This window comes from Girardinichthys multiradiatus, chromosome 8 (assembly GCF_021462225.1).
Source record: "Girardinichthys multiradiatus isolate DD_20200921_A chromosome 8, DD_fGirMul_XY1, whole genome shotgun sequence".
Classification (NCBI taxonomy): domain Eukaryota; kingdom Metazoa; phylum Chordata; class Actinopteri; order Cyprinodontiformes; family Goodeidae; genus Girardinichthys; species Girardinichthys multiradiatus.
Window position 1 is genome coordinate 30,872,952 of NC_061801.1, and position 111,419 is coordinate 30,984,370.

The window sequence follows — 111,419 nt, forward strand, 5'->3', positions numbered from 1 at the left end:
TCCACAACACTTTTGTTCCAGGTCTGAAATAGCAAAGCAACACTTTTAGCAACCAAGCTTTAATACAACGGCAAGTGTTTTGGATGTAAATTGCTGCAACAAGTCTCATAATTGAATTCAGACCCATATTTTCTGTTCTACTTTAGTTTCCAAGTCTTCTCTTCAGATCCTGATGTCATTCCCAGCATTTCTTATTTGCTTATCCTACAGCTTCTTAACTGACCAATTGCATCTCCCCTACCCTTTACTTTATGAATGAGGATTTTCCTGATGTGGGGGGAGGAGCAATATGAATGAATAGGGAGGAAAGCATTGAGGGAACCGAGGAAATCATGCTGAGGGCGGGGGGTAGGGAAGAAGGAGCACAGGGGGAAGGATGAAGGAAGGAGAGCGATGAGTCACATCTCTGACCTAGATCCCCACAGAATCCTCATTACTCTGATTATATCCTCCTCAGTTTGTGAGCAGAAAATGGTCATCCTGTTAAAAACCAGTCAAATGCAATAGATTACCAGTTGGATCCACATTCATAATTAATATTAAAAAATAAATAGTTCATTGTTTTCTCTTGACTTAAAGAAATGCAAGCTTCTGGGGGTAGAACATGGTGAAGCACAAGATGCACCTTCACTTCTGCACTCATTTCCATGGTTCCCCAGTCTCCAAAACAGCCTTAAAATGAGTCATTATTTTACTGCAGAAGCATAATCTCACAATAAAAAAATAGTTAAGCTGGTAATTTCAGCACATTTCAGTGGAAAAAATAAAATCCAAATAATTACAGTCATATTTAATAAATTAGAATATGTATTCTAATGAAGATTGTTTGTCAAAAGAGCTTTTAAGAAGCTATAAAACATACCTTTCAAAAAGCCCACATTTCTGTATTAAAAAAAGTTTTTGCTTATTGGTCTGATGCAATATTCTAGGGGTTCCAAAACATTTCAGCCTGTGACCCCCAAAATACCATTATCAGAGACCCCTATTGGTGACATGGTGACCCCCTAAAAATACAGAGAACTATTGCACTCTATATTAATGTATATACTTTATTTCTAATTATTATTTATTTATTTAAGAAATATACAGTTTCATAATTTAATGGTAAATTTCATTATTTAATAATGTATTAAATAAATAAATTATACAATTACATTTTAATAGGACATTTAATGGTACATTTGTTTATTTCACTGTACATTTATGTATTTCATGATAAATTTGTTTATTTAATTTTGTGCCTTTTGACCCTCCATTCACCTCAGGGGTCACATCACAATGATTCTGAAAATCATCTCGCGACCCCCAACATGGTGTCTCAACCCCCCCCACCCCCCACCCCACTAATGAGTTAATGAACTAAGTTAATAATATTATATGTTCCCATAACAATTCTAAAAAAATAACTGCAATATCAAAACTTGAGTGTCTAGGATTTGTTATCACTCATCCAAAGACCTAAGTTTAAAGTGGTGCTGCTGATTTTCTATGTTTTCATACTAGCAAACCAAAGCACCATCTCTAAACGACGTTGGTGTAGTTTTATTTTAACATGGAAGACAGAATATTAAAGATATCATAAAAAATGCATTGCATAAACAAAACTTGGTTTGCATGTCACTGAGTGGAATAAGTATTTGATTCCCTTTAAAAGAATTACTTAGACTTTGGTGGAGAAGACTCATCCATGACCTCCCAAACACCGTGGGTTTAATCTAAGCTCAGTGCTTTCTCCCAACCATACTCTGAACCAGTTAAATGTTCACTTGGAAACCTATGACGGACTTGTACATGTGTCTTCTATAGCATGGAGAAGCAATATTCAAGGTCATTATGTTGTACTATATTACCAGTGGTGTTCTTGGTGTGTGTGGTTCAACTGCCAGCAGATCATCAACTACTTCCGCCAGCGTAGTTATGAGTTGATCTCTAATGATAATTCTCACTTTATTCAATTGTATCTCTTCCATTACCCAATAATTGCTTGTCCTTGGTGTTCCTTGACTGCTCTTTGGTCTGTTCATGGTGCTGGAGATGTTGGAATAAAGGAAATTGATTATTTGGATTGGTGTGCTTTGTACACATAAGTTAAGCCCAGGAGTATCTATAAATTTGTCAGTAGATTTATAGATTTGTGTGTAAAATTGGCACTTAACTAATCTGTAGGAGCCTGAGTTCTGGTTGTGTTGAAGGACACACTTTTTTTAACTTTTGTGATTGCATTTTTTTTTAATGTAAACTTGGGTCCTTGTCCAGCCTTGTTTGTTACAGTTCTTAAACAGAACCCGTGGGTGGGTTTCAGTTTGGCATAAAACAAAGAATGCATATGTGAGAAAGCCCTTCATGTCCACTGGTAGGTATGGTGGAGGATCTGTGATGCTGTGGGGTGGTTCTTCTTGTAAAGACCCTAGGAACCCTGTTAAGAGTGAATGGCACCATGAATACAAATTTCAGTGAAAACCAGATGAACTCTACCAGCAAACTGAAAATAGATCTTTCAGCAGAATAATAATCCAACACATGCAGACAAATCAACACAGAAAGCAACTAGATCTAAGTCCCATAGAAAGGCTTTGAGGTGAGCAGAAAGCAAGAGAACATTAGAGAAGACCCAAGATCCCCCTCTCTCTGTGTTCTCTAACCTCTGCTAAAAGAGGATTTTACATAATATTTCCAGCATGGGTGCCTTTAAGTGGGGCATTGGTGATAAAAAAATATTTTAATGCCCATTGTGATAAAAAGTTGACAAAGGAGTTAAAACTATTTGCTTAATGCAAAACAAGGGCTAAAGAGTTGTACATAAATCAGAATATCTCGTTCCAGCTATTAACGTACTCATTAATATAAATGTGCTAAAATTTTCAAGATTGGTAGATTTTATGTTGCTTAAATTACATTTTTGGTTAAAAACAATATGCCTCCAATCTTGTTGCAAGTTGTTCAAGATCAGACAATACAAGTTAGATGTTAGGGAAAACTGAATGTTTGTGAAAGCAAAAAATAGAAATAATAATAAAAAAAAGATTGTTTCAGTTGCAGGGTTTAATTATTAGAATTAATCTAATGATGAATTAAAAAACATTCCATTTAAAGACAAACAAAAAGAATCCTAATACGGCGAGGTATACATTTCAATGACGATGTTTTATTGTTTATTGTTTTTGCTTATTTCATTGATTTCGTATTTCATTCTCCAGCCAGTTATGGAGAATGTGCAAATTAAAAACTGACATTGTTTAAAAAAAAAAGCATTGTTCACTTTTTTTTCTGTCAACAAATACTATACAGGCTCTGTTTAAATAGATAAATGGATTATGGGTAGGTTACGTAAGCTTCTTCAAACTCCAACTTTTCGGTTTCTCTGGTTTATGTTTCACGATGAGTTGGGATATTTTTTCTGTGTGGAAAAATGAAATAAACAGCTAACTATATTTTAATTTCTCTTTAGTGGGAAGAGAGCGCTAGTAGTGGCACACTACAACATCTTAGGGCTGATCATAAATGGGGAGGATGCTATTCCTGTTGTGCTTTAATGCACTGATGGGTTGCAATAGAGAAAACTCAATTATGTTTCTCTTTTACCATAGATTCCACCTAGACTCAATAACTGAAGTTGGTTTTGGTGAAAAAATCTCTATCTGGACATTCCTATATCTGGCATGAGTCATATGTGATAGTGCATATATATGTGTGTAGGGTGTAGGTGTGTTGAGTCACTTCTTGGAGCTGCACTTCAGACAGCTTGAGATAACACCCACAAGAGTGCATTTTTTAATTTAGGAGATGTCAGTGATGTCAAGGTAAATCTAATCTACCTACGCAAGTCAAATAAAATGCTTTAATTGTATTAGTTAACAGTCATACTCTTTAGATGTAAATGGCTGAGACTAGCCCCTTGTTTATTCATTCTTCCAAATGTGCTTTTTTCTTAAACGTTAACCCTCCCCCCATACATTGTCATCTTGTCTGTCTTGTCTCTTTTTTGTAAAACTGTAATGATAAGAAAGCAAGGCAAACCACACATAGAACGTCATGGAATAAAAATAACAAATAGCTGAATTAACTTCCAGAATGAGTTGTTTCCTTATTAAAATATTCTTAAGGTTGTTGAGGGTTGTATTATTTGCATACTTTTAGAGCATTTAAAGTTGTAATCATTATGGTTACCGTCCTTATCTGACTAGACACTGCAAACTTTGCATGAATTTAATTTGTAGACTGATTGCCATAAATGTCTGACGAGTTAATAATATTGTCTTCATGTGTTGGCTCTAGCTACCCTAAAAGAAAAGTGTGAGTTCATTATTGCTGTGCATCAAAATGACCTCAGATGCAGAAAAATATTAAAGCCGAAATATTTTTATTTATTTAATCAATAACTTTAAGGTGAATGGTTCAGTTGCAGAGAAGAAGGCGTGAGTGAGTCAAAAAATATTTAGCAAGTTCCAGAATGATTTTCTACTAAGAGGTGCGTTACAGAATTATGTTGCCACCAGTGCAGAGCTTTGTCAACATTTGCAGCACGGTGAGTGGGAGTGCATCTGCATGCACAGAGAGGCAAAGATTTTCTAACAATGATTTTTTTGGAAGAGGGGTAGATAAAAAACCACTTTTGTCCTCTAAAAAACCTCAAAGAAAGAACTAAATTCTGCTCGAGGTCCAAGATTGGTGACAGGTTTTTTTCTTTTATTAATTGTCTTTTCGACTGTTTAAGAGATTATCTGTGAGATCAGTTGTGTCTTATTGAAACTTTCTAACTTTACTATGCTGCTAATACATTTAAGTTGGCACCGATGATGGCGGCGATACTTTGCTCTTTTGTACTTTTGTGTTTTTGTATGTTTATTCTGCTCTCTACTATCATTCCGTGGTCACTTTCACTAGAGAGAAGATCTGACAATCCTCTCTAAAAATCTTTCTCCATTTTTGATCAACCTCAACTAGGGTTATATAAAAATAATTTTTATGAGGGTCCTAACATAAAGAAATAAGAAATACTTTGTGAAACATTTAGTTCTGTAACATTTACTACGTACATGCAACATTCCTGATGCATCCCCAACAAGTATGTTGGTGATTTTAAATGTATAAAAAAAATTTTTTTATTATTATTATTTTAAATTTTTAATTAATACATTTTATTCTTTTTTCTATTCATAAAAAATTTTTTGTCATTAGTTTTTTTTTTTTTTCAACATATGTTAATCACAAAAGACAACCTCTATAAAACGTTTAATGAAAAGCATTCATATTAAAAGTAAGGATATGGCTGAACGTGTTCAGAGCTCACTTTGAGGAAGATATTGGTGTGTGTGGAACCAGTGCAGCTTCCGGGACCATTGCCAAAGGAACATAGCAAATGCTCCTGGCCTGCATTCCTGAAGGAAACATACAAGAAAATGTCAAAGAAAATATGGAATATTCTGGACATTTCCATTTCAGTTTTCACAGCAGTTCAGGGGAACTTATTTAAACCAGCTTAAATCTCTAACTAATGAAAGCCGTTAAAAAAAAATGCTATTAGGGTCAGGTATAGTAGCTGCCAAAAAATAAGCTCAAAATAGACATCAATTGTCCAAACTAGCTTGTCTATCACTCTCTGTCATACCTTACAATGTCCTAAAGAGAAATACATGCTGGTAATTTCAATCTGTCTGTCAACAACCTGCCCATTCAGGCCATCTCCTGTGTCTAATACATCCTGTCTTCCTGAAACCTGAGCTCTGATTAAAGGCAAACAGGAAGCATTAGGGATGTGCAGAGTCTGGAAGCAGTTTGCCAGATGGTCGTGTGTGTGAGCGGAAAGATTATTAGTGTTCCCGCTGCTATCTTTCTAACAATTTAATGTACTATCAGGGAGCACCCTGGAACATTAAAATGTGTGGTGCACTGTGGAGTCCTGTAATACTGAGAGTTGAAGAGAGAAGCGGCCCAACAACAAAAAAAAAAACATGTCAAAAATGAAGAATGGATGGAAAATGGGAACAATCTGAGAATAATATGGTGGACATTTTAACAATTTCACTCTGTTAAAGTATAACCAGGGAGCAGGCGAAGACCCCATGACCCAGACACTAAGATGAAAAAACATGGTCAGAATGTAAATTCTTTAGATATATTTAAAGGGTTAACTGTTAGAAATGTAACCAGTTAATAAAAAAATGCATTCAGATTAGTGAGGTTCTGATCAGGTCACACTAATTGGGTCCCGATCACAGCATTTTTAAATGAATGGTTTAGCCTATGGGTAAACTCAACTCAATATTTGTCGGTCCACTATCTTTGATTTTATGTCAACTGCACCCCTTAGTTTGTTGATGTAACAAATCTGGGTTTTCTTTAACAATCTAAAGGATTTCTAATCTTTACAAGGATGTTCACTGGAAAAGAAAAACTGTGTTGGCTGCTGCAGCTCACAGTCTGTCTGTATCATGTCACCTGATCTTTGCACCGAGTTGAGTGAGCAGCTGATACTCTAGCCATTAAATTTTATGATATTCCAAGCAAAGCACTACATTTTACAAAAGAACAATTTAAAACAAATCCTTTCTGTAAACTATTAACTTAAAATGCACAGTCCTATGAAAATGTATTTGCGTCTTTACAGATCTCAAATGAATTTTACATCAGACAAAGATAACATTAGTAAGTGCAAAAAGCAGCTTTCAAGTTATGGTTTAATTATAAGGGACCGATTGCACATGTTCTGATCAATGCAAAAGAGTAACTTTTCCCTTACACCTTGTGTTTTTTTGAAAAGCTATAACTACAATAAAAAGCTTTAGATTTACATTACAACCTTTATGAAATGCACAAGCTTATATTTTGCAGATTGAGTTGTTACATTGTCTTGACTAATTCACATGCAGGGTTTATGCAAAAACACTTAAGCTATAAATACTAACAAATGTTTTCTTAGACAAGAAGGAATGTTCCTGATCTCAAATTCCTCTGAAACCCACACTAATATCTGCTGCAGTCGCTGAGATTCCTATCTGCACTTGACAGCATTTCCGAGTCATTTATATGGGGCCGGAGCATGTGTGGGCGTTTGGCTAATGGGATGTTAACTTGCCTGTTCGCTTCCTTCCGAAACAGCAAAGGCACACAAATACATAAAATGTATACCGTGATAACATACACGGGGACTATATGACCAAAGGAAATACCAAAAACAAGAACAGATGAAACTGTGGAGATTGTAGGTGGGGTTATTATATAACAGGACTGCAGTCATTAAATTAAACAGCCAGGTGGCATGAAAACAAGGCTGGAAACTATCACATCAGATAGTAAAGCAGTTTCTGGAAAAGCTGACAGATGGAGAAGCAGAGTGAGAGGCAGATAGAAGAAAGGAGAAACAGGCTGGATGATAAAGGGAACTGTGGAGAACATACTACAAAGACACATATGGATTCAGCAATCTTTTTTGAATCCCGATGCAAACCTATTGCTTGAGTAGCAGTAAGGAAACTAATGTTAAGCTGTTAACATCCGTTTCCTATACCTATAACTGGTTGCTGCAAAAGATGAACATCTTAAGGTTTGAATAACCTAACTCAAGCAGGAAACAAAATAACAAAATATCAATTAAGGCAAGATGCAAACACTTTTTGATAAAACCACATTGCTGAGGGTTTTTTTCCCAGTATCTGGATGGACTTTTCACTATCTGGGGACAATGCCAACACTGAAATTAACACTGTTTTTTTAAGTATCTATTTATATAATGTGTGTCATATCTTCATTTTGATATTTATCAACATTTTTACATATCACATGTGTTCTTGATAAGGAGTAGTACCAACAAGAAAGATTTTTAGGCGCTGTCATTCGTGCAGACTAAATAGCATTTTGGTGATGAAAATGCTAAGAAAAACATGGTAGATTGTATCATAATTATAGACGAGAAAAGAAGTACAAAATAAACTCAACTGTTGTTCCCGTTTATGTGCAAACTAGTATTTGCACTGCAGCACAGCTAGCTGTTGTAGGAAGTAAGAAAAGTTGCAGTTAAAAAACTTCCATGAACTACGGCTTCAAAATCCGAGTTAATTATGAAACATGATTTTCTTAAGGCAACCATGTTGACTGGTTATAATTGTAGTGAGTATGTTATGCAGTTTAAAATATCGGGCATAGCTTTAATTAGGCATATAGCAAGCCAACATATGGACCTTGTGTAGGTTTTGCTTAGGTTGGATAGATGCTAAGTAGGACTAGGGAAAATGTGGGGTTTTTGTATGAAGCCCACTTGGGTCAACTAAATAGAACCCATATAAGCAATTCCACAGGCATTATGCTTGTATGGTAGGTCTAATGGCAGCATATGAGCACATGGTTCATATGCTGCCTGTGTTATGTGACAGAAAAGCTGTAAAAAAACTAAAACAAGTAAAGAATAGTTGCTGTTTAGCCAGTTGCAAGTTATGTTAATTCAAAATAAACTTCAACAGTTTCCAAAATTCTTAATTTGTATCATCATAAACAGTTTCAAGAATATGTACAGCTGAATGTTAAAATAACAGTTTGCTGTTTGCACAGCAGGTTGCAAATCAGTGCATAAAGACACAGACACTCGTTCGTCTTGTTGCTCCCCCATACGACATTATTTAATTCTGTCCTCCATAGTATAAAGGTTCAAGATGCTGCTTCTGTTTACTGGTCTGCTTGTACAGTGTGATTATGGTGCTTCTGTCAGAAGGCACTGCAGTTTTTAAGCAACAATGCATTAGTCTATGGTTTACAAAATTGTATATTTAAGTTTTTTTATTTTTTTAATGACATAACGTCTGATTCAAATTAGGTTTCAATGCATTTTGTGAATGCACTAAACATACTGGCAGTCTCTTTGCCTTGTACAGCCTTAAGGTGCAGGTCCTCAAAGATGGGAATCATTGAAGTGCCGTACACATTTTTAGACAGAAAAAGAAATCACTCCAGGTTTAGTTTTAATGACATTTATAGACAGCAAAGACAGTACAATACTCCATATGTCGTCGAACCTCTGGTATTTAGGAAATCTGAAAGATTAACCAGCTTTTATTATACAGCTTTATGTCTCTTCTGTTTAAATAATTAAACAAGTTTTAATTGTCTTACATTTTTTACGTCAGTGCTGCAAGGAAAATCTCTTCTGACTCATTCCTTAACCCTGCTCCAATCTGCGTGATGCACAGAGGGAATCCCCGTTGATAAAAATAGGTATGGGGTGGGGGTTCAGTTACCAAGGCAGCAGCTACCTGTCTGCTCCTTCAGAGATTTTTTTTCTCAGTCTCAGTTCAGTTGCCTTCATACATACTACAAATGGATATACATTTATAATGAAAACTGCATTTATAAATGTTGCATATTTATTACACCTATTATCAAGAGCTACATTGATCAAGCAGCAGTTTAACATCTTCTTTGATATATATATATATATATTTTGGACCTGCATGTGATTTCTTCCTGTCTCTTAAGGCCAGAGCTTTCTGCTCATACAGACGAAACACACTCCCTGGCCACTTTATTAGGAACACCTGTTCCCATGCTTGTCAACACAAATAGCAAATCACCCAGTTACATGGTAACAACTTAAAGCCTTTAGGCATCTCATTGTGCTTGGTACCGGATGGCCTTCTCTGAGTATTTCAGAACCTGCTGATGTTTTTTTTTCACACACAAAAATCTCTTGGGTTTACAGGGAATGGTCTGAAATATAGATAATATTCAGTGAGCAGCGGTTGTATGGATGAAAATGACTTGTTAATTATAGAGGTCAGAGGAGAATGGGCAGACTGGTTTGAGGTGATAGAAAGACAACAGTAGCTCAAGTACCTATTTGTAGCAACAAATGTATGCCTAAGAACCTCTCTGAATGCACAACACCTCAAACTTTGAAGCAGATGGGCTACAGCTGCACCGGGTGCTACTCCTGTCAGCTAGGAACAGCAAACTGAGGCTACAATTTGCAAAATTGAAAAATAACAGATTGGAAAAACGCTGCCAGGGCTGATGACTTTAAATTTTAGCAACGATTTTCAGATGATAAAGTCAGAACATGGCATAAACAACTTAAAAAACATGGACCCAACTTGCCGTATGTCATCGGTTCTAGATGGTGGAGGTAGTGTAATGGTGTGGGGTGTACTATCTCGGTACACGATTGGGCCCTTAGTACCAACTGAGCGTCATTTAAACACCACAGCCTATCTGAGTATTGTTGCTGATCATGCCCATCCCTTATGACCACAGTGTACCTATTTTCTGATCACTATTCCCAGCAGGATGAAGCACCATGTAACAACGCTCAAATCATCTCAAAATGGTTTCTTCAACAGGACAGTGAGTGCACTCAAAAGAGCACCTTGGGGATGTCACGGATCAGTAGATTTACATCATGGGTGTGCAGCTGACAAATCTGTGGCAAATGTAGGATGTTTTCACATAAATGGCAACATTTCTGAGGAACATTTTATATACCTCGTTCAATCTAATGCACACAGTATTCAACCCTGTAGGTATACCTAACAAAGCGTATTGAGTTAAAGACATAACAATTTCAAAAACTTCCTAAGGTTTCTTGAAATTTATTACTCAATACCATTTTCAGTACTGTAAAGGAAACATATACAAATTAGGATGCATTCGTTTTAATTAACAGGTTCCCAGATGAACTTTTTACTAGACACTAACTAATGAGCTTCTCACTAAAACGTTGTAGTACAGATTAGAATCTGAATATAGATTTTTTTACTTCTCCAGTGAATACCTGCCAATGTATACATGCAAAGAATGCTTCTAGACAAAGATAGGTAACTGGTTTCCATGGCAACAGATGCATACATTTCCAGGGCATTAACAAGCATTAATGAGAATAAACAGGTGAATGGAGGAAGTGGGTGAATGGAGAAAAATAGTTGAATGACCCAAATGAGGTTTTATTTATCCAGAGAAGGTCACTTTTCTAGGCTCACATTTCTAGAGTTCTCAGTCCTTTTTCAACCAGTTGTTTAAGACTAAGGGATGGACAGAGTAATGGATGGATGGATGGATGTTTTTCTGAGGCTCAGCAATTCTGCTATACTTAATACTTAACATGTCGTACACATGGACAATGAAGATGTGTTTTCCTATTAAATGGAAATCTTTCTGTGTCCACATAAGACCTCTATGTTAAAGAAACAATCAATTTGAAGTGTACTTCCTTGTTTAATCTGTATTTATTTTAGAGTTTTTACTTCATTCTTGAACTGAGCACATGTCAAAATTCTATCCTTTTCCAGACTCAAATTTCTAGACTTCCCAGTATTTTTGGCTTGTTTTAAAAGCGTAAATAAAAAATGTCACCAGGAATGGATGACAGATATTTCTACAGAAGCTTTATGGAACCTGAAAGAAAGAAAGAAAGAAAGAAAGAAAGAAAGAAAGAAAGAAAGAAAGAAAGAAAGAAAGAAAGAAAAATATATTAATTATGTTGGTGGTGTTATGAAGAAACAGTTCACTTAGTATTTATTATTCACTTTTTCCCACCATTATCTCCTCCTGTATTGCTTTGACCTTCTGTTTGTCTTTCCAGTACAGAAAAGTCATTTTCAACTTTATTTGGTCTTTCCAGCAAAAACCGATGCCCTTGACTACCACAGACACAACAATAAAAACCCTGCTGTTGCAAGAAATCAAGACTCTTAAATTTCCTTTCCTTTGTAAATCTCATCTCATCTTAACTATGTGCTGAAGAACACCTATACAAAAATGCAGCCTTTTTTTTCTCTTGGTGTTTTTTTCCTCAACACCCTTAATGTATCATAGTAAATGAAAGCATTCTGCCTCTTTCTCCATCTAATGGTAAGTATAGGTGAGAAAGTGTTTGTTACAACATTAAGCCACAGCAGATTAGCAGAAAAATAAAACTTGATGTAATGGTGCAGCAGGCAATGCTCGGTATGGTCAATATTTTCGGCAGGTTTTTAGACTACAGATGAATGGATCAACTTCACCTATTCTGGCAAAATCATAAAAAAGTATAGTAAATGTTTATATACTGGCATTACTATTATGGGAGTAGTTTTGGGCAAGGTGTAACACAAAGTGTTGGCATTTTCACATAATAAAGAAAGTACCAAATGGAGGCTGGTGACAGACAGTTGAGTCCACATGGAAAGCTGCTTATGTTGACCAAGAAAGTCCCTTCTACTAAATAAAACAAGTTTAAAGTAGCCAAGGTGAGGGTTCCAAAGCTAAAATTAGGATATCACCATGAAGCACGATGGTGACTACATACTGCTGTTGGGCTTTTGCATTGTCCAAAGTGAATCGAATAATAGGGAATTACCTTATAACCAGTCAACATGGATTACCTTCTAATTCTTCACAAATCAACAACGACATAATCTTGATGGGGCGTGCCAGCAGGACGATGATCCCAAATATACAACAAAATTGATTGGAGAATGGATAAAACAGGCTAACCTTAAAATTCTGAAATGACCTTCCTGAAGCTCCGACCTCAACCCTACTGAACATGGACTAGGCTTAAAAACCAGATCTAAATTTAAGCAACGAGGTTGCTTAAATTTATTCTAAAAATGAAATTTCAAATAAACAATGAGAATTATGCCAGATGCTTGCTGATGGATACAAAAAGCATGTTGTCAAGGTGCAACTTGTTAACGGACATTAAACCAAATATTATTGTACGTGTAAATTTGAGCTCGTATGTATATTTATGAAGCTGTTTTCATTAGGAAAACATCCACAGCAAATTTATTGCCAAACATAAATAATTGAAGACCAAATTTTATACGATTCATGCTCATGGTGAATATCCAAACCCAAACTGTACCTGCTCAAAAATTTGTCAGCTTGATCAAACTTCTAACAGGAAGGTTTCAAAGGTTACAATTAAAAAGAACACTACTTTACCTTAAAGTGGACACATTTGTGCTGCACCCTGAAGATATGTATCTTAACACTATGTGTGTAATAGATTGGTCAAATCTGGTGTGAAAGTTCAGCTCTGATGTGTAAACACACACTGTTCTGTTTCCCCAGTTTTCTCACCTAAATGTTTTGTGCTGTCTGTTTCGATAAAATAAACTTTTTAGAAAGCAAGAGCAAACAAACTCTGAAAGTCTCCCCTGCATCCTCTGCTGTTAGACATTTAGTTGAGTATGCAAAGAGCTCTAAACCTACTACACTCAAAGAATTAAAAACCTTACCTCCCACTCCATCTTTTTGGGAAGAAGCTGTCAGGTTGCTGGAACACCTCTGGGTCACGGTGGATGAAGTAACTGATATACACTGCACCATAATCTTTAGGAACACCGAAGCCTGTGGGGTGGAATCCTAGAAACACACAAACAGATGATATGTTTTACTATTAAACGAATGGATGGAAGTCTTTCCATTTCTGTTTTCTTACTTTTTTCTTGGCTTCAGCAATCCGACGAATTGTACTTGTGAAGTTTCCATCCTTTCTAGACTCGAGGTGGGTGGGCTAGGCAGTCAGGAAGGAAGGAAGGTGAATATATGGATAGATTGTTTAGAGTGTGGGAGAAGAAATAAAGTCTCTTTTAAATACTTATCCAGATAAAATCCTTCAATCAAACCTCATACCTTTCCAGACTGGGTTGGAACCCATTTATTTATTTTGTTGGGTTTTTTAAAATCATTTTCAATGACCAGTTTCAATATTTAAAACTACATTATTAACCTATTCTTTCACAAAGAACTGGTTTAATGCACACATTGCTGCAAAGTAATTTAAACAACTCTTTAGAGGAACCCTTAGTACTTAGACTATGCTGCTGGAGAAACTGTTTTACTTTTTCTGCCATCTTTCCGTCTGCCTCTCTACAGCTGTATGGAAACGCATCTGCAACTCTTCCTAACACCCACTTTTGGCTAACACACAGACACCCTTCTGGTTGCTTAACATAACATGTTGCATATTTTAGTTCTACCTGATGGAGTGTCCAGTTGTTTTCCACCTGACTGTGAATATCAATGACTTCCAGCATGCCTTTCCACAGGCATAAAACGTCCTGCCACATCATTTCAGATCAGGAATAGCTAACTCCCTATTGCCTGTCCTCTTATTAGAAGGGATGCATCGATTGTTCAACAGGTTAGCAAAACTGGTGAGTGCTCACAAATATAAATATATATTTGTGGTTAGGTTTTTGTTTTGTTTTTCAGTTTAGTCAAATGGAAGATAGCTAAGGGGTACTAACAAATTACCTTTTTTCTGACCAAGAAAGAACCACGGCTTAACAACAAATTTATTATAATCTATCTTCTGTGTTTTGCTCAGCGGCCAAAAATTAAAACCTGTTGCAGTCAGTTTTCGGACTGTCATCATCTATTAAGGAAAACTTAGGCAGGATGGAACGGCCGTGTGTAAAATAACACAGCACATCTTTTTTACTTTCTGTAGCTAATGTTCTCAAGAGAAGACATCACAGGAAATTCCTCTGGTCAGATCATGCAGTGCTCAGAAAAATTGCCAAAAAGACCTGAATTGCCTGATCTCAGCATCTACAGGGCACAGTTAGCATGGAAAATGTCGGCACGACTTAGGTTTGGAAATTTGAATTTGAATGAACCAAAATTCCCCTAGAACAATTTACTTCGGACAGATGAGACCTAAGTGGAAAGGTCTGCCCATAATGCACAGAGCCAGGTCTGGTGAAAACCAAACACAGCCCAACATTCAAGCACAGGGGTGGAGGCATAATGATTTGAGCTTGAACTGCAGCCACATGACCTGGGCTTCTTAAAGTCATTGCGTAGAACATGAGCTCCTCTGTATAACAAAGTGTTCTAGAGTCAGCTGTGAGGCCATCTGAAACTTGGCCCATACTTGGTCACCAGTAGCACAATGATCCCAAATACAGCTGCACAAGTAAAACAAAATGCCAGTTATGCCAAGATATTGCAATGGCCCAGTTAAAGTCCAGAATTCAGGCTGAGTGAAATGCTTTAGCCAGACCTTTAGAGAGCTGTAAAATAATGAGCATCTACAAAACTCAATGAACTGACAGCTCTATAAAAAGGTTACTTGACAATATGTGACACTTCAAATGTCAGACAGGAAATGCCTAACTTAGGTTCTACAAACTATTGAATCTATCATCTATTATCTATTAAGTGATTTTAAAAAAACTGATAAAGACCAGATAATTTTTACTGTGTCCTAATAAAGCCCAGATTTGAAAGAGGATGCATATTTTTACCTGTTAGTATCTACCTACTACCAATTAATGTTTTATCTGAAACAGACTTTTACAATTGCACCAGATTTTGAAAAACAAAAATATAAATGTATATCTCCTAGAAAGAAACCCAAACTGTTCAACGATGGAATTAGCAGGTCAAACACTCACACAAATCAGAAGGCATGTTTGGCCTTTAAAACCATAATCGATGCATGCATCTCTACTTATAGTAGAGTCTATATTCAGGTAAGGACAGCTGTGGATAGCCTTAGCACCACTAATCGGAAACTACTTTTAACTTTTAACTGAAATATCTTCAAAATATACTGTAAAATCTACCAGAGACTCTCCCTGATAACAATAAATACATCTCCCTAAATCTGTCCTTTCCTGCTAATATTATCCAAGACCTCCACACATCATAAACCCCACCAAGGCCGTCAGGATCAGAATGTTCTGCTGCATTACCCAGATAAGTCAAAACTTTCCACTTCACAGCGTCACTGCCACACATCTGCCAAACTGGAGACCCTGACCTCCCAGCTCGCTTCCTTCCGGGTTGGCCAATCAATCACAGAGACAGATCAATGCCTCCCATCGGACTGTTGCGTAACACTGTTTGATGAGGTCATAACGATCATAGAGAGCTGTACCGAAAAGAGGCTGAACAGATTGTCCTGGCGTCGTGGCTTTAAACCAATCGAGAAATTCAGATGATATTAGGAGATGTGGATTAAACTGAACAGCAAGTAAAAAGAGACACTATTTTTCAGATTATTTTATTGCATTTATGTTGTTTCTTGCGCATTTTATCCCTAGGTGTCATCTCAACAGCAGACATTTCTGCATAACTTATTTTTTTCTACACTTTAAAAGGAAAAACTGAAAGAACACAAAATGTCCCACTCTACCGACCAAGATTCCTATTCCAAATCATTTCTCAGGACTCTAAGTAGGCACATCTAGCAGTCACAGCCCCGATATATCACATTGTAGTGGGTGTTTTGCTCAACTCTAAGCAGCATGCAGGGCACATTAGACAGGAAGTGGGTAGTCTTTTCTCTCTTGTCACCTGGCGCCATCTCATGGAAGGAAGATCAGCAGAAAAGCTCTTAATTTCTGACATTTTGATCAGAGTTCAAATGTACAGAAGAAAAAAGGCACAATAGTTACATAAAAAGCATAAAATGTGTGTGATGTGAAATGCTGAAGGTGGAAACCTTTGTAATTAATTGCTGAAAGCGATTTGCAAACTTCCGTTTGTTTTAGGACATCTTAAGAACATTATGATTTAAATTTATGATGAACATAAATAATGAAAACAAAAGAAAAATAAGATAGCAACTTAATAACATAAATAAGTTGAATATAACGTCAAGTTAAAGGGGACATATCATGCAAAATCCACTTTTTTAGCTCTTAAACACATTTTTTGTGTATTGGAAGTCTCTGAAAGTCTAGAAAATTTGAATTTAGTCACTCCTGATCCTGCGATAATATATTCAGATGCATTTTGGGTCAAATTTGGTCAGTCTGTTCAGATTTTTCTATTTCCTATTACGTTTTGCTCTCTATTACATCACAGTGTTTTCTGTGGAACTTCTAAAGATGGTCATGGACTTCTGGCTGTTGGAAGGGCTTCCGTTGGAATGACGAGTGAGGCAGCCGCATCCTTCTGAAGCTGCAAACACCGTCCCGAATTTCTATTATGCAAGATCTGTATATCCACTCCCGAATAGCATTAGTGCAGCAATTTCAACTGGCTACCTAATGAAAAGTTCTAAGAACCTGGCAGGAGCTAAATCTACCCTGTTTAGACACTCAGATAAAGCAGTGGAGCATGATTATGCTATGCAAGCAGAAGCTGCTAGCTCTGCTGCTAAGCGTGGTAGAGAGAACCTGACGCCAATGAATACGCCAGAAAAAACAACTGGAAAAAAAAGCTAAATATTCACCTGATGAAAATGATTGTAACACCCTGAAGAATTATATTGTGTCTGCTATTACTAAACTAGGACAGCGGCTTGATGATCAAATGGATGACATTTGCTCACAATTACAGCACCATAGTGCTATGCTTGTCATATTGGTTTTAACGGATTTGACCCACATGCAGAAAGCAATTCAGGAGACAAAGTTTTTCAGTAAAGTGTTTATTTACAGTGCAGTGGCGTGTGCAGGGAAACTGGAACTGGGAAACCAACTGTAAAATAAACAGGATGGTAAGCAGGAAATACTCAGGGTCAAAAACTACAAAATAATTATTTAGCCTTACTGGGTTGATGGAAAGATCTGCCAGGGGGTTAGAGGACAGAGAGACCAACGAGTTGTTTACCCGTGAGGCAGATGATGGTGGATAATGGAGTGCCAGGATGATAAGATGGTCCAGGGTTTTTCAGAAGTGGGTGCAGTGGAAGGAGGAGGGTGGACAGGGTTCTTGAATGGTATCCAAGGAGCGAAGAATTCAGGAGACTGCCAACCGGTGAGGTACAAGAGATTTGAGTCTTTGTTCATGGAGCTAGATAGCTTCTTTCCAGAAGTGGTAAATCCAGGCAAGATTCCACATGAAAAGACAAGGTCAGGTTCTGGTGACCCTGCAGGGTGACACATACAAATTACTAGAAGTCAAGGCAAGGAACAAGACAAGGTAATGTGGCTTGAGCTGTACCACTAAGGGACAACACTCTGGCAGTGAGTAGCTGGCAGCCTCCTCCACATATACTCCTCAGCAGGTAATCAAGGGATTGATGAACACCTGTCACCTCTCCTCCAGGTTCCACGCCATCTAGGGGCTAAGCACAGTAAAAGCACCAAACAAACAGACAAAGCACAGATCCTGACAATGCTAGCCTCTGTACCAAAAACTATACAACGCAACTCTGAAGATATTGAGGAATGCAAATCTAAAATCAACCTTCTAGAAAAACAAGTTGGCTCTCTCCAAAAAGAAAAAGAAGACTTGAAAGAACGGCTGGTGGTACAGGAAAGACAAAAGAAGTTTGAATCTTCGAATTAAAGGTAAAAATGAAGACGTGAATGAGAACATTAGAACCGACATTATCAACCTGCTGTGCAAAGAGGCCCCAGACCTGACGGAGAACATGGAGGAGGCTGTAGATAGTGTTCACAGAGTTTGAACACTGAGAACAGGCACCGACAGATCTTAGTTCTTGTCTTCAAAAGAGCCATCCGAGACGACATCTGGAAAAGAACCAAATCATCAGTGCTCTGTAGAGAGGAGGGTGTTCGATTTGCTGAAGATCTAACAAGGGAGGACTTTATGGCAAGACGAGCAATGTGGCCCAAAATTGAACAAGCGAGGAAGGAAGGAAAAGCTGCAGGTTTTTGTGATCCACATGGCTACATTAATGGCAAGCGCATCGAAGTTAGTCCGGAAGGAGCTGGTTGATTATTCATAATAACGAAAAGTTAGGTGGAGATGATCTAAAAATGGGACGTTCACAATGTTCTCTATACTACCACCCTAAATAATTTTTATGTTCTTAATAATGTGTTCAATATTACCACTTTTAAGTGATGTTTTCTGATCATCGTTTAATACTAGGGGTTTAAAAGACTCAGTTAAGCGGAAAGCAGTTTTTCTTTTTTCGTAAGGGGCAAAGGTCAAATATTTGTTTTCTTCAAGAGACTCATTCTCATAATTCTGATATAAAATTTTGGTCCCAGCAGTGGGGCGACAAAATGATATTCAGTCGTGGATCCAACCATTTGACAGGGGTGGCTATTTGTTTTCATAAGTTTCCTGGTGAAGTGGTATTAGAAAGTGTGTAGAATAGTGTCAGCCAAACCCAATTATTGTAAACTTTATGAGTGAAAATGGTTTGTTGGATGTGGGGAGAGCAAGCAACCCTAACATTAGACTGTTTAGCTGGTTATAACCTAATGTAAATGCTAAATCCAGAATTGATTATTGGTTAGTTTCGGTTTCCACAATGCAGTTCAAAATTATGACTAATATCTCTATTAGCACCCTAAGTGTTCACTGTATAACAAACCTGACTATTTTTAATCAGACTCAATTTAGAAAAAAAAAAAGGATTTCTGGAAATTTAACTCATCCCTGTTAAAGCAGGATATATATCGCAGCAAAATTAAAGAATTGATTCTAGATATTACTAATGACAACCACCTATCTAAAATACAGAAATGGGAATTTTTCAAATTCTCTGTAAGAAAATTGTCTATCGCTTTTAATAAAAAACTAATCTTGGAAAAAAGGGAGAAGGAAAATAAGTTGGTCAAAACTTATGCTGGATTATTATTCTAAAATTTACTGGTCAGAAGATGATAAGATAGAAATCTCTAATATTCAGACACAGTTAGACCAGTTTTACCAAAATAAAGCACAAGGCGCATTCATCAAATCAAGGGCCAAATGGATCGAAAACAGGAAAATAAATTCATCCTTTTTCATTAGGCTCGAAAAAAAGACAAGAAAAGAATACCATTTCTTCTATATTGATTAATGGGGGGAAATGCACAGATTCAAAGAGAATATCTAAAGAAATATATAACTTTTATAGTAAAATCTATTTCCCATCCGACTGTGAAGAGCATTCTAATTCTTTTTATCATATGATAAGGAATACGATTCCAAAAATTGATGATGATTTTAAAAATCTCTGTGAAGAAAGTTTAAAACTTGCAGAATTAGACAATGTTATTAAAAAAATAGCACCTGATCGTTCGCCTGGTCCAGATGGATTGACTGCAAATTTCTACAAGCATTTTTGGGAAGATATAACAGCTCTATTATTTGATGCAGTTAAAGAGAGTATAGATGGAAAAGAATTGATAACCACAATGAAACAAGGTATAATTAAACTAATCCCTAAACCTTGAAAAGCTGGAAGATTATTAAATAATCTAAGGCCAATTAATCTTCTCAATACTGACTTTAAATTTCTAACCATGGTCTTAGCATTTAGATTAAAATCAGGACTTTCAAAAATTATAAGCAGCTCACAATCAGGATTCATGAAAGGTAGATCAATTCATAATAATATCAGATTGGTCTTGGACCTCATAGATTATAATGATGTAGTGGAGGATGATGCGTATATCTTATTTCTAGATTTTTAAAAAGCTTTTGGCTCTGTCGAACATCCTTTCATTTATAATACATTCAAAATTTTGGATTTGGAGAGTATTTTTTAAATATAATTAGGATGCTGCACACAGACATAAACAGTTGTGTCTCCCTTCCTGAGGGTACTTGTCCAAGATTTAAGATAGGAAGAGGTATAAGACAAGGGTGTAGTTTATCTCCTTTGTTGCAGAAATGCTGGCCACTCTATTGAAAAAATCTAAAATTGAAGGAATCACCATAGATGGGAAAAAAATAGTTGTGAGTCAACTAGCAGACAATACGACATTGTTTTTAAGAAATAAGGAACAAATACCTGTTGCCCTTGGTAAAATTATTCTCCCAGACCTCTGGCTTATTTCTTAATCTTAACTTCTGAGTATTCATGATAGTTCGGAAAATATGTTGTATGGTATCCCAGTGAAGAAGGAGGTTCGTTACCTTGGAATATGGATATCTAATGACTCTAAAGTAAGTAATGCTAAGAATATCCAAACGCCGATTGAAAAATCAAAGAAGATCCTTAATAATTGGTTGCAAAGAGACTTAACATTATTTGGACGATCCTTGTTGACAAAAACTGAATTAATTTCTAGACTAATATACCCTGTTTATTCACTACCTTTTTCTGTAAAAACTACAAAAGTAATAAACAGCCTCATCTTTAACTTTATTTGGAAAAATAAACATCGTTATATCCGAAAAGCTGACATGATTAAAAGTTTTGAATAAGGTGGAATAAAAGCCATAGATTTTGAGGTAATGAGTGGCGTGTTGAAGATGAAATGGCTTCAATCCATTTTAAGATGTAGCAAGGACATATGGTTCAGTGTTCCTACGTTCATATTTAGGAAATTAGGAGGAACAGACTTCCTTTTGAAATGTGATTGTGAGGTTTCCAGATAACCCATAAAACTCTCTGCTGTCCACCAACAGGTCTTGTTTTTTTGGAAAATGATCTATAAACATAATTTTAGTTCACATAATGTCCCTTATGGAACAACAGGGTGATTCTAAAAAGATGAAAATCATTATTTATTGAAGAATGGATGGAAAAGGGAATCTGGTCTATTGTTTATTTGTTAAATAACAAAGGGGAAATATTAAAATATGAAGAATTTAGCCATAAATATAGTTTAGTCTATCCCCCTGAGGATTACCAAAATGTGATTGACAATATTCCAACTGCTATGCTAAATATTATTAAAAATAATTTAATTAAATCTCAGTCTCCTAAAATGCACGAAATAAAAAATAACAACATACATTTTGTGGATAGAAAGTGTAGTAATTTGGTTTTGAGAAGATTCTTAATTAATGAAATGTATCCTGGGACATCAAAATGTACATTCTCTTTAAAAAACTTTAAGAAAAGTTAAATTCGATTAATCAGAACTAAATTTCTGAAATTTCCAATTCCCCGTAAATTTTAAGAAATTCACTTTAACATTCTGAACGAAATTTATCCTTCACAAGAATTCATTTAAAGACTATTTAAGTTTGAAACGGAGAAATCTTATTTTTGTAATTCTGCTGTGGAGTCAACAGAACATCTATTCTTTTGAGTGTGAACCTGTACAAAATTTATGGAAGGAAATTCATAACTGGTTGATCTCTAAGTCTTTGAAAGTTGGTTTATTTCTCCTGGAAAGATGTTAAATATGGCATGTTATTAACGGATAAAAAAGCTGAATATTTAGCAAATAATATTATTTTGTTTGCTAAACTTCATATTCACAAATGTCGTTTTATAAAATCTTTACCTGTTTGGATGGCATTGAAAAATGAGTTTCTGTTATTTTATAAATCTCTTAAAAAAGTTAACACGGCCCCTGCAATTAAACTTTTCTCTCTAATTTCAGACTATAGTTTATTACAAACCCCTGGTAACTCCGTTATTTAACCACTCCCCCTTTTTTTTTCTTTTAATCCCTCTGGTTTACAGAGTCTGTTGATAAATGTTTTTAGACGTGAAGTTCATATTCCCATGATGTGATGTTGTATTTATACATTTGTCGTAGCATGATGTATAAAATTATATTTTTTTTGGATATTTCCAGTCCTGTTCTATTTTGTTTGTTTTTTGTATTTCCTGTTAGGGAGGCATAATGGTTGTCCACATATCCTGAAATCTCTTTTTTTACAAACGTGAAGTTGTCATATGTATATTTTATGTTCTTGTCTTATTCTGTTTGCTGGTATCTTTTTCAATAAAAAAAAACATTTTTAAACTTGTGGTTGTTGGAGTCATCCATTTTGGTCGGACAGACCGACTAGGCTGCGCAGTTCGACATGCGCAGCTCAACAGGCGTTGCAGCTCAACAGGTGTCGCAGTTCTGACGTCACCCGGGATTATAAAAGCCGTGGAAACCAAACTTTCGTTGCCATTTCCAACGTGTCTCATGGGACAAAGCAATGGAGGCGCATATCACAAGCAACAGAAACTCGCAGGCGAGTTTAACTTTTCCATGGCCATGGCGTTAAAGCTGGAATTCTGTCTGATACAAGAAGGTCAGAAGATTGATAACCAATTGAAGACCCCTCCAGGTGAAAGCCCACACAGGTTTATTTCCAAGGAGACCCCTTGTTGATTCAGTCAACAGCAATGGTTCCTCATATTTTCCCCGTTTTGGACTTATCAGAAGTTTACCGTTTTTGAGTTGATCACGGATCCATGACACTCTGGTTCCCACCGTTTTTCTTCAGACCTACGACCCATCCTAATTAATAATTTCGTTTTTTTTTATATTAAATTGGATAAGTGTATTTTGGGGTCTGGGCAGGGTGAGGCATAATTTAAGGTGATTTAGAATCACCAATAGTTAATCCAAGGTATCAGCTTGTTGCATGCAATATTGATTGAAGTGTTGAGCTGTTTTGATTTGCTGTGCAAGTGTGCTGCATCGCGGAGCACAGATGCGATCAGCAAGGTGCATGTTCATGTTTTGACTGGCTGACCCCAAATCAGCCGAACTTAGAAGTTGGACTTTAAAACATTTTTCATTCAAAGCAGCTACAATCTGGGGCTCGTGGCTTGACCACTCCTTTGTCCAAGTTTTATTACTGGAACTTCTTTTTATGACCGTATGCCCAAGATTTGGGGCAATCAGCTGTAAGTGGCTTAGGGCGCAGCCAACCGTCTACCAGCTGATAGCCGCCATCAGCGCACCAAGAAGGCTTCACCATACAGTGGTTCTGCTCCACTTTCCAAGTTAACCCAAATTGCACATTTTGTCCATGAAACTGCTGGTTTGATCTTCATAGGCACTCAATGTGCATATAATTTCTTTTACTATAATTTTTAGATAGTCATTTTACTCCATTTTTTAGAATAGTGCATGTTTAGTTAGGTGAAGATTTTTGGACCAGAATAGTAATCGTATTGCTGGATGGTTTCAATAAATTTTCACACGTATAAAGAGAAGCGTTTGTGTTTTTTCAGAGTGATTTATCTAACAAAATAAGGTCAATGTTCCCCCACCGATTGGTGGAGCAGCTGATTAAATAGTGACATTTAGCGTAGTTTTGGTTAATAATGATCAATTATTAATGATGATTAACTAGTTGTAATTATTAAGTGCTTTGAGCCCATAATCACAACACCAGAGGACATCTCTGATTTCTATTCACAAGCAATGATTTTTGGTTAAGAAAATTATTTTTCTGAATTATGATTTTTAATTATAATTTTTGATAAATAATAATATCCTTACATGGCTAACCAATTCAGTGAATCCCCCGATTTTATTCATGCAGTATTATTGTAGTTCAAGTTGAAGGATGCCGAAGCAGCAAGCGGAAAAATCTAATTGTTCTGTTGTCGGGTGTATAAAAATATTGTCAGTAACATTAGTAATGGCATTACATATTACGGGGTGGAGTGGATGGCTCCCAGCCTGGAGGGGGGTGGGGTGTGAAATGCCTCATTTGCATTTAAAGAGACCGCAGAAAAATGGTCAAAAAATAAGCTTAAAAAATGAGTAAAATGAACACCTGAGGAGCTACAATAATTACATACGGTGTTCAGGGTCACCGTATGTAATTTCATCCATTTTCCAATCAACTCTGACCAGTTTCCATGTCCCTGCTGAAGAAAAAGCATCCCCACAACATGATGCTGCCAATACCATGGGGATGGTGTGCTCAGGATGATGGGCAAGCTAGTTTTCCACCACACTCCTCATGTTCACATAAATCAGACATGCTTTGATTTAAAACCTATTATATGAACCTAGGTGATTCCGCCCATCTTTTCAGTTATTTTGCGCCCACCAATGAAGGACAGCCTTAGTCTCTGCACCTCGAGGAGAACTCTGTGAAGAGAATCAGGTTTATGGATGGATTCTCTATGGAAATCCCTCTGATCCAAAGAAGAATTGTGAAGTATTGCTAATGTTATTACAACAGGCTAGTATTTATTTTACATGTATTAACATCACATGTCCCATGCTGCTAAAATTTGGAAGGTTTAAGAATGAACATATCTCCAGCAATTTTCTCAACAACTTTTTTCTTCTCATTCTTCTTTAGATGTGTACAGCTTTCCGACTAACAGGATATCCTTGCATTCCTCTTTTGTATTAAGTACCTGTCTTTGCGTACCTGTTCAAGTACACAAAGACAGTGAAGGAAGTGAAGGAAGTAAACAGTGATGCCAGGGCTTTGGAAATGAGAGCTAAGATGAACATGATAAGATGTTGGGTAGCAGAACCAGAGTAAGGAAACTGTAGGGAACCCAGAGAGCCAACAAAACTGGAGTCACATTAAAGTCACAATATGTTTAAAGATGTTATATTTAACATAGTTACAAAAAAAAGTCTGTTTTTTAGAGAGAACAGAAGCCTCAACTAGCCTCTAATTCTTGCAATTAGAAAGCAATTGATCAATCAAAACTGCAAAAAATTTTAGAAAATTGGTTGTTGCTTAATATGTCTGAAAGAAAAGGAACTAAAAAAGAATGCAAAACAGAGAAAGAATGAAAATAGGCAAAAGAGACATTTATACCACATTGAGGAGACCTGAGATGCCTCACACCTGTGCATCCTTTTCTAATTTGTCTTTGATGATGTCCATCTGCATGCTTCTGGTGTCCAAAGCCTTCGCAAAACCCAACGTCCAAAGAAGAACCTTCACTTTTACTGGAGTGGAGATCAAACCTGCCCACAAAAACATTTCTAAAAACATGAAATACAAATCAGTGAACTAATTCAAAAAGAAGAAGTGTGAGATGTTGCAATGCTAGAAAAGCGTTTTGTGATTTTTGTCTTCAAAGATGTTATGCACTGCCTGGCCAAAAAAAAAACGTTGCCACCAAAAAAAAGGTCACACACTCTAATATTTTGTTGAAATGCCTTTAGCTTTGATTATGGCATGCATTCGCTATGTCATTATTTCGATAAGCTTCTGCAATGTCACAAGATTTATTTCCACCCAGTGTTGCATTCATTTTTCACCAAGATCTTGCATTGATGATGGTAGAGTCTGACCGCTGCGCGAAGCCTTCTCCAGCACATCCCAAAGATTCTCAGTGCAGTTAAGGTCTGGACTCTGTGGTGGCCAATCCATGTGTGAGAATGATGTCTCATGCTCCCTGAACCACTCTTTCACAATTCGAGCCCGATGAATCCTGGCATTGTCATCTTGGAGTATGCCCGCCCATCAGGGGAGAAAAAATCCATTGATGGAATAACCTGGTCATTCAGTATATTCAGGTAGTCAGCTGACCTCATTCTATGAACACATACTGTTACTGAACCCAGACCGTTACTGAACCCAGACCTGACCAACTGCAGCAACCCGATTTTAGCACTGCCCCCACAGGCTTGTACAGTAGGCACTAGGCATGATGGGTGCATCATTTCACCTGAACCTCTTCTTACACTGATGCGCTCATCACTCTGGAACAGGGTCAATCTCAGACCATATGACCTTCCATTGCTCCAGAGTCCAGTCTTTGTGCTCCCTAGCAATTTGAAGCATTTTTATCTGGTTAGCCTCACTGATTAGCGGTTTTCTTAAGGCTACACAGCTGTTCAGTCCCAATCCCTTGAGTTCCCTTTGCATCGGCCACATTTCTTCCTCGAAGACGATGGGTCCCCACTATCCTTCCAGTTTTTAATAATGCGTTGGACAGTTCTTAAACAATTTAGATAGTTGCTGCAATCTCCTTAGATGTTTTCTCTGCTTGAAGCATGCCGATGATTTGACACTTCTGAAACAAACTGACATCTTTTCCATGACCACGGGATGTGTCTTTCGAAATGGTTGTTTAAGAAATGAGAAGCAACTCATTGCACCAGTTGGGGTTAAATAACTTGTTGCCAGCTGAATCATAATTGCCCATGCAGTAATTATCCAATTGGAGGCTCATACCTATTTGCTTAGTTAAATCCAGGTGGCGACTCTTTTTTTGGCCAGGCAGTGTATAAACCAAAGTTTACTGACTTACTTACTAAGGAAAAAATAATAAAGAAAGACAACAGGATCCACTTGAAAAAGTCAGTTTAATTATTAAACCTGAGCAGTGAAGGCGCTATTGTATTTCGAATGATTCTTCTTTTTATTACCCCACCTCTGACGATTGACATGTGTTTTCGGATGCCTAAAAATATGTCCCAAAACTTTGCACAAAAAGACTATTCAGCCCCTGTGAAAAGTTTTATATTTCAATAGATCAATAGTGTCAAATTTTCTTTTTAGGGGTTTGGGGTATTTTACACGTTTAACTTTGACAAACTCCTGCAATGGATGTTGAAATATTTGCCTCAAATTTAGTATCATCTTATGGTATGGGGAATTAAAAGTGATCAAAATGGTGAGTTTTCCTGCATGTCTATGGGGCGTGGCCAGACCTAAAATATGACATGTAACTTTCACATAGAAAGGAACAATTATATCAAAGTTGGTGTAATCGGTCTATTTTGGGTGCTCAACAAAACTATCTGGTCATATCTTCCAAAAAATCTAAGCTGCATTTCCTGACAAAAGGAAGTAATTTTTTTTTTCACTTGGAATGATGAAAGATAACAATGTGGCCATGGCAACATATAGAAACATAAGTTCATACCATGGACATACATTTGGCCCTAATTTTCACACATATCATTTTATCTGCACCAAATTGAACATGGTGGATATTAATCCAACCCATTACAGATATTCAGGCAAATATTTGACAGGCGTGGCCAAATACATTCACATCGTCTCCTAGAAACATTCAAACAATTAACCCCCAAGTCAGGGGGCTTTGAATTAGTCCAAAGATATATAGAATGAGTCCAAGGATTGTGAAAATCGGTGTACATAAGTAGTGTCTGAAGATCTACAAAAAAAGTCTCTTGGACCCATGGTCCAAAACCCACAGAAAGTTGGCCATTTTTGATCAAAGCTGCCATTTTGTGTCTTTTAGACGTTTTGTCTGAGCAAAATCTTCCTACAGCATTCAACTTACAAACATTGCCATACAACACAAAGGTCAAATAACTTACACACACAAGGTGGTAGCTGTACCAAACTGTGTGTCTTCACAGCTCAGTACTGAACACATTCACCTTGTCATTTCAGCTCCAAGATGATGCTGAATCCCACTGTGAACTGTGACTGCTGGCTGAACCGTGTGGAATATCTTGCTGTTCGTATACAGTTGGCTGTAAATCACACATGCATGATCCGATTAACACCAAACTGGATATGAATGATATTTGTAAACCAACAAAGAGGTCAATTGGAATACATTGGAATTTTAATCCACTGTGCCCACTAGAATGTTTTAAACCATTATATCTCCCTGATACATCATCAGATCCATGCCAAATTTGGTGTGCATCATCACGAACAACTGTTAAACACATTGGTATAGTAAATTGATGGTGACACCAGCACCTCTGAGAAGAAAGTCACAGGTTTCTGTGATAGATGACCCTCCATGACAGTCTCTATAAGTTATCCAATAACTGTGTCCAATGATGACATATTCCAAGGACTACAGAAAGCCTGTGTTCATCCATTGTCATCAAAGAGAAAGTGACTACAGCTTAAATAAGGAAGATTGGATTTCAGTCATATTTTTAAGGCCTCACACCAGAGGCAAACTGAACATAACCGAACATAATTTTCAAGGCTTGCTTTAAGGGCCCCCTAGTGGCTTAACTGAAAGCCTGCATGTTATCTTGTCCGTTACCATGGGATTTCCCCCCCCAATTAATAAATGTACTCAAATCAATGTTTAATTTTTATTCACAATGTTATTACAATAAAAGATACATTAATTTTAAGGTATTTTGCCCATCTTTTCCATTGGTGCCAATTAGTGCCGACGCACAGAAACATTGACCCTTCCCATGTCACCTGGTCAGGTGCCCATGCTGATCATATAAAAAATTGGTGGCAATAAATGTTCATGATGCTGTATCTGTGTGGCTCTACCATGCCAGTGTTTGGTGCACAGCTGCTCAATTTCCCGGAAAACCTCAGACTGCTCTTCGACTTGTACATTCAGAAAAAGACCCAACACCAACTCTGTCCCCGGACACTTAAACATGGAGTAAACACACTGTGGCTGCCTATTAAACACACACACATGCACACACACTTACACTGATAGACCAAACTCCTAACCGAACTGATAACTCCTGTATCCCTGTTATAATCAAAAATCAACACATATTTGATTAGTTTACTGCATTTATGTCACTGAATGAAATTAAAATACATAAAGTCAGAAAATATGAAAATTTACAGAATTTCAAGTTGCTAATTTTAAGCAATGTAAGAATACTATAGATGTTAACGCAGGTACAAACTTATTGAGTTAACAATAGTATTCAAGGTATACATAACCTGAGTGAGAGGTCCTTTGAGCAGCGTTCACATACACTGTAAAGAGAAAAAAACACAACAAAAATCTTTTTTAATATCTCACAGAAAACCAACTTTTCTTAATTTAAGGCCTTTGGGTATATAAACAGATAAACTAAAGACAAACCTTGTCAAGTAAAACACTATTGTTACCTGGAGATGTAGTCAGCTGTAGACATGTTCCTGAAAACAGGTTGTTGAGAGAAAGACGGAGGAGGTAAGCCTCCCCACCTGAAACACAAACTGAAGCACATTTACAAAGACATGAATGACACCGTTAGTGGTGACAATGGTATTTCCGTACATGTTTGTCATTAAATCCATGGGATCCTTCAGAAGTATGTTGGATTTTTCTAAAACACACCACATTACCATGAAATTTATGTTAATCAAGTTTATAATATTCTGACTGGGGTTTGGGCATGTGCTAAAAACAAAGATAACCAGGAGAGTCACTTGGTCGTTATACGAATTAAGTACAATGACGGTAAAAGTGAACGCATATAAATATACGGATATGATAAAAATGATCTGGTCTGTACCATGTTTGGAATTATTTAAATCTAACTCAAAGAGTGCAGAACCACAATACATTCAATTGTATCACTATGTTGTAAATAAAGATGAAGCCAAGTTTGAAAAGCAGTGTCTAAAAAACTATTAAACCCCAGAGCAACTTTAGTACGCAGAGATGTTAATGGTTGGCTGTGACGGCAAAAAAAGCCCACAGTATCACCTTTCCACTGCCGTGCTTGACAGTTGGTATGAGATGTTTGTGCTTGGTTTTCTCCAAACATAGTGCTGTTCATTATGAACAAACAGCTATAATTCATCTCACCTGATCAAAGATTCCAAAAGTCCTGTTAGGATGACAAAGTCTAAACCCAATGCTTGCCACTATATTATTTTTGGAGATAAGAGGTTTTCTCCTGGCTACATTTGCAAACATTCCATACTTGTTCAGTCTTTTTAATATTATAAACTTTCATGTTCAACATGCTAACTGAGCCCTGTAGGGTTAAAGATGAACCTCTACGGTTTTTTGTAATTTCTGTGAATGTTGACCTTAAGGTGAATTTGTTGCAATGTCCCCTCATGAGAAAATTGGTAGCTTAAATGTTACTAACTTGAAAATAATTGTTCACATTTGCAATTCAGTCAGAAATTAGAAATGTTGCATATTACAGTTCCTATTTTTGTTAAAAATGGATCAGACAAAATTGAAATAATTCGCACCAAAATACAATAATAGGAACAAAGCAAATGATAGTTTCTGAAGTTTTTTTTTATATATAACTTATTTAAACATTTTTATTTATCCTTAATAAATGCCAGTAAAAGGAACAGATGCCATAAGTGGATTTGGTTTTTAGGATTAATGACAACGATAGGCCTACAAACAATTAATTTGAGCAACTTTTACAGCAAGTATCACCAGTGTCCCACTGAGATCAAACCAATTCTTGGGTTTTTTATTTATTTTTGCTTGTTTGTTTGTGTAGCCTAGAACAGCAAGTTGTTTTTATTTCATCCTCTTAGAGAGAGAGAGAGACAGACACATAGGGGTCACTAATGATATTCTTATGGCCTCAGATAATGGACTTGTGTCTGTTCTGGTTCTGTTAGATCTCAGTGCTGCATTTGATACAGTCGACCATAATATTCTCTTAAAAAGGCTGGAATGTGCTGGGAGGATCAGGGGAACAGCACTAGGCTGGTTTAAATCTTATCTGTCTGACAGATTCCAGTTTGTTCATGTAAATGATAAATCATCTTTAAACTCCAGGGTTAATTGTGGAGTACCACAGGGTTCAGTACTTGGGCCAATTCTCTTTACTATTTATATGCTTCCGATAGGTCAAATTATCAGGCAGCATAGAATAAATTTTCACTGTTATGCTGATGATACTCAGCTTTACTTATCCATAAATCCTGATGAGCCCAACCAGTTAGATAGACTACAAGCATGTCTTGAAGATATAAAAACTTGGATGACTTTAAATTTTTTGCTTCTAAATTCAGACAAGACAGAAGTCGTCGTCTTTGGACCGGAGTCTTTAAAAAAGAAACTGCTTAGTCAATCACTTAACCTGGATGGCATTAAATTGACCTCCGGTAATAAAGTAAAAAACCTTGGTGTTATTTTTGACCAGGACATGTCATTTAAATCCCATATTAAACAGGTTTCTAGGATTTCCTTCTTTCATCTCCGGAACATTGCCAAAATTAGAAATATCCTATCTAGGAGTGACGCTGAAAAACTAGTCCATGCATTTGTTACTTCAAGGCTGGACTATTGTAATTCGTTACTATCAGGATGTCCACAAAATGCAGTTAAAAGCCTTCAGCTGATTCAAAATGCTGCAGCAAGAGTTCTGATGAAAATTAAAAAGAGAGATCATATTTCTCCTACTTTAGCTTCCCTTCATTGGCTCCCTGTTAAATCCAGAATAGAATTTAAAATTCTCCTCCTCACATATAAACCCCTTAATGATCTAGCTCCATCATACATCAGATATCTGATTGTTCCATATGTTCCTAACAGAGCACTTCGTTCTCAGACTGCAGGTTTACTGGTGGTTCCTTGAGTCTCTAGAAGTAGAATGGGAGGCAGATCCTTTAGTTATCAGGCTCCTCTCCTGTAGAACCAGCTCCCAGCTTTAGTCCGTGAGGCAGACACCCTGTCTACTTTTAAGGCTAGGCTTAAAACTTTCCTTTTTGATAAAGCTTATAGTTAGAGTAGCTGAGTTTATCAGGGAGGGAGCCTTCCTACCTCCCTGTTGGATGGAGTAAGGGGGAGTCAGGTTTAGCCAAAACCGGCTCAGTTATGGTTGAGGTGCAAACACACCCTCCATTTCTGCTACCTGTATGACCCCCTCTCTTTTCCAATGGTTATAATCAGTCTGACAGAGAGAGGTATCCCAATCCTTGTGGTTTTTAGTATAACAATGACCATCAGTGGGACCCTTTGTGGGTTGCTTTGAGACAACATTGTTGTAAATAAGCGCCGTTTAAATAAATAATCTGAACTGAAACTATCTGTGTAGTTATGCTGCTATAGGCTTAGGCTGCTGGAGGACATAACGACCACTTTCACCCTCTTCGCTATATTCTCACACTACTCTCCAATTTTGCATTATTTGCTGTTATTTCAGCTTTTAACCTTGATCTCTCTATTCTCTTCCTAGAAGCTACACCTGGCCTCTGTGTCTACCTGCGACACCTTTCTGGAGAGGGGAATCGTCCGAGCTTCTGCTGGCAACAACTTAATGCTCACCCTCTACCGATGATCCACATAGCCCTGTCTTTTAGTGTTTAACCCTTTCTCTCTCCTAGACATGGCGATTGACTGAGCTTTTACTGTAACTAATTATATGTGCTCTCTTTCAGACTCTAACCTTGAAAACTGGCTCAGAGTTTATCTGTTCTTTCTTTCTAGGTGAAACGACTAAAGGAGCTACATCCATTAACATTTACTTTTCCTTCCCATAGAAAGTACTGCTGGATCAGTGCTTCTTTGTTCTCTTTGTGTCTCTGCTCTGTTCTCTCAAACCCCCAGTCGGTCGTGGCAGATGGCCGCTCACACTGAGCCTGGTTCTGCTGGAGCTTTCTTCCTGTTAAAAGGGAGTTTTTCCTCTCCGCTGTCACTACATGCATGCACAGTATGAGGGATTGCTGCAAAGTCAATGCCAGTGACTGTCCACTATCTCTACATGCTCACCCGGGAGGAGTGAATGCTGCAAGTCACTGACTCGATGCAATCTGCTGGGTTTCCTTAGATAGAAAAACTTTTTATCCAATTTGAATAAAAAGCTAACTCCGACTGCACTGTTCAATTGTTAGGATTAATTGGAATGTATGTACCTGACTGTTGTGAAGTGCCTTGAGACAACATGTGTTGTGAATTGGCGCTATATAAATAAAACTGAATTGAATCGAATTGTTTAAAAGCTGTCATGTTCACAGGTGAATATCTGACTATTAACATACCACAGAGCAGATAGAAACAGTAGGTCTGCAGACCGCACTGGAACACTCTGCTGTGGTGTTTTTCAATCCTCTGCTGCCAGAAGATCAACGGGTCCCGGTAGAAGTCAAAGGACTTGTCCCCGAGCATCGAGACGCCCGCATTTTCTGTTAAATATCCTGGTAGTTTAGACTCTTTTAAGCCTCTAAAGTGGATTTGCTCAGAAAGTTGCTCGTTGCTTGTTGCTTAGAGAACAAATTCAGACTCACCCAGCTGTTAACAAAACAATGTTTTTCATCTGCGTGGCTGTGCAGGACCGAGTTCTGCATCAGGTTAGGAGAAACTTGATAGTGCAGCCGTGTACTTTTTGCTGCATCCAAAAAAGCAGTGAGGTAACGTGAAGTACACAGCTGCACTATAGATGGTGCGTTCAGATTGTGCTCGGAATATAAATAGACCCTTAACAGAGTTTTACTGCCATGTTTCTGTTACTAGATTTCAAATGTATTTAATCAATTACAAACTGTAAATGTCAGTCAGACAGTCAGTCAGTCAGTCAGTCATTTTCTATACCGCTTCCTCATAGTGGGTCGCAGAGAAGCTGGTGCCTATCTCCAGCAGTCTATGGGCGGGAGGCGGGGTACACCCTGGACAGGTCGCCAGTCCATTGCAGCAAACCATAAATGTCAGTCAGTCAGTCAGTCATTTTCTACCGCTCATTCCAGAGTGGGTCGCGGGGGAGCTGGTGCCTATCTCCAGCAGTCTATGGGCGGGAGGCGGGGTACACCCTGGACAGGTCACCAGTCCATTGCAGCAAACCATAAATGTATTACATAAAAATCATTGTTAGGGTTTGAAAACTTTTGTATTGTTTATCACTCATGGCTGCTCTAAGTGCTTTTCCCTCCTTACATGTCACAGAAAGGGAGATGGGGAGAGGAATGAGTTATGCTTTTATCAGCAACATCTAGGGACTGGTACCGAGTCCTCACTCCCTCTCTCTGTTTAAAATCAAGACACATGAACCCTAACCTTTCTGACCCCCCCCACACACACACACACCCTGAATGTTTGTTGAACTGTGTGTGAACCAGCATGTATAAATAAAGAGAGAAGGGTGCCAACACTTTGTAATCTGTACTGCAGAGCTTCCCTTGCAAGTAAATTGACTGTATCGTTCTTGCCTCTGAGTTGACTAAATAATACCTAACCTTAACTTGGTCCTTCGAAACTGGATATTATAAGAACTAAACTGATCTTATTTTTCTTTGTAGTGACTGGAGGATCTCCGGGAACAGCCTGATGTCGAGTTAAGCGCTGCCGCACAGCTGCAACTAGGCCTATTGGCTGAAAGTCCCGGTATGTGACATTTGCATCTGGCCAGTGGGTTATTGTCTTGCTCGACGCCGGATGACCCTAGGGGGTCCGACACAGTCACCTAGAAGTCAACTCCGAGGTGAGATAGCTTTAAAATACAGTACATGAGATAAGAGTAAGCGCTATATAAATAAAAGAAGAAAAGTACTTAAAAGTCGTTGGTAGTGTGTCGCCGGTAAGGACACTGCATTGGATAGGTTTTATTTCGCCAGAAAGAAATAGCGATAAATTTAGGTAGGATCTCGCCGCAAGTAGATCAGAAATGACTAGGTAATTCCGCCGTAAGGGAACTGGATAATTTGGTTGGTAACATTTCGCCGCAAGGAAATTAAATTAAATGTTGAATAATAAGGGAGCTCATAAACTAAGCTAGGTTGACCATACATATTGCTGAAGGGACATACATATGTCAAAATACTAACTGTGTGAGTGCTGCTGTGTGTGTTTGGAGGACTAAGCATTTTTGGAAGAATCATAGCAAGATTCTGTTGGTCCTGTGTTTTCTTTTGCCCAGATTAAAAATACCTTTTATCTGGGACATTCATACTCTACAAATATATCTGGGTGAGACGTTGCTCTGTATTATTATTATTATTATTATTTTTTTTTTTTACACATTAACCATCATCTCCTAAACAAATTAAAGGAAAAGGTGGGGATGATTGTGTTAAATGTGCTTTAACTTGGGAAGATAAGTTTGGTTTTTCACAGAGTGGAAGTTTGAGTGTAAATAAGTTAAATAGTTTAAATAGTTTCAAGTAAAACAGTTGATGGATGGAGATGAGAAAAATAAAAAATATAAGAAAAAGATTAAAAAGCACAGAGTGCAACGATTAAGGTGTTAAAGAGTTAAAACTTTCCTGCAGGAAGTTTCGTTTGTCTTAAATATTGCGATCAGTCGGAAAAGAAAGAAGTATGGTGGACAACTGACTGACTGACTGATAATATTTCTGTGTGCAAAATCTGAACCTATACTAAACTTTTTCATCTGCCTCTCTCACACACACATACACACATGTATGGGATTTGAGTGCAACATCTGTGTTTTTGAGTCTGGACTTTAGAAACCTGCCCTTCCCATGGCTACTCTACCAGAGACGCTTCTTCAGCACGGCCTGAAAGAGAGGGCGCCTGCCTGCCTGCCTGCTTGCTGCTGCAAATCACAGTGTGAGTTTCCACCAGAACGAAACTCAGACGTCTGGCCCAAACCCACTGAGATGGACAACGATCCATGCTGCTGCAGAGCCAGAAGAGCGATACACTGGATTTATATTGAAATCACATCTTATGCGGGCAGAAGAGAAACAGGCCGGAGCAAAGTTCTTTCTCCCTCCTGGAGAAGTTAAAGTGGACAAGGAGTGAATGTCCCACCAACAGACCTGAAAGGCTTGGGTTGTTTTTGGACTGATAGAGGACTGTGTGCCATGACAGTCTGACTCTGGAGTGATTAAAAAACTGATGGGGGTAACGTACAAACACACACACATTTCCATAAATCTTTTCCTATTTTCTGCAACGAAGAACGCTTATTAACCGCTGCTCATGTGACACGCTGGCTTGACGTTTACAGATATAGCGGGTTAAAATATTATTTTAGGGTTAGAAAAGTATCTTCAAAAAGGTGATAACTTAGCTCATTTGATACTTTCCAAATAATTCTTTTAGAGAAGCAAGTTCTCTTTCGTTGTGGAATATTCAGGGTCAATTATTATAGTTATTAAAAGTTAGTAAAATGCAGAGAGAGTTGCATCTCCAAAACTCAGCAGTAACCATGTGTTTCTATGTCATTCTCAGGACAGATCTCATGAAGGAGCATTTTTATAAAACCCAGCGCATGTGTAATGCCTGATGGGCTTCTCCTTCAGGCATTATTTTCTGTTGTCAGATTTTGTATCCCATAAATCTAATGGGTAGAGAACTCATTAAAACAGGCTTAGTTCTACTGCAGATGGTCTTCATACAGTCTCTGACACAGTACTTACAGTTTGGTGCAGTTTTTGTCCGCAAGTGCTAACTTACGCTTGTGGAAAGTACAAATTCATAGTTTTTCACAGCAGCTGCTGGGAAGAGGTTAAATTAATTTTTTTTCCTTCCCTCTTCTGATTCATGCAGCGTATTTATTTACACTGTACCTTATATCAGGTCCTGACAAAAACTATGAAAGGCTTGGTTCTGCAGGTTCTTCTTTCTCCCTTTGGGGAAGGAAAGGAAACCTAATCAGTTCTGTGCTGCACATAAATATTAAAACACTTGTTGTTTTCTAAGATATCACCAGCTAAAACTTTTAAAACCTTTGAGAGTAATTGGTTTTGTTAAACACATTTTCCTTGGTAAAACAAACCTTTAAAATGAGAATGGGAAAAATTGGTTTTTTTTGAAGATAAGAAAGAATCTGATTGGACAGTGGTACCACACAATCAAAAAAAACAATTAAAATAGATCTAAGCCAATGATGGGTTCCAGTCATTTGGTGGCTTTGAAATGCAATAATACTCAACATTTCTACTCTGGGGAACACAGATTGGGGTTGAAGAGTTTTGTTTCGGAACCAAGGTTAGGATTTTTATAACGGAATAAAGACAATTAAAATCCTTCATTTTCGGAAAAGAAAAGAAATAAAGGCTCTCTCAATACTAAAGAGGATGGTCGGCTCAAACTCCAGTCACCTTGTTTGATTTCTTAGGGTTTAAAGATTAAAAGAATACATGGGAGTACAAAGGTACACAAGGTAATTTCAGATTACTAAATCATAAAATATTGGAACATTTATCAGCATTTGGATTATTAAAGAGGGGTTCTAGTAATAATTTTCTCCCCAACTCTAAAAATTTAAATAGCCAAATTAAGGAAAATTATATGTGTCCTCCCTTTGAAACGCTATGTGGAAAAAAGTCCAGTTTGGAGTCAAGTTTCTTATCTTAATTTCTGATTAAGTCAAACACTGCAGTTTTGTTTAGTTTGGGTATACCATAAAAATGTCAACGCCGGCTTAAAATACTTCTTTGCATTTAACCTGAGCAGAGAAATTCTTGAATGCAACTGCGATCAAATTGAGCCAAACAAAAAGAGAACTATAACAATAACAGAATTGTAGTTATTATTATTACAGAGTTACAGTACAAAGAATTGGCAAGGTTTCAGCATCAGTAAATTTGGATTCATTTAAGAGAAAACTGTTGCTGTGCTTCTAAATAGTTTGAGATCTCTTTGGACTATGTAAACTCATCTTAAAAAGGATCCTGACGATTGTCATAACAAAATATATCAATTACCGCATTAAAAGATGTGGCTGAGAAAACATATTCTGAAAAGAGATTGTTAAAAATTTATTTGAATTCTTGAAGCTTCAAATTTGGCCATTTGTCTGTCTTTGATGTTTTGTCTTTGTTTTGTTTGAATTAATGTATGTTTATATGTTGCATGAAACAATAATCCATGTTTAGAATAATGTTTCTAAATCCCAGATTGATTAAAACTTTGAGTTTTCAGGAGAGTTAAGAAGCAGCTTGTTTCTGAGGTAGGGGCATGTTAACAGTTTTGCACTTTAAGGGTCACTAAGATGGGTTTGAATGAATAAACTGTGAACTAACGATTGCCCATAGGCTGCCAATCGTTAGTTCTGCCTGACTCCGCCCACCTACTAGGTTGGTTCATGCCTTTGCTTTCATGGTGATGCTCAGCACCTCCCTTCCTGAGTTTTAACATTGTTTAAGAGACAATAGAATCAAAATGCTTGTAGTGACATTTAGATTTATGTGTTTTACTATTAAAAGGTTAATGAAATAGTTTAAACTAATTTGAAGAATTAGTTTTGCATACAGAATCATTGGTGATTTATTAGATTGAAAGTTTCCCTGGTGCCATTAAGCTAACTGACAGTCAATATATGCCAAAAGTAAGGAATATATTTTTGATAAAGAATCAGAGTTATGATTTCCTACTTGACAGGAATTATTTATTAGATTAAATTTGTAGAGTGTATGCGTCAAAATTACATTGGATTTACATTGATCTAAAACTTATCTTCATACAAGACAAATCAGGATGATATGTGACTTATTTCTAAGTGAAATATTGATGAACTGTACGACGACTGAAGTTTGTGTTTTGTTGTTAATGGAACTGAGTTGCAGTTAAAAACATCTGGATTTTCTTTATGTTGCTTTCATTAAATTCATAGTGACACATAGTTTTGTCAGAATTCATTTATTTGGTTCTATCTAATGTGATCTTGGTTACTAGAACATTCTTGTTTAAACCTTTTGCTGGATTGTCGCATGGGTTGGACCTTGCGCCAGAAGGGGGGAATGTCAGAATAAAGTAACATGGGGATATTGCCAAGATACATTTTTTCCACATCTTTGTGTGAAGATAGGATGTTGTTTTACTGTCAAAATCTGTCCACTGTGTTTTCTCAAGTTTCACAGACGGTGAAGGCTGCATTACCAGAAACAGCCACTTCCACCCTCCAGTCCTTTATTCCTGGCGACTGGATTCTGATCAGAGAATCTAGGAGAAAACGCTGGAAGTCCAGGTGCTGGAATGGCCCATATCAGATCCTATTAGTCACCCAGGAAAGCTGCAGGAAAGCTCCAGCTCCTCCAGCTTCATCTGGCTTCCAGGACAAAAGTCATCTTCCAACTGGATCATCCACGGCCCGAAAGGTGTGAGGACAGCGGACCACCAGAAGACAAAGAACTGTAAACTTATCACTGGAGAGTGATTGAAGAGGTGGTTGAAGAACACTGTTTTTACAAGGGCACAATCTCTTGGGCAGTGCAACGTTATTTCAGAATCTACTTAAGGCCATCGCATTGCCTGAAAGTTAGAAATCATAAGGTCATTTGCCTCACTGCACACACACCACAGTGAGAGACACATAGAAAACATACAGGGAAGACCTCTACACATTGTACATAACCTTTCTCTGGATGATTGACTGGCGACGTCTGCAACAGAGAGACAGTCAAACATGCGCCATGATGCTTATTCTCCTTAATTTCTTAATATTTGGTGGCTACTAGGCACTCCTTTGCCTGGACAGCAAGGGTCAGCCAAATTCTTCTCTCCCACTTTGACAGCGAAACTGACTCTAAGGAGGAAATCTCGGATGCTTTTATCTAACTTTTATGTTTATTGCTTGATATCTATCATTATGGTACAAATTTGAAATGTGTTCTTTTCCACCGTTGTTTAGTTGGACTATGGAAGCCTAACTTCCAGCAGGTTAGAGTTCCTGTTTCTAAACATATTTCTGGAGGAGCTTCCTACGACCGCCCACCTGTACCAGACTGGTAACAGGGCAGCTTGAAGCGCAGAAGCCACTCAGGAGAGGCAGCAGGATTTTTGAGTTTTGTTTATAATTTCTTTTCTTTGGAAAAAAAACTGTTTTCAGTACCAGAAGAAAGGACATTCCACTTCAAGGTTACGATGCAGTTAAATGGAAGATGTTCTGTTCTGATGATAATGATTGGTATTGCAAGTATTTTTATTACTCCTGTGTTCATTTGAAGAAAGGTACAGCAAAGACAATGTGTGGCTAATCTGAGTAATTACGCCAATAGTACTCATCAGCTGATTCGAAGAGAGATTCATCACTTTCCAGATTACCATGATCATGCTGAAAATGTCTGGTGGCAACTGATGCATCAAACCGTGAGGAAGATAAGAAATGACAGTTGCTATGTTTGTTGTTTGATTTCACGTGCTATTAATGATCAACCATTTTTAGTACCTGTTCCTATTGATACTACTTTCTTTCCAGATAGGCAACATAACCAGCTGGTGGAGGTTGTTTTTCCTTGGGTGAGGAATTATAGTGTTAGGCAAAGCAGATGGTTGTTACCCCTGACCCGAGGACAGTTTAGGGCCATAAAGCACAAACTCTTTTAAGTTGAGATAACACCCACATACTCTTTAAATACTGTGTGTAAATGTTGACACCGCACTGAACCCAAAGACAGATGACTATGAAGACACAGAAAAGGTTTATTTTACCGAGCTACAAAATACAGACCAATATGACATATTGTAAATGAAAATATCTTTGACGCCTGAGTGTACTCATAATTGTACCTCATAAAATGACTTTATAGCAGAAAATCGAAAGAAGTTGCTATTTAAGTGAAATGAGACAAAGTACACTGATGACATGAACAAGGCTTGTTTTAATTCTTTTACTTTTATTACATTTTGTTTTCTTTGATTTATTATATTGTTTTATTATTGTTGTACTCTACCATGCCCCTTAGGGGGAGGGGCATGTGAGTATTTTTCCCACAATATAATCTGCTTTCCGTCCGTGGGTTTTTCGCTCACACAGAGTGTTTTCTTTTATATGTATCTAAGCATGATTTTCTTCGTGATAAAAAAAGAGGGGACTGTTAGGATTTGAAAACTTTTGTATTGTTTATCACTCATGTCTGCTCTAAGTGTCTTTCCCTCCTTACATGTCACAGAAAGGGAGATGGGGAGAGGAATGAGTTATGCTTTTATCAGCAACATCTAGGGACTGGTACCGAGTCCTCACTCCCTCTCTCTGTTTAAAATCAAGACACATGAACCCTAACCTTTCTGACCCCCCCCACACACACACACACCCTGAATGTTTGTTGAACTGTGTGTGAACCAGCATGTATAAATAAAGTGAGAAGGGTGCCAACACTTTGTAGTCTGTACTGCAGAGCTACCCTTGCAAGTAAATTGACTGTATCGTTCTTGTCTCTGAGTTGACTAAATAATACCTAACAATCATATAATGCATTTAATATATCTTGTATTTTGGTTTTTTATTCTGTATTTTGAATTATGTGTATTTTCTAGATATTTTGTATCTGTTGAATTTAATTTATGTACGTGTTTTTATTTCAGTGATCAAGCTTTACATGTTGTAACCGTCACTATCTTTACTAATAAATGTACTTTAAATGGACGCTTGCTATCAACGTCAAAGGGAAATATGGTATCAATATATTTGCTACTTATAGAAATGCCAGATTTAGGCATAATTATTCACTGTTCCATTCCACATCCCTAGAGCCAGTATAAGCATCTGGAGATCCGGTCGCCGAGGTCTCCACCTTCGTCCGCTGCCCAATTCTTTTTGCACCAGTCCCTAATATTTCCCCCTGCAGGTGTTGGGCCCACTTGGGGATAGCCTTGTGCCTTTCATTCAGGCTTGGCCTGGCCAGGTCTCGTGAGGAGCAACCCGGCCACCAGGCGCTCTCCAACCGGCCCCCAGGCCTGGGCAATGATTTAATAGTCCTCATGAAGGTGTCTTGTAGGGTGGCCGGGCACTCCCTTAGAGATAGAGTGAGTAACTTGGCCATTCGGGAGGAGCTCAGAGTAGAGCCGCTGCTCCTCCACATCGAAAGGAGCCAGTTGAGGTGGCTTGGGTGTCTATACCAGATGCCTTCTGGACGCCTTCCTCGTGAGGTGTTCCAGGCACGTCACACCGGGAGGAGGCCCAGGGGACGATCCAGGACACGCTGGAGGGACTATGTCTCTCGGCCGGCCTGGGAACGCCTTGGGCTCCCCCTGGGAGAGCTGGAGGAGGTGTCTGGGGAGAAGGATGTCTGGGTGTCTCTACTAAGTCTGCTGCCCCCGCAACCTAGTTCCATATAAAGTGGAAGACAACAACGTATTCAACCTTAGCGTTTGTGTTTATTTAAATATGCAGCAAAGTAAACATAAACTGACCAGTTATAAATAACAGTACAAATTTATAAACATATACAATGCCTCATACTGCTTACTGCTACAAATACCTATTTTTTATTGCACATATTATTTTCAGTTTAGCTTTCAAACTGTTTTACTGTTGTATTGTACAGCAGGTAGGTACTTGGGCCTTTGGGCAACTCTGGACCTTATCAAACAGAAATATGGCTTCCATGCTTTAGCCCATAGAAAATAAAGCTACTCTTGGAACGCAGTGTTGTCCAAGTTCTACTCTTGTTAGGGTGGAAAAAATAAACAGCAGATACTTTGGGGATAAATATGAGCTCCCTTTTGTAATACTTTGATTAAACTCAAGTCACCCTTCTCCTCTCCTGTGGAAGCAGCTCCCAGTTTTTGTCAGCAAGGCAGTCTGTTTTTAAGACTATGGTAAAACCTTTACTTTTTCTAAAAGCCTATAGTCAGAGTGCCTTAGATTATTCGGAACTATCTCTAGTTATGCTGGTAAAGCCTCAAGCTGTTAAAAGATTTGATGACCACTTTTTTTATCTCTGCTACTTTCTCCAACTAATCTCCATTTATGTATTTCTGTGATTATTGCTGCAATTAACTTTTGTCTTCTCCTGCAGGTTCCTTTCCTTCCCTAGTCCTGGCTTAGTGCTTCTGTGTATAGCTTTGTCGGACTGAGCCACTGATAGAGTCATTACTGCCAGTGAGACTTTTTTCTCTCTGTTTTTATTGACATAGAAAGTACTCCTAACCTAGCGAGCATATGTTTTGCTTCATGTCTATCCAGCTACTTATGGAAGATTGTTGCTAGCCATATCCATCCCTTTACGACCCATATTCTAACGAATACCTCTAGCAGGATTATTCACCAGGTCACAAAACTTAAATAATCTCAAACTGTTTTCTTAAACCTAACAATGAGTGCGCTGTACTTCAGTGATCTCCAAAGTCACCAGACCTTAATCCGAAAGAGCACTGTGGGATGTGTTAAAGCCAAACAAATCTACAGCAACTGTGTGATGCTATCATGTCAGTATGGACCAAAGAATTTGAGCAATGTTCCCAACACCTTTTTAAATGTATGCCATAAAGAATTAAGGCAGTTCTGAAGGCAAAAGAGGATCCAACCTGGTACTAGCAAGGTGTAGTTAACAGGTGCTGGTGAGAATAGAATAATCTACTGGTGTACTGTATATCATAATAATTCTTTCTGTCAACATTAGATTGTGAACGCCACTATGAGGCCACTAGATGGCTGCATCGACCCCTTCTCCCTGTCTCCGTGGCCTCCTCTCTCTCTTTCACGGCACGAGGCGCTCTGTCATTGTGAATCCGTCTCAGTGTCACTCATTTGCAGCTCGCGCGGATCAGTCTCCATGGGCACGCGGGGGGTTTAGTCATTTCTGCACTTCTGAGGGAATATGAGAGGGAGCTAAATCTCTTTGGCCCCTTTTTCAACTGGATAAAGGGAGGTGAGGAGCCTAACAGGTGAGGTAAGGTTTTAAAAAGTGAAACATGGGCAAACATAGATTTTTTTTCAAAGTATTAGTTTGAATTTGTTGGTTTTCACCTAAAGTATGTTGTAATTTATATGGCTTCATATGTTACGGATGCGAGATTTTGTTATAGTTGTAGGATATGTTATGGTTGTGTTATGGTTGTAGGATATACTGCTTAGTGTCTGAAGGACTGAATTTGATCCATGTTATTAGTATTGGAGTGTATAAACATAAACTATTTATAATATTAGTTATTATTCGTCCTGTAATGCAATTTTCAAAATTTTCATTAACCTTTTTATCAGGGATAAGCTGCTCCCTGTTGAGATGGTGACCTGAAAGCTAAAAACCAACATCAGAATATAGGCTTGAAACTTTAATTGAAACTCCCTTTAGCTCTGCAGTTTGATTGTTTTGTAGCATAACTGATACTATGTATTATTTGAGGATGTGGTGTTTCTACCTCACAGTATGGATTCTTAAACGTACAATAGGCATAGTTTATCTGTGATAGCATTAATTGGACTGCTAATGAGAGGGCTTGAGAAACATGCAGTAAAAGACAAGTGCGTCAGTAGGCATTTACTACCTCTAGTGAAACCATTTGTTTAGTCAAACAGAACATGGTCGGTAATATGTCATTGGACACATGCAGTAGTTTCACTGCATCTTTCTGAAGTGTTATTATTATTATTCTTTAACATTATCAATATACTTTTACTGTCAAATACTATAACAATCTGGTGAAATATCTGCCTTGCTTGAAGTGGTTTCACATGTCGTGAGAGTTAAAAATCTATAAAAAAATTACTGAAGGATTTTTTTTTTGTAAACTACATGTGGTAAAGATGTAGAAGGTGTTTCATAGTCTAATTTTAAGTTCTAACTCAAATCTGAGTGGGGAAGGAAAGGGGGAGATAATACAGAGCCTTGATCTGTCAGCTTCCAGGACCACAACCACAACGGTAAAACTGAAAACAGTGCCTTACTGAGTCACATGTAGGCTAGGTAACTATTTACAGAACTTGCATTCCTGCTAACATGGTTAACCCTTCCTTGGTCTATCTGGGCTGGAGGGATTGTTGACTTTTGACTACTGAAGGTGTTCTGTCCATAGACATTGAAGAATAGACATCTGATTGGCTTTGTTGCTCTATAGAACCAATTAGTTAGCACGACTGCCATGTTGTGAGTGGCAACCTCTGCTTGGAAATCGGCACATATCTGCTTGGATACAGGGTTTTCCTAACAGAAGAATGATTGATGTCTACTTTCTTCAAATCTTCCAATGAAGAAGCTGACCACACATCCAATTCATATTTTTTATGAGGCAATCTAGTATTTAGTTTTATTTATTTTTTTATTCATTCATTTACAATCTAATATGAAACCGAAAAGCCTTGTGGTGCTGATGCATCAGAGTATCACAACATGGTCATGGTAATTCTTTATCTTAACCACATTTAAAAATTTTAATGTTGCCTAGACTTTCATTTCACATGAAATATTTTCATCCAGGTAGATTTGTTAAAAATAACCAAGACCAACAAGAACAACAGAGCAAGTGATATTTATTGTGTTCCAGGTAGAACTGAATGGGGGGATTCTGACTTTAACATTCTACAGTTCTGCCATTAAACTACAATAAGTATTTAACTCATATTTTCTTTGTTTTGGTCATTTGACAGAACTTTCATTTAGCCTTAACTACAACCTTTGTTTTTAGTTTATTTTTGGCATGTTTAGCATATGTTTTGGCTTTAAATTTTCTTTTGGATTTTCAGTTTTTGTGCCTTGTTTGCTCATCCAGTGTGTTCCTTGGCTGCTTCCGTTTGTCACAGGCTCTGTTTTTTTTCACTCCAAGTCTTTTTGCAAACCTCAAACCTGTTTGTGTCCGTAATTTTCTCCGTATTCTACAAAAACCTTGTTGTTGTTCATAGCTACTGTAGTTACTTTGCGGTTTGTTTACAAACTCAGTCTTCAGCGTTGGTCCCTCCTGTTGGTGACCTTAACAGTTTGTATCCCCATTCCGTACCCAGGCATTCCCATTTCATTTTGACTTTCTTCTATTTCGTAAACAAACCTTTCCAAACCTAAGTACTTAACTATTGTTTATTAGTTTATTGCTTGTGGTAAGTATATATTTTAATGAATTATGGAGATAAATAATAATTAAAATGCTGAAACCCCACCTGTAATCTAATTTACTTGTATATTATTTTCTGAAATTTTGACAATAAGTTCAATTGACTCTAATGAAATATGACTGACTTTGACCCCTAATGAAAGCGAAAAAAAAAAAAAAAAACCCTCAATGACCTTCAGCTGGTAGATATTCATTGGAGAAACCTTTATACTCCAATGAGTGTAAAGATGATGAGCATGTAGCACCGCATCCATAATATTTAAGCGCACAAACAGATACCATAGGATACAAGAGCTTTAAATACAATGGACACTGGATCTTCATAAAGTGGTTTCATCAAACTGGACTAGGACATTGCACAATATTTTTATCAGTTGTAAATTTGAATAAGATGTAATATTTTAAAATGTGTATGCTAATACCCATTAAAAAAGCTTAATGTTTAGTTACACGATTGAATAATACCTGTCTGATATTTTAATAAGTAGTAATGCAACACGCAATCAGCCAAGTGTTTAAAATCAGCAATTTTCCCTTCCACTTGATCGGCTGTGATCTGTTCAGAAGGTCAAATACTGAAAAATCTAATTTTGTTTCTTTGTTTACTAAATGCATCATAACTTAAAATTTTCACTTTTTTCCCACTGGAAATAGATAAATAATAGTGTTTTATTTGAAATTTGTAAAAGGCCTTTCAGTGCTGTTGACAATAATTATAACCCCTGCTAAAGATTATCTATGACTTAAATGTGTATTTTATTGCAGAAATACAATATTCATTATGAAACATTAAGAAAAGGTTTAAGTTTAAATACATTTTTTGTAACAAAAAGTAATGAGCATATGCAACAACCCATATAACATAAATTAACAAGTAAATAAAGTGTGCTTTTTATGATAAAGGCATCTAAAAACGTTAAATTAGTAATCCACAATTTCAATTCAATTCAGTTTATTTATATAGCGCCAATTCACAACACATGTTGTCTCAAGGCACTTCGCAAAAGTCAGGTACATACATTCCTATTAATCCTAACTATTGAACAGTGCAGTCAGATTCAGTTATTTATTCAAATTGGATAAAACGTTTTTCTATCTAAGGAAACCCAGCAGATTGCATCCAGTCAATGACTTGTAGCATTCACTCCTCCCGGATGAGCATGTAGAGACAGTGGACAGTCACTGGCGTTGACTTTGCAGCAATCCCTCATACTGAGCATGCATGTAGCGACAGCGGAGAGGAAAAACTCCCTTTTAACAGGAAGAAACCTCCAGCAGAACCAGGCTCAGTGTGAGCGGCCATCTGCCACGACCGACTGGGGTTTGAGAGAACAGAGCAGAGACACAAAGAGAACAAAGAAGCACTGAAGCACCAGGAGTACTTTCTATGGGAAGGAAAAGTAAATGTTAATGGATGTAGCTCCTTTAGTCGTTTCATCTAGAAAGAAAGAACAAATAAACTCCGAGCCAGTTTTCAAGGTCAGAGTCTGAAAGAGAGCACATATAATTAGTTACAGTACAAGCTCAGTCAATTGCTATGTTTAGGAGTGAGAAAGGGTTAAACACTAAAAGACAGGGCCATGTGGATCATCGGTAGAGGGTGAGCATTAAGTTGTTGCCAGCAGAAGCTTGGACAATGCCCCTCTCCAAAAAGGGGTCACAGGTAGACACAGAGCCAGGCCAGGTGTAGCTTCTAGGAAGAGAAAAGAGAGAGAACATAGAGTTAAAAACTGAAATAACAGCAAATAATGCAAAATTGGAGAGTAGTGTGAGAATGTAGCGAAGAGGGTGAACATGGTCATTATGTCCTCCAGTAGTCTAAGCCTATAGCAGCATAACTACAGAGATAGCTTGGGATAACCTAAGCCACTCTAACTATAAGCTTTATCAAAAAGGAAAATTTTAAGCCTAGCCTTAAAAGTAGACAGGGTGTTTGCATCACAGACTAAAACTGGGAGCTGGTTCCACAAGAGAGGAGCCTGATAACTAAAGGATCTGCCTCCCATTCTACTTCTAGAGACTCTAGGAACCACCAGTAAACCTGCAGTCTGAGAATGAAGTGCTCTGTTAGGAACATATGGAACAATCAGATCTCTTATGTATGATGGAGCTAGACCATTAAGGGCTTTATATGTAAGAAGGAGGATTTTAGATTATATTCTGGATTTAACAGGGAGCCAATGAAGGGAAGCTAAAATAGGAGAAATATGATCTCTTTTTTAAATTTTTATCAGAACTCTTGCTGCAGAATTTTGAATCAGGTGAAGGCTTTTAACTGCATTTTGTGGACATCCTGATAGTAAAGAATTACAATAGTCCAGTCTTGAAGTAACAAATGCATGGACTAGTTTTTCAGCATCACTCCTGGATAGGATATTTCTAATTTTGGCAATGTTCTGGAGGTGAAAGAAGGATCCTAGAAACCTGTTTAGTATGGGATTTAAATGACATGTCCGGGTCAAAAATAACAACAAGGTTTTTTACTTTATTATTGGAGGTCAATTTAATGCCATCCAGGTTAAGTGATTGACTAAGCAGTTTCTTTTTTCAAGACTCCGGTCCAAAGACGACAACTTCTGTCTTGTCTGAATTTAGACGCAGAAAATTTAAAGTCAAGTTTTTATGTCTCCAAGACATGCTTGTAGTCTATCTAACTGGTTGGGCTCATCAGGATTCATGGATAAGTAAAGCTGAGTATCATCAGCGTAACAATGAAAATTTATCCTATGCTGCCTGATAATTTTACCTATTGGAAGCATACATATAGTAAAGAGAACTGGCCCAAGTACTGAACCCTGTGGTACTCCAGAATTAACCCTGGAGTTTAAAATGATCTTTAAACTCCAGGGTTAATTCTGGAGTACCACAGGGTTCAGATCATTTATCATTTACATGAACAAACTGGAATCTGTCAGACAATTAAGATTTAAACCAGCCTAGCGCTGTTCCCCTGATCCCTAAAGCATATTCCAGCCTTTCTAAGAGAATATTGTAATCGACTGTATAAAATGCAACACTGAGATCTAACAGGACAAGTACAGACACAAGTCCATTATCTCAGGCCATAAGAATATCATTAGTGACTTTCAGCAGAGCTGTTTCAGTGCTATGATGAGCTCTCAAGCCTGACTGAAACTCTTCAAACAGGTCATTGCTGTGTAAATGCTCACACATTTGATTAGCAATTATTTTCTCAAGAATTTTAGATAAGAATGGAAGATTGGATATAGGTCTGTAATTTTTCAAGTCATCTCGATCGACCAAAGGTTTCTTAAGTAAACGTTTTAAGTACAGCTACCTTAAAAGCTTGTGGTACATATCCATTTACTTAGTATAGATTAATCATATCTAAAATGGGGCTGTTAATCAGAGGGAACACTTCCTTAAATACTTTGGTTGGGATTGGGTCTAACATACAAGTTGAAAGTTTAGATGAAGCTAATATTTCTGATGACTCAGGAAGCTCCACAGGATCAAAACAGTCCAAACACAGATCACGTTCTACAGTTACTTCCAATGTTGTCTCATTTCCTGTTTCCCTGTGGTATAAATACCGTATGATTTGACAATTTCTCTTAGCCACTCTTTAAAATGGGAAAGATAACAGAAATTGTCATTCAAAAAGTGTGTGTTGATCTTGATGAGTTAGAAAATGGGTACAGGAGAAGAACTATCCCCTAATAACAACCTAAACATATCCATAACTACAGCTACAGCAATCATTTAAAAATTTAAAACAACTCGAACTGTGACCAATGAGGCTGAACGAGGATCCACGCTTTTCTAGCCACTACCCACAGGGAGGAGGCCGGTAATGAAGGAAAAACGTATTCCAAAGTTCACTGGTAGAAAAACTGCAGCATGGAGAGGCATGTTCAGGTCAACCAGTCTATATAATAGTCAATTATTTTAGAGCCTTTGTATAGATCTTCACCAGGCCTGACAGTAAATGTGGAAAGAGATCTTTTGATGCAACAAAAGGAATATCGTTCTAATTATTTGTAAGTGATTCTACGGCATTAAGAACTGCTACCTCTATCAGGTAATTACTTGGACCAGTTAACTGCCGAATTAAAGCCAATCATCTTTAAATGAGTTTGTAGATGTCGCAGTTTTTAGACAGAAAACTGAAATAGGCCAAAATCAAAATCTGATGCTCAGACATTAATGAAAAACAAAAATTGGTACATTTCTACTAATCATACACTTGATTTATACTCAGAAGTGTAAATTTCAAAGCTGCTTATCAGCATTCCGACATGGACAGTTGGAAGAACTTGAGTCATGACACCTCATACACATAAAAGTTTGGCAAAATTGCAGGTATGAACGTTTTATTTACACGTCTGATGGTTTGTATCACTTTACCCGGTGACATACTTGATACAGTAAAAAGTCCCACTAGTTTTGTGACTTACAATTTGAATGAGCTTCAGTTGGGTCTGACATCATTCCCAGATTAGATTTCCAACTCCTAAAAGAAATTGAATGCAGCAAAATATCTACTCTTTTGGATGCAATTTCTCTGGTTTTATTAAGATTTTTCCAAAATCAACTTCACAACTTTACAACTATTCACCGCTATTAGAGCTATGGGTGTGTTTGAGGAGAGTTGTTAATAATTAATGCATTTTATATTCTGACATTTAGGAGCTGCTATTTTATAACCATGACTCAAAACAAACCAGTATTGTTCTGCTGCAGGAGTGTATTGATATACCATATTTTAGAGATATTTCTCAAGAAAACCATGCAAATATTTTGCTTAGAAATTTGCTCAGCGTTCTGTGTTTACCATCCAGCTGGGTTAAAAGCACAAGTGTGAAGGCTTACATTTTTATTAGTTTTTCACATAAAACTGGTCACTACAAAAGCTCAATGAGGTGTTTTTATTGTAGATGCACCACCTTTTTTACTCTGTGTAAGTCCTTGGCAACAAACCATTTTAAGTGCAGTTTTGTAAATCATTGGGAGACTTAATGAGACCACTGTCATTTTCATGAAGCATGAATTAAACTGGAAAGAGATTCTGGAATCACATTTATTTGTCAAGGTAAAAATGTATTCCTGTTTCAAAGCTGATTTGAATTCAAAACCTTTAGACTACTAATAATGAGCACTAATAATGACCAACATCTCACTCACCCTCTTAAGATTTTAACCTAAAACTCTAGCAGGATCCCTCTTCTGGTGCTAAATTCTGGTCTAAGCCTTCCAGGAAAACTTATGTAAACCAGCTTTAGTTTGCCAAGGTCTCTGTCCTTATCCACATGGGTGAAACATTTTACACAGAGTCAAATCTGTGAATACATTGGACTGATCTAGTTCTAATTACGCGAGCCACTAGATCCTCATCCCCTTGTTTTCTCTCTACTTTTTCCAGGAACAGAGTAGTCTTATTCATATTCTTAAATTCTTTTCCGAATTTATCATCTTAGATTATATTAATCCCACCCTGCATCATGAAGAAATTAAAAGCCTGAGAATGGCGTGCATCCAGTCCTGGGCAGCAGCCAGCAGACTTATAACCCTGTAAAAGTTCCCAGGTCCCTGCAAATAACCAAGACAGGCAGGTAAAATAAAGCACTTTTAAGAGAGACTGAGTGTTATGCAATAACCTGGTCTGCTGTTAAACAGAAAGATTTAAAGTTGCTGTTTCGGGCATCAGGCTCTCTGCCGTCCTTTTTTAGCTACTCCCTGCAGACATTTAAGAGAGACAAACTGCCTTCAGGCTAATTTTGGACCATCTGTACCTGTGCCAACTCATTAGCCTGATTCATTATCATTGTCACCTCACCCACATATGCTTATACTTGGTTAATGGCAGTGAGAAGTTCTTTGTTTTATCTCTTGATAATACAGATCCCAGATGCTTTTAGATTTTTTAGGCAGTCACAGCAACTGTTGCTTTATCTGTATTCAATTTGGAAATGTATGTCATCACAACTCCCACTTTAAACTTTAAAGAGTGCATTTTTCTTTGTGTGATACACTTGGCTCTCATGCTCAGTATCAAATGAAACCGAAAGGATTTTGCCATCAACCAGTGCTTAAAGTTGCAGTAGGTAACTTTTCTAAAAATGTCTTTTTTACACATTTATTAAAACTGTCACAATGTCCTCTGTAAAAAAGTCCTCTGTGACTTGGGCTCGGCGATTTGGAAAAAAATCCTATCACGATAATATTTTTCATATCAGTCGATATATATCACGATATAAAACAAATCACCATTTTTGTCACTCTCTAATGTTTCCTGGTACTATTAAGTGAGATTTGAAGATATCAGAAGGTTATTTTGAGATTAAGATTTTATTTTAAAATGCTGAACATGTCATTGAACATTATTTTACTGTTTTGGACAAATAAAACCAGAATCAGCTTTTTTGCCAAGTTTGTGACACAAACCAGGAATTTGTTGTTCTGGGACTCTGACTTTCAAGTGTTCGTCAAAGCATCAGCCAGGGGGGAGAAACTGTCTCTCTAGCGCCAACCTGACAGTAAAAGTCTAAATAGTTTAAAAGAGGTATATTTTAAACTAAAATCTTCTTTTGCAATACAATAAACTCCCGCATTTGTGATGTCTCTGTCGCTTTGATTGTTTATCATAAGGCATGAGAAAGCCGACTCTATGATCAGTTGTTGCCGGTGTTTTCTTGAGAGGAGAGGAGACAGGAGCTTAGCAGTTGCTCCCGTCTGGGATTGTATTGTTTTACACTCTGCGTGCTCTAGTGTGACACTGGTTCAGGTGGTAAAACAGATAGGTGATATACCCCGACTTTGTCGGAACATGTGCTCGACGTAATTTGCAGTGCACGTACTTTATTTAGTTTTTTTACCATAAATAGCCAAAATAGCCACACGACTAAACTGCTCAGACCCTTCTTGTCAATAATGTTGTTCGCTGTGTATTCTGTCTTTTCTTCTATCGAGGCCCAAATTTTTTCTCATTTTTTTCAGTGATGTCAGTCCCACCTGTTACCTGAAGTAAGAGACTACAGCTGCACAAACATTAGCTGTTAGCACATCTGGCTGCTATTGTGCTGTTTGTGTCAACGTAACTTTGCGTCTCTGTATTCCAGCCACATGATTGGTCCAGCGCGGAGCAACTCTTATTATCTTTGGCTCTTCGTATTGCCTGTCACAACCTGGACAAACACCATCTATCGAAAAGTCTATCGACCATCTTTCATAGCTCTATCAAGGAAAAGTTATTTCACGATATATATCTCTATCGTTTTATTGCCCAGCCCAATTTGTGACAGATGATCAGCGTAAAAAAAAAAAAAATCAAGCTCTTCTGGCTCCTCCCAGTGGTCCTGCTGGCATTTGCACAAACCGGTCAGAAACAACCAATCAGAGCCATGAGAAATGTCTTAGCAGTGTCAATCACGCTTCTGTATGCGCTGCTCACAGCCCTTCTCTACACAGCACGTATTGTTTTTCAAGCTAAAGATTGCCAGTGTGCTACAGCTGTGCTAATAGCGGAGAAATAACCCAAGTTACAGGAAAGCTGCCAATTTCTGAAGAAGCCTCTGACTGAATGGCAGTGTCATGAAGAGGATGTTCAGGGGTGTAATGTACTTTATTTTATAAAACATTCTTCCTCACACAATCGTCTCCAGATGTTTCAGAGCAGTGCCCAGGACAGAGCTAGCCTTCTTTATCAGCTTCTTGAGCTTTTCTAAGTTGCTGACTTTGATGCTGCTACCCCAACATATAATGGCAGATGAGATCACGCTCTTCACAGCAGATTTATAGAAGATATTCAGCATCTTGCTACAAACACTTAAGGACCAAAGGTTTCTCAAGAGGAGCAGTTTGTTCTGTCCTGTCTTGTAGATAGTTTTACTGTTATGTCTCCAGTCCAGTCTGTTATGTGAACACCAATGTATTTATACTCTTCCACCACCTCAACTTCTTCTCCCATATTGAAAATAGGGTTTGACCTAATCCTGTTTCTCCTGAATTCTACAATGATCTCCTTTGTTATGTTCACATTAAAGATGAGATGACGTTCGTATACCATGCCACAAATGGTTCCACCAGCTCGCTTACTTGGATGCTGGTGAAAAAGCACAGTTGTGGTTTTTTTTAATTAACCACAAGACTTCTGGAACAATTTTAACTGGACATGTGAGACCAAAGCAGAGATGTTTGGCCATAATGCACAGTGCCATATCTGATTAAGACTAAACCCAGCATATCACCGCAAACACCTCATTCTGGTTGTCAAGCACAGTGGTGGAGGGCTGATGATTTGGGGTTGTTGACATCATCTTGCAGGCATTTTTTCGAACCTTAACTTTTCTGCATCTGAGTCTTCAAGTGTGAGGACATCTCTCAGACAGCTGAAGATTGGCTGAAATCATGCAACAGGACAATGGCCCATAACACACCAGTAAATGGCTGAATGGTTGATAATAAAAAGAATAAATTTTTGCAATTGGACTATTCAAAGTCCAGACCTCTACCTGAGTGAAGTGATGTTGCTGGAGGACATTTGCAAAGTTTTGCCAAACCTCAATAAACTGAAGAAATAGGTAAGGGAAACTTGACCTAAATCCATTCACAATGTTGAGAGAGACGGATTAGATGATACAGGAAACATCTATTTGTAAAAGATGGTGACTGAATTATGTGGTGTAAGCAGTTTATTTAATGACCATATTTTCCTTTTAAATTATTTCATCTCTCAGATAAAACTAGCATTTTATTATTAAAAAGCAGGATGATCAGTTTCAAAATTAAGACTCCTTTAGGCAAAGAGAAAATCCATACAAGTATTTCTGACATGATTCTAGTCTGCTCTTACCCTGAATGGAAGCTACCTAAAAGTTGTTGCACACCAACCCCACAACCCTTGACAACATCACTCCACTGTTATACAAATATATGTTAGGCAAAATCCATGGGTTCAATGCCCAATGCAAAATTAGTCATGCTTCTATGCGATGGTCTGGAATAAACAACACAGGCAGATCATAACTTTTAGGATCCAAGGTTTTTTTGTGGCATCCATTGCACTCTATTTGTCCTCAATATAGGGTATAACAGCTGTCAAGCAACATGAGGTGTAGCTTTATAATGTTACACTGGCAGTGTATCAGTCAGTTTATATTTGGTTCCATATATCTTTGCCCACAGATACATTGAATGAGAAGATTTATCTTGTGCAACTAAAGCAAAGTGAGTCACTAATGCTTCATGACTAATAGCAAATTTCAGTTAAATATTTTCAGTAAAGGTTTTCCGAAACAGGAACTTAAAACTACAGGTCCTGATTCAGTTTGAACAAATTTACCTTATTGGTGAAAAGATGCAAAACATTGAGTAAAACATTACACCTCAGAGTTGTTTGAAGCAGTTGTTGCTTTTTTTAATCAGGTTTGACATATGACACTTATTTCGTTTGACAAGTGCAGTGGCGCTAACAAAGTGCAAACGACAACAGTATTAACCTAATCCACAGGGAGACACACAGAAGTTCAAGGCTTTGGACTTTCCTGTTTTTTGCATGCCTCCATACATGGCTTTGGATGAATGTGTGCTTTTTAAAGCTCACAAGATTTCATAAAATCCTAAAAAAGGACTAAATGAATGTTTGAGAAAAGCTCATTGATAGGTTTTATAATCCTAAAATATTTTATTTATATAATCTTTAGAGTGAATGAGTTAATGCTATTTTTTTTTTCTGTTCCAAGTGGGCTTTCTTCTTGCAAATCTCAACTTGAATAAAATATTTTCAAATTAGGACACCAAAACGTTGGGTGGGTTGTAACCTCAGACATACTTACTAAGTAGCTTTTCTTTTTCTTATGTTATAAATTTTTCCCTTTACGGTGGAGTTTACTCTTACTTTTTGATCTTTAGAATTTTTTTTTTTTACTTGTGTGTACCCGTATGCTTCCATTTGTCTTTTACTTTGCAGCTGACACACCTAAATTTCCCCACTGCGAGACAATAAAGGGTATTTCTATTTTATTCTATTCTATTCTATTCTATTCTATTCTAACTAAACTAAATATATTTGTAGGCACAAATTACTATTTTTCATGTTACAATTGCTTTATTAAGATTGTGCTTTCTCCCTTATTTGACAACTGTGCACAATTTAATACTCACCACCCATTAACCTCTAACACACTCTAAGCTTGAAGCACCATAAATGCTTAACTTGTTCACAGTTGCATGTTGATTCAGTTACACATGGGGCTGGCTAGTTTGTGGTTTAATGACATACTGTATTTTAACTCTTTATTGACATACTGATAATTTTTGAGACTCCCAAAGGATGGGAGCACAAAGGTTTTGGGTGGTGCCAAAAATCGGAAGTATCAGCTTCTGCACACAGTCAACTTAGATTTTATGAAGGGATTCCAGAATTTGGCGCCACTACTTTCATAGAATTGGTAGATTTGAATCCCGCGTTAAATCTGCAGATGAATTTTGCTGACCCGCTATACATATATAAAAGTTTGGAGTATTTTTCAAAATTGAAAATGCCTTCCTACAAGTGGCACTTTTACTGACATTCTTGACTAAGCTTAAATTGTTTTCTTCCATGCTGGATGTTTGAATAATTTAGCAATATCCTGTTTTATTTGAGCTGCCAAATAACCTTTAGCAAAAAAATAAAAATAAAAAAATAACAATCCTACCTAAATGCCAAGAGGCTATTTAACTGTTTCCTGCACAGTTTTGTCCATGATTTACATGTCGCATACACTACAACTAAAAAACTGAAACGGTAATCTGTATTTATTTAATTCATTCTCCAAATACTCCTCAGTCTTGATTCGACTAATTGTACTCAGAAAATTTAGTTCAGTACAGTATATGGAGTGATATCAGAAATGTCCTGTTTTCTAGCATCTTCACTGCACATAGAGTTTAATGATCCATCTATAGATCTATTCCAGTCACATTCCAATTATTCTGTTGTATGACAAATATTACACAATTTTAGCAACTAATTGAAATTTGGCTGAAGTTTTAAAAGATAATTCTTGCTGTTTAGGCATCCTTTGTGTTTAGGAAAATGTAAAAATGTACAAACATTTAAAAACATGAAGTGAAATTTTAAACCGGTGTCAGCTGAAACACCAAAGAGCCCGCAGGCTTTTAAAACTGTAAACAGAATTTAGTCAAGAAAGATCAAAAACATAAATATTCAAACAAAAGCTACATTTAGTTATATTTTTTAATTAAATTAACTTATTGCACAGAATATCTTTTTTTTTTTTTCAGATCAGCTCTTTGTAAAGTAACTTTTGGAACTTATGACTTGATATTAGTTGCTTAATTACTCATTTTAGCAGCTCCATAGCTAGCCAACACGGAGCTGTTTAGTATACCAGCAGACATGCTAGCTGTCTTCGGTTGCAAAGGTTTGTTTCAAAACAGCATTACCAATGAAACTTTTCATTGCACATATTATTACATATTTTTTGCTGTTCTGTTTTCTGTCAAGTAATTTTGAGAGCTTGACATTTGATGTTAGCTTCTTAATTAGTGGTTTTAGCTCCACTGGTAGGTAGCCTGCAATGAGCTGTTTATTATATTAAAAGACTTGTAATCTTCTGTGGCTCGTTGCAAGCATTTGTTTTATAGCAGTGTTACTAGGGAGGCATTTATTCCACAGTCCTATCTACTTTTCTGCCTTTGCACAGGGATTTTTAGAGGTTAAATGTTGATGTTAGCTGGTTAATTAGTTGTTTCAGCTACCTGAGTAGCTAGCTGGCAGTGAACAAGTCAGATATACTTAATGCTGTAGATTGATTGTTAATTTTGGTTTGTTTCAAAACATGGTTACTATATATGGAGTTCTTTAATAACCCAGACATGACTGTCTTTGTTTTCCTATTGAAAAATTGTAGTCACACAATTTTGTATGAGTCTTTTAATCACCTGACAGTTTGCAGCATACTACTCTATGCTGACAACAACTTGAGAAAACGCCATTCTATGATTCTGCAACTCTGACCTTTTAAAACATGAAATCAGAAGTTTATTTTCTGTTTCAAACCAAAGTTATGTATTAATTCAATGTTGTACATTGAGATTTTTACAATTTAAAGACATCATGCCTGACCACAATCTTACAATGCCAGTTTATGTATATAGTTGATGCACTACTATGGTGAAACTAAATGCATTAGCTGGATGCGAGTAGGTTTTATGATTGTACTTTCACAAATGGAGATCTAACAAAAAATGTCAAAATATTTAAATGAATCTGTAAAGTTGATGGATTTAGCCTACATATCTAAATTGATATATCCCATAGAAATCACTTTTCATATCTTTACTGACCTGTAGAGGTACGCACATGTTTTTATTTTTATTTTTTTTAGAAATAATCAAATAGAGAATGTTCATATGTTTTTGATTTCAGTTGTGTTTTTGCTTTTGTTGAACTGTACCAGATCCTGTTCTTGAGTTTATTAAATTGTGCACTACCACAGAAATGGCACCAGTGGTTGCTTTATTCCATATCATACCATGTTTATTTATAAAGCACATTAAAACAGTAACAAGGCCAACTAAAGTGATGTACAGTAAAACAAACAAGTAGAGGACACAGAGTCAAATACATAAATCCGCAGAGGTAAAAAAAAAAAAAACACTAAGCAATCGCTGTGATTAGAATAATAAAAACACACTGAGGTTAAAAACAGCTAACACTGGTTTTTGCATTAAAGGCAATGGAATAAAAGTCTCTTTTTTAAACAAGACTTAAAAAGTGAGAGAGGGAGCTTTGCTGACATGTATTGGTAAATCATTCCACAGTTTTGCACCTGCAACAGAGAAAGCTCTGTCACCAGAGGTTGTAAAAGCATCTGATCTGCTGAACTCAGAGAGTGCTGAGGGACATATGGCTGCAGCAGACTCAACCTGATAAGTATGAACACAACTTTGATAAAAATGCTATTAATATGTTCCTATGACTTCCTGATTGTTGGAGGTTAAGCTTATTTGTGTTTTATCTAAAAGTTATCAGGTTAAATTGTTGGGAACCTCTAGCACAATGAGTTCTTTACACCATTCTCCCATTCAGGTTTGTCAAAACGTGTTTGAATCCAAATTCACTGGGAGGGTGGGATTTCCAGAGAGCTGTAGCCACTCTCTTGGGTTATTAATCTTAATTATATAATGCAGGAAATACCTCTGAATTGTTGTCTACTGTTTAGCTCTACTAAACAGTAGAGAATGTTGGACAATATGTGATTTTCAATATAAAGACAGGCATTTGCTTTTGAAATGATGGAGCTGAAGATGAAGACATTGAGCTTTTAAGATTACCTTTACCACAAAGGGCCTTTTCTTCCAAATTGTCTCTCTTCCCTGTAGATGAATGCATTTGATGCTTTCTGGTTTTAGTCAAGCCTTTAGTGTTTAATAGTTTAATACTGTGTCTGCTGTTTGTACCAAACAAATGTCTCTTCCTGACCATGTCCTGCTGTTTCTGTCACTTGACATAATGCAGTTAAAATTTTACAGTAAAACCGGATAGGTTTTCTGTTATAGTTTTGGCAAATCATTGCAGAGCTGAACTGACAGGATGTCTGGTTTCTGTTTGACACTCCTAAAAATATTTGAATCTTGCTATTACATCATAATCATAATCATTCCATCAGCAGTGAGGTGGTTGAGATTTAGAGCTTCGTACCTCTGGAGCAGGGGATCCCTTATTTTTTGTCATGTTTCAAGTGTGTTTGGATAATTGTGGTTTATATTGCTAAGATAACTGGTAAAAGATGATGTGCTAATAATTTGCATAGTTGGTTTTAATACCACTGTCTGTGAACATATGAAACAGGTTCTACAGCACCCATAGGAAGATTGAATGATGCCTTCACTGATACATTTTCTCACTTAAGAAACTGCCTTACTGATTTTCTTGAGAGTTTAAACTGTGCTATTGTATCACACTTGCATATCTCCATCTATCCATGGGTCGCCTCCTTTCTGCAGAAACATCCAGCCAGCCCGGCCTGGTGGCTCTTGCGATCAGTCACAGTGATTGCTCTGGAGCAGTTGTCATAAAAGCCAGAAAGCAAATTACCGATCTGAGTCCAGATCAGGCTTCTGGATCCAGACTGTGAAACCCTTCATTTGGGGACCTCTGATCAAGTCAGTGGTATCGCATGCCAGATGGCGCATATTATACACAGACTACATTAGTCTTGTTATTATGCAAGACTAGAAGCTTTTAAACCTCCAGTGATTTCACTGTAGTGTCTCAGTTTTTAGAATTTAACATTTCTAAAGAGAAAGGTCGACTGGGAATGAGGCTGGCACTTTAGATCCATTTAGATTCTCATTTACAATTATTGATGCTAGCTATGCACCAGTTGTTATGTAACTTCATACAGCCTTGCTGCGGACACCCACATCTCCTCGCCCCTTGCCATCCATCTGCCCGTCCGTCCATCCATATGTCTCACTCATAGCTTTTTAATATGTGTAAGATGCTGTTGTATTAAATCCGGTTGCATTTACACTTCTGGTTTATGTGTATCCACGAAACGGAATAATATTTATTATTATTCTGAAATGCCTTTACAAACTTTAGAGTACTCACATGAACAGATCCATATTCACTTTTCTTAGGCCTGAGATAAATCCACATTTAGTTTGATAAACAAAAAATAACATTTGCAGATGTTACCCATGCAGGACTTAATCTGAAGAGTAAATTTTTGGGAGTTATTTTAAGCCTCTGATTTGGAGCATCATTGTTATCAACACAGGACTGAGTCAAAGTCAACTCTCTGTGTTTATCATGTGGCGGGAACATGTAATCCAGTGCAGCTGCGTGGTTTATTGATGACAGAATTTGTTGATGCCTTTGGTTTCTTTTTGAGACTAACAGTAGGAAGTTTGGGTGGACATTAAACACAGTGTGCAGCAGAGTTTCAGGTGATCTCTTCTGTCCATGAGGTAGTTTAAGAAGAAACCTTTCTTTGCAAAGCATTTGAAATTAGCTGAAGATAGAATGGAAATTCTGATTTAACCTCTTGGCAACATTACTACAGACAACCCCTCCACACACAATCTAACACAAACATGCAGTTCACGCTGCTTATAATCGAGGTGTGAGAGTATGTGAGGGAGAAGTATTTATTTACGTCCCACATAACAAGGAAACAAGTGAATGTTGGGGCTTTGCAGTTTTCAGGAACACAGTGGCTACAAAACACAGTTAATAGTTTCTGTACAGCTTTTAAACGTTTTGGAAGAAATCTTTATAAAATCATTTAGACAGTGTAGAGCATTACCAGGTTTTAGGAATACTCTGATTTAGATTGTGCAGGCAAGATATGAATAAAAAAAATCTCATATATTGGAGGACAATAAATTCCTTGTTTTATTTGTGGTTATTGTTTCATTTAAAAGCCTGTTTAAATTACCACTTTTTTCATGAGAAAATTGAATTAGAAGATATCAGGGGAAGTTTCATGTACAAGGTTCATTTACAGTTCAATTAATGCGATGTTTTTATGAACTCAACAAATAACAAATTTTAATATTGACCAAAATTATTTTGATTATAATACTTTCCATCATCGAACAGTGCTAAGTTTTTTTTCTATCATTAATGCTTGTCTTAACTATGTTTCATTGAAAACGGGAAGCTGTGGTGTTTTGGATCAATCTCCAGTGTGGTACACTATAATTGATGACAGGTGTGTAAACACAAAAACAGATGTTCCAATCAAAGAAAAAATTGGCATTAAGTAAAGTAGTCGTAAAGGATGTGCACAGTTTCACAACCAGGTTATTGACACATTTTTTATTTATGTATTGTCATGATCCACACCTATCTTTGTTTTGTTAATTGCACCCACCTGTTTTCCATGAATTCTTTTCTCCCAGTTTTATTTGAATTCCTGTTTTCTGTCCTTTCATTGTTGGGTTCTCTGTTTCTGTCTCCCTGGTTCTGATGTTTCCTTTGTCTCACCTTAGTCATACCCTTCATTAAAATATCCATCCAACATGCGTCCGCCAATGCTTTTGCCACTTTAGTCCTTCATAACCGCAAACTGTGACAGAAGAACCCAACGATGAAGGGACAGACAACAGGAACTTAAATAAACTGAGGTGAAATGAACTACCGTACATGGGAAACAGGTAGATGCAATTTATAAAACACAAATATGTTCAAGACATTAATTGCTTTTTCTGTTAAATTGTAAAGGATGTGTGCCACATTAAAAGTAGAAAAAGTTTGAGGTTTACATCCACAAAACCTGGTATTTTTAACATGGGGATACAAATCTTTTAGTTTTACAAAAAGCTCTCTTACAAGTGGCTAATCTGCAGTCCTAGTGTTGGAGAAGCCATGGATTTCTATAATCTGTGTCTAAATAGCAGTCAAAAGGACCTAGATTGGGAAAATAGAACAATTAATTTAGAGAAACATCAATATAATGCTTCACTTTCATATTTGACATTTGAAACATTTCACTGGCAGTAGCTATTATTGCTATCCAATTTCCTTTTGAAACTGGCCTTTAAATACAAAGCTTAAGCTTTGATTTTGTTGTACTTTTGTGCAGACTTGCAGAGCAAATTTAATGGCAAATAGTTTTCTGCTTCACCACTAAAGCAATCTTATCCAGTCAATATAACTGGAATAATGTACATTTACTTGTAGATGTAAAAGTGATATTAACTGTGTGTTTAAAGTTAAGTCTTCAGTGTCTGTTAGCAGTGATGGTATTATTAACAAAAATTGTATTGACCATGCAAAATAGATATAAAACTCCATCTAACCTGTTCCTGCCCCTGATTTACAAAGTTTATTTTGTTCAGCTCAGCTCTGTCTCAGTCAGTTGTGAAATGAAATCGGTGACCTGTGAAAACACGCCTCCTTGGAAGCACATCACAAGCGAATAAAATTGCAGCCGCCACTCAGAAATTCTTTTCCTTCCTTTCCTCAGCCTCTGGATTTTTCCTGTCCTTTATGCTTTTCAGAATTTTCTTATATTTATCTTAATTCTTAGCACTGTATTTATGTGGGTAACCGATTAAGCAGGAAGTTAAAGGAAATGTTGTGCTTTTTGTGTGTATTAATGTTTTTTAGTTTATCAATGTCTGTCTAAGAGGAAAATTTGCTTATTACAAGTCCTTTTGAAAATAATTATGGATGGATGTACTATTCAGGGATTTTTAAACTTAGTGTGACCAGAAGGGTGAGCTGAATGTGTAATACGTGTCCATACGTGTTCCCTTCAGTAAAGTTCAAAATGACTTATGAACAAACAGTTCCCTTTTTTTCTACTGCCATTCCTGGTGTGAATTCGTATTAATAATTTTCAGCAATGACCCCTTTCTGTTGGGAAGAGAACTGCACTGAGTGTGGTAAAATAAAAACTGAGTATGTAAAACCCCATCAATCAAGTGCAGTTTAACCTGAAGAAACATCTTATTGGATAGCATGTGGGTTAAACACAGTGTTAATCAATGCATACTTTTATGCACACAATTCTGATTTGCAACCACATGTTAAATGTTTGGGATAGTTTCAGTCTCTTTTTAAAATTCTGATCATTGCTGAGTAATTCTATTGTCAGGGTTGCTAGTGTTCTAACAGACAGATTCGTTTTTGTCACAAACGTTTACAGCTTGAGCAGTTACAAGTATCTCTCCTTGAGACATTTATTTCAGTTCATTATGTGGAAAATAATAATTTCTGCTATATTACTGAACGGCTGAAAAAACACTTCCGTTGCAAATCAGATTTTCATTTTACACTAATGCTCATTGTCCTAAAACTTCAGATCCAGATGTCTTGTAAGTGTGCAGGAATAATGGTAAAAAGCTTTCTTGAGAAAGAACGCTTTTAATGTAATTAAATAATTATTCTCATTTAGTTGTAAAGACTAATCAACACTAATCAACTTAACAATTAATCAGATCTAATTGTGATAGGGGTTAGTTGTATTGTTTGTTGTTGTTTGTGCTGACAAATGTGATTTAACTTGATATGATAAACTCTTATGAATGATGTTTGCAAACTCTGAACAACTCAGAGTGTGGTTAGGATTATAAAGTATTTTTTCTAGTGTTGGTTCTATGCGTGCATCACGATACAAATAAATGCAATTATATTGTGCTCTTTACCTCTGCAGTAACACTATTTAGAACTGTTGTAATAAGATCAACTTTTTATGAATGGGAAAGTTTTACTTATTGGGTTGGGGGAGGGGAGGTAGCATGAAAAAGTTTGTAAAGAATTTGGTCATATTAAGATTTAAGGAACCACATGTTTTCCCTTAACTGAACCCAAGGGCTGTGCAGGAAGTATGTGATCATTGCTTTTGTCTTGTGAAAACAAAAACTACAGCATTTTTTCCTAACAGATTTAGAGTGCTAAAGAACCGTTTACATTTTGTGAGAATAGTCCATTGGCACTTGATTGAAAGATTAGGTCACTAGGGATCAGGATGAAAAAACCCTCTCTAATCCTCACATGGTCTTCATGTGTTCAGAGAACTGTCTCTGGTAAGTACTGCTGGTATGTACAGCAAGGGAGTGTTCTTAGGCCAAATATAAGGCGATTGTGGAGCATCTTGAGTTATGTTATTTCACTGCTCTTCTCTACTTGATCATTTAACTAAAAATCTGTCAGAAAGTGGACATTTTGTGCTACAAAGGCTACGCTCATGAAGTTTTTCCCCTTTAAAATCCTAATTAAATGTCTACATATTCTCTCTCATCAGTAGTGATACAAGAGTCTTGAACCTACATGAGCCCCAGAGAAATGAAACTTAGATATGGCAATAAAAGGTGATGTTTCTTGAGGAAGTACGTAATGTTGACATGGTCGCTTTCCCCCAGTCCATCAGGTGATGATACGAACCCTCAAGCGTGATAAAAACAAACACTCGCCATAAAAAAGTACAGACAATGATGCTGTAATAGGTGCTTAAAGCTGATAAGGTTCCCACAATCCAGACAAACAAAACCTCATTGCTGTTCCTCATGAACAGATACTTAAAGCAACATGACAAGGAGAAAGACCCCTAACCCCTTTTTAAGAGGATTATATCGTATCTTTTGTATTTGACCTATATGGACATAAGTTATATGGCCTTTTAGGTATCGAAACAGTTTGCTGGGTTGTAGAGGCCAAAGTGTTCAGGAAAAAGAAGATGGTTTCTCCCACAGAAAAGTTGTGTTCTGTGACAATAATAGGCTGATAAGTTTACATGAATTTTCACACCATATGTTATTAGTGTTTTGAATATATACTACATGTATATTACAAGTTGACACCTAGTGTACACCTTGTATGATAGACTCTAGGGATGTACTATTATGATTGTATCATGATTATTGTTTACAAATTGATCACAGTTGTAAATATTTTCATGGTTTGTAAAATGTATTTTCACAACTTAAACCTATTACAGTAGAGCTATTAGTATTATCCAATTTTCTTGATATATAAACATGTTGACCTCTGTTTCATAATTATACCCTGACCGGAACTGCCAATGAATTGACTAAATGCTTCTTATCTTGCTTGAATGTGTCAGTTAATTAGGTTTTAGTGCATAAACAAGTAGAGTTATTAGATTTAAATCTCTTCATGGGATATATGCTGTCAGAGGTTTACAGATGTCTGGTGATCTACAGTAAATCTATTTGAGAAAAAGAAACTGATTCTAGGTGAAAAACTGTCTAATAAAGCTAAGGCTGAATTTCAGACACATTCTTTGTTAAAACAGGAAGCTAGGCCTAAATCATTATAAGCTGTTAAATGCCCCTCTGGGGCTGATTTCTGACTGCTGACCTCTGGTGACACAGGAATGAGGAAGAACAGATTGTTTCCTTCATGACATCAACTAAAGCACTGCCCTACTAGTGTAACCTCTAAAGAGAAACTAACAGGTTGATTTATTTTGGCAGACACAGCTGCTGCTTGTCACAGTCCAACTTACCCTATAAACATCACACATTGTCAAGCTGTGATCCAGCTACTTATTTTTAGCCCCAATTGTTACATTTCTGGCTCCTTGATGCTGCCACAAGATGGACAAACAAGAGCAAGACATTCAGCCAGTTTACAGAGGCAAGCTGGCTGCTATTTTCAGAAAAAATGCAGACCTGTAGCAGGAGCCAACAAAATGACTGTCTGGCTGTGTGTGTGTGTGTGTGTGTGTGTGTGTGTGTGTGTGTGTGTGTGTGTGTGTGTGTGTGTGTGTGTGTGTACCATCAGGGCCATAGCATGGGGTGATGAGGACTCTCCTCGGCTGACCTCGGTGCAGATGACTAGGGATGGCCACAGCATCCCCTCAGCAGTAAGTCAAGGAAGAACTTATATTTGTTTTTTCATTCAACTCTATATAGTAAGCCAGTTTTAATGAGACATAGTGACTGATTTATATTATTAATTATGGCTAATTTATCAATTAGGTCTGCTTTTTATTTTATTCAAAATACTGCCTTTATAAGTAAAAAAATAAATGCAGTCTAGCCCAGGGGTGTAGAGAGCGATTTTTCTTCCCCTCTCGCTAAATAAAATTAGCTTGAGCTGCAAAACCTATTTAACCCTTGAAATAAATATATATAAATCACTATATACATACAGTGACGGGCAAAAGTATTCATACTCCCTGAACTTTTCCACATATTGTCAGGATACTAACGCAAACTTAAACACAATGTGTTTATTGGGATTTTATGTGATACACCAACATATCTCAGTGCAAAGTGGATGACAAATGATTTCAAGTTTTTTATTCAGCTCACCTGAGTCAATACTCAACAGATTCACAAACCACTGCAATTACAGCTACAAGTCTTTTAGTGAATGCCTCCACCTGCTTTGCACATCCATAGACTGAGATTTTTTCCCATCCTTCTTGTCTGTGAACATCAGTTTTAAAGTCCTGCCAAAGATTGTTGATTAGATTTACATCTGAACTGCCTGGGGAATTCTATCACATGAAAATTGTTAACACTAACCCATCCTTGTGGAGTTCTGGCTGTATGTTTGGTATTGTCCTGCTGGAATGTGAACCTCTACCCCAGTCTTTTGCAGCCTCTAACAGGTTTTTGTTTAATATCCCCTGCATTTAGCTCCATCCATCAGTCTAAGTAGCTACTCTTTGTTCGCCCACAGTCCCCACAGTGAAACATAGTGACATCATGCACAAGTGTGTTTAGGGTTATGACCGGTGTTTGTTTTTCTCCACACTGTCCATATATGTCCCACATAAGGGCTCTACTCACTAATAAGTTGGCTTCTAAAGGGATTTGGTTGTGTTGCTTTTTATTTGGGCATATCTGAGTGAAAGGGGCTTAATATAGATACAATTGTTTTAGATTTTTATTTGTAAAAAAAACATGCATCATTTTCCTTTTACTGCAAATAAGGCGCTACTTTGTGTTGGTCAATCACACAAGTTTCGGATGAAAACCATTGAAGTTTGCAGTTTGTAGCATGACAAAAGTTGAAAAAGTTAAAGGGGTTTTAATACTTTACAGAGGTACTGTCATTCTGACACAAATAAACACATAAACTTACCTGTATAGAGGTTCTTTCCTTATCTGATTACTTTCCACATTTTATTGATGCTCCAGGTGAAAATGCTAAATAATTTAAAATAGATAAATCTTTTATTGCAGTGAAAAAACATCACACAGAAAATAAACGAGGTTTGAATTAAAAAATACCACATTAAGATTTTTTTTTACATAACATCACATGTATTGCATCCTTGCTGTTAATACTTTGTACAAGCCCCTTTCATCACATGAAATTCAAAATGCTATTTTGTTTCTATTAAATTCTTGAGTCAAAATGGCTCCTATTATCCAAACCTGCAGACAGAACAACAATAAAAACTGAAATGCATGTCGTATAGTCCAATTTCCTTCAGCCCTCCTACTCTGCTTATACTATAGAGAAACATGACCCCATGCAGTTTTTGTTACTCTTTTGTTGCAGATTAAACCATGTTCATTTAGGCTGAAGCATTTTTTAAAATGTTTTATTCTGTCACTTTATTTTCTCTCACAGTTTGTTGGATGACCTAATAAATAACGGACAACAACAGCAGGACCATAAAGAATTCTTGAGCTCTTTGAAGACCGTTTTTCTAACTATCTTCCTCTCTGTCATCATTATTATGACTGTGTTTGGCAACCTGTTGGTTATGGTTGCACTGTGCAAGGACAGGCATCTGAGGTGAGCCTGTTTTTGGTTTGATGTTTGGTTTCTGAAGTGGAAGAAGGGTTAAAGTTCATAAGTAAATAAGTAAGGTCTGCAGCTAGTAGGATGTGAACAGAAAATAAAGACCTTTAACAACTATTACATTTCTCCAAAAATATAAAAACGATGCATTTTCGCTAAATAATTAATGGGATAATTTTCTCATCTGAAGCACATGACTGAAAGGTAAATGTTTACCTCCAAAGGTGAATGAGAATATACTTGCTAAAATTAGATGCACAAATGAGTCTGGAAATGTCTGGAACAGTGTGGAATTTAAGCATTTTCTAGAGAAAATTGTATTTCCAGTTTTTATTGTCTTTCCATATATCTAAAAACTGCCCTTATCCATCCATCCATCCATCCATCCATTTGATTGTGGGAAAAGTGGAGTTTGGTCAAAATGAATGTTCAGAAACAAAGAAAACAGAAAAAAGGTTAAAACTCCTATAGTCTTTTCACCTGAATTTCACAGGAGTGCCTGTTTTAAGCTTTCACTTTTTAAATACAAGCGGCATTTAAAAACCCTGAAACATTTATGTTTTTTGTTTTGTTAAAGAGCTTAAAACAATCTTTTTACATGACAGACCACTCAGATCGACAACAGACATTCGACAGACAGACTTTTTAACTTCCCAAAAATAAATTAAAAAAGAAAATTATATTTAAGTTTTAAATAGTTGAGTCTTGCAGCCCTTGTGTATACAAATAATACTGCAAAATCATGCAGCCTGCAAGTTGTGTGATTATGTTAGCCAGAAGTAATGGTAAAGAACAACATAAAACCCCTTTGGAACTAATATTCTTTATGTTTGTGAATGACCTTTCCTGTTGTCTTGTTTCTTCTTAGAAAAAAAAAGACCAATTACTTCATTGTTTCTCTGGCATTTGCGGACCTGCTGGTTGCGCTGGTTGTGATGCCCTTTGCTGCGATCGAGCTAACCACAGGCCAGTGGTACTTTGGAGAAATTTTCTGCCTGGTGCGAACCTCTCTGGATGTTTTATTGACCACAGCATCCATTCTGCACCTCTGCTGCATTGCACTGGACAGGTCTGTGATGAGGACACAATACGGGCGAAACTTTTTATATTTCTTTCTGAGGCTCTAACATGCTGGCTTACACTTTAAGACTTTCTTTTCATATTTAAATCTAAGTCAGGAGGAACATTTTGTAAATTTACAGGAAATGTCCTAAATCCGAGTTTTCTATTTGGATTTTCTGTTGTTTTCTTTCTATTTCTCATTTTCTTTCTATAGAAAGCCTGGCCTGGTATTGTATGTTTAGTTGTGTCTTTTTGAGGGATGGCATGATTAATGTTGCCAATGCTGCCCCTAACATTTTGTGCTGTTCTTGTTTTTCTTTCTTATAGAAAGTACCCCCAGCTAAGTAATTTTTTTTTCTTTTGCTGTTTTTTTGTAGCACAAAAGCATTTACATTTCTATTTCTGACAATTACTCTGCTTTATATCTCTCTTTTTTCTTTCCAAAGAAGGTACACCTAGTCCAGTGTTTCTGTGTTTACCTGTGTCTCTTTCTTGGAAGGCTTCATTGACAGAGCTAAAACACAGAAGCACAGGGCCATGAGTACTTTCAATAAGACAGAAAAACATTGAATACAAAAAATGTATTTCAGCACTAGTTCCATCAATGACACTTTCCGTTAAGGATGGACAGCTAATCATAAAATCACTCAGCCAGGTGTTCATTTCATAGGAAAGAAAAACACAAAGATTTCACAAAGCCAATTGCAGCAATAGACTATATTTATGTCCTTGATGAAGCCAACACGTTTCCTCAGGATGAAGCATTGCTGAAAATGCAATGATTTGACTTGATCCATTCAGCTCGGCTTCCTAAGATATGCCCTTGCCACCTGGCATTAAATTATCAACCGAATTTAACTTAATTGTATTATAATTTGATTTCAATTTCACTGCATAAAATCTACACGATTGGATTTTATTAGAATGAATTGAACTGATCTGAACATAATTCAGACCAATGGACGAGTAGGGAGTTTAGTGTACACACTATTGGCCTGTATCGCTGTTTGTCACCATGGAAACCACAGATCCAAAGCATTGGGACTCTAAACATTAATTGACCACCCCCACCCCTTCCCATTTTGCCAGTGGGCCCCACACTTTGAACGACACTGGTTTAGAGTGTTGCAAGAGGCAGAAAAAAACAATTATTATCAAATAAGTTCTATATGTAAATTGCGTTTAATCTTCAGTAATCCATGTTTAATACAGTGTATAATATATGTGCAAATCTGTGTGAATGTGTTATTCTAGATATTACGCCATCTGCTGCCAGCCGCTAGTCTACAGACATAAGATGACCCCGGCGAGAGTAGGAGTTATGCTCAGCGGCTGCTGGTTTATCCCGACATTAATCTCGTTTTTACCCATCATGCAAAGCTGGAATGCTATTGGGATCGAGGACATTGTGAGTTTTCCGTAGCTAAGATCAAAAATGTTTAAAAGGTGTTGGAAATAATGGTTGCCTTAGCTTTACTATTAAGATTAGTGCCTCTAAAATATTCAGTGTTTCTAAAAACACTGAGCTTGTGGAAGCTATAGATTCCCAAAGACAGGCGCACGAGCTACAGCACAAATCTATATAGTCAAATTTTCTTTTTTGATACAATCAACAAACTTTAACAAGGATTTTCCTTCCTTTAGATATGTTTTGCTATTAATTAACATTTTTTTAAATTATTTTTAATTATCTTTTTTACATGTGCACTTGATATATTTTAGATTCAAAAGAAAACAAAATAATACTTTGATTTTAATTCCTTTATAAAACTTAATTCTTTTTTTTACCTAATGAAGTCAACTTCTAAATATGTACAGTGCCTTGTATGAGTATTCCTACTTGAATATTTCACAATTGGTCACATTACAGCTGCAAAAAGAAACTTATTTTATTGGGATTTAATGTGGTACCTCAACACAATATATAGCATTATTGAGAAATGGAAGGACGGTTTGCTTTTTTTAACAAATAAAAATCTGAACAATTTGGCTTGCATCTGGCTTCAGCCCTATTGGATCAAGAATTGGTAGAATTGACATTTGCTGCAGTTATAGCTGGAAATCTTTGGTCTCTACCTGCTGATTGGATGGAGAAAATCTGTGAACGGCATTTTTTCAGGTTTATCCAAAGATTCTTGATGCTGTGTAGGTCTGGACTTTGACTCAGTCATTCTAACAGATGAATATGGTTTTTATCTAAACTGCCCATTGTAATTCTGGCTGTATCTCTGGGGTTGTTGTCCTGCTGAATTCAATTCAATTCAATTCAAAAATACTTTATTAATCCCAAAGGGAAATTGAATGTTGTTGTAGCTCTTATTATGCAGGTTTCCCCAAAGAGCTGTTGTAGATGCTGATGGCTGTGGCAGGAAGGATCTCCTGTAGCGCTCCGTCTTACAACAAATCTGAAGAAGCCTCTGACTGAAGACACTCTGTTGTTGTAGGACAGTCTCAAGAAGAGGATGCTCAGGGTTCTCCATAATGTTCTTCATTTTATGAAGAATCCGTCTTTCCACAATGATCTCCAGAGGTTCCAGAGGAGTCCCCAGAACAGAGGCAGCCTTTTTTATCAGCTTGTTGAGCTTTTTTAAGTCCCTGGCTCTGATGCTGCTTCTCCAGCAGATGATGGCAGAAGAGATCACACTTTCCACAACAGACTTATAAAAGATATGCAGCATCTTGCTGCAAACACCTAAGGACCTAAGCTTCCTCAAGAAGTACAGTCTGCTCTGTCCCTTCTTCTAGATGGCTTCACAGTTGCATCTCAACTCTAGTCTGTTGTCCAGGTGAACACCGAGGTATTTATACTCCTCCACCACCTCCACTTCTTCTCCCATGATAGAAATAGTTTTTGACTTATTCCTGTTCCTCTTAAAATCTACAATCATCTCCTTTGCTTTAGTCACGTTCAAAATGAGATGATTGTTTCCACACCATGCCACAAAGCGGTCCACCACCTTCCTGTACTCATCTTCTTGTCCATCTCTGATCTACCCCACGACTGCAGAATCATCCGAGTATTTCTGCAGATGACAGGAGTCTGTCTTGTACTGGAAGTCTGAGGTGTACAGAGTGAAAAGGAATGGTGAGAGTACAGTCCCCTGTGGTGCTCCTGTGCTGCTGACTACCAGGTTAGACTCACAACCCTTCAGTCTCACAAACTGTGGTCTGTTTGTCAGGTAGTCTTTAATCCAGGAGATTGTTGAGGCCTCCACCTGAGTCTTCTGGAGTTTCTGACAAAGCAAATCAGGTTGGATTGTATTAAATGCACTGGAGAAATCAAAGAACATGATCCTCACAGTGCTGCTGGCTTTGTCCAGATGACAGTGGGTTTGTTGAAGCAGGTGTATGATGGCATCTTCAACTCCAACTCCACAGCGATAAGCAAACTGAAGGGGGTCCTGATGGTTTACTGTTTGCTTACTTAGGTGGGCCAACAGGAGTCTCTCTAGGACCTTCATGATGTGAGATGTCAGGGCAACAGGTCTATGGTCATTGAGGACTGATGGGTGAGTTTTCTTTGGTACCGGAACAAGACAGGAGGGCTTCCACAACACCGGGACCTTCTTCCGGGCCAGGCTAACGTTGAAGAGGTGCTGCAGAATCCCACAGAGCTGTTCTGCACAGGCCTTCAGGACTCTAGGGCTGACATGATCTGGACCTGCAGCCTTATTCCTATTCAGTCTCTCCAGTTGCATCTTCACTTGACTTCTTGAGACACACAGGTGGAAGGGGGAAGCAAAGGAAGCATCAGCATCTTCTTATATGGTTGAAGGCAAACATGTAGAAGCAGAAGGGTCTAGGGCTGAGGTGGAAGATAAAAAATGTGAGGTGTTAATGGACAGCTGTGGGTCCTGTGGGTCAAAGGAAGGTGGAATGTCTGTTTGGCTGTGAGCAGGAGAGGAGGATGTGAAGCTTGTTTCTGAACTGAACCTATTGAAGAATGTGTTCAGTTCATTGGCTGTGTCCAGACCTCCATCGGTCTGATCATCCTTCTGCTTGAAGCCTATGATCTTCTTCATTCCTGTCCACACATATCTGATATTGTTTTGCTGGAGCTTGCTCTCCAGCTTCTTCTTGTACACCTCCTTGCTGTCTCTTATCTTGACTTTAAGTTGCTTCTGTATACTCCTCAATAATTACGTCTCCCTCTCTGAAGGCTCTTTTTTTCTTGTTAAGCAGGTCCTTCAGGTCACTGGTGATCCAAGGTTTGTTATTGGGGAAGCATCTCACGGTTCTTGTGGGGATGATGTTATCCACACAGACGTTTATATAGTCGGTTACACACTCAGTCATGGCATTGATGTCCTCTCCATGTGGCTGGCCCAGTGCGTCCCAGTCTGTAGCCTCAAAGCAACCTTGCAGGGCTTCTTCAGCTTCATGTGACCATTTTCTCACAGTCCTCTTTATTACAGGTTGTCTCTGAACAAGGGGCTTATATTTCGAGCAGAGAAAAACAAGATTGTGATCTGATTTGCCTAGAGGAGGTCTTGCTGTAGAGATGTATGAGTCCTTGACATTTGCATAAAACAGATCCAATGTTTTGTTTTCTCCAGTAGAGCAACTGACAAACTGTTGAAACGTTGGAAGTGTAGCAGAGAGTGAAGCTTGGTTAAAATCACCAGAAATTGCCACAAAAGCATTGGGGTTTTGTGTCTGTCGCTTAGCAACAACTGAGCTGATGGCATCACATGCAGTGTCGGCAACAGCGGAAGGTGGAACGTAAACTGTTGCCAAAATAACACTGGTGAACTCTCTGGGTACATAATATGGACGAAAACTTACTGCCAACAGTTCAATATCTGGACTGCAGAGATGACACTTCACAGTTACATGTCCTGGATTACACCAACAGTTGTTCACAAGTACTGCCAGTCCACCTCCTTTACATTTGCCGTTCCTCTTTAAATCTCTGTCTGCTCGTATGGTTAAAAAGCCCGGCAGAGAGACACTGGAGTCGGGGATATAATCCTGCAGCCATGTCTCAGTAAAACACATAATACTGCATGCCCGGTACTCTGGCTGGGTCCTTTGTAGGGCTTGGAGTTCATCCAACTTGTTTCCCAACGATCTCACATTGCCCATCAAAATCGACGGAAGAGATGGTTTGAACTTCCTCCTTCTCTCTCTTCTCTTAGCTCCTGCTCTGCATCCACGGCATCTCCTTTTCAACTCATTAGGGATTTGGGGTTGTAGCTGAAGTATTATTTGAGCTTTCGAGATATTAATCAGCTGCTCCCGGTTGTAAGAAATAACCATATGGCCATGGCAATGCATCATAACAAATGTCCAAAAATAGAAAGTATTAAGAAAAATCCTCCAAGCTGCACAGCATCCAACACCAGAGGGGACAGTCGTCCAAAAAGATTCAACTGTATCCACCACAAGAGGAATAGTTCCCAAAAAAGAATAAATCAGAATCAAAAGTAACAGAGCTACTCCAACTTGCTGCCACCTTGAGCGGCGCAATTCTAGAATTCCAAAGGTATTCCAAAGGTATGAAAGGTAAACCTCTCCAGTCTTCAGTCTTTCTTCGTCTAGGTTGTTCCTGTATTTATCTCATTCTATTTTTTTCCACCAACTCTGACCAGCTTCCCTGTCGCTGCTTAGAAAAAGGATCCCCACAGCATGATGCTGCCACCACCATGGTTCACAACGAGGATGGTGTGTGTTACAAAACAGCTGTATTTCTACTAAGATTAAATCAGTCACAGGTACTTACTAAATATGTGACCTCAAAAGGAAATGCACTGATTTTATTTAGGGCTATCATTGTAAAGAGGGCTCAATACAAATGCACACAATGCTTTTCAAATTAAAAAAAATATGAAAGCCATAAATCATTTTTCTTCTGCAGCATTTTTCTTCTGATATGCACATTTTACCTATCACTTAAAATTTCAAAAGAATACTAAATTGTTGCTTGGAGTTGTAATGTGACAAATGGGAAGAGGTTACAGAGGTATGAATACTTTGCCAAGGCACCATAGATTACATCTTCAGGCTCTGCTCCACAAGTGCATTTTTAATTATCGCTCAGTCTTTCTTCTCAATTGCAGGGCAGTCTGCGAGACAGACTAAACCTATTTTAGTTTAAAAGGATATTACTAAGTACTTTATTATGGCTTTTAAGATGATTAGTCTTTCTTCAGGCTGTCCTGGAATGAATCAGGGAAACAGGCAGCTCGGGTCACTCAAGAGTTCCTGTGTTTATTTTAAGCTAAAATAATCCTCTCAATATAGAATGTATCACATTTGTTATTTTCTGTCTCCTCTCAGATTGAAGAGAGGCGAACCCTTATGGGAGGCTCCAACGACACAAGCTGTGTGTTTCTGGTCAACCGGCCTTATGCTCTGATCTGCTCTGCCGTTGCCTTCTATGTGCCACTAGCTCTCATGGTTCTGGCCTATCAGCGCATCTATGTCACTGCCATGATCCATGTCAGGCAGATAGAGACACTTCAGCGTGCTGGCTCTGCTCCAGTTACAGTGTCCAATCCGGTCGTAACTGTACGGTCTTCCACCTCCTCGGATCCACTGGATCACTACCGCCTGAAGACAGCAATCAGATCCTTGCACTCAGAACAGGTTCATGGAAGACACAGCCGCATGCGCATTGAGACAAAGGCGGCAAAGACGCTGGCGGTCATAATGGGCTGCTTCTGCCTGTGCTGGGCGCCATTTTTCATCACGAACGTGGTGGACCCCTTCATTCATTACTCTGTACCCTGGCAGCTGTGGACAGCCTGGCTGTGGCTGGGGTACATTAACTCAGGATTGAACCCCTTCCTGTACGCCTTCCTAAACCGGGCTTTTCGAAGGGCGTTCCTTGTTATTCTCTGCTGTGGAGATGAACGTTACACTCGGCAGGGGAGCTTCTCCCGTGGACACATCCACAGGCCTTGCTCCGCCCCGTCAGTCAACGGGACCTCCATGGCACTGAGGTAAAAGACAGAAAAACACAGAACCTCTTTAATCAGAATCAAAATCAGCTTTATTGGCTGAAATTGTATGTATTAACAAGGAATTTGACTTTGGTTTCAAGCGCTCACATAATACAGACATTATGTATAAATATATATAAATAGCTGACTACTCTGCTCAGCTGTAAGGTGCTCATTATGTTCATCAGAGAGACAGCCTGAGGGAAGAAACTGTCTCTGTGGGGGTTGACTTTTGCAAACAGCGCTCTGCAGTGCCGACTTTAAGGTAAAAGACTTAACAATTTAGGTACAGCAAGTGTGGGGTCTGCAGAGATGTTAGCTGCCCCTGCACAAGTTCTGGATGCAGGGAAAGCTTTCCCTGATGGTTCTCTCTGCAGACATATTTGTTTGTTGTAGTTTGGATCTGTCTTGTTTTGTGGATGAGCAAAACCACAAAGTGATGGAAGAATACAGAATCAGAATAAGTATAAACATATCTACAATATAATATAAATATATGTGCACAGTTTTAAGTGAGTGAGAGTAAATATTGAGCAGTATTGGGTGCGACAGACTGAGTAATGGTAATGTAGAAATGGTAATGTAGAAAATGACCGGCAGCTCTTGTGGAAGGTTGTACTTCGTGAGTTGACGCAGGAAGTATAGTCTCTGCAAGGCCTTGTTTCTAACCATCTCGAGAAAGGGTTGGTTCCTAGGAACTGGAAGTGATCCACTGCAGACACAGTGTTGTTGAGGACGGTGAGAGGAGAGAGTGTGGGGGAGTCCACCATCATTTCCACAGTCTTGAGCAGGTTAAGATCTAGGTGGTTCTGACTGCAACAGTGGACCAGCCGATCCACCTCCTATCTGTATGCAGACTCATCACTGTTCTGGATCAGATCAATGACGGTGGTGTCAACTTCAGGAGTTTCACAGATGGGTCTGCTGAGGTCCACAGTCATTTGAGTGCAGGGAGAAGAGTAGTGGGGAGAGAACACCCCTGGGGTCGCCAGTGCTGATGATTGTTGTGTGGGAGAAGATGCTCCCCAGACTCACCTGCTGCTGCCGGTCAGTCAGGAAGCTGGTGATCCACTGACAAGTGGAGGTCGGCACTGTGAGCTTCTGGTGCAGGATGTCTGGACCGATGATGGTGTTGAAGGCCGAGCTAAAGTCCAAAAGCAGGATTCTGGCTTACATTTCTGGGTGTTTCAAATTCATCTCAATGAATTTAAGCAAAATGCAGGAGGTCCAGCAGGGAACCTGTGATGTCCTTCAGATGCATCAACACCAGGCACTCAAAGGATTTCATGACCTCAGATGTCAGGGTAACAGGTCTTTAGTAATTTAATCCTGTTATGGTGTGTTTTTAGGGGACCGGAATGATGGTGGAACCCCTGAAACAGTAGGGAACCTCATGCAGCTTCAGAAATTTGTTGAAGATCTTAATGTAGTTGGGGGCTACTTGGTCAATGCAGGCTTTCAAGCAGAAAGAGGGAAATATCATCAAGTCATGGAGCTTTCCTGGTCTTCTGACACTGAAAGAGCCTATTTACATCTTCCTCAGGGTTCTCTAGTGCAGGCAGGGGTCAGAGGTGAGAGGGGAATGGGTTGTAGAGTTGTTGGTGGGTGCCGCAGGTAGTCCTTTTGTGTGAGAGTAAGAAGTGAATAGCTGCTTTTCAAACCTGCAGAAGAAGCTGTTGTGGTCATCAGCCAGCTGGGGTGGTCATTACAGCGTGGGGGACGGGCTCCTGTAGCCAGTGTTGTCGTTCAAGTCAAGTCAAATTTATTTATATAGCGCTTTTTAGCAACAACGGACTCAGGGCGCTGTAAATAAGGAAAATCATTACAATGATACAGAAAATCAAACAACAGAGGTAATTAAAAAAATAAAGATAATAGAATGATGAATAAAAAAATGAAAGGAAAATTGGACTGAAAACTTAACTAATAATGTTTAGGTAACACATTCAAAGGCCACTCTAAACAAATAAGTTTTTAATCTTGATTTAAAGCAATTTAGGGTTTCGGCGCTTTTACAGTTTTCTGGCAGTTTATTCCAAATTAGTGGAGCATACGAACTAAAAGCTGCTTCTCCATGTTTGGTTCTGGTTCTGGATATGCAGAGCAGATTTGAGCCAGAAGACCTGAGAGGTCTGGATGGTTGATACACTGACAACAAGTCTGTAATTTATTTTGGTGCTAAGCCATTCAGTGATTTATAGACTAACAGAAGTATTTTAAAGTCTATTCTCTGAGCTACATGGAGCCAGTGTAAGGACTTTAGAACCGTGATGTGATGTGCTCCACTTTCTTAGTTCTAGTGAGGACGCGGGCAGCAGCGTTCTGGATCAACTGCAGCTGTCTGATCGACTTTTTAGGCAGTAATCAATTCTACTAAAGATGAACGCATGAATTAGTTTTTCAAGGTCCTGCTGAGACATTAGTCCTTTAATCCTTGAGATGTTCTTTAGGTGATAGAAGGCCGACCTTGTTACCGTCTTTATGTGCCTCTGAAGGTTCAGGTCTGAGTCCATCACTACACCCAGGTTTCGAGCCTGACTGGTGGTTTCTAGCTGTATTAACTGAAGCTGTGTGCTAACTTTTAAACGCTCTTCCTTTGGTCCAAAGATTATTACTTCAGTTTTGTTTTGATTCAGCTGAAGAAAATTTAGGCCCATCCATGCATTGATTTCTTCTAAGCATTTACCCAGCGCTTGAATGGGTTCGTGGTCACCTGGTGACATCGTAATGTATAGCTGTGTGTCGTCTGCATAGTTATGATAACTTATGTTGATGTTCATTAAAATCTGAGTTAGGGGGAGCATGTAAATATTGAATAGGAGGGGCCCTAAGATGTACTCTTGGGGAACGCCACATGTGATTTTTGTGGTCTCTGATGTAAAGTTACCTACTGACACAAAAGAGTCCCTGTCCTTCAAGTAGGATTTAAACCAATTGAGTGCTGTTCCAGAAAGGCCGACCCAGTTTTCCAGGCGCTCTAATAAAATGGAGTGATCAACAGTGTTGAATGCTGCACTAAGGTCCAATAATACCAGCACTGTGGTTCTTCCACAGTCTGCATTTATACGGATGTCATTGAGCAGTCTCTGTACTGTGGTGAACACGGAAGCCTGACTGGAAGACATCAAAGCGGTTGGTCGTTGTTAGGAAGTTGTTTAACTGCTGAAACACAGCTTTTTCAATAATCTTACTGATGAAGGGGAGGTTTGAGATAGGCCTGTAGTTCTGTAGTAGCAGCTTGTCCAAGTTGCTCTTTTTCAATAGAGGTTTGATAATTGCTGTTTTTAAGCCTGGGGGAAAACACCTGACAAAAGGGACATGTTTATTATTGGTGTTAAATCAGATGTTATTACAGGCAAAGCTTTCTTATGGAAAGCTGTTGGTAAAAGATCGAGACAGCAGGAAGAAGAGCTTAGTTTCTGTATGATTTCTTCTAAGATTTTGCAGTTTATTTGGTGAAATTGGGAAATTTGTCAAAATCAGTTCTAGTTGGAGACAACATTGGTACTGGAGTTGATGTGGATGTGCTGACTGCCCCTCTGATCTTTTGGGTTTTTTCAGTAAAGAATTTAGCAAAATCATTGCAGGCCCTGGTAGAGTGGAGTTCAGATGCTGCAGTTACAGGAGGGTTTGTTAACCTGTCGACCGTGGCAAATAATGCACGAGCATTGTTAATGTTTTTGCTGATGATCTCGGAGAAGAAAGATTCCCTTGCATTTTTCAGTTGTGGGTTATATCTGTATAGTCTCTCTTTATAGATAATATAGTGAACCTGGAGTCCAGTCTTTCGCCACCTGCGTTCAGCTTTTCGACAGTCCTTCTTTTCACTTCTGACTGGTGGAGCACTTCTCCATGGAGACATTTTCTTCCCAGAAACGACTTTCACTTTAATTGGAGCAATTGAATCAATGATGTCTGAGATTTTAGAATGAAAGTTATCTACCAGCTCATCTACAGTGTTACAGGGCAAAGTGGAGGTAGAAGAGTAAATCTGGTTAAAGGTTTCAGCAGCAACGTCCTTAAAGATGCGTTTTCTTATCATGTCTCTTTGGCAAATTGAGTCATTGCAGATGATGCTTTCAAAAATAACAGAAAAGTGGTCAGATAGGGCAACATCAGTTACAGACACCTTGGAAATGTTTAGACCCTTAGTGATGATCAAGTCCAAAATATTTTCCTGTTTGTGCGTTTGCTGTTTAACATGTTGAGTCAAACCAACATTTCTAAGACTGTCACATAGATCTATTGTACTTCTGTCTTCAGGATTGTCCATGTGAATGTTGAAGTCTCCCACAATAATTAAACAGTCATAGTCAACACATATCACAGATAAAAGCTCATTAAAATCACTGATAAAGTTTGTTTTGGACTTAGGGGGCCTGTAAATATTCAAGAACATGGTTCGGACCGGGCTCTTTACCTGGAGAGACAAATATTCCTAAGAGTCAAATTTGCCCAGAAATACTTTTTTACACTCTAATAAATCTTTAAACAAAGTGGCCACCCCTCCACCTTTTCTTTGCTGTCTGCTCTCACAACAAAAATTGTAGTTCGGAGGCGACGACTCTATCAGAATGGGAGCTTCATTAAATTCATGTAACCATGTTTCTGTTAAAAACATAACATCAAGACCGTGGTCAGTAATGAAGTTCAAGCTCCTCTTAACTCCTGCTGGGTTGTTTGCTGAGATGCTGCTTTTTAGCTTCTCGTTGTAGCTTTCTTAGCTACAAAGGCTAGATTTTATAAATATAATCGCACCTCAAGTTTATTGTCAGAGCAGGAATTAAATGTGTGAGTGAGAAGGTGTTAATGGGTTTGCTAGAGTGAGCATCTGCATGTGGGTGTCTTTCTGTCTCCTCCAGCCTTTTGGCAGAGATAAAATAATAATTTGTGTCTTCCTTTAAACTGAGACAGATCTAAACATCATCTCCATGAATGCATCAGATATAGCCAACACAAGTATTATATAACTGTAAATTAAATGGTATATGATACAACGGAAACATTTTCTACTTTTTACAAATAAAACTAAAACTAAACTAAAAAATACATGTTGTGTACATTTATTTGTCCCCCTTACTCTGACAACCTTAAATAAAATTCTGTGCAACCAACTGGCTTCAGAATTGGTTTGCTTAAAAAACCAAAAAGCAGTTCCTTTCTCTCATTGTTGTATTTTTGCCTCTGCTTTCTTTGTGCACGTATAAACACACAGAGGCTGATATCTCTGCTTTAGTCTTAGGGCTGTTACCTGGAATGCCTATTGTGTGTATGGTTTTGTGTCTCTACTGTCTCTGTGAACATTTCTTTGTGTGTGTGTGTACGGTAAAGACAACCAGTGTCAACGTCCGTGGGATGTCCTTTTCTATGTTCCATCAGCAACAGAACACAGACTTAATCAGATTACTGCCGACAGGATACTGGAGGGTCAAATTACTGGAGGAATTCTGTCCTGTTATTACGGTAGGGAGCTTCAGGCCTGTAGCCAGGCTTTGTGTGCGGAGGGTCTGTTGGGTGTTCTTCTGTGGTCTATTTTTCGCAGCTTTAAAGAAATATGAGTATTTTTATAATCTTTTTGCCTGTAGGAAGTTTCCAAAGGTTGATTAGCTAGTGTTAAAGTCAATAAAATACCCAAATGTTTATGTTTACTTATCACAGTCACTATATTTCCTTGTTTTTGGTTTTTATAAAGAGTTTTTGTCCTGTTCTCTGAGATGCACACATCCAAGGCCTTCTTAAAGTATTCATAACCCTTGAACCTTTTCACATTTTGTCTTGTACCATAACTAAACTTACTGTTTTTTGGTATTTTATGTGAGAGACCATCATGAAGAAGTGCAACATATGGAAATGATGCATGGTTTTCAAACAAAAAACTGCAATGCAAATTATGCCTTGTATGTATGTTCAGCCCTCCTGGTTCAATACTCTGCTGAAAGAGATTTATCTGATATTACAGCTGCTGGTTTAAGGGTATGTTTCTATTAGTCTTACACATCTAGAGACAGATGCTTTTGCAAAGTAGCATAGACAGAATAGAAAACATTTGTGAACATTATTTTGCTATAAATTCTTAATTGAATTTAAGTGTGGAATTTGACTTGGTCATTTTGTCTCATAGTCATGTGTTAGACTGACCCAGAATGCCTACTTTTATCTAAATGACTCCATTGTATGTCTGGCTATCTGTTTACGGTTATTTAAAATGTGCCTCCTCTCCATTGTCAAGTTTTCTGTAGTTTCTAACATGTTTTCTTCCTGGTCTGCCATGTATTTAGCTCTTTCCAACTTCCCATCTTGTCTGTCTCTGTTAAAGAAAAGCATTTCCACAGCATCAGACTGCCACCACCTTGTGTCTCTGGGGGGTAGTGTGTTTAGGGTAATATGCACAACAATTAGTTAGGGTAATGTGCACGTCAACAGTTGCTCACACCACAGCTATGGATCTCTGCAGCTCCTCCAGAGATATGATGGGCCTCTTGGCTGCTTATCTGATTAATGTTGTCCTTTCACCTATTGTCACTTTAGTTGGACGACCCTGTCTTGGTGGCTTTGCATTTCTGTCATTCTCTTTCACATGTTAGATTAAAAAAAGTGTCCCATGATATAGCTTGGAATTTTGTCTTATCCTTTTAACAGCAATTTAAGCTTCCCCACAACTTTATGTCTGACCTGTCTCTTTTTTCCCTTTATGATGCTATGTGTTCATTAATGTTGTCGAACACACTTAGTAGGCCTTCACTGAACAGCTGTATTTATACTGAGATGAAATTTCACATGGATGGACTACTTTTTCTAATTGGGAGACTTTTGAAGGCAGATGGTTACACAGGATTTTTAGGGTTATTAGGGTAAAGAAGGCTATATAAGGCTAAATACAGACCAGACTTTTCAGGATTTTGTGAAAAAAATTTAAATCTGGTTTAATTTTTATTTTGCTTCACAATTACACATTATATGTTTGTCTATCACATGAGAACCCAATTCAGTACATTAATGTTTGTGGTTGTAATGTGTGTAAAGCTCAAGGGGTAGGAATGCTTTAAATAAGACACCTATTTCTATTCCCTGGAAATATAGACGTTTCTCCTGATTTCCAAAAGTAACATCACAACAAATCTAAATGTTCAAACATATTTTATAAGGTAGTTATATGGTCTGCATTGCTTATAAAAAGAGTGGGAAAGATAAACAGAAAAGAACAAAAGGGAGAGAAATGAGGACATGAGGAAAGGCACATAGTTGGAAGAAATGGCTGTAAGAAAGGAAAATGAGGATGGAACAATGAGAGAAAGCCCAGGAACATGGAAATGTGGAAGGAAACCGCAGGCTTTCATGATGTGCTTTTATTCACTGTCCTCATAAATTTTCCTCAGATCTACTTTAAAGTATTCAGTGAGACATATTAAATTTATTGATTTTAAAATAAAAAAAACACATGCAAGTGTTTTTGTTTTTCTTCTATTACCTACGATTCAATGATGGCGTCTCACTGCATCAAAATTTCACCTCAAGATGGTGCTTTTCCCAGTTAAGTATTTGTGATAATGTTCCATGGATGTGGGCTGTTTTCCATATTCCAAGGTCAGATTTAAAGACTTTGCTTTTAAGTTGGGCTGCATGGTGACACAGTGGTTAGCACTGATGCCTTGCAGTAAGAAGGTCCAGCCATCTGCATGCAGTTTGTATGGTCTCCCCTTGCAGCCGTGGGTTCTCTCTGGATACTCCTACAGTCCAAAAACATGACAGTTTTTTAAAATCTTTGTAAAATTGCCCTTATCTCTGAGTGTGTGTGTGCATGCTTGTTTGCCCTGTGATGGACTGGCGACCTGCTCAGGGACTACGTTGACTTTAGTTTTATACTGCCAACCCCCCGCCCCAAAAGTATTAGTTTTTATCTAAATAGCACATTGTACAGGGTATGAAAGTGAAATTATTTCTTACAATTTCTCCCAGTTTTGCATTAAAGACAAACATTTTAACAGATCCATATCCAGTTTCGGGTTTGGGTAGCATCACTACACAGTTAATTTTTAAGTAAGCGTCACATGAAGCCTACACTCTATTTTTCTCCGCCAGCTTTTGTTTCAGTGACCACTCGTTCTAATAATGGTTTGGTCATTTGTATTCTCAGATTTGTGATGGCGTCGGCCTTTCTGTCTATCACAATGGCTTCTGTTCACCCAGCGTTTGCATCTTCATCTCTTTCAGAGAAGCTGAATTTAGCTCCTTAAATAGAGTGGGCTGGTGGTGTGAGCTCCTCATAAATAAAAACATGATTGAAAGAAAGCGTGCTTTACATTGACATGCACAAAACTGGCCTCAAATAACCAATTGTGTCCCTTGTTAGCATGAGAAAAAAAGTGTAGATCTGTTGTGGTTAGGTGATTTTAAGAAAGAAACTGCTAACATAATCATTTGACTTTCTGAGTGTTAGATGAGTGAGAAAATATCAAGCATCAAATCAGGACTGTGAAATTGTTCCAGTAACAGGATCTTTGTTATTCACTACGGCTTCCCCTTTACTTGGACTTAAAGCGATGCTATCCTCTAAAAACAAAGACGAGAACAGTTTATTAACCATTCTATACTTTCTGAATAGATACTAAAGCTGCCATTTAACCTTTAAACTATAGACATTTAAATTCTCGTAAATATTTTTCAGGCGTGTGGGATAATCTCACACTTTTATATCCAGTCAGTTTTTGTCTGTCCTAGATTTTTATGTTCTTGAACTATTAAGATCAGGTGAAACTCTTTGTTCCATATTGAAATGTTGGGTGTATTTAGTGCTGCTCATTTTTAATCAAATCACCCAACATTTATACTCAGCAAGAGAGATTTACAATTTTTTATTCTTTAATTTTATTGGACAAAAGTGCAGGGTATAAAAATATTTCACTTATTTTAACATTTTTAGATGATTTCCAATACACATTTCACTGCATTCTTCCCTGGAAACTTGGAGGAGAAGGTGATTTTGAACAACAATGGATCAGGAGATCCTGTGCTGAAAATGAAAATGGAGGAAGTCCCAATTGTATATTTTGAGTTAGAAATGCAAAATATGCAAATATGCAAAGTACATGTAAAATATTCTTATGTTTAATGTCACAGTACAGACATCTATGCTCTTGTCAAGCCATTTGTACACTTATTCTATATTCATAATAGTCCAGATCATTTTTAAGTATATGCACCAGCTTACCATATGCTTAATAAACACCACCACTAGGTTCTTAACAAGTGCCACCTAGTGTTCAAACATTATCAAAACAAGTAATAGCCTATTTGCCATTAGAAGAAGTTATGCATATTGATGTATGTAAGGAAGTTATGATGTTTTGCACACAAGCTATAGCTCATCCAAGTTCCAAACCCCTCTCAGGAATATCTATAAACATTGTCGTATATCTTTTGTTAATAACACAACCCCAAAACTTTGTTATAAATTGAAGAGTTCTGTAAGATCCGTGACTACTGATTTTCACTGGATTGTGCACATTTTGTTTGTCAAACATTGTAAAAAGGCTAGATCTCATTTGTATGATACATCAATGCAAACAAGCCACCTTTCACACCCTTTTCAATCCTCTTAGCTTCTTAACTTCAAACTATCACAACTGTCTTTTAGTGGTGTGCACATGGTCAATAGCGAATCTTTAACCATTGAGCCTATTTTAGCTTCAGGTGAAGTGCATACTTTACATTTCTCTGTCTGCACAAAAGAGTCTAACAGTGGATTTCTGAAGCAGACGAGTGAAGGGCTCAGTTTAAATCTGACAAAAATACAGACACTGAGCCTGTGCATTCAGTTCAGCTGAAATTTAATTTCAGTTTAAATTTCAGACATTCTTAGGATTTATTTAGTTTAGTCCATGTTTCCCATTGCTCTGATCATGTGTTTTTATTTAAACCTTCTGCATAAGAAACCTTTCCCTCAGGAGTAGAAAAGATGCACCAGTTGATCACCTCAGTTCAAATGTTTTTGAGGAAATTGATCATTGTGCTCCCAGTTAGGACTTGTCTTCCTGAAAAACTAAGCAAATCTGACTTTAAAGCCCCTTGTTGCACGAAAAACACCAAACTCTCTGTGCATTCTTTGTAGATGATGTAAGGTGTGGCCTGATGCTGGGGCACAGCTCCTGCTTCAAATAAAACACCCATCATGCAGATGAAACAATAACAGATAACATGTCATGCTCAGGGGGCTTTTCAGTGGTGGTTATCACTTGAATGCTGCTCTGGGGAGCCCTCCTTCTGTCGACCCTCAACTAATTAAAATTCAAGAAATTATCTAAAATTCTGGGGATAAACTGCAGTGAGAAAGCACGTAACCTAGTCTCCCTATAAGCATCAAGCAGGTGACACCTAGTCAACACGGCGATGCCAAATCTCCACTGACTGCTCGTGCATAAAACCTAGAAAACATGTTTAGAGAACAACTGACTGATCAGTTATATTTTACTAACTAGTGTTTATTCACACCCACCTCTTGTAATGTCATCCACTCCAAATGGCCGAAATTTCAAAAACTGTCACTAGGCTTTGTAAAAAATTTAATAAAATTCATTATGCGCTAAGAACCCTGCAAGAGTAGGGCTCCCAGCTGGTGCAGAAGTGCACACACCTCCAAACTGTGCTCAGCTAGGCTCTGCTGATTGCTTGAAAACCTGAAGGAAGCTGTGAGTTTAAAATATATTTTGAATTCCCATTAGGCTGTCAAAAAAATGCATTGCTATTAGCACTGAGATGAAGTTGAAAGAAAAGTATCACATGGGGGTTATAATAAAAGCTGCCTTTAGTCCAAGCAAGACCCATAAAAATTAGCTGCAGGTTTTAAAGCTTCTATGTGATTGATTTCACAAATTTCATGTGTCATTCTTGCTTCGTTACACGACCTGTTTCAGCAAATGTTCACAGAGCAGATATTATTTTCTGAACAATATTAATGTATATGTTTAAACTAATTGTATAGAATATACTTTTTTTGGCACTACTGGAATTTATTGAACAGTTGATTAACAGGAAAGAGGTAGGCGAGAAGAGGAAGACATGCAGCAAATGTCCCAAGACCAGGAATCAAACCCAGGACAACCATGTAAAGGACTATAGTCTCTACACATGGTGTGCCTGTTCTACCAACTAAGCCACCAAGCGCCCCAAATACTCAGACTTTTTCAACTGTCTGGATAATCAGCCTACCAGATTCCATTATGAATCCAGACATTAAAACAAATTGATGTTTAAGAAGCAGAATTACGGCCAGAAGTATTCTGGTCTACATAAACAGGTGAAGATTTGGATCAAACACCATAAATTGGCCCCAGACATTTTATCTTAAAAAAAATCATACAACAGGATCATAAATGAATGATGGGCACCTTTGAGCCGGCAGACTGGCTAAAATCCATCCATCTTTTCCAAGACGGGTGTAAGGTGCAGGCAGCTTCTAATAAGTTTCAGCTTTTTCCAAGAGATCGTATCTGGAAAGCCCTGTTTTTTTACACACAGGTTAGAGAGGTTGATTGGTATGTGAGCATGTGACTTACTAATACTTAGTATTAGCTCAGCTTCTAAAAGAACATCTAGCTTAAACATACAAAACTCAAACTGCTTTGTTAAATGATTACCTGTCAGCGGTTTTAATGTTGTGGCCCAACTTTGTAAGTAATACTTGAAGGGGCAAATGACAGCTTTCTAATAACTGAGATCAAAGTACTAAAACACACCCTGAGTGGTTTTTCCTGTAATGTGCAGTGAGTGTGAATTTAAACCAGGTAAAATTTAAGCCCAAATGAGGAGAAAATGGAGAATGATTGAACAAATGCAAATGAGATCAACCATCAATTTGATGTCCTTATGTGGATTTGGGTTTTTATGCATTTAAAGCACCACAAAAAAGGTCTAAAGGCTTTTACTCATTATCAGGTCGCCTATCTATAAGCAGGAAGCGAGTAGTTTTACTTCAGTGGAATGGGAGAGGATCAGGAACAAAATCCTGGTAGATGAAATCATGTTTTAGTCTTATCTGAGAACCGCAGTCCTGTTTGAAGAAAGGAGCGGATTTTCTTTGGATATTTGACGGCAGACACAGTGGAAGAACAGTGGAGCACACTATGAATATGAATAAATGTAACTGTAAATTATTTAAAAAAAATTATCGATTGTAGTTGAACGATTTCATCTACATTTCTATTCATTAATTCTCAGAACATTAGAAAACCAGAGATGGAACAAACAAAATCAACAGAAACAAAAAGGATTTAATAAAATGTCATTCTAGTGTGTCATTATTATTATAGGCTCTGCTACATCATGGTAATTTACAACAAGTTGAGCTGAATACTTTTAATGTCATCTGAAGCAACTAACAGTAATGATGAAGCCGAAACAAAATCAGGTAATAGAAAAGCACCAGTGGTCTGTTCAGAGACATTTCTGCCCCAGAAACCAGAGTGGAATGACGATAAATTATTCTGTTTGTAGTTTTGTTGATCATAGTGTAAGACTCCTTTCTGTGGAGACTTTGAGCTGCGGCTTTAACTTTCAGGTTTCTCCTTTTTAGGGCAGTCCTAGTTAGGCTAGTGTTACGTTTATAAAAAGCATTTTTAATGTGTGAAGCAGCAAAGACAGAGTCAGCATGTTCAGTAATAAGGGTTGACACGATTCTTATATTTCAAACTTGATACCAATACTAAGAAAAATAATCAATACTGTTTTCAATACCACGGCAACACTTTTTGAAGTTACAGGGTTCTTTATGGTTAAAAGAAAACAATATAATTAATTACAATATGACAATATTTTAACTTCCTTTATTAGGGCAAAACCAATTAATACTGAACAAGTCAGCCCTCGTTTAGAATAATATATAACTTAAATGTCACTACCCTGTTTGGCAAAACAGTAGACTTGATTACACTTAGTATAAGTCTAAAGATTCATTGCTTTGTTCTGCAGTCTCTTTAATACAATATACTTATGAAAAATATTCAACAGAATGAAAAGTGTAGGTGGATATATTTTTCTTTAATTTCCATGTTAATGTCTTTCTATGTTCCACCATATATTTTGATGTCTAACCCTATTCGAAACCAACCAAATTCATATTATGTTGGATTTCATTGATGCTGTTTACAAAGAAACTTACCCTCTCCTTCAAAATGTAATTAAAAAGGGGACAGCTCATGTGGATTACGAATGCTAGAAATATCTGAACACATCAAACCATCACAATCAGGAACAAGTCTAGTCAGTTTGGTCTAATGCAAAATAAACAACGAATCCTGTTTTTTTTTCTTTGGTTTTACACAAATCAGACAACTTTGATCTTTTTTTAATATTAAATGTTGAACAGGAGAAAAGTTCATATTAAACCTTATTGTTTTTAGGTTTTTTGTGGCACTGGTGGCCTTAATTTTGCAAGTTGACTGACAGGAAACGGGGTGGAGAGAGAGAGGGGAAGACATGTGTAAAGGTCAACAGGGGACAAGACTCATTCATTGAATATTCATTCAAAATTCAATATTACTGGTGATAAATATAAAGGCATTTTTATCATTCAGAAAGGGTAAATATTACACTTGATCAATTTTCAAAATAATTTAAAGCAGCCAATTATGGCTTTTTACATGTGGAAATAAATGTTAAAAGATTACAGCATAATTAAATGTTCATGAGTTAAATTAGACAAGAAGCACAATATTTGGATTCTTATACTACAGCAAAGCAGTGTTATTGGCAGACAGCATGGCATGCATTTGATAAGAAAATGTTTATTTCACTCATTAGAGATTTGAGGCCTGATTTGAAATTGGGATCATCCTGTGAACATTTCTGCCAAACATTAAGCCTCTCAGCTCCTGAGAGAATTCAACTAACTCTACAATGACATGTATAAGCTCAGATGTGATTGGATATCGCTATAGCAGGCAGAAGTTGTCGTTAAACATTATGATTACAAAGCACACTCATAATTAATGATATATATGTAATTGGTTGAGTTTAATGTCATTCCTGTTAGATCTGACTGAATCTGTGAAGGAGCTCCAACCAGAGCTGACAGAGTCACTTTGTTTACCTAGCAACAGAGCTGGCCGAATTATGACAGGAGGAAACTGTCATTTCCAACCCTGAGAGTGGTTTGTTTCTGTTAGATTTAGAAAATAAGACCTTCAATTATTACAAGTTTCATTCTAGCTTGTATTACACGTCGTTTTCTCAATCCCTCTGTCTTCCAATCTGTAGCTGTTTTTGTGTATAGTTGAGGCAAGCGTAGGCAAAAAAAGTCACAAAACATTTTGTTACATTATTTTTATTTCAACATGTAATAATAGGACGTTTATGTTTTCACGTTAGCTGGTTTTCAAGAAAGTAGTTTCTCTAGCAGAAGGGATGAAAACTGACAAAACTTCCCCCTAATGAAACATGCATGCAGCATTTAAAAGGCCACCTGCTGTTCACACCAGCCTCTCATGCTCGGGTCAACTTTTATTCTGCCAAACTGCTTCTCAGTGTTCTTGTGGGAAAAGAAACAACTTGTCTCTTTTTATTTCCTGTCAACGCCTCCTTCTCAGTGCCTCAGCACTAAAACAGAGGAGATAAAACACAATTTGATTATTTAATGTTCCTCAGCCATAGTGGGATGAAATTAAAGGAACACAAAGCTCTCCTCTATCTCGTCTTGATCTCCTTTAGGGTCGCATAACAGATCCGTCAATGTTTTGTTCACAAATGATAAAAATGTTGATGTTTTCAGTACCAGAGGGAGACGAACATTAATTCAGTTCGTGTTTGACCTGGGACACTTATTTTTTTTAAGTAAACAAAAAATCTTTTTTTTTAAACCAGCAAATTCTGCAAATATTACAATTTATGGTAGGCTACTTGTTTCATAAATGTAAACTCATTGGGATATAGAAAAATCTCCACATATGGAAAGTATGAAATACTAGGGTCTCTAAAGGGTTCAAAGAGGGGATGTTTGCTACTTTTAGTATTAGAATCGAAAAAGCCCTTTTATTTTCATATACAAAATGAGTGATACCACAAGGACAGATATTCTCCCTTCTCTGGCTGCCAGTAAAATGGCACGGAAAGGAGCCTTAGCTGTTTTGAATAAATCTGAAATTGTACAACAATGGTCAGCTGGCACGTCCCAAACAACATGAAATTATTTAAAATTACAAAAACAATATGCTGCAAGACAATTTATCACTTTGTCCAGCAAGCTCTTCCCAGATAGAGTCAGCTGTGCAATTTTTATGCTAAGTTTCTGTTCTCTAGCCACACAAACTTTGAAAGTGTGAAAATAGGACTGAAAAAAACATTTTTGCTTCAATCTTACATTTCTGATTTAAAGATGCGTACATGTATTGGCAAAAAATAAATCAATAAAATATAACCATATTTGTAAGTCCTGCAAACTGAGCTGTAATTCTTTGTGAAAAACAGCAAAATACCAGTTTTTGTTCTCACTTTCACTCAGCTGTGTACAGGTTCTTCTCAAAATATTAGCATATTGTGATAAAGTTCATTATTTTCCGTAATGTTATGATGAAAATTTAACATTCATATATTTTTGATTCATTGCACACTAACTGAAATATTTCAGGTCTTTTATTGTCTTAATACGGATGATTTTGGCATACAGCTCATGAAAACCCAAAATTCCTATCTCACAAAATTAGCATATCATTAAAAGGGTTTCTAAACGAGCTATGAACCTAATCATCTGAATCAACGAGTTAACTCTAAACACCTGCAAAAGATTCCTGAGGCCTTTAAAACTCCCAGCGTGGTTCATCACTCAAAACCCCAATCATGGGTAAGACTGCCGACCTGACTGCTGTCCAGAAGGCCACTATTGACACCCTCAAGCAAGAGGGTGAGACACAGAAAGACATTTCTGAACAAATAGGCTGTTCCCAGAGTGCTGTATCAAGGCACCTCAGTGGGAAGTCTGTGGGAAGGAAAAAGTGTGGCAGAAAACGCTGCACAACGAGAAGAGGTGACCGGACCCTGAGGAAGATTGTGGAGAAGAGCCGATTCCAGACCTTGGGGGACCTGCGGAAGCAGTGCACTGAGTCTGGAGTAGAAACATCCACAGCCACCGTGCACAGGTGTGTGCAGGAAATGGGCTACAGGTGCCGCATTCCCCAGGTCAAGCCACTTTTGAACCAGAAACAGCGGCAGAAGCGCCTGACCTGGGCTACAGAGAAACAGCACTGGACTGTTGCTCAGTGGTCCAAAGTACTTTTTTCGGATGAAAGCAAATTCTGCATGTCATTCGGAAATCAAGGTGCCAGAGTCTGGAGGAAGACTGGGGAGAAGGAAATGCCAAAATGCCAGAAGTCCAGTGTCAAGTACCCACAGTCAGTGATGGTCTGGGGTGCCGTGTCAGCTGCTGGTGTTGGTCCACTGTGTTTTATCAAGGGCAGGGTCAATGCAGCTAGCTATCAGGAGATTTTGGAGCACTTCATGCTTCTGTTGTGGATTTTTCTTATCAAAGTGGGTAGAAGTTGACTCATAACAAGAGAAAATCCGGACTTTGTCTAAATAAGTTTTATTCAAAGGCATTCAGCGTTTGAAGACCCTGACACTGAGGTTAGTCAGTGAAACAGAGCCCCGAACAGAAATCACAAACAGTATTTATACCAAAAATGAGGGTGTTATCTCAACTTCAAAGAGTTTTAGAAATATGGCCCCTAGACCCTCCCCGGGTCAGAGTTAACAAAGTTATTTATGAGGGCACCCATCTACCTTCCCTTGAAATATACACTTCAGGAAGTGTTAACCATAAAACTCTCCAGCATTTGAATTTAGAGTCCATCTGCTCTAAATAACAGAACACTAATAAAACACAGAGGTCAGAGGAGAGAGGTGAAGGGAATATCAGAGCACTTTAAAATAATTTTCCATTACACTCCTTTCTTCTGATTACAAGATAATCACATAACTAAAAGAAAATTATTCAAAACCATCACCCCTCTCAGCTAACAAATAATCCAAAGCCATTCTATTTTGCAAACTCATAGTTCTTATAGCCTGCTGCTCCGTAGTTAGAACAGTGAAACCTTCCTCAGATAAAACAGTAAGATTAAAAGTTAACACAAAGGGATCAGGGACCAAAGATCCTGAAACAGTAGAAGGATCAGTTCTGATAGGACATGACTCAAATTTATGTCTGTTGATTAAAGCACATAAAACAGATATAATAGCTTCGCAACCTACTGTCTTCCCAAGGAAATAAGGTGTACTTTCCTCCTGTGTAATACAAATATCTGGATCTTTAATCGGATTTCTAATACCCCGAATTCTATAAAGAGTTCCTGTAGACGCACACGTTAAGTTAATCTCACTAGAAAATGTACTAACATTTCTGCTTTCCCTAACAGTATAATTCCTCACCCAAGGAAAAATGACCTCCACCAACCGGTTATCTGGAAAGAAAGTAGCTAGAGCATAAGTAGTATCAATAGGAACTGGTACCAAAAATGGTTGATCATTAATAACACGTGGAATCAAACAACAAACATAACAACTATCATTTCTTATCTTCCTCACGGTTTGATGCATCAGTTGCCACCAAACATTATCAGCATGTTCATAGTAGTCAGAAAAGTGATGAAACTCTCTTCGAATCCGCTGATGAGTATTATTAGCACAATTCCTCAAATTAGCCTTACATTGTCTTTGCTGTACCTTTTCCCAAATGAACACAAGAGTTGTAAAAAATACTTGCAATACCAATCATTAGCATCAGAACAGACCATCTTCCATTTAACTACATTGTGACCTTAAAGTGGAATGTCCTTTCTTCTGGTACTGAAAGCAAACAGTTTTTTTTTAAAGAAAACAAATTATAAACACAACTTAAAAAACAAAAAATCCTGCTGTCTCTCCTGAGTGGCTTCAAGCTGCCCTGTTACCAGTCTGGTACAGGTGGGCGGTCGTAGGAAGCTCCTCTAGAAACATATTTAGAAACAGGAACTCTAACCTGCTGGAAGTTAGGCTTCCATAGTCCAACTAAACAACGGTGGAAATGAACACATTCAAATTTGTAATAATACCATAATGATAAATATCAAGCAATAAACATAAAAGTTAGATAAAAGCATCCGAGATTTCCTCCTCAGAGTCAGTCTTGCTGTCAAAGTGGGAGGAAAGAATCTCTCACTGTGGTGTGTGTGCAGTGAGGCAAATGACCTTATGATTTCTAACTTTCAGGCAATGCGATGGCCTTAAGTAGATTCTGAAATAACGTTGCACTGCCCAAGGGATTATTGTGCCCTTGTAAGAACAGTGTTCTTCAATCACTCGCCAGTGATCAGCTTACAGTTCTTTGTCTTGTGGCGGTCCGCTGTCCTCACACCTTTCAGCCGTGGATGATCCAGTTAGAAGATGACTTGTGTCCTGGAAGCCAGATGAAGCTGGAGGAGCTGGAGCTTTGCTGCAGCTTTCCTGGGTGTCTAGTAGGATCTGATATGGGCCATTCCAGCACCTGGACTTCCTGTGTTTTCTCCTAAATTCTCTGACCAGAATCCAGTCGCCAGGAATAAAGGACTGGAGGGTGGAAGTGGCTGTTTCTGGTAATGCAGCCTTCACCATCTGTGAAACTTGAGAAAACACAGTGGACAGGTTTTGACAGTAAAACAACATCCTATCTTCACACTAAGATGTGGAAGAAAGTTTTCTTGGCAATATCCCCATGTCCAAATTAGGAGACCTGCCACACAGCACTTCAAAAGGACTGAGATTTGCCTGTGTCATTTTTCTCAATCTCACATAAGTGAGAACAATAGGTAGAGCCTTCACAACGCTTGGCTAATTTTCAATTCAAAGTCCCATTCTCAAACCTAAGTGCTTAACTACATGAACTTCATCAAAACATCCAACAAAATCAAAATAATTGATCTTCTGACTTCACCTGATATACTAGCAGTAACCATCAGCTAAAAATTCTGAATATCAAAAATGTGACATGATGTTTGAGGAAGGTCTGATTACAGGTCAATATTTCATAGTTTCAGAAAACCCAAAAAGAATTTCAAAAATGGTCTAATTTGTGGAGATATAAAATTTCACAAAAAATCAACACCATAATTTCAGAGAGGTTTTCATAATGTGGTCTTAGGGAACTATGCACCATTTATATAAACAAAGTACAACGTCTCTCTCGCATTGTCACTAAGTCCTCACTGGAGGTATGAGCTACCCTTTTTCCCATGAGTGCTAAAACTTTTGGAACCCCATGTTACTTTATTCTGACATTCCCCTCTCCTGGCGCAGGGTCCAACCCATGCGACAATCCAGCAAAAAGTTTGTACAAAAATGTTTTAATAACCAAGATCACATTACATAGAAATGAATTCTGACATAACTATGTGTCACTATGAATTTAACGAAAGCAACATAAAGAAAATCCAGATGTTTTTAACTGCAATTCAGTTCCATTAACAACAAAACACAAACTTTAGTTATTCAGTTAATCAATGTCTCACTTAGAAATTAGTCACATATCATCCTGATTTGTCTTGTACAAAGATGAGTATTAGATTAATGGACATCCAATGTAATTTGGATGAATAAACCCTACAAATTGAATCTAATAAATAATTCCCACCAAGTATAAAGGCATGACTCTGATTCTTTATCAAAAATATATTCCTTACTTTTGCATATCTTGAACTGTCAGCTAGCTTAATGGCACCAGGGAAACTTTCAATCTAATAAATCACCAATGATTCTGCATGCAAAACTAATTCTTCAAACTAGTTTAAACTATTTCATTAACCTTTTAATAATAAAACACATAAATCTAAAAGTCATGCTACATCCTTAATCATTATACAAAAAAAAAAACATGTTATTAAGGCAACAATCATTACCAGCATTTTGATTCTATTGTCTCTTAAACAGTGTTAGAACTCAGGAAGGGAGGTGCTGAGCGTTACCATGACAACAAAGGCATGAACCAACCTGGTAGGTGGGCGGAGTCAGGCAGAACTAACCTTTGATTGACAGCCTATGGGCGGAACCACAGTTTCTTCATCCCATCCCACATTAGTGTAACTTAAACTGCAAAACTGTTAACATGCACCTACCTGAGAAACAAGCTGCTTCTTAACTCTCCTGAAAACTCAAAGTTTAATCAATCTGGGATTTAGAAACATTATTCTAAACATGGATTCTTGTTTCATGCAACATATAAACAAACATTCATTCCAACAAAACAAAGACAAAACATCAAAGACAAACAAATGGCCAAATTTGAAGCTTCAAGAATTAAAAGAAATTTTTAACAATCTCTTTTCAGAATATGTTTTCTCAACCATATCTTTTAATGCTATAATTGATAAATTTTGTTATGACAATCGTCAGGATCCTTTTTAAAAATGAGTGCACATAGTCCAAAAAATCTCAAAGTATTTAGAAGCACAGCAACAGTTTTCTCTTATATGAATCCAAATTTACTGATGCTGAAACCTTTTGCTAATTCTTTGTACTGTAACTCTGTAATAATAACTACAATCCTGAGAGTTATTGTTATAATTCTCTTTTTGTTTTGCTCAATTTAATTGCAGCTGCATTGCAGAATTTCAAGTTAAATGCAAAGAAGTATTTTTAATTTAATTCAATTCAAATTCAAAGATACTTTATTGATCCCCGAGGCGAAATTAGAAAAGTCAGCATTGACATTTTCATGTTATACCCAAACTAAACAAAACTGCAGTGTTTGACTTAATCATAAATTAAGATAAGAAGCTTGTCTCCAAACTGGACTTTTTCCCACATAGTGTTTAAAAAAGAACAAATATAATTGTCTTTAATTTGGCTATTTAAATGTTGAGAGTTGGGGAAAACTTATTACTAGAACCCCTCTTTTACAATCCAAATGCTGATAAATGTTCCAATATTTTATCTCTTAGTAATCTGAAATCACCTTGTGTCCTTTAATCTTTAAACCCTAAGAAATCAAACAAGGAGACTTGAGTTTGAGCCGACCATCCTCTTACTGTTAAGAGGGCCTTTATTTATTTTCTTTTCCTAAAATAAAGGATTTTACTTGTCTTTATTCTGTTATAAAAATCCTAACCTTGGTTCCAAAACTAAACTCTTCAACTCCAATCTGTGTCCCCAGAGTAGAAATTTTTGAGTATTATTGCATTTCAAAGTCACCAAAATGACTGGAACTCATCATTGGCTTAGATCTATTTTAATAAGTAATCAGCCTACCTTTAATTAAGTATTATAATTTCATGGACCCAAAATCTATGGCTTACAGGCTTCAGGGGTCCAGGAACCACAAGTTGAGTACTACTGCATTGAGCAATGGTGTTAACTTTCTGCAGAGATTGAAGGATTGGCTAAATATATTATTTCTGCTTGGACAATAATCAGATTTAAATTATTAGTTCACAGCTCCTAATTTACCTCAGATCATATTTGCTCCTAACCCAGTTCATAAGAAGCTTCAGACAACATTATGCTAAAAAGCCAAAAACAAAACAAAAAACCAGATCTGTTTTAAAATAAAGAAAAAGCATGCTTAAAAAACTTAATACTGTGGTGGAAAATAACTCCACGGTTCTGAAGGCCTTTTCATGCAGAGTCTTTTAGGAAGCATGAGATTAGTTTAATTTTTGTGTGGTACCACTGTCCAATCAGATTCTTTCTAAATAACCCAATTTTTTCATTCTCATTTTAAAGGTTTGTTTTACCAAGGAAAATGTGTTTAACAAAACCAATTACTCTCAAAAGTTTTAAAAGTTTTTAGCTGGTGATATCTTAGAAAACAACAAGTGTTTTAATATTTCTATGCAACACAGAACTGATCAGGTGTCCTTTCCTTCTACAAAGGGAGAAAAAAGAACCTGCAGAACCAAACCTTTCATAGTTTTTTGTCAGGACCTGATATAAGGTACAGTGTAAATCAACACGCTGCATGAATCAGAAGAGGGAAGAAAAAAACACTAATATAACCTCTTCCCAGCAGCTGCTGTGAAAAACAATGAATTTGTACTTTCCATAAGTGTCAGTTAACACTTGTGGACAAAAACTGCACCAAACTGTAAGTACTGTGTCAGAGACTGTATGAAGACCATCTGCAGTAGAACTAAGCCTGTTTTAATGAGGTCTCTACCCATTAGATTTATGGGATACAAACTCTGACAACAGAAAATAATACCTGAAGGAGAAACCCATCAGGTTTTACGCATTCGCTGGGTTTTAAAAATACTCCTTCATGAGATCTGTCCTGAGAATAACATAGAAACACTTGGTTACTGCTGAGTTTTGGAGATGTTGTAACTTCCTCTGCTTTTAATAACTAGAATAATTGACCCTGAATATTCCACGACGAAAGAGAACTTGCTTCTCTAAAAGAATTAACCGCAAAGTATCAAATGAGCTAAGTTATCACCCTTTTGAAGATACTTTTCTAACCCTAAAATAATATTTTAACCTGCTATATCTGTCAACGTCAAGCAAGCATCACATGAGCAGCGGTTAATAAGCGGTTAATAAGCGTTCTTCATTGCAGAAAATAGGAAAAGATTTATGCAAATGTGTGTTTGTACGTTACCCCCATCAGTTTCTAAATCGCTCCAGAGTCAGACTGTCAGGCACACAGTTCTCCATCAGTCCAAAAAAACAACCAGGCCCTTCCCCGGTCTGTTGGTGAGACATTCAATCATTCTTTGTCCACTTTAACTTCTCCAGGAGGGAGAAAGAAGAAACTTTGCTCCGGTTTCTCTTCTGCCCGCACAAGATGCTTTCAATATAAATCCAGTGTATCGCTCTTCTAGCTCTTGCAAACAGCATGGATCATTGTCCATCTCAGTGGGTCCAGATTTCTTCTGAGTTTCGTTTTTTTTTTTCTTGTAGAAAGTCACACTGCGATTTTCAACATGCAGGAAGGCAGATCTCTCTCTTTCAGGCCGTGCTGGAGAAGCGTCTCTGGCGGAGTAGCCATGGAGAAGGGCAGGTTTCTAAAATCCAGACTCAAAAACGCAGATGTTTAACTCAAATCCCATATATGTGTGTATTTGTGTGTGAGAGAGGCAAAAGAAAAGTTTAGTATAGGTTCAGATTTTGTACAAATACATATTATCAGTCAGTCAGTCAGTTGTCCACCTGCCTGTCACTTCCTTCCACAACATGAACTATACTCCTTTCTAAAACAACTTTCTTTTCGCATCTCTAATGTCTCTTTTCACTTTTACCTTCTTTACCGACTGATCGCAATATTTAAGACAAAAAAAAACTTCCTTCAGGAAAGTTTTAACTCTTTAACCCCTTAATTGATGCACTCTGTGCTTTTTAATATTCTTCTTATGTTTTTTTATTTATTTTTCCATCAACTGTTTTACTTGAAACTATTTAAACTATTTAACTTATTTACACTCAAACTTCCACGCTGTGAAAAACCAAACTTATCTTCCAAATTAAAGCACATTTAACACAATCATCCCCACTTTTTCCTTTCATTATTTTATAAATCAGAGTATGAAGAAGGAGACACCCCTGATGCCTCAAGGTTCCGGAACCATTTTTTTTTTTTTTTACCTGTTCAGCGGCACGTCTGCCGTCTGGCTTTTCTCCTTTATGAGGTGTAGAAAATTGCTAAAAACCACCCGCAAAACCCTGTGTTTTGCTTTATCTTATTGTTACCAATAAGAACCTCCCTGCAATTCCTTTGCAGGGTGACCGGGCCCTCAGCTGATGTCCTCCCTCTCGCAACTCTGGAACCTAATTAATTAGTTAGGAGATGATGGTTAATGTGTAATAAAAATAATAATATACATTATATCATACAGAGCAACTTCTCACCCAGATATATTTGACGACAAATTGTTCGGATCTAATCAGCCAGAAGCCGCAGGCGGACATGAGAACTCCCCTCCGTAAAATGGAAGTGGACTGAGAACAACTCCCAGGCTGGCCAGACGTCCGTGTCCCCTCCTGCGGTCTCCTCTGGCACGTTAGATCCTGTTCGTGACGCTAAAATTGTTGTGGATTTTTCTTATCAAAGTGGGTAGAAGTTGACTCATAACAAGAGAAAATCCGGACTTTGTCTAAATAAGTTTTATTCAAAGGCATTCAGCGTTTGAAGACCCTGACACTGAGGTTAGTCAGTGAAACAGAGCCCCGAACAGAAATCACAAACAGTATTTATACCAAAAATGAGGGTGTTATCTCAACTTCAAAGAGTTTTAGAAATATGGCCCCTAGACCCTCCCCGGGTCAGAGTTAACAAAGTTATTTATGAGGGCACCCATCTACCTTCCCTTGAAATATACACTTCAGGAAGTGTTAACCATAAAACTCTCCAGCATTTGAATTTAGAGTCCATCTGCTCTAAATAACAGAACACTAATAAAACACAGAGGTCAGAGGAGAGAGGTGAAGGGAATATCAGAGCACTTTAAAATAATTTTCCATTACACTTCCATCTGCTGAAAAGCTTTATGGAGATGAACATTTCATTTTTCAGCACGACCTGGCACCTGCTCACAGTGCCAAAACCACTGGTAAATGGTTTACTGACCATGGTATCACTGTGCTCAATTGGCCTGCCAACTCTCCTGACCTGAACCCCATAGAGAATCTGTGGGATATTGTGAAGAGAACGTTGAGAGACTCAAGACCCAACACTCTGGATGAGCTAAAGGCCGCTATCGAAGCATCCTGGGCCTCCATAAGACCTCAGCAGTGCCACATGCTGATTGCCTCCATGCCACGCCGCATTGAAGCAGTCATTTCTGCCAAAGGATTCCCGACCAAGTATTGAGTGCATAACTGTACATGATTATTTGAAGGATGACGTTTTTTGTATTAAAAACAGTTTTCTTTTATTGGTCGGATGAAATATGCTAATTTTGTGAGATAGGAATTTTGGGTTTTCATGAGCTGTATGCCAAAATCATCCGTATTAAGACAATAAAAGACCTGAAATATTTCAGTTAGTGTGCAATGAATCTAAAATATATGAATGTTAAATTTTCATCATGACATTATGGAAAATAATGAACTTTATCACAATATGCTAATATTTTGAGAAGGACCTGTAGTTTGAATGTGGTCTATGGCGAATCTTTGTTATGATTCTTCACTGGTTGTCTGCGTCACCTCTGTCTGCTTGCTCTGGGCTGCAGCTTTTAGGAGAATTGGTTTTACCTGCTCCTTCCCAGCCAGCTCCCTACTTACTCCTCATCTGCTCCAACTGTGCTCCTGACAGACAATCAGTGTCAGATTTTCAAAAGCCTTTGTGTGAGTAGTATCCCGCGGTCCTTTCTTGCCTGTCTGCCTGATCTGATCTCATTTTGATTCATGGTTTTCCCTGCTCTGCCTTGCCCATGTTGGATACTTCCTCGGCTTCTGGCTTCTGACCAACCCTGTCTGCATAACCCTTGGATCCCTATGCCTGAATCTGCCTCCCCGTTCATGATCTCATTTCTGTGCCCCGACCCACGATTCAAGCCTCTGCTTTGGGTCCAGTTACCTGATTCTGTCCTCCCAGCTCTCACCCTGTTTCTGTCCCCTGACCTCCGCCTTCTGCTCAGTCACTGGATTTGCAAACCTGACAGCCAGTGTGACGTGGCCTTGCTGCCTCCTGACGATCACACTGAGGAGCTGAAATTCTCTTTCCTAATTCCTCTCAAAAGGTTAGTGGCTTTCTTTCTGAGTTTTGCTACAGTGCCTTGCGAACGTATTTGGCCCCCTTGAACTGGTCAACCTCTTGCCACATTTCAGGCTTCAAACATAAAGATATAAAATTCAAATTTTTTGTGAAGAATCAACAACAAGTGGGACACAATCGTGAAGGGGAATGAAATTTATTGGATGTGTAAAACTTTTTTAACAAATGAAAAACTGAAAAGTGTGGCGTGCAATATTATTCGGCCCCCTTGCGTTAATACTTTGTAGCGCCACCCTTTGCTGCAATTACAGCTGCAAGTCGCTTGGGGTTTGTCTCTATCAGTTTTGCACATCGAGGGACTGAAATTCTTGCCCATTCTTCCTTGCAAAACAGCTCGAGCTCAGTGAGGTTGGATGGAGAGCGTTCGTGAACAGCAGTCTTCAGCTCTTTCCACAGATTCTCGATTGGATTCAGGTCTGGACTTTGACTTGGCCATTCCAACACCTGGATACGTTTATCTGTGAACCATTCCATTGTAGATTTGGCTTTATGTTTTGGGTCATTGTCTTGTTGGAAGATAAATCTCCGTCCCAGTCTCAGGTCTCTTGCAGACTCCAACAGGTTTTCTTCCAGAATGGTCGTGTATTTGGCCCCATCCATCTTCCCATCAATTTTGACCATCTTCCCTGTCCCTGCTGATGAAAAGCAGGCCCAAACCACGATGCTGCCACCACCATGTTTGACAGTGGGGATGGTGTGTTCAGGTTGATGAGCTGTGTTGCTTTTATGCCAAACATATCGTTTTGCAATGTGGCCAAACAGTTCAATTTTGGTTTCATCTGACCAGAGCACCTTCTTCCACGTGTTTGCTGTGTCTCCCAGGTGGCTTGTGGCAAACTTTAAACGAGACTTTTTATGGATATCTTTGAGAAATGGCTTTCTTCTTGCCACTCTTACATAAAGGCCAGATTTGTGCAGTGTACGACTGATTGTTGTCCTATGGACAGACTCTCCCACCTCAGCTGTAGATCTCTGCAGTTCATCCAGAGTGATCATGGACCTCTTGGCTGCATCTCTGATCAGTCTTCTCCTTGTTTGAGATGAAAGTTTAGAGGGACGGCCGGGTCTTGGTAGATTTGTAGTGGTCTGATACTCCTTCCATTTCAATATGATTGCTTGCACAGTGCTCCTTGGGATGTTTAAAGCTTGGGAAATCTTTTTGTATCCAAATCCAGCTTTAAACTTCTCCACAACAGTATCTCGGACCTGCCTGGTGTGTTCCTTGGTCTTCATGATGCTCTCTGTGCTTTGAACAGAACCCTGAAACTATCACAGAGCAGGTGCATTTATACGGAGACTTGATTACACACAGGTGGATTCTATTTATCATCATCAGTCATTTGGGACAACATTGGATCATTCAGAGATCCTCACTGAACTTCTGGAGTGAGTTTGCTGCACTGAAAGTAAAGCGGCTGAATAATATTGCACGCCCCACTTTCCAGTTTTTATTTGTTAAAAAAGTTTGACACATGCAATAAATTTCATTCCACTTCACGATTGTGTCCCACTTGTTGATACTTAACAAAAATTAGAATTTTATATATTTATGTTTGCAGCCTGAAATGTGGCAAGAGGTTGAAAAGTTCAAGAGGGCCGAATACTTTCACAAGCCACTGTATATTCTCAGTTATTTGCTCAGCCACTAACCAGTCTGTCTTCAGAAGTTCCTGTGCCTACCGCTGGTGGTTTCCTGCCGAACGCCTTCCAGAAAGATCAATAAATCTTTTAAAACTTATCAGTTGTGTCCGGCTGAAATTTCAGGTCTTCTGAACAACCCGTTACAACCTTGCCTATTACAAAGCCCTGCTGTATGAATAGTATACAAAAATTACATAGCTTCAGATGCTAACAGATACAAAGAGTTGTGCTATAACTTAAGCATACGTTTACTAAGCTTTTAAAATCAGTGATTACTTAACTTTAATCATTGTTTTGTGACTCCGAAATATAAGCCTGTCTTATTATTTTAATAGGAGTGCATGTTTGGAAACCTAACCTTAACTCTGCAAGCAGCTCCACCAACAGTAGTTTACATTCTTTCCTCGCTAGTTTTAAGAATGTGGGGAAGAAAAAAAAAAATGTCTTAGCTGTGTAAAGCATTGTGTCCACACTTCTACCAAAGTCTGCTTCTGTTTGGCTAATTAGACACTGCTGACGTCTCCTCCCTGGAAGCTCCAGCTCCTGAGCAGCTGAGTGCTGACTCAGCAACAGAGACAGAGGGAAACTAAGGACTAGATGCCCAATGAATCTAAACCAAGCCTGATTTACTTGCCAGATTTTGGTCGTTTGCATTATATTCTTTGCTTTTGTCTAATTTTTGTGCGAACTTTCTGCAGATGTTTGTCTGTTTTTCCCCAAGTGGAACCTTAAGATTAAACCTTGTGGCCATTTAAGTTGATTCCAAGTAAAGCGTTTATGTAACTGTTAAAAAAAAACATTGATAGTTTTTTTGTAATTTACAGGCGGCTAGACGACAGTATTCCTTGCATGTTTTCTCGTGGGTATGGTAGTAGACTTCAGCGCTGTGTTTTCATTTTCTGGATGTTTAGGTAGTTATAGCCGATGTATGGTTAGTTGTTGTAAAGGACAATATACAGGGTATATATGGGTTTACTGATAAGGGAATATAAAAAAAAAAATCTGGTGGTTTTAAGATTATTTACAATCCACGGTCCACCATTGCTGCTTCTTTAGGATTTAGAAGAGAAAGCAGTAGTCGTGATTCTAATGAAGTGCACTCGATTATTTGATCATCACCAAATGTGACCACCTCTATAAAAGCAGTGGTTTTAGAGGTTGCTGGTGTGGAGCATAAAGGTGTGTGTTAACACAAAGCCAAGATAGAAAGACAGCAGCAATGATTTCTAGAGATGAGAAGCACTTGTTTGTTCCCAACCCGGGAGGGGTTATAAAGTCATTTTGAAACTTTCTCAAGTCCGTCAATCAACAGTGAGAGATTTTTTTCAATTAGAAAGTATTTACAGTAGTTGCGAGTCTTTCTTGGGGTAGTCAAAAATATAACCCCAAGGTCATACTGTGTTAAATTTCATCAATGGATTGGAGAATCATATTTTCAAATAAAGTAACTGAAGCAGAAATAATTAGAATGATCCTGAGTTAATTGGTTTTAAAGATGCAGGGTCTGACTTGACTTCCTAAAAGTAACCGGGGACGATCAGAGAACTGGATGTGTATTTAACCTGCTAGTCTGTGTACGCTTCCTTCAAGAGTCTGAGGCCAGGTATATTAAGAGTCCTGATGCCTATCTGATGCCTGCGTTTTGAACTTCTGTTATTTTTGTATCGCTCTAAAACAGAACATCACTACTAATTTGTCCTGTTTTACAGAAATGTTTATTGTCTTATTATTTTAGGGATAGTTCACGTTTGCTATGTATACCCAAACAGTACACATGCAAATATTTTCATGTTTCATCTAATTAGCTGTTTTGTATTTGATTTCCTCCTCAAATAAACCTATAGTTCATCTTCCATTGCCTGCTTGCAGAGATTTCTATTCTCATTTTTCAGAAAGATTGTCAATAATTCCAAGTGAGTTTGATCTGACTTCCTCAAACCAGTCCATAGGATTTTAGAGCTTTACAATAACCGGAATGCATTTTTTTTTAGGAGTTTCCTACTGATTTCTGCCTCTAAAGCGTTAAGTATGGCTAGGCTACAGCTTAAATTGTATCAAGACTTGGTTAAATTTGACAAACAACATTTTTGTCTCTTTCAGATTGTCCTTCCTGCCAAACCGCAGCTACAGCGATAATGGCCAGACAATCCTTGCCAACGAACAGGAGTCCCAGGACTCTCTTGGGCCCATATGAGGTTGACCTTACGGGAACAGAACTGTGAACCTCCCATCGTTTGTGTGGGACATTCGACTCAAATTTATTGCTGTCTGTGTCTCAGTTTACTTTAAAGCGAGCTGACTTTCCATAAAGCTGTATTTTCCTCATAATCATTGGCCGTTTCATGATACCAATGTAACAGCTCGGTGAAAATGAACTCTGCTTACAGATTGTGAGATACAATACAACTGCTGCTACTCTTAAACTGTGTTTAATAAAAAGAACAACATAAATGCAGTCTTTGAATTAAACAAAGCCTGTTAAGGCTGAGATGGAGCTTTGACGTCACTCATTTACATTAATTTAATATTTTGACACTTTAAAGCAGCCCAATGCAATTTATGACCACTAGATGGCAGTAAAGCAAGAACACTGGAGATGTACTTCACGCCACAAGAGAACATGCCATTCAAGTAAGGCTTGTACGGCTACACCGAAATATCTTTTCACCTTGACTGGTCCATATTTATAGAGCAGGACTGTAAATATGCTGGGTTTTTTGCTCAGTTTCAAACAAGTTGTGACCAACAAGGCAGAGCAAGGTCCACCTTTATATTTCCACCACGCACAGTGAGACGGATGGTGGGCAGAATAAAATAAAACAAAATCTCCATGGCTCATTGTTGGAGAACTGCAGCAAGGAGTGACAAGTCATCAAGTCTCCGTAATAACCGTTAGACTCTATCTACAGGTCAATTGGTTGTTCTGAGGCAGGATTTTCTATCCAAAGTCACAAACCTAAATGCTTGGAGTCTGTTAAACTCTGTTGGAACTTTAACTGGAACTGCGTGCCCTGGTCAGACAATACAAAGATTGAGCTTCTTTTTTTTAAAACAAAAATTCAAGGTGAGTTTGGTGTGGAACAAATGAATAACGTGGGAATGCATCTACCTGTGTAGGTATGGTGGAGGATCTGTGATGCTGTGGGCCTGTTTCTCTTCCACAGGAACCTTATTATAGTGCATGGCACCATGACATTTTTTTTTAAATGCCAGGATGTTTTTAAATAAAAACTTATTGACTTCTGTGTGAAAACTGACAGTGGCTAATTATCATTTGGCCTTAAGTGGGATAAATGTTTGGCCTGACTGACCTAAATGATTCACCGCACATGTAATCATTATAAACATTTTTCCATGGTCATCTCAGTCCTCAGACAGGTGAGCGGAAGAGAATAGAGCATAAGAGAGAACTGAGGATATAGTCAAACTAAAGACAATATGAGGAATAGTCAAATATCTCTCTTACTGTAGCTCCAACCTTTTGACATGTTTTATGTGAGGACTAAGTGCTACCCTGTTAGCAAAGGAGGGTTGTTGTGTGAGAACAATCAAAAATTGATTCTAATTCTGTGTGGGTGCAGAATTTCAAGGTGGCAATTACATACATAACTGCCATGGGAGAGAGAAAATATCTTTGAACTCATTTACTGATTAGAAATAAAACAGAGCCAGCCAGTGATACATCAGAGAAGGAACAGTTTGGTGGGTTCTTATCTTATCCTAAGGCTTTGCCTCACAGCAATACAGAGCCACTGCTGAATTTTGGTTTAACTCTGATATGGTGCCAACAAGGGAAAATATATTTTTAACTACATGAGCCAATAGTTTGTCCTTGTACAGACCCAAAGTGTTGTTTTTTTTCTCTGAGAACCAAGGCCTATATGCCTTTTCTTTAACAAGTAGGTCCACTGGAGGAAAGAAAAAGTTTCTAACTTCATTCCACACAGAGGTAAGAGGTCAGGCTAAACTAAAGCAGCGCAACAAGAGTTATCTTTATTTTGGTGGAGAAATAACAATGTAAGACAAACGCTCCCCTCAGAAGCACACAGGAAGTTGCTGCCATGTGAATACAAATATGTGATTCATTTCTAAATAGAAATACATTTGCCAAATCAATCTCAAATTTTAGTGTCTATTTTTTTAAATTCTCTTCCCTTTTGAAAAGCAGTTCAAACAAGATTTCTGAGCCAGATGTATCCTATAGTGTCTAGTTTGTTGTTTGTTGAGAACTAGTAACTACAGCAGGACAAAGGTTGAGTGGAGGTTTGATGAAAAACGTGAAAAAACAACAACAAAAGAAACCAGCAGAGAATGGCAGAAACTGAGAGACATAAATACTGGGGAGTGTGATTACTGGTGTGAACACAAATGGGTCTATTTAGCAGAATAAATGTCAGCTATGAGTTGAAAATGCTGCAGTAAGTGAGGTAAAACACAGGAAATAAGAGACAACTGCTTATAAAGCACAGCGATACAATGAAGCAAAGACACAGAAACCAGAAATAATTTAAACCACAAACAGGACACAACCTAACATAAGAATGAATCACCATTCAAACCAAAGAAATTCAGAAACAGGAACAACAGAAAAATATAAATTGAATACACAGAGCCTATGGAAAGACTTTAAAAATCAAACAAGAACTGAGATCTACAGAGAACTAAAGACAGCAACTCAGAGCATAAATAAAATATAAGTACAAAACAAAAACATAAGGAATCTTAAAATGAGGAAATAGACTGAATAAAGAGAGCAAAAATGGATCAATACCAAAATAAAGCAGCATACAAAAGAGACGTCCCAGAAATTATGTCATAGAGTGAAAGTTTAGAGGAGGAGGAGACACCCTGGAGTTTAAATTATTTCTTCTTCTCTTAATGCTGTGCTGCACGTCTGAAGGGAGCCTGTTTATTGGCCGTGCAAAAGTCCAGAGAAAACCGTTTGTAGAGCACTTTTTAAAAAAAACTAAAAAAGCTGTCATTATGAATGTATATATAAGTGTAGAGAAAACAGGCTGGAATAAACAAAAAAGCTCGATTAGGTCTTACTTTGACATTGTTAGTCTCACCATCTTACTGCCACTTGGTGTTGCTGCAGCACCAGAAACTGGAACAGTCCTCGGCTGATAAAAGTCTGTATGCGGGAGCTCAGGTCGATGACGATGGTCTGAAATGGGGGGTCTTTAAGGAAACTAAAGGCCAGTTTTAATGAACTAATCTTTCACAATGATAAATACAACAAAGACTTTGTTAAATTCAGTGACATCATCTGCTTTCCCTTGTTATCATAGAAAATGTGCGAAATTAACCTCCAAACTGATTAACTATTCTTGCAAAATTATGAGTGAAATGTAAAGAACTGAGCATTTTACAGACCTTTTGAAAGTGAAAAGAATTTGAAAAAGGGAAGAATGAACACAAGTTTAACCAAAAGAGGAAAAAAATAATTTTTTTATATTACACTTAGTAATTAATGTTATTGTTTTCGTCTTTCTGTAATAACTGAGTGATAACCTGTAGAAAAATTTACACTTATTCAAAAACCTTATATTTTTTTACCTCTGAATTTCTTAGATTACGGCTTTAACTGGGTCTGAAGATCTCAACTTGCTACAGCATTGAAGCTGTGATTATATGAATTTTTACAAACTGAAACAAAGGCATCATACAGTGCTTTAATGTGTAGATTAATCCAGTCCATATTTGACCATTTTGTCAAATATAGCTAATCTAAATTTGCACAGGTAGCAAAAAACCAGTTTACCAAATTATAAGTTAACATCAGCATTTTGATGTTTAATTTGTGGAACATTAAAATCAACTAAATACTTTGCACAAAAGTGTTCAAAATGTAAAAAAACTGGAATAAAACCTTTTTTGTTTGACTCTGGAAAAGTATGGAATTATGAAATGGAAAATGTGTAGGAATCCTGTCCTTAACAATGCTTGTACAATCTTGCTTTTAAGTTCCTTAAAACCAGGACACAAGTAAAACGCATAGGAAACTTGCCTGTGAAAATAAATCTATGAGTAAGTTTTTAAGTTTGTGCTTTATCAGCACAACAGGAAATACTTGTAGCTTTTCAACTAAATCACGATTACTGTGTATACTTTCATCGGAAATGGTGTTTGTAATGAGTAACATCTTCCTTGGGCCCCACAGTGGATTGAGCTACATGGACACAACCTCCCCAACTCTGCACACTCAGCACTAATTTAGAGAAGAGCACAGAGAAGAAAAAGGTCAGAAATTAGACCTGCTGAATCAACAGGTTGTTTCTGTGAACATCTGAACATCTAGCCTTAATGAAATAGTTGAACCAAGTCTTATCATGTGATTAAAGAGCCATGATCTGTCTGATGTTGCCATGATATTGCTAATCTCCCTTTAAACATTCACATTCCTAACAGGTAAGGAGTAAATCCCAACTCAAGAAGTTAATGAGTAGAGGATAAGGCCCTTATATTAACTCTTGAGTGACTCTTCTGAAGCACTTGTAGCTCGGTAGAGTTGCTCTAAAGGAATGTCATCAAGTATTTTAGAGGTTTGTCTGTTTTCAAACAAATAAACACAGAATTCCCTTCATGAATTAAAAACAGGTCAGAGGACCTTGTGAAATGCCAAAAAGTCAAACTAAGCATTAACATCCAGCTGGAAAACTTGCATATTGAAGATAAGAAAATGTTTGAATTTTATGAAAGAATAAATGCTTTAAAAGTTCCATATGAAAATGTCTAATACACCTTCCTTAGGGGACCACATGGACTGCATAGTATGCAATACAGAACATATCATCATCCTGCATTAATGGACCTCACTTTAGACTTTTTGGGACATGGCAGTCTCACATTAGTTGGTATTTCTTCCATTTCTTGTTCAGTACGAGACAATGGGCCTTCTACTCAGGTAGTCATTTTTTTGGAACAAGACTTGTCGTTTTATACTTTTTGCTGTTGTTTTTTACATTTGATTATGGATACAAGATAAGAAAGAGCTTGTTGTTGAGTAAAAGCTGCTTGGCTGACAGCTAAGGAGGTAGTTAGCTTAACAAGCTGGGAGATTTATGATAGCATGCCACGTAAAGAATAGGGCTGACCTGCAGGAAATGACTACTACCACAGCTTTTCTTTGGACAATGGATTTTTTCTTTAACAGTTGGAAGCTGGATTGTCTCGATTGTTTTTGGAATGGCTAGATTGTACTAGGTGTATCGACAATATCCATCCTTCCATTGGAGGGTCTACGATTTACATGTCTGTGTATTGAGTTAAACCCAAAACTTTGACTAAACCACACCAAAACCATCTTGTTTTTTTAGCCATTCAGAGGTGGACCTGCAAGTATTCTTTGGATCATTACCCTGCTGCACAAACCAGCTTGATCTTAGGAGCACAAATTGATGACCACATTCTCCTCCAGGATATTCTACTTTCCAGGAGAATATCCTGGCTCCATCATTCAAAGCAAGTAATCGAGATCCTGAAGAAAGAAAGAAGACCCAAGCATTGCGCTACAACAACCATATTTGACTTTTGTCATAATGTTTCTATCTTTACATTGTTTCTTAGTTTTTTGCCAGATATAATGGGACATACACCTTCCAGAAAGTTCCACTTATCTCTTGTCAGTCCACAGAACATTATCCCTAATGTCTTGGGGTTCAGTCAGCTGTTGTCAAGGTTTGTGTAGCGGAGGACCCCGGAATGCAGACGGACAGGCAGCATGACGGTAAGTAGAAAATTTTAATCTTTAGAAAAACACAACTCACTCATAAGAGGAGGCAGGAACAAAACAATAAACAGGCAGGCAAGACATGGATAGCATGATCCGTAATGTTTCCGCAAGGAATGAACAGAACCGAGGTGTATATATGGAGCAAGAACCAGGTGAAACGAGGAGACTGAATGCCAGGTGCAGGTGAATCGAATAAAGTTAATTGACAGACAGGAGAGAACAAAACATGGCTGAAGCAAAACAGAGACTCTTGAAAACAAACTACTAGAAACACAACTAGT

At 37.8% G+C, this 111,419-nt stretch overlaps 1 protein-coding gene and 1 pseudogene across 2 annotated transcripts; one reads left to right on the plus strand and one right to left on the minus strand.

Moving 5' to 3' along the window:
• The window catches only part of LOC124873049, a 34,866-nt pseudogene extending 1,013 nt beyond the window's left edge, over window positions 1–33,853 (minus strand).
• Window positions 33,854–43,536: 9,683 nt separating this feature from the next.
• Window positions 43,537–106,532, plus strand: si:dkey-247m21.3 (5-hydroxytryptamine receptor 4). Of its 2 annotated transcripts, none has more exons than XM_047373159.1 (7): window positions 43,537–43,689; window positions 66,072–66,153; window positions 67,878–68,045; window positions 68,920–69,120; window positions 70,368–70,521; window positions 75,393–76,057; window positions 105,504–106,532. In XM_047373159.1, exons 2-7 carry the CDS (start codon window positions 66,131–66,133, stop codon window positions 105,595–105,597), a joined length of 1,305 nt encoding a protein of 434 aa, XP_047229115.1. In that variant the 5' UTR covers window positions 43,537–43,689; window positions 66,072–66,130; the 3' UTR covers window positions 105,598–106,532. The 2 variants fall into 2 exon arrangements, with proteins under 2 accessions (XP_047229115.1, XP_047229116.1); XM_047373160.1 differs by having other exon boundaries at window positions 43,537–43,684.
• Window positions 106,533–111,419: the final 4,887 nt, after the last annotated feature.

What these genes read in the sequence shown, in the direction of transcription:
- si:dkey-247m21.3 (XM_047373159.1), top strand. Translation starts at nt 66,131, where the DNA reads ATGGCCACAGCATCCCCTCAGCA. An exon ending in GCCACAGCATCCCCTCAGCA is followed by an intron (nt 66,154 to 67,877) that starts GTAAGTCAAGGA and finishes TTTCTCTCACAG; the next exon opens with TTTGTTGGATGACCTAATAA. An exon ending in TGCTGCATTGCACTGGACAG is followed by an intron (nt 69,121 to 70,367) that starts GTCTGTGATGAG and finishes GTGTTATTCTAG; the next exon opens with ATATTACGCCATCTGCTGCC.